Here is a 127,979-nt window from a genome sequence, read left to right on the forward strand (position 1 = left end):
ACTTATTGTTTGGCCTATGAAGTACTTTCACTTTTACCAGGAACATAGTAAGCTGTCAAAATCTACAGTAGCGCACACCTTATTGACCAATATCATGGTTTCTGATGGACTCAAAAGAACAGCCATAATATTTCTCAACCAGGTCAAAACCTTTTACAACAGATACATCAAGAAATGGAATAAGTGAAAATAATTAGGATCATGTGTATAAGTATAAGCATTGGGCAGCAATGACTAACAGAAAGAATGAGCATTGGTTTTGATGATACCGTCTAGCACATTGAGATGACCTACCACAAATATAATACCTCTAAAATGGGATTTAGAGTGAACTAAGGCTTGAGGACATCTTTTCTAGGTGGTGCTAGGGCTAACATCTTCACTAGTTATCCACAGATTATTGTTCTTCAAAATTAATATAAACTACATTAATATAATACTTAAAACATTGTTCATGATAAAATGTTTGGTGTCAGTACACCAAAAAAGCAACATTCCCATGAACAGCCTCCACATATCGCACAATAGCATCCTTGTTCATTTGATGCATTGCTCTTGTCATGGCAGAAACTGCCAGAGTTTGAAACCTAGTTCAGGTACTAATGAGCATACATGTTCCATAAAATGTTGTGGTCAAAGACTCAAAAGTGGAAAAGAGAAAGCATTACTGGCACATAGCCATGTAGGTTACAAAACAGAAGAACATTTGAGATAATCTTATACGCAGTTTACACCATTAACTAGGAATATACATTACCATCCATCATAGTACAACTACAAATTCAAAGAAGCCCTAAAAACTGATAAGTAATGATGGTCAAAGTAATGGTACAACTAATGTCCACAGCTCAACCCAGAAGAAAACCGAGACATCCAAGTTTATAGGGGGTACTAAGATGTCAAGTACAAATGTAGCGGGATGAATTCCACAAGATTTTTTGTTTTATAAATTAACGAACGATGCACCCAAGGATTTATGTAAATAGGTTTCAGCTGTCCAAATAACCACTAACAATTCAGCTTCACTGATGTTGTAGATATGTCTGGGTCATGAAGGGTCCCTTATTGCCTACAAGGAGGCCAGATAACTTTATATGGCTGTGTCCAATTTATAGGAACAAAATAGGGGCCATTCAGCCATTTTTCCGCAGCCTAATTCAAATTTTATCCTACAGAGTATAGTCACATGAAAATACATTCAAAATGATCACAAAACCCTCATGAAAGTAGCTAAAATGGAATAGAAAAAAAAAACAATTTCCATTTCTCTAACTAGTACTGTACAAAGAAGAAAAAAAGGAAAAAAGAGATAGGTTTCCGGATCATTAGCTGCTTCAGAAATTAATGATTATGCCTATTCATTAATTTCACAAACTAGTACTAATAGAAAACAAGCAATAGAAACTATAAACCAAGAGCTGGCAAATAAAACATCTAGAAATTCTGATGCCAAGTTATATCTATCAGTAAATCCGACAAGCTTCACACACCTTTCACTAGCTTGAAATTGACTGCCTCCAGTTCAGCAACGGAACAGGAACAACCTTAGGACCATAAAGACAACCCTTAATTGAGTTTGGTAGTACAACTTTGTCTTATCATAACCTATGACTATGAGTAACCTAAGCATGCTAATGAGATCATCTTAAAGCTATTGGTCCCAAAACAACTTCCATAACTGATGGAAACATTCAAACACAACATGAAAAATGAACTAAGACTGCCTGCCTAGATTTTAAAATCGAAGCTCACTTCCAGGTCTCCTCTGAAGAATTAACTGGAAGCAGAGCATCCAAGAGCAATGTTGGGCAGGCAACCTGAACTCCCATTGACATTCACCCATCAATCATCTATTTCTGAACCAATGCTCTTCCTTAGTCCCCTTGGTGGATCAACAGAGACACCCCTTCCTTTTGGTATCACGAAATTCCCTAATTAGCAAATCCAAGCCCACAAAAGCATCCAGAACTTCACCTTACTCGAGGAATAGGACAAACTAAAAGCATATACAAAATAAGATCATAAGAATATAAATTATGCACACAACAGATCTGTAGCTGTATGCATAAGCACAACAAACAGAGTTGAAGAAGCACGCAAATTAAACAAAGTGGTTGGACTGCGGTGGCACGGGTGCAAGAGCAGTAACAACCGTGGCAACTACAAGCTGAGACAAGAGCAAACAATATGGACGCTCCCCAAGAAGTTATGAAAATTCAGAATGTTCCAATAGTAGCAACTTGTAGCAAAAAGAAATTGCACCATTAACTATAACAATTCAGACCACAGGCAACAATTTCAACAACATAACATTCAGAATCACAGGAAAATCTAGTAACAACAAACCACAACATTCAGAACATAAGCAACTGATGAGAGCAACGCAAGTATATAGATGCGAGTATTTAAGGAGCAATGGCAAGTGCATAAGATCCAATCACATATAGTCACTGAAATGATCGAATGATCCTTGGGAACCTTTCAACTACTAGACAAAAACTATAGCAATAGATCTATACAGGCTGGGGCATCAAGGACTCAAAACTTCATGGACTAGCAACCGGTTCCTTGACCACGACAACGACTTGCAAAAAACACTAGCAATAGATCTATACAGGATCGGGTGTTGACGGACTCAAAAGTTAGTGCACTAGCAATGGTTCCTTGACTACGACGACAACTCACTTTGCGCCGCCCTTGGTGCCATCTTCCTCGTCGGTGTTGGACTCGTCCATTGGCTCCAGGCCCTTGACGGAGATGTTGGCGGGGAGGTCCTGGCCCTTGACAGAGCCCGGGTCGACCGCCGGGAACTCGACTGCCCAGTCGAGGCACATCTGGACGCTGTTGCCATGTCAAGCTTGTTCAAGTATCTAGCTGTTAGTGTGTTAGCGTGTCAAGGGTCTATGCATGAGCTCACGGACTGTGTGCGGCCATGCATGCGTTGTGGGGGAGAATAGCTCGCGTAGTCCGAGTTCTCCGCGTTCTGGACTCGCTCTCCCGTCGTGCGTCGTGGGGATGGACGCGGCAATGTCACGGCAGGAGAAGCGCTCCAGCGCTGGTTTTTCCGTTTGATGTAATCGCGAGTAAAAGGATGAATAGAGTCAGAAAATGCTGCGACATTTTGGCAGCTCAAAAACTCCCTCGTGCTCGTGTGTTCTAGTGTTTCCAAGTGAGCTCTGGCTGACAATTGGTACCAGAGCATTAAGCTGGGACTCACGCCGTGATGCAGTCACCAAAGTCCCAAGGATGTTCGCCGCTGGCGGCGGAAAAGGTCGGAACGTCGAGCGGCGACAAGAAGGGCTCAGGCGGGGAGAAGATGCCGCCGCACTCACCAAAGCGCACGCCGTCACCAAGCTGCACGCCCTCGCGTCGGTCGCGCACTCGTGACGCCAGGGGTGGGCACAGGCCGCGTCGCTCCCGGGAGATCGTCGTCGAGCGCGTCATCCATGAAGGCGGTGGCTTCGGCAACTGGCCGTAATTGACCGAGGCGAATTACAACTCGTGGTCACTGCTGATGAAGCTCAAGCTGCAGGCGCGCCATCTCTGGGAGGCGGTCAAGGTTGGCGACGTCGACTTCCATGACGACCCCACCGCGCTAGAGGCGATCTGCAGTGGTGTCCCGACAGAGATGGTCCCCATCCTGGTGACCAAGGCGTCAGCCAAGGCGACGTGGGAGGCAATCCGGACGATGCGGATCGGGGATGATCGGGTGCGGAAGTCTACGGCTCAGAACCTACGCGCGGAGTATGAACAGATTGCATTCCGCGACGGTGAGCCGGTGGAAGACTTTGCCCTTCGCCTGACGAATATTGTGCAGCGGCTGTCAATCCTCGGCGATCCAGAGCCGGAGGCCAAGGTGGTGGCAAAGTACCTGCACGTGGCCTGACCAAGATTTCGGCAACTCGTCGTCTCAATCGAGACACTCCTCGACATCGACACGCTCTCGGTGGAGGAGGTCACCGGGCGCCTCAAGGCGGCGACCGACGACGAGCCGGCTCTGGTACGCGCGGATGGAAAGCTCTACCTCATGGAGGAGGGATGGATGGCTCATCTGCGGCAGCGGGACCAGGGCGCCCACGGTTGCGCGGGTGCCGTGGCGGAGGCACGAGCAAGAAGGATGGCGGCCCAAGTTCCTCGTCGGGCGGAGGGTGCAGCGTTGGGCCGGATCAATGCCGGAGATATGGGAAGACCGGTTAATGGGCCCGGGACTGCCCAACGAAGCCCAAGCATGCGGAGGCCCATGTGGTCCAAGGAGAGGAGGATGACAGCCCTACCCTTTTTTTTTTGCAGCGGCGTCGATCGGAGTTGAGGCGACGCCGGCATCCGCCGCTGCGCACCTAATGGAGAAGAAGGTGGTGCTGCAGCTAGATGGAGATGCCAAGCGCGACACGGGGCTTTGGTATTTGGATACTGGGGCCACAAATCACATGACGGGTGCGCGCGACGCCTTCACCGAGCTTGACACCAGCATACAAGGCATGGTCAAATTTGGGGATGGATTTGTGGTCTCGATTGAGGGCTGCGGATCCATCATGTTCGAGACGAAGACCGGAGAGCACCGGCGCCTCTTGGGGGTCTACTACATCCCGCGGCTCACGGCGAATATCGTGAGCCTCGGGCAGCTAGATGAGGGAGGCTGCAAGGTCGACATCGACGACGGCGTACTACGGATCTGGGACCAGCGACGGCGACTGGTGGCGCGGGTGCGTCGTTCCCCGGGACGCCTGTACCTCCTCCGCATGATGATCGCCAAGCCGGTGAGCATGCTGGCACGAAAGATTTGGGCACCTTCACTTCGACGCACTGCGGAAGCTGGCGCGGGATGACATGGTGCAAGGTCTCCCCGAGATCGAGCACGTCGAGCAGCTCTATGACTGCTGTATGGCGACGAAGCAGCAGCGCCCCTCGTTCCCGGCAGCAGCCAAATACCGGGCGCAGGGGATGCTGGACTTGGTCCGCGGCGACCTCTGCGGGCCCATCACGCTGGCGACACCTGGAGGCCGGTGACACTTCCTGCTACTCGTCGATGACCACTCACGGTACATGTGGGTGAGGCTGCTGAAGACAAAGGACGAGGCGCCGGCGGCAATCAAGCAGTGGCAAGCACTCGTCGAGGTGGAGACGGGTCGAGCGCTCCGGGTGTTGTGCACCGATCATGGGGTGAGTTCACCTCAATTGAGTTTGGCGAGTGGTGCGTAGGGCGTGGCGTGCGCTGGCACCTAGCGGCGCCATACTCGCCGCAATAGAACGGCGTCGTGGATCGTCGGAACCAAACGGTCGTGGCGATGGCACGGAGCCTGCTGAAGGGAAGAGGTGTGCCTGCGGAGTTCTGGGGCGAGGCCGTCGTGACGGCCGTATATCTCCTCAACCACGCGCTGATGAAGAGCCTCGCGCGGGCGTACACCGTATGAGGCATGGCACGGTATCAAGCCGGCAGTGCATCACCTGCACACGTTCGGGTGCATGGCGCACGTGAAGACGGTGAAGCCACACCTGAGCAAGCTTGAAGACAGGAGCAAGAAGATGGTGCTGCTCGGGTACGAACCAGGGGCCAAAGCATACCGGGTGTACGACCCAGCGGCACGGCGCGTCCACGTCTCTCGCGACGTCGTGTTCGATGAGGATGCGGCCTGGAGCTGGAGTGACGCCGAAGGGGAGAAGAGCAAGGAGTTCGTTGTGGATGCAGCGTGGGAGATGGTGCACCAGGAGAGGCCGTCACATGCTATGACGGCACCCATGAAGGCAACAACGTCGCCGGGTGCACTAGCACGGGGTGGATGGTCGCCTGCAATGGCGACACCTGCGATGGCCACTTCTCCTACCTCGACGCCCTGTACCCCGACACCAACGCTCCCAGGCGCGCCCGCGACACCGATCGGTACTATGCATGAGAACGTGGCCGGGCCAGGACAGGAGCCAACAAGCGGCGGAGTGCCGGACAATGCCCAGTACACCGGTGGGGTACTGGACAGCACCCACCTCGACGCCGATCACAACAGCAGCTGTCCGCTCCGGCTTCGCTCCCTCGACAACATCATTGGGGATGCGGAAGTCCCGGGCATGGCGGGGCGAGAGTTTGACTATGGAGAACTCATGCTGGCGGTGGGAGAAGAGCCTGCAACGTTCGCCGAAGCGGAGCAGCACGCTCCGTGGCGTGGGGCAATGCTGGAGGAGATGGAGGCCATTGAGCGGAACAAGACATGGCGCCTCACCAACCTCCCCCCGGGCACCGACCAATTGGGCTCAAATGGGTGTACAAACTGAAGAAGGATGCGCAAGGGAATGTGATCAAGCACAAGGCCAGATTAGTAGCTAAAGGCTACGTGCAGAAGCAAGGTGTGGATTTCGACGACGTCTTTGCACCGGTGGCGCGGCTTGAGTCAGTTCGAGTGCTGCTCGCCATGGCTGCCCAGGAGAGGTGGATCGTCCACCATATGGACGTCAAATCGGCTTTTCTCAATGGGGAGCTGAGCGAGGAGGTGTACGTCATCCAGCCGCCGGGCTTTGTGCAAGAAGGGGAGGAAGAGAAAGTGCTACGGCTCGACAAGGCCCTGTACGGGCTGTGCCAAGCTCCCCGGGCGTGGAATATCAAGCTGGATCACAGCCTCTGTGAGATCGGCTTCAAGAAGAGCAGGTGTGAGCACGGAGTTTATGCTCGCGGACATGGCACATCAAGGCTCCTGGTGGGTGTGTATGTTGATGATCTCATCATCACCGGGAGCGACGTGGATGAGATTAACAGGTTCAAGAAGGAGATGACGCGGCTATTCCTGATGAGTGATCTTGGACCCCTGAGCTTCTACCTTGGGATTGAAGTGAAGCAGGGAGCTGAGGGAATCACCCTGAACCACTGAACCAGAGCGCGTACGCGGCAAGGATCGTGGAGAAGGCGGGCTTGGCTGGCTGCAATCCCGTGCATACTCCAATGGAGACACGGTTCAAGCTGAGCAAGGAGAGCTCGGCGCCGGCGATGAACATGACAGAGTACTGCAGCCTCGTCGGATGCCTACGCTACCTCGTCAACACGCGCCCAGACCTTGCATACTCGGTGGGGTACATGAGTAGATTCATGGAGAAGCCCACCACCGAGCACCTGGCGGCAGTCAAGAGGCTCCTGCGCTACGTCGCCGGGACGATCAACTACGGGTGTCTCTACACCAGGCAGGACAGCGAGGCCAAACTGATCGGCTACTGCGACAGCGACATGGCTGGCGACGTCGACACCCGAAAGAGTACGTCTGGTGTTCTCTTCCTCCTTGGTCAGAACGTGATCAGCTGGCAGTCACAGAAGCAACGTGTTGTGGCGCTGAGCTCCTGTGAAGCGGAATACATCGCAGCCACCACAGCAACCTGTCAAGGTGTGTGGCTGGCACAACTAATAGGCGAGCTGAGGAATGAAGAAACCAGGTCGTTTGCACTGAAGATTGATAATCAGTCCGCCATTGCTCTTGTGAAGAATCCGGTGTTTCATGAGAGAAGCAAGCACATCGACACACAATATCACTATATTCGAGAATGTGCAGATGCAGGGAAGGTGAAGGTTGAAAGCATCGGGACGGAACGGCAACTGGCGGACATTCTGACCAAACCCCTGGCGCGCAACAAGTTTGTTGAGCAGCGACTGAAGATTGGAGTTCTAGAAGTTCAGTGAACAAAGCTTGAGGGGGTGAATTGTTGCCATGTCAAGCTTGTTCAAGTATCTAGCTGTTAGTCTGTTAGCGTGTCAAGGGTCTATGCATGAGCTCACGGACTGTGTGCGGCCATGCGTGCGTTGTGGGCGAGAATAGCTCGCGTAGTCCGAGTCCTCCGCGTTCTGGACTCGCTCTCCCGTCGTGCGTCGTGGGGATGGACGCGGCAATGTCGCGGCGGGAGAAGCGCTCCAGCGCTGGTTTTTCCGTTTGATGTAATCGCGAATAAAAGGATGAATAGAGTCAGAAAATGCTGCGACGTTTTGGCAGCCCAAAAACTCCCTCGTGCTCGTGTGTTCTAGTGTTTCCAGGTGAGCTCCGGCTGACAGACGCGAGCTCTGAAATCGCCGATCCGGTCCTCTGAAAGCTTGTAGTCGATGTCCATCCTCAGGGCCTGGCGGGCAGCTCTCTCGAGGCTGTTTGAGAAGTAGCTGGTTAGGTGGATGAGAAGAGGTTGTTGACCTATAGCCCCTTGGTGAAGACGGCGGATCGTCTGGTTCCTGGATTGGAGACCGCGGAGGTCTCGACGTCGGTGGGGTTGTTCGCGAGCGTGGGGAGGATATCGGCGTCGAGGGCGGTGAGCATGTCGGCGAAGCGAGCGAATCTGGCTGCTGGCTTCCTTTTTATTTTATTTTTAATTCCAAATAGTATCCCAAGAATCAATTCAATTATATTTCATTCATGGCTTGTTGGACATGTTGTCCACTGATAGCAATTAATCTTACCTTAATTAGAATCTGTTGTCTTGTCATCATGGATGCATCTGAAGAACTGATTGTCTAAATGGCCGTCCTGATAGCCATAATCCAAGCCTAGGAGTGATATTCTTTTCTTGCGAGGAGAGTGATATTTAAACTTCAGCCGTTAAGATTTATATCATTTTCTTATATACTCCATTGTAGCTGTTTAAGTATGATATGATGCACTCGATCAGTCCAGAAGTGCATGTCCTTTAAATATGTAAATCTATCTATGGTTTGGTTGGTACATTCATCAATAACAACCATGCATTCATTCCAGTTCCTTCTATCTCTACACCTCACGCTTTCTTTTCCAAAAAAAAAACACCTTACGCTTTCCACCGAGTGGATCGTTCATTGGCAGACAATTCAATTCGACGAGGAATGTTTTTCGTCAATCTGACTGGTGGATTCAGTTAAAACAATGTGAAGATCCTTTTGCCAATGTGGGCGGCACAGGCAATCTGATTGATCGATTTGATTTATTACTCAAAGAATAAGCTCAAACAATCTGATTGGGGGCAACATGCCAACCGTTTCTAACAGCCTTTTCCGATCCATCCACCTTCAAAGTTCACATGATAGGCAAGGATATTCATATGCTTCTGCAAACCAAACAAAAAACAGGTCCAGAAGCACTTTGAGCCCAACTCTGTACAGGATACATGCAACTCAGGGCAACACTAACAAGTAGTAATACTCTCACTCATCTTTCATGGCCGTCTCGTGCCTCCTTTTCTGTGCAACCTCTACAAGCAGGGTCAGCAGGGCTTCGCATACCTGCGATGTGTCCGCCTCATCGCCAGGCTCTTCTTTCAGCGAGGAATACACCATCCATGCGTGGTCTAGCTTCCTCTCTGGCCGGACCACCACCGATCCAGGAACCTCAGCATCCTTCCTCGTCACAAGACCATCACTTTTCTCGCCATACCTTGCCACCAGAAGCTGAGAGCATGCTGCCATTGCAGCTGAAAGTGGCATTACAACCGGTATCCTGGTGGAATTGCCATCGGCAGCAATCGGGAGCTCCAAGTGCGCAACATGAGAAAGCGCGGTGAGCACACTAGGAGTGATGCTTGCCTCGGTGTGGAATGATACGATTGGAACCTCCTGAGGCAATGGATGCTGTCGCAGGAATTCTTTCCTCCTTTCATAGGTCAGATCTTCTAGAGCCTGCACATCACCCTGAAAATAACACGACAAATAGAGTCAAGAACACTATCACTCATTGTTAGGCAAGCTGGTTAGTGGCTGGAATGATCAAGGCAAATACCTTAAGGACTTTGGATACCAAGATCTCCATGATTTTACGCAACCTGACATAGTCACCAAGCTGCCCCTCTCGCAGGATATCTGAAGCAACTGGGCTTCCTCCATATGGACTTTGAGCTAATACTAAACCTGCAACTTTGTCTTTCAGCTGTGGCCAGTAGAGGGAGAGGGCTGCAGCCGAATCTACACCGCCCTTACTATGACCGAGAAGTAGCACCCGTTTCCTTGATCCCCAGTATATTTCTTCTATGTATTCCTTTATCTCTCGTGCGTTTTTACTTACTGAAGACTGCAATGTGTTTTTTCATGTATTTCTTAATTAGAACAAATATCAAGAGGCAAGTTACAGGCTAATGTATGGAAGTACCTCACTATGAATTTTGGCAATATGACAAGCTAGACCCATCTTGGAGAAGTATGCCTTTGTCTTGACAAAGTATAGTGGTCCATGGTTACTAAACAGACCTATAAAAATGTTAGCATAAAAAGTTGGAAATTGATAGCTCACAATCGAAGAGGTAACCGACTGACCTGGAACCAGCAAGTAAACAACTGAATCAGGTAGCTTGTGCTCATTTTTCCTGAAGGGGAGTGAGATGGTCCACATGAGATATAGTTCAGATTACATCTTTCATTAGAAGCATTTTTACAAATCATCTGCATTGACATGCAGTTTGGTGCTTTTCCTGTCCTCACAGAGTCCAAGATCTCCAAGAATCTGGCTGTCCCATCCTCAGTTGTAGGTAAGCTTTGATCCTGCTGGAGCCAGCCGATATCATCTGCCGAACCACGAACAGTTTTCCGTGCACGCTCTACAAGGCTGCACAAGGTATCAAAGGAACATACTATGTTGTGAAAGACTATTACATCCACTAAATTTGATTTTCCCATCCAAATTTACTAAAAAGAATTGCACCACTATGGCGTCTGTTTTCTACTCTCAGATGTAGAGTTTAATCTTCAGTATGGACAATACATCCCCAGCATAGCAGATTCTATGAGAAGTGCAGCACTACATGTATTGAGTCCTTAATGCATTGATTAGAGCTTGCATCTGAAGGAACAAAGCATAAAGATTCAAGAACAAACTGTACCCTTGAAACAGCGAAGTTCCATTCTGAAAAACATGTGAAGGCACCATTTGACCTGTGTTTTCTTGAGAGGGGCTTCCACTGCAATCTGCCTGACCAAGGGATGAATTGGTGCCAGCAGACGCTATGGAAGAATTCTGAACAGAAAGCCTGTCTACTGCTGATGCAGGTGGCAGTGTTACTAACTCTTGATCCTCCTCAGATAGACCTGCATTAAGATAATAAACACAATCAATCTGTTAAAATGGAATTACCATAAGAGCCCAGGTTGCTTATGCAATTGACGTAGGGAATCATTTTTCTGAAGAAAGAAAAAGAACTAACCCACATAACCAGGTACAGGGAGGCACTGGGAGAGAAATGAAGCTGTGTGGGCAAGAAAAGATGCAGCTTGATTTAAAGCGGGTACGGAGAGGAATAATTGTGAATCTTCAACCCTGTCAGCTGAGCAACTATCATCAACCTGTATTAATCAAGTAACTGTTAAAGAAAGAAATAACCAAAGAGATTAAGTACAACTATAGAACTTTTGCCAAATATGAAACTTTACATATAAAATCAATGGGATTTAGTTATGCTGTTAATGGTGGTCATGTTTGAAGCATTTGTGAAATCACCAATTTAGGTGGGGTGCAATATTATAACAGTGATAATCTTTACACTTAAACTTTTAAAATTTTGTATTCGAATAACAGGGGTGCCAAGGATAATGAGTGGACATGATCAGTGTACTAATAATAACTTTAAGGTTTACATCATGAGCAACTGAAAAAGAAAAGAGGGTCATGGTTAATTGGTTCATAGAGTGACAGAAAAAGGATAAGAGTTGAACAAAGTTTTGGCAATTCAGTGCACGTGGTAACAGCTGGGAAAATTTGGAAATTCAACATACCGTAGCAGATGTAGATGGCTCCCCCTGTGTTGAAGGCGATTCCCTCATGTTTGGTATGGTTATCCAGAGAATTGAAATCTGCTAGCAATGCTCCCATTTGTCAGGACGTTCAATGTGCAACCAAGCAATGAAGCTGCATAAGGAGAGTAAGAGGAAAAATATGGTGGAGCTAGCGACAGATCAGAAGTTTATGACAAATAGAACTGACAAGGAAACACAACTGGCGAGCAAGTGATGAGGTCCTTTTAGAGCAAAGGAATCACAAGTGCACAAGTAAGGAAAAGGTGGTACTCTTATCGTGAAGAAGGAAAGGATCAAACGCATCTCCAATCAACAAAGGCATCGGAGCTTCCAGCAGGTGCATACGTCAGAAGCCAATTTCCTTTTTTTTCTTTCTTGTTAAGATAAAATATAAAAAAAGGCCAGCGCGAAGCCTGCGCTGCAACCTAAGAGGAAGCAGGTTTCTCTGGATAAAGGAAAGCTGAAAATTCTTGCACGGATAGAATCAGACGACCTTATGGTGATGCGAGATGCTAAGTGCGGAACTGAATCAGGAGATGAAGTATTGAAGGGAATCAGTAGGTGAGAGATCTAACAATCTCAACCAAATTGAATACGACTGGAAAACGAAAGAAAAAAAAGGGGACATCTATCTATTTACCGGAATTCAGAGCGGTGGATGCTGCCAGGACACTATGGTGGATCGGAGGGGAGTCTTCGTCTTCCGGCAGCCGCGTCTCGGCTTTCGTCTCCCACGCCGCGCCGCCCTTCTTTACTCTTCAGTTTTTCTTCCCCGTTCTTCTTTTACGTGGCTCGCTCTCAGTCTGAGTCATCTGATGGGCCATGGGCCGTCACTGCATCCTCCTCCTCCCCCGCCGGGCTGAAAATATAGCCCTGCGGGCTGCGGCCGGTTTGGCAGTCCCACACGGGCTTTCTTTCCTCACGTCAGTAGGGGGGTGCACGTAATATCATTATACAGTACAATAAAACAAGCAGCATACATGACATTTTCAAATTCCAAAGAATTCCTAGATTCTTCTCCTCTGGATAATGCAGGGAACACCTTATCACACACTGAGATACAATGTTTACTAAGTGATGTGTTACACAGTGCTGAGCACGTCCATTCCTTTCCCAGACTGAGAAACACAAAGATTCAGTAATCATCCCTTCCTCACATTACATTCAGCTCACACACTAGCCTCCATACATTTACAACTGCACCTTTCCCCCGCAATTTCATATCACCATTGCTCGTCCCCTTCCACCTCTACTTCTTCCTTTTCGTACTCGGAGCCAGAACCCTCCGTGTCTCCAAAAGGATCCTCATCATTGCTACCATCATCATCATCCTCATCCTCTGACAATTCCTCAGGATAATCAAAAAGTGGATTGTCTTCAGCTGCATGTTATGCGATGGAAAAGTTAAGCTAACTAAAATAACCAAGGACCTCAATTCTCACTGATCAAATATGTGAGCAACATGATCGTACAATTACCATTTGAATCATCTGTGTCGTACGGGTAGTCTTCGTCATCATCCACTTGTAACCTAACAGTCAAAGATTGTTCAGAAGGCACTCTCAAGGGAATGGAACAGAGATGCCCCCATGCGATTCGTATTTACCGTGGATATGAAGCTGCTGACATATCCTCCATGTTTGTATCATCCACCTCCTTGACAGTGTAGATGTCATAAACTTCTGAATATGCTTGTCAGAAAATTTATACTCATCATAACCAGTGCTGGAGCTAAACTGTTCACCTTTACTATTTCAGCACCAGCACTATTACAGATTGAAATCACTTCTTTTATTACTAATGAAAGCAGCAAGAAAGTCTCCACTACTGTTGAGATCATCTCAAGGCAAGAAGCTTGCATACCTTCTGATTGCGCCCATGAAATAATATCTGACTCGATTTCCACAGCAGCTGATGGCAAGTACTCCCGTATAAGTGGAAGAAAGTTGCATAAAACAGCACCCTCTTCGAAAGAAGTAATCCTGCAGGGACTATAGTGGGACAAATTACAATAGTACAACTTCAAATTAAAAAGAACTGGTAAATAGTTAGAAAGCAAGACTTGCCGTGGTTCTGCAGGATTCTTCTCTTCATCTGGATCTACTTGGACAGCATCATAAAGATGGCATATTTCTCTCAGTGACTCATCAGCTTCATCCTTTTCTCCTTTCCGACTCTTCCATATTTGTGCAAAGCGGGCATTTCTTCCCAGATCCTGTATGGTCAATGAACAAAACCATGCATAAGAATGACCGAAGCAGAGCATCATGGAGTTTAAGAAAAATAAAGTACTTGATCGCAGTTTTCTAGTTTCAGGAAAATTAAGGAATAGCATGGCTTCATGAAACTGACACACATAAATAAACACGCCAAGGCCCATGCTACAGCAACTCCAGGGACTAGCCCTACTTAGCTAAAAGGGAATAAATTAGTACAAATAGGTCCTTGAGAATTCTATACTAGTCTCAAATACCTCCTTGTAACTTGCAACTATCAAATATTACTCAACACAACTAGTCAACCACACATTTGCGTGTATCCCTATTGGTCTGAGCCTATCCACTTGGAACTATCAAATATGCCACTCTCAAAGAACCAAATGATCTTGTAAAAAAAAAGGAACCAAATGACCACATTGCTCAACACAATAAGTGTCCAGAAACAGGATTTGGCAGTGTACAGTGTACACCATAGAATCATTTATTTAGTCCACAAGCTTCGTAGCTGTAAGTCTGCATAGCTAGCTTGCCATGTGCTTGTGGCAAGGGTGTCCAGAGTCTAACTCCCAACCGATAAGCACAGCTGATGTGCACAGTGTAATTACAGGAACCACTAGATTCCTCCTGTAGTTAATTCTGTGCTTGATTTCTGGCACATTTCATGATTTACACCATCCGTCAAACTAATTGCCTCATTAGTATTCGTACACAATTGAGAATCACGAGCTGACTGCAGCGAGAATAATATGATGTGCGTACCTCATGCCTTTGCCTGGCTGCTGACCGTAGCTGGTCTGGTTTCTGTTGGCACAAGAAGGGAAAAATTCATATAGGATATGCGAGAGTAATAGGATGTGCGTACCTCATTTTAGAATTCCACCAACTAAAATTCATATAGACAGCTCGATATGGAAACACTATTTCCCAGATTGTAAACGCGGACTGACAGCCACGTTCAAGGGAAAAACTAAACAGTTCGATTAACTCATGACCCTCGTGAGATCCAGCAGAAAAAAAATTAATGCGGTAGACAGTAGAACAAAGTTTCTGTTACTTTGTCTTGCTTGATTCTGTCATTCCACTCCTTCGTCTTGCTCTTTATCTCTTTGGTATTTGAGTCAGCAAGCTACAAAAACAAATAGAACTGTTTACCAAAAAAATCTCATACACGTTATAGAACAAGTTTTGTCGATCCATCGTGTAGCCATGTTTTAATCTGTAACAGAAACTGAGACCTCTTTTCCATGCAAGTGAACATCAAAACGGCATTCAAGATGTGATGAAGATTCAAAGCCATCTCTATAGAGCTCACAGAAATAAAAATAACAAGAGGTCAAATGAAGCAGGAGTATCGTTGAATACTAATGAGAAATGAAACATCTACCAAAATTTAAACATGAGCCAAGAAAGAGTTATGCCATGCAGAGATGCCAAATCTGGATGCCAAACCAGTTTGACAAGAACATAACAACAACAACAACAACAACAACAACTTAGCCTTTTGTCCCAAGCAAGTTGGGGTAGGCTAGAGATGAAACCCACAGAAACAAGAATAAGAAACACAAAAAGGCACAAGCCAAAGGAAGAGTTAGGGGTTAAATAAAAAGTAACAAAGGTCACGGTTCAGGTACATTAATTGCTAATCTCCAAGCGCTCCTATCCATAGCTAATTCCTTAGCGATATTCCACTCCTTAAGGTCTCTCTTAACAGTCTCGTCCCAAGTTAGTCTAGGTCTACCTCTACCTCTCTTTACATTATCGCCCCGCTTTAAAACTCCACTACGCACCGGCACCTCGGGAGGCCTCCGTTGTACATGTCCAAACCATCTCAACCGATAAAATAAAAAAAACAAATGGAAAAGGATAGGTATATTACCAAAAGAGAGTGCAAAACATGTTCAACGGCTTGAGAATGGTGCACTGTTTCTATGTGTTGAACAAGAAGCTTCTTAACCCGTGGTTGCTCCTCTGAAGCTGTGGGCATCCGGCAAGACAGTAAGACATTTTTCAGGTGAAGGAGGCACTACTACTACTATAGTACTATGTTCTTTCTGGTCTATAATTTTTTGTCTGAGTGAGGAGGATTTGGTATTATATCATGTATAGTATCGATGTAGGGTGACAAAGTTGTTTTTGGCAAAGCACCATGGCGTCAAGGTTACATTCTGTTTGGTCCGTACCTTTAGCACTGGAGGAGGAAGAGGATGGTTCGAAGATGGAGAGGCTGGAGAAATCGAGCATTGCCTTCTTCGCTGGCCTTTCATTAATCTCTAGCCCTGATAGAGCAAATATTTTTTTGTGTGAAAACATCTCCTTTTATCAAGTAGAAATTCAAGGAGGAAGGGGACGGGGCAATGCGAAAGGAAGATAGAAGGGGAGCTCACAGAAAGCGTCCGGGCGGGTTTGCGAGGGCTTGCGCTTGACCCGGACGACGATGGGCTTCTCCCTCGCCGCCGCAGGCTCCGAGGTGGAAGCTTCTCCGGCGGCCGCCGCCGCAGACGCCATGACCGGCGATTGGGTAGTAGGATTAAACAAGGCGCGGCCTGGGGCGACGGTGCTGTGCACGCGGGCGGCGCCGCGCAGGCGGTGCTGCGCAGGCGGGCTGGCCGAGCGGCAGCGCTGCGCAGGGGCCGGGCGGTGCGTCGGCGGGCAGGCCGAGCGGCAGCGCTGCGCAGGCAGGCGGCGGCGGAGCGTAGCTGCGCAGGTGGCAGAGCGGTGCGGAGGCGGGCAGGCCGCGTGGCAGAGCTGCGCAGGCGGGCAGGCCGCGCAGCAGAGCAGTGCAGATGGGCGGCGGCGGAGCGCAGGCAGGCGGGCGCTGCGCGAGCGGCCGAGCGGCAAAGCGGCGCAGGCGGGTGGTGCCGGAGCGGAGGCAGGCGGGCGGGTGGTGCGCAGCAAAGCAGCAACGCGACAAATTGGCGGCGCAATTTGGCCAGGCGGCGGCGCAGCAGGGAGGGGAGGGGAGGGGAGGGGAGGAGACGAGAAGGGGAGGAAGAGGAATGGTGGCTGACGGACGGGTCCCACGTAACGGAGATTCACAGATTAGGAGCGATTCGATTCTCCTAAAAAAAACTATTCCATCCCTCCAACCAAACACAGGCTATGGATAGAATCATCTCACCCTAAAATTTAAAATGGAACCAATCCATCCAACTTAACTCTCCAATCAAACACTATCTAACTTTAGATGGTGCTTTAGACTTTAGAATTCATGCACACGGTATCTGACGAATAAGGAGAGGAGGAGCATGGTTGGTCGCCAGCGTACAGCGGCGCAGTCCAATACCAACATCAACAACAATGAATAGATTGTTTGAATTTTGTCGCCAACATCCTCAACAGTATAGCCTCATCTTGCGCCCCCAAATACAGGCTCCAGATAAGAAGAAGCGGACGCTGAATTCTCATCGACACAGCATCTTATCTAAGCTATCATGAATCTGCCGCTGACATCTATGCAGCGGTGCCAAGCCCAAACCACCAATAAGCCTACTCCTCGTGCCTTCCTTGGCCTCCTCTCCGATGTTATCACTCATCATGTTACTTCAACGGTGCCCTTTTGTTCTCCTCTTGTTATGTTGTGATGTGAATTTGTTCATTAAAAAAAACACTAGGAGGAGATTTCGATCCAACGGTATATTAATTTTAGTGGTGGATAGTCTTCCTTGTGTTGCTCCTTCTCACTTAGACTAAATAAAAGAGATTTGGTGTAGATTGGATTGCTCTTGAAAAAATTAGTATGATCAATTAGAGTTTCCACCTTGAACTGAAAAAAACTTTATCTTTTCATGTTTGGATTTGGAAAAAAATGGTAGCATCATCACATAAGATTGGCAAGAGAAAATTTAGTTGTTCCTCTATGTGTTGAACAAGAAGCTTCTTAACCCATGGTTGCTCCTCTGAAGCTGTGGGCATATGGCAAAGACAGTAACATATTTTGCAGGTGATGGAGGCACTACTACTACTGTATTCTTTCTGGTCTATAATTCTTCGTCCGAGTGAGGAGGATTTGGTATTATATTATGTAAAGTAGTGATGTAGGGTGATAAAGTTGTTTTGGCAAAGCACCATGGCATCAAGGTTACATTCTGTTTAGTCCGTACCTTTAGCACTGGAGCAGGAAGAGGATGGTTCAGAGATGGAGAAGCTGGAGAAATCCAACATCGCCTTCTTCACTAGCCTTTCATTAATCTCTAGCCTTGATGGAGAAATTTTTTTTTTTTGAAAACTACTCCTTTTATCGAGTAGAAATTTAAGGAGGAAGGGGACGGGGCAATGAGAAAGGAAGATAGAAGGGGAGCTCACAGAAAGCGTCCGGGCGAGTTTGTGAGGGCTTACGCTTGATCCGGACGACGATGGGCTTCTCTCTCACTGCTGCAGGCTCCGAGGTGGAGGCTTCGCTGGTGGCCGCCGTTGTAGATGCCATGACCGGCTGTTGGGTAGTAAAGTTAATAAGGTGGCGTCTCGGAAGGACGAGTGGTCCCTCTGGTACTCTAGCTATGGCGGTGCTTCAGGATTCGTGCGCACAATATCTGACAGACAAGGAGAGGGGAGCATGATCGGTCGCCGGCGCCCGGTGGCGGAGTCCAGTCCACGAAATCTGTATTGGCAGTTCACGGTATCATGGCCACCAAGATACCTTAACGCCTTGGTTGCGTGACGTAATTGATACTGATATCATCTAAACTGTCCACACTAACTTCCTATGTGCCATTCTTACCGCAACCAACTCGTCTCGAAATACTGGTGGGTCCAGACATCTTTATCGGAATTGCAAAATTTTAGCGATACAAACGCTGCTTTGTGACCTATGATAAGTGGATTTCATAAAAATCCACAAGGGGGCACTTTTTCCAATTTAGCTTCTCTAGGGTGAGACCTCACACGTTGCATCTTAATCTCGGCTATCTCTCGGGTACTGTTGGGATCAAGTTCTATTGTGGATAGGTCCATCGACCTGTGAAGTTTAGATTAACCTCTTGCTGCCAGCATTTCTAGATTGCAATTACCGGACGCATCGCTGCAGTTTCATCTAGAAATACTGGTGGTAATGTTAGTTTAAGCTTCATTAGCTTATGGCCCCAGTCATAGTAGAGCAAAAGCTCAACGGCGCTCCGTTTCCTATCGGCTTTCTAGCTAATAGCTTTCACGCTTTATTATCACCAATTATATGGATCCGATTTGGACAACCGATGAGCCGCTCATGCTTTGCTTATCAGGATACTAGGATCAGCCTTATGGCTTATTATTCATTTATCATGCTTTATTAGCATGTCGGGTGACATAGTCTGTAGCACGTACCATGATTGCTTTAGTCATTTACACTACATAATTATATTCAATATCTATTTACATATGGTGTTTATTCAAAGTACCCCTATCTATGAGCACACGAAGGCTTCGCCGCCTATCAGCTCATGTATTTTAGGCTTCTCTTGTCAGTTGCAGGTTAAATTGAGTGGCACGCTTTGCACCTATACGAAGCTAATTGGAGCCTGCGTCGGAGTAAAGCAAATCTCTCGGGTCCTCGCGTGTGGTCACGTAGAAAGCCGATAGCCGGTTTTTTGAGTCAACACCATACCATAGCATAAAAGGTCTTAAGTAGGTGATGGCAAGATCACCATGTAGTATAGTTCTGTCATGGTAGGGTAGTCACGTAAAGAGTGCAAGAGTCTTCGTGTTATATCCTATATTATCGTGGTGAATAAAGAGTTGAGTCCTGGTAGTCTCCCATATTGGTATTTATGTGAAGGTCTTATTGATGTAGTGTAGGTATAGAGTCCACAGAAGAAGTGGTATCACAGTAGGGTATCGCTTCTTGAAAGTCGGCATCGATTTCTCAACAGGCGTATTGTAAATCTAGAAGTAACACCGGTGTCAACCTAAGACCGCCCTGGTAAAATGCAAGCATCCCGAAACAACCTTGCTCATTAGGTGGCCCACCACATGTCACACACGCTGTCACTTGACACGCACCACACGCACCTATCAATGCTTTGATGCATAGATATTCATTCGTTTATTTTGCACGCGGAGATAAACAGCCATGCTAGTGGAAACGCAAGCACGTCTCCTTCGCGCCTCGCATACAGTTGCATTTCACAGATGGAAGTACGTCCACATCATTTGAGCCGCACCAAATTGGTCACTAGTTCATGGCATGTGGGTTTTGCAGAGGTAACTGGGTGGCAACTGAAGAACCAGATTGCAGGGAAAGATGAGGTTGATCGCGGCGTGTTTGACTTATGCATGCGCCGCATTGGGCCAGGCCATTCGAACTAGAAAGATCGAACCAGACATGCATATGTTCAGCATGACTATGAATTCAGCATGCGCTATCAGCATGACTATGAATTCAGAACCATATTATATTAGGGCTTTATACAATGTTAAAGAATGCATCGATCACGTACAGTGATGTACCTGTCCTTCTGTATCACAGGTACGCCAGCCATACAACATGAAGAATGTTTCGATTTTGGGGATCGGAGGCAGATGCAAGAACTGCAGCATCAGAACCTTAGAAGCGTGAGCATCACAGGATTCAGCTCCGCGAAGAGCTTGGTTGAGTTGGCATGCCATGTTCTCAAGAGTATAATATATAATTATTTATATACCGTAATTATTCGATGTTCAGTTATGTATGTTTCTAAAATTAAATCAGCAGTGTTCTCCTGGCTTTGGGGGAAATAGTTGAGGAGGCGAATGAGAGGTTGCGTTTGGTTCAGCTGTGAGATGTGAAAAAGCTGCTGTCAGATATCTGCTGTGAAAAAGCTGCTGTCAGATATCTGCTGTGAAAAAGCTGAAAGTCGTTTGTTTCAAACTGCTGTGAGTTGTCGACTGTGAAAAAATTATATATTGTCTTTATGCAAATTGACAGTATACAATATTTCTTTGTGATGATCAAATTATTTTTCCTTTAAATCTTTATTTTTATATAAATATGAAAATATTTGGAGTTAACTTTTTTATTATTTATTATTTTTATTTTTCTATATATGAAAATCTTTATTTTCTTATATATAAAAAATAATTGAAATGGTATATATGTAACCAATAGTAGGTGTGTAGTTTTCATAAATTTGAAAAAACTGCAAAAACAGGGTACAACCTGCTTTTAAATTTTTACTATAGAAATCAGCTTTTCAAAATAGCTACACAAAAACTGAATCCATTTGATTTAACTTCTGCTTTCTGAAAGCAAAGCATTCTGAAAGCAAAGCAGAAGCAGGTTTAGAAAGCTGCCTGAATAGTTCGTTGCGTTTGGGGCCTAGCGGGCTGGAGCGAGACTCCTTGGTGGGCCTTGCATGGTATGTCCTCTTCCTCCTCCTCCTCCTCATGGGCCGCGACCAAAAGAGGAGGAGAGGCTCGGGCACTGCACATGGCGATGGCGGCCACCACTCCGCTCCTCCTCGTCTCCTCCCGCCCCTATCCACACCGCCACCGCCACCGCCACTTCCCCGCCAACCCCAAGCCTAACGCGCTGCCCCATCCTCTCCTCTCCCTGCGCACCAGTCCGGCCGCCCCCCTCGTCCCCCTCCCGCGCCGCCGCCGCAATGTCACAGCAGCCTACGGCGACGACGACATGGACGACGACTTCGGCGACTTCGACGCCGACGACGCGGACGGCGTCGGCGACGACGACGACGTCGACAACGAGCAGGACTACGACGTCGACTACGACCGCCTCCTCGCCCCCGTCAAGCCGCCGCCGCCGCCATCTTCGCTGCCCGGGGAGGAGGGGGACATCGCCATGGTGGCCGCCGACAGCTTCGTCTCCACGCAGGACTCCGCCTCCGACACCGTCGTCGACTACGCCGTCGACGAGGACGAGTTCCGCAAGATCAGGCTGCTCCACTGCGACTTCCTTATCCGGAAGGTGCCCGACCCCGACGACGACGTCTTCGACTTCAGAGAGGTAAGGTCTCCATCCATTCCCTCATTAGTCATTACTACTGCTGACTAGTGCGTTCTGTGACAATTGCCTGCGGCATTTCATCAATTTTTCCCTGATGCATTTCATTTCATCGAAATTCGAACACGTGTCTGGCGATGCTATCCAAATTTACATGATCATAGATACGAGTCTCTTGAGTCAATTGCCTGGTGCTCATTTTGCTGAACATGGCATTTCCTGTGCACCAGATGTATGTCACGCCGCCAGACACTGATATCTACTCCATTCCGAGGGTTCTTGCCCCGATGCCACAGAAGGTGCCACTGAAAGTTTCAGTCATTTGGTATTTCTGCTGAATCTGAACTGGCCTGACGTGTAACTAACTGTTGGTTTCCTTGTTGCATTTAGTACGTGAGGTGCACGAAGAAAGGTTTCGGCCGTTACAACGTGACTGAACCACCAGTTGAGCATTTGCGTGATCCCCTGTACAAGACTGAGAGGGAAATCATGAAGGTATGCTGGCAATTTCATCTGCTCTCTTTAGTTTCCCCCCCCCCCCCCTGCCACCCCTATTGTGCTTCTTTCTGCCAAAAGCCATGGTGGACTTGATATTTAGCCCTTATGTGTAAGCTACTACCATATTTAGCATCTTATGAAGCACTCTGCGGTGGTTCTATTTCTCATGTACCAGCTTATTTTTTGAATGTATAGCTCGTCTCTTGTCCTAATGGTCCAAATATTGAATATCCTAAAATAGGAATAGATGAACAGTATAGTGCATAGGTTTCAGTTTTTTACCTCTACAAAAGGCAGCCATGTGCTTTTATGTGTTAATTAGCAATATTAGTAGAAAGTATAGATGGTGACCTCTTACAACAGAAAATTTACAATCAGAGTGCTATGAGGGACTAACACGCTGTTACAGCAGAGAAACAAGATGTATTACAGACTAAGATTAGGGGATAGCAGCATATTGGTGGGTGGCCCAGCATTGAACCATACTGAGAACGCACTTCCCCAGAATATCTTTGTTTCTGAAGAGCCTGGATCCTGGTCATTCCAGTCTTCCAGATTGTCCAGATCAGTTGAATTAGAGATGTCCGCCTAGGATTATGTACTATCCTACTTTGCTTACCCTTGATCAGTGAGCTTCTATGTGGTCAGCTTTAACTTTTAACTTGATTCTACCCTGGAATGTGAAGCGTGGCTGTTGTTAATACTTAACACGTATTAAAGATTTATTCGTATTGTTTATGTACAGCATAGTTTGACACTGGTACATTGCTTCTCCATGTTATGATACAGTAAGAATTTGTGCTTGTGGCGTTGTGAATTTCATATTCAGAATATATGTCTCATGTTGTTTCGTATTGCAGGTTTTCTTAACCAAACACTACAGAAACAGGCGCGCTGATGACCCAGACTTTTTCCTTGATTTTGAGGAGATATATGTTATTGACTCGAAAACAAGGTCAATCACAAGAGCGAAAGTTGTGGTAAGATATTCTGTATCTAGTTCGGTATATACTATTCAAACAATACTTCTTTTGATATATTTGGGTTCCACGAGGTGTGTTCTGAAGAATTTTGGAGTAATTCTCCCTCTGTTTAATGATTTTTGAGATACTTGTACATGACACCAAGTATCAAAAATAAACAAATAAATAAAGGAAGTATCTACTTAGGTCACTGATATCCATCCATGTTTAACAGGTTAGCGTTCCTGAAGGAAAGAAAAGAGATAGGCGAAACGACCTGCTACTGATACGTGATGGAGGGGAGTCTTTTAGAATAATCGACAAGGTAGTCTGCTTGCTTCTGATATCTAGCCTTCTGTTTCGTTGAAGTGGGCTCCAATAGTAATTTTGGGTGGCTAATGATATCATCACTGTATGTCTGTAACAGACTAAAAGGGACGATGCCACCACAGTCATCCAAAGAGAGGAGTGGGCAAAGTCGAGACAGGATGTGGAGAAGCATTTCAGGAAGCTTAGAGATTTCGACCACTCAAATTGGTTCTGAAGAAAAGGTGTGGGATTTGTTGCAGAGAAGAATGGAACGCAGCGATTCTGCCGACTCTGCTGCTGATTGATTAGAGCAGGCTACCGGTGTGATCAAGTGAGAGATGCCATCTTGGAGTAGATAGGTTGTTGTAACATTAGATGTAGCAAGTAGAATGTGTGCCATATAGGGATCGTAGTATGTAGGCACAAAGATTGAGTGAGATCTTAGGGAATCCGCTACTTGTTGAGTAGCCAACCGAAGGAATATGTGGCAGTTGGGCTTGTTCTCCGCAGATTTGCACTCTTTTGATAGACCTCAGTTGATCATTAGGAATGTGTTTTGAAAGCTTCCAGTCTTGGTGGAAAACAAAAGGAAATTCTGTTGCTCCTGCCCTTGTTGTTTCTTAAGAAAACCTGTTGCGGCAGAACAGAGAGAAGAACATGACAATAACGTGAGAAGAAATTCTGCTGCAACAGCAACAGAGGAGAAAACATGATAAAACGTGAAAAGAAAAGTTCTGCTATAACAGAAGAAGAAAACACATGAAAAAGGATGCGTGGGGTGTTGCGAGAATCGAACTCGCGACCTCTCGCACCCGAAGCGAGAATCATACCACTAGACCAAACACCCAGCGTGCCTTGCTGTCGATAATATCGGAACAAATACAAATTCCGTGCGCTCAAATTTGTTTGGAAATGTCCCATGCGGGGCAAAATCCTTGCAGTATATAATAATAATAATAATAGAGCACGACAACAAATATAACAGAAAATTTGAACCACGAGATGTGATGCGATACGATACAAGGGAGCTAGCGATGCCATGGATGCAAGTCTCTATGGCTATGGAAGAGGGAGGCACGTACGAGACATCCATCCATCCATCCATGGCTATGGCAGGCAGGCTGTTTGGAGGCACGTACAGCTCACGCCCCCACGAGAGCTTGTTGTATTATGCTTCTTATCATGTAGCCGCCATGCAACAAACAAATTAAAGCACACAAGAACACAAGCAGGCTCTTGGAATGATTAGAGAAATTGTAGTTTTTGGCGTAACTGCCTTTTGAACAGAAATTGGCGTAACTGCCTTTCAAACAAGACACACGCGCGCTTGTTTGCGTCACCACGCAATGCAAGCATCAATCTATCTTTCTATCCATCTCTCCGTGTCTCTCTCTTCGATCTTAAACCCTCCCCAAATAATGTAGTTGCTTGATGTCAATTCCTTGATTACCTTTTTGGGTGCCTGAAAGCTCCTCCGATCCTCGGCCATATTCAAAGCTCCACATATTTGGTTTAGTGCATGTCTCGGATGCATGATTGTGAATGAAACCGTGTTGACGCAACCATGCACGGTCCACACAGAAAGAAAGAAAACGACTACTGTAAAACCATGTATGTAATCAACAATAATAGTCGATCCTTTGTCTTAGGAGCATCCGATCCACTGTGCATGTCATGTGCACCCCAATGATCGATCGATCAGTACTCAGCGCATACAGTGCCGTCTACTGATCTTCGAGAAAGGGAAAAATAAGGGAGATGAGATCTCGATCATATCTGTCTGCAACTTACCCGTCCTTGTATATATATAACTAACCTGAGGAGCTTCCTTCCTGACATCCTCATTGCAGACCTACTATGCTCTGGGGATGTTAGGGAGATATATATGTCAGGAAAGGAGAAGAAACTCCAGCTTCTGCGCTCCGTTACAAAGTCGAATGCGGTAATTTCTACTGAGCACTATATTTCTGGCCATCTAATTACAAGTGGAGAAAGACGTACTAGCTAGGAAAGATTCAGTTTCGTCAGTTCGCTGCTGGAAACTCGATCGATGTGTTTTTCTGTGAGCAATGCAGGCAAACAAGACGTCAATCCTGGTAGATGCGTCGAAATACATCAAGGAGCTCAAGGACAAGGTTGAAGAAGCAGCCGCTGCTTCATCGGCAGCTGACACTGACAGTAGCAGCTCCAGTAGTTCTGGCAGCGCCATGGCAGCTGCAACAGTACGCACATATATACGTTACATTTCTGCTTGTCGTTAATTGCAGAGGCAATTATATTGCACACAATTTATATATAAGCGTTCACATTAAGTGAAGTGAATCATCTCGGTTCGTTGATCCATGCATGCACATGATGTATTGTGTTTAAGCAGGTGAGCGTCTCATCAGTGGATCTGGATAACAGCAACAATAGCTGCAGGAGAGGATTCCGGATCAACGTGTCGATGGAGAGGACCCGGCCTGGGCTGCTGGTGTCCGTCCTGGAGGCTTTTGAGGACCTCGGCCTCGACGTCCTGGACGCCGACGTCTCCTGCGCCGACGACACCGCCTTCCGCCTCCAGGCGCTCGGATCAGGTCAGGGCCAGCAGCAGGGTGGAGGAAGTGGAAGCGTGGATGAGCAAAAGGTTCGCCAAGCGGTGTTGCAGGCCATCAGCAAATGCATGAACGATGATGGCGATGAGTAACAGATTGCTTATCGGTTGCATTGCATACAGAAGAGCATGAAAGAATAAACCTGAACTTTGCCATTATTTGTCCTTGGAGCGCAAGCTGCTTGGCCAAGGAATAATTCGTCAAGTTAAAAATATAGTTTTCTGTCGTTCCTCAGCATGGTTAATTTCACAACGGACGCTACTAGCTACTTCAAGTGGTCTTGTTACTTTGTAATAGCATTTTCTATCCAAATAAAAGAAGGTAACTAAGGGACAAGCAAACGAATGTGAATTTTTCCATCATCAGTTATGTGGTCACCTCACCTGTGCGTTGCAATGCATGGAAAGTCAAAACTAAGCAAGGGCTCTGTTTACATCCTGATCTATGCATGATGGGGATCCGATCGATTTAGTTGTCGTCGTCGACATCTTGTTCAGCAGCGCCCGGGTGATCTCCACGCACAGCGCCGCGTTCCTGACGGCGAAGCCTTCGTACTCTGGCGAGAACACCACCTGCTCGGCGTGCTCCAGCACGGTGCCCATGGCGCGCTCCCTGAGCACCGCGCTTGAGCTCAGATCGGCCACCTCCAGCGTCCGCAGAACGTTCCGGGGCTCCACGCGCGCCGCCAGCCTCGCCTCGCAGGCCCGCCGCAGGAACGGGATGTCGTACTTGTCGGCGGCGACGAGAAGCGCGTGCAGGTGGCGCTCCGGCAGGTCCTGGTCGAGGGCGCCGGTGTAGAGGAAGGCGAGGAGGAGGGAGAGCTCGTCGTGGGAGAGCTCAGGGAGGGAGAAGGAGTCGGCGGCGGGGGCCTTGCAGTGCTCGTCGGCGGACAGCATGTGCCGGAATACCTCCGACCTCGCGGCCTGCGTGGCGTGCATTCCGTTCCACCAGATGTGAAAAATTGATCCGAGTTGGGCTCAACTGGAACTTTATGAGTGGAGGCCCATCAGCAGGCTAAAAGACCCGACCCGACCCACTTACCAGGATGGCTTTGTGGGCTGGAATTGGGGCCCCAGTGCCAGGTTTCACGACGATGTCGGTGTGGATTCCCTCCTTCCACGCCAGCGCGAAGCCGTGTTCAAGGAAGGCGGCTCGCTGGTTGGTCTCCTCCGCCCTGTCTCTCATCTCCTTCACCTGCTCCCATGCATCTCTCATTCCCTGCATTCAATCAAAAAAAAAAAGTGAATTCTGTCAGTAAATCCCTTCAATTTCTAGCACCTCTGGCCTTACTGACACTAGCCACTACTTAAACATGGATCGAGCACAAATTGCAGAAGCTGTTCTTTCAACTCTCAAGGATCGACGCTGTTCCAAACGCAACAAAAGTAGAGTGTGATCATCAAGGAGAATATATTATGCATTGCATAGCAGCAGAGGCTAAACTGTTGCTGAAACAAACTTTAAGCATCCATTGACATCCGCGTCAATTTTAGAAAACCTTTCAAATTAAGCATATATATCGTCCTGCTAGGAGGCAAACAGTGCTATCAAACCGAACGTCAGTGAACCATCACATTGTACAACGAACAAAGGGTGAAATCCAATGCTAAAATTCATATTTGCAATTCTAGCCTTTCTGAAATCAATCGAGATTCTTAGCGGACGGGCCTATTCACTGGAGATAAGAAACATCTGAAACCATAAGGAACAAGTTAGGTTAGGAGCTCTTACCTTGTTCGAGCTGTTAAGCTTCGATGGCGCGTGGGAGTTGACTGAACCATGGCCACCATCTTCTTGCTCCTCATCCTTGTTCAGGAAGCCGATGATGGCCTTGGCACCTTCATGGCAAGGAGCACAGACAGAATTCCTCGGAAGCCTGTACATGGTGGCCATTGGGCTGCAGATGCAGCAATCCATGATTCTGCCACCTCCGGCGATTCCTCCTTGCCTTCCTTTCCTTTGCTTCGTCCTCGTCCTCCTCCCCCTCCCTCTGGTTCTGCAACTGCAATGACAATGATGCTAACAACAAGCTGTACGTTCTCCATTGCTTTGCGTTGGGTGAGGGTATAAGAATGAAAGGAGGAAGAGGCAGCAGGAAAGGATGGTGTGCTGCTATTTCTTTTTCCAGAACTGGTATGCGGTGGTTGCTGACGGAGACAATCAGGGGAATAAAATTTCTCCTGCTTTCTTAACTGTGCAAGGCATGAATGTAGTCGGTGCATTGACACTCTTTTCGTGTCAGGTACATTTACTAAACTGACCTCAGCAGGGTATCCTCCATTTTTCCAAATGGAATGATTGTTAGATTAGCGGTACAACAACTAATCATGCAAAAATGTGAGTGGTACTGCAGTTAGACACAGCACGAAGAAGTAAGTATACTAGTGCTTAAAGCAAGAGAAGACATTGTCTTTGTGGATTTTCCTTTTATTCGGTGCAAGGTTAGGTACAATTTTCTCATGCTGGCCAATAAGCCAACTACTGTGTACCTAGAACAGCCTGTTCATGCACTCTACCGTAGAGGCTAGTCATTGTTCTAACTAAGGGTTCTACGGCATAGCTAGTGCAAATGAATTAGACCTTAGCTGGCCCCAAAAGTAGTCAGCAACGCTAGTAGATTGCTGATACGAAAGCTGTAAATTTCTTTAGTTGTGTTTTTAGTGGTACGATTCGTGTGCTGTGCGAGTTTTACTCCAATTAAGTAATGTTTTTCCATAAATTTCTTTACTCCAATTGAGTCAATGAAGACGGAAGGTCATCACCGTGTTTTCCTCTCAAGGTATAATTAAGTAGGTACCAGACTTAAAAAAATTCAGACAAAATGATGATTGCATATATGATTATAAGATGAATGGAGAGAATCATCATGGGCCAGAAGGTTGAGAGTGACTTTGTAACCTGCTAATAATTAAAAGAGACCTGCTTTGGGGGAGCTGAAATAGAAGATGTGGATGTTGGAGACTTGGAGGGTGGCACGCTTAGGCTATGCTGCGTTAACAAGTTAACCACTCACCCGACATCAGGTACGTAGGGCCCCAGCCAGCTCTCTTCAAGCTATGCTAGCATACCACAAGAATATATATGAATATACTAAGTATCATTGCAGAAAAAGCAATAGTAATAATAGGTGTGAAAATAATAGTGCGAGTAGTTAACAGGCATGAAGTTATTATACCTGTTTGATAAAGGGCTAATGTCCAATATATTATTATTATTATTATTATTAATTATTATTATTATTATTATTATTATTATTATTAATAATAATAATAATAATAATAATAATAATAATAATAATAATAATAATAATAATAATAATACCTACGATTTGAGGATATGTTGGGTTGGTTGGTTACCACACACATAATAGTCGTATGGTATGTTGCGTGGCAGTACAATACAATTAGCTGATTGTTCCATTCATATATGCTTTTGTGTATGTCCGCTGCATTAGATTAGATGAATGCAATGCAATGCAATACAGGGGGTCATCAGAGCACAGCAGGTCTTAGCTTACGTGGGCTGACTCCTGTGCACTGCTTATAGACCATGGCCTAGTGTTCACTTTCTGTGTGTGTGCATCGGCCCACCGCCCACATGGGGGGGGGGGGGGCCGGGGGGAGTTTTTTTAAAAAAAGGTTAAAAAAATTTAAATTCGAAAAAGGGTGCCGGTTTGAAAAAATTTGAAAAATGGGGGTCTCCCGCCCGATCAACGGGCGGGAGGCGTGGGGCCAGAGACCTCCCGCCCATCCAACGGGCGGGAGGTCGAAAAATATTTCCCAGGCCCCCGGGAGGGGTCTCTTCGCGAAAGAAAATTTTTCTTATTCGCAAAGAGACCCCTGACGCGGCATCCCGCCCGTTTAACGCGCGGGAGGTCTCCCGAGGGGCATCCCGCCCTCCCAACGGGTGGGAGGTTCCCTCGAGAGGCATCCCGCCCTCCCAACGGGCGGGACGTCATCCTCCCCCCCCACTATTTAAGCCCCCCACCCACCCCTAATTCTCATAATATTCAGCAAAAATTAACAAAATAAGAAAGGGAGGAGAGGAAGAGAGGAGAGGAAGCGGCGAAGCCCTGTTCACACGTCGGTTTGGAGGTATATTCTTATTATAGTCGTATAATTATCAATTGTTTTTACGAATATTTGTTAGGGTAGTTATATTTTGAATAGTTTTCAGTATTTTCAACAGCTTTTAGAAATATTTATTAGGGTAGTTCTATTTTAAATAGTTTTTAGTATTTTCAATAGTTTTTAGATATATTTTTTAGGCTAGTTATATTTTGAATAGTTTTATAATTTCAATAGTTTTCAGATATATTTCTTAGGGTAGTTATGTTTTGAATAGTTTTTAGTATTTTCAATAGCTTTTAGAAATATTTGTTAGGGTAGTTCTATTATAAATAGTTTTTAGTATTTTCAATAGTTTTTAGTATTTTCAATAGTTTTTAGGAATATTTCTTAGGGTAGTTATATTTTAAGGAGTTTTTAGTATGCAGATCGATCTGATCAACTGCGCGGAGGTCGAAGCTACATCTTAGATCACCTTGCTAGAACATGGAGTACGTGTACCGGACGCACGGTACAAAGACAACTTTCGTAAGATTCAAGACAACTTGACGCGAGCGTTACGTGCACTGACGTGTCGTGGCAGAGACGACGTGGGGGCCTCCAGTTCGTCTCATGCGTCTGCCCACGTGTATACAGCTGGCCCGTCGACCCCTGCAGCACCGCACACAGCGTCCAGCGGTACTGCCGCTAGTTCCAGCTGTAAGTCCTTATAATTGCCATTTCGATCAACTTTGATTTACACGACTAATTTTGTTTGTTTTCATAGTCATGCACTCGACGGCAATGGGACCTCCTCCTGCAAGAATGGAGCCTCAGACGTTTCGCACCTATGCTCCAGGAACGTCTCTCACGTCGGGTTCGACGCCAGCTGCTCCGTACTCTCAGGGCTATACTCAGCATGCATGGTCGATGGGAGCTTCTGCACACGGTGGTCCATTCGGTGTGCCGGACTGGGACGACTGGGAGGGCGGCTCCGTCACTTGATCGGAGTTGGTGGGTGGCGGCTGTCGGTGTTTAACCGGCTGCCCACCGAGGGATATGCCCAAGGTGGTAAGTTTTGGATGAGGAGACGCCGAGATCAGGAACTCGAAGGTGCAAGGAACACAAGACTTAGATAGGTTCGGGCCGCACGGAGCGTAACACCCTACGTCCTGTATGGTTTGTATTGCCTTTGATGTAGAATGACCTAATGATCTTCTGTTTTGATAGGGGTTCCTGACCTCCCTTATATATCTGAGAGGTCAGAGTTACAAAGATGCTAACCAACTCCCGTCGAGGGATCACACCAGAACACATCTCGAGTAGATCCTCTCCGTGTTGGTTAGCTCTATCTCCTATTTAAACGGGATAAACAAGAGATAAACAAAATGAATAAGAGATAAGACGTGCTTAATCTCTTAAACTTCGTAACGTGCCCAGCCCGGTGGCCCCGGGTCTGACAAGCCACCGAGCTCTTCGTAGCTGAGTACTGCAGGCTTATCGAGTACTTTCGAAGCAGTCTTCGACTTCTTCCAAAGCTTCGTCTTGAAGTCCTTCTTCGAGTACTTGCCTGGCTGCATCGAAGCTATGAGGTGCTCATGCCCCGAATTTTTGTTATGGTGTGCGATTTAAAAATCGCACTCCATATGGAGTTGCCCCCGAGCCTTAGGTTGAATCGGAGAATCAGGCTGAGGGTCCCATTAATCTGTAATCCTCCTTATCCTTCAAAGAAATTTGAAAAATAAGTAGTCAATGCCACGTACCCCGCAGCCCCCGAGCCTTGAATCCAAATCCCACAAAATTGGAGATAAGGGTCCAAAAATCGTGGCATACAGGCTAAACAATGACACGTTAAGGGGAGATCAAAGTGATGATACAAATGATGTAATTAGACCAAAGAATACCAGGAGCAGCTCAAGGCAGAGAAGAAGGCGCACCAAGGTAGGCCCGCACTTCCCTCGAGTACTTTTCCTCAGTAACTCCCTTTAGATGCTGAAGTGCCCTTACCACAGAGCTTAGGAAAATAACAAAATGCAAAGAGGAGCTGCTTACTGACGTGAAGAATATGCTGTATCGACGTACAGATGATGTCGAAAGGCTGCAGAAGGTGATCGGCGACACTGAACGTCAGTTCGTCGACTGCCTTCAGCAAGTCAAAGCGCTGGGCGAGAAGAACGAGCAGCAGCACCAGGAGCTGGAGGACCTCCGGGGAGCCGCCCAGGAGCTGGTGGACATGGTGGATCCGCCGGAAGAAGGCGAAGCAGGCCCGCGGCCCCTGCTGGAGCGACTCCGCGAGGCCCCGAAGAAAATGCTGAAGTTCCTATCTGAAGCTCCAGTTGCATGCGTGAGTAATGCCCTCGCCTATGTAAAGTCCTGAGCATCTTTGCGCAAGGGATGGCGGCGAACTGCACAGACGAGCGATTCGAAGAGTACTTGCAAGAGGCCCAACCTCTAGCGGAGCAAATTGTACACAGTGTACTGCAGGATTAGGGTGTATGAAACAATTAATCATTCTCTTATGTAAATGCTTTACTCGACATCTCTACTTGTTTGAGTGTCTTAGCTGAATTGGGATCTAGGCTTACGAGACTCAAGTAGTAGACGCCTCCCTGGGTGCAACGACCCGAAGGGCAGCTAGTATTCGTCTAACAGAATAGCCACAACTCGATCGAGCGGGTCTAAACTTGTTAGGAAAGAACGCGAGCATCGTCGCGGGGTTGCCGTGCGTAGGGCTTAAAAATAAGACTGTCCCGAGTGCGGCGGCCGGGGTGTAGTCGAAAGTCGTTCCTGCTGCGAGCGTGCTCCGTAAGCTGGAGAAGACCCGGACGGACGGACCAAGCTTGCAAAGAGCGAGTGCGGGCTGCGCCGCGAGCTTGCCATTCCTTCTGGCAAAAACAAGACTGTTCTGAGTGCAGCCACTCAGGATGTAGTCGATGTGGCTCTTTATGCGAGCCTTTCCAACGTACTAGGTGTAAGCCAGTCGAGCGGATCGACTGTGTTGGAAAAAGTGCGACTGCTGTCACGTGCGACCATCGAAGGTCGCGGCGGAACTCGATATGCCGAGGAGTTAGCCGGAGCCGAGGGCTCTGTGGGAAACGAAAGTCGAAGGGGGATGACCGTGGCCGTAGCCCCCGCGTCATGCGCGACAAGAAGTCGATATATATATGTTTGCACGTGACACTGGCCATCGTGGAAGTAAGAAGGCATGTACAACCCGAGTCGTGTGGCTCATGGCCTCCAGAGTGATTCGGGAAAAGGAGATCTTCTGAGCCCCCGGGGAATTAGCGATTACCGGGCCTCGACTTAAGGGTAGAACTTGCGCAAGTTCTGAACGTTCTAGGAGTTTGGGACTTCGCGACCCTCGGGGAATTGTAGTCGATAAGACCCTGGCCTTGTGACCTGCTTGATGACGAATGGGCCCTCCCAACTTGAATTGAGCTTGTGGAGGCCGGACTCGTCCTGAATATGGTGCAAGACCAAATCACCGACGCTGAATGACCGCTCCCTGATGTTGCGATCATGGTATCGCCGGATCCCCTGCAGGTACCGGGCTGACTGAACAAGGGCGGTACAGCGAGCTTCTTCCACAGAATCGAGCTCTAGCTGCCGCGCCTCGTCCGCCTCGCCTTCACTGTACATTTCGACCCTTGGAGACTTCCACATGATATCGGCTGGTAGAATAGCTTCGGATCCATACACGAGGAAAAAGGGTGTTTGTCCTGTGGCTTTGGACGGCTGAGTCCGAAGCCCCCAGACGACATGTGGCAACTCATGCACCCATTTGCCTCCCTTCTTGCTGCTTTCATCATAAAGTCTCTTCTTGAGGCCGTCAATGATCAAGCCGTTCGCCCTTTCGACTTGTCCGTTAGCCCTGGGGTGTGCAACCGAGACATATTTAACTTCAATGCAAGCGTTCTCGCAGAACTCCCAGAACTGGTTCGCCGTGAAGTTTGACCCCAAGTCCGTGATGATGGAGTTGGGGAAGCCAAAACGATGCATAATATCTGAGATGAAGTCGATGACCCGGTCTGGCGTGAGCTTGGCTATCGGCTTGTACTCGATCCACTTAGTAAACTTGTCGATAGCCACCAGAACATGGGTGAAGCCGCCTGGTGCCGTCGTGAAGGGCCCGATCATGTCAAGGCTCCAACAGGCAAAAGGCCAGGATGGCGGTATGGTGATGAGGCTATGAGCTGGGACATGCGTCTGTTTGCCGAAGAATTAACAATTTTGGCATCTGCGCACGAGATCCTCCGCGTCGGTGACTGCAGTGGGCCACCAGAAGCCGGCCCTGTATGCTTTCCCAACCAGCGTTCTTGAAGCCGCATGGGTACCGCAGACGCCTTCGTGGATCTCCCGCAGTATGTCGTAACCATCTTCCTTCATGACGCACTTCATGAGAACTCCTGACCGAGTGCCACGCCGGTAGAGCTTGCCGTTGACCAGGGCGAAGCCTTGCTTCTTCGCAAGACGCGTACCGCTTCTGCACTCTTGGTGTCAATTCCCGCTGGTAGCTGTTGGTCTTGAATGAAGTCGATAAAGGCCGCTCGCCAGTCCTCCCCCAGCACCATAACCTCTCGATCGGGTTGTTGGGAACCCGAGTCGATGGTTACCTGTGGAGAAGGCTTGATGGATGGCTGATCGAGCTCCTGGACGAAAACCCCCGGCGGGACTTGAGCGCGCGTTAACCCCAACTTGGACAGGATATCTGCACCAACATTGTGCTCCCGTAACACATGGTGAACCTCCAAGCCGGAAAACTTGCTTTCCAGCTTGCGCACTTCCTGTACGTATGCATCCATTGTCTCCTTGTTGCAGTCTCATTCCTTATTGACCTGCTGAACAACAAGAAGAGAATCGCCATATACGAGTAGTCGCTTGATCCCTAGTGATATCGCCAAACGAAGCCCGTGAAGCAAGGCTTCATACTCGGCTTCATTATTGGATACCTTCCATAGGATCTGAAGGACGTACTTCAGTTGTTCGCCACGTGGGGAGATCAGCAAAACACCAGCGCCCCCGCCGTCGAGCTTGAGGGACCCATCAAAATATATGGTCCAGTGCTCTGGCTTGTCCACTGGGGTTGGGACTTGATTCTCCCTCCATTCAGCCATGAAGTCGACTAGAGCCTGTAACTTGATTGCAGTGCGTGGCTTGAAGTCGATTGACAAAGCCCCCAGTTCCACTGCCCACTTAGATATGCGTCCCGTGGCATCTTGATTATGGAGAATATCTGCCAGCGGGAAATCCGTAATCACAGTGATCTTGTACTCGTCGAAGTAATGGCGCAACTTTCTTGATGTAATTAGAATTGCATATAAGAGCTTTTGAACAGCTGGGTACCGTACCTTTGATTCGGAGAGGACCTCGCTGACGAAGTAGACAGGCCTCTGCACTCCAAACGCATGGCGTTCTTCGCCTCGCTCGACTACAATAGCACTGCTGACAACGTGGGTTGTCGCCGCGATGTAGAGTAGTAGATCCTCTTCCGGTAGCAGAGCTGTAAGGATCGGAGGCGACTGGAGGTGAATTTTCAAGTCTTGTGGAGCCCGCTCGGCCTCCTCCGTCCATTGAAACTTGTCTTGGCATTTTAGGAGCTTGAAGAAAGGTAGTCCTCTCTCCCCGAGTCGGGAGATGAACCTATTCAGGGCCGCCATACAACCTGTCAGGTTCTGCACATCCTTGATTGTGGCCGGAGCCTCCATATCAGTAATGGCGGTGATCTTTACAGGGTTGGCTTCGATGCCCCGGTTGCTGACGATGAACCCGAGCAATTTCCCTGAAGGTACTCCAAAAACGCACTTGGTGGGATTGAGTTTCCACCGATATCTGCGTAGACTGCTAAATGTTTCCTCCAAATCTACGATCAAGTTATCGGAATCCCTGGTCTTGACGACCACGTCATCCACATAGGCCTCAACATTCCGGTGCGGCTGATCCGCGAAACACATCTGGATCGCACGCTGATATGTTGCTCCTGCATTCTTCAACCCGAAGAACATTGTTTTGTAGGCGTAAGTCCCGTACGGCGTGATGAATGCAGTCTTGATTTGGTCCTCCTCCTTGAGCGCAATCTGATGATACCCTGAGTAACAATCAAGAAAACAAAGAAGGACACATCCAGCCGTCGAATCGACGACTTGGTCAATGCGCGGCAGCCCAAAATGATCTTTTGGGTAATGCTTGTTGAGATCGGTGTAGTTGACACACATTCTCCATTCATTGTTCTTTTTCTTTACAAGGACGGGATTCGCTACCCGCTCTGGATGGATTACTTCTTTAATGAATCCAGCCGCGAGAAGTTTAGCGATCTCCCGTTTAATGGCCTCACGCTTGTCATGGGCAAACCTCCGCAGGCGTTGCTTCTTAGACGTGGCCTTCGGGTGTACATTCAAAGCATGCTCGATCAACTCCCTGGGCACCCCTGGCATATCTGCTGGTTTCCATGCGAATATATCTCGGTTAGCCCGAAGAAAGCTGACGAGCGCGAGTTCCTATTTGTCACCCAAGCCCGCACCGATGATGGCGGTCTTGGATGAATCTCCCTCCTGGAGCTGGATCGTCTTGAGGGCCACATCATCAGTCGACTGGATGCTCGACTTGTTGGCCTTCTTGGAAGGAATCTCCAGCCCGGTCTGGGAGAGCTGCTGCGCGGCCGCGAGTACTTCTCCCGAAGCATCTGGCACGCGAGTAGTCGAAGCGTACTGGATCGCCTCCTGATTGCAGTCGTACGACTTCTTCAAGTCGCCGTGGAGGGTGAGCACTCCACCGAGTCCTGGCATCTTAAGAAGCAGATAGACATAATGCGGCACTGCCATGAACTTGGCAAGTGCCGATCGACCCAGTATTGCATGGTAAGAAGAGTCAAAAGTAGCCACTTCGAACTTGATGAATTCAGTACGATAATTCTCCCGCGTGCCGAAGGTGACTGGGAGGACCACCGTACCAAGCGGGTGCGCCGCATTACCTGGGATGATGCCGTAGAAGGGGGACTTGCTGGGAACCAGCATATCCTTGAAATCCAGACCCATCTTCTTTAAAGTGCTGACCGACAGAGAGGTGACCACCAAATCACCGGTACCGGAACAACCCGAAGCCCCCCGACACGCGGTGGCTTCAAGCTTTCCGACCTGGAGTAGCAAGTCCAGGTCCTTCTCTAACATGGAGAGGGACCCAGAGGCGTTGGCCTCCTGAAGGTCAGTGGCCGATTCGCACAAGCCGAGTTGAGATCGGTTATGCAGATCCCTAGATTGGAACGAGTCCAAACCAGGGGGAATTGCCGCAACACCAGAAGAAGTCGAGGCTGGAGCGGACTCCATCTCGATCTGTGTTGCGGAAGTGTGGAGCGGCAAGTTGTCGAGCCCATCGACGAACTTGTCGACGTCGCTGCGGAGATCCGCAACGGGGGTTTTTGGCTTCATGTCGACGAGGAATCGCCGGAAACTGCCCGCACCATCTGCGACGCAGACCCATGAACCAAAAACGAATGTCGTGCCCTGAGAGGGAACTGACCTGATGAATTTGAACGATGCCATCGAGCTCGCCGATGGATCTTCGACGCGCTCCCCTACCTGGCGCGCCAGCTGTCGGTGTTTAACCGGCTGCCCACCGAGGGATATGCCCAAGGTGGTAAGTTTTGGGTGAGGCGACGCCGAGATCAGGAACTCGAAGGTGCAAGGAACACAAGACTTAGACAGGTTCGGGCCGCACGGAGCGTAACACCCTACGTCCTGTATGGTTTGTATTTCCTTTGATGTAGAATGACCTAATGATGTTCTGTTTTGAGAGGGGTCCCTGACCTCCCTTATATATCCGAGAGGTCAGAGTTACAAAGATGCTAACCAACTCCCGTCGAGGGATCACACCAGAACACATCTCGAGTAGATCCTCTCCGTGTTGGTTAGCTCTATCTCCTATTTAAACGGGATAAACAAGAGATAAACAAAATGAATAAGAGATAAGACGGGCTTAATCTCTTAAACTTCGTAACGTGCCCAGCCCGGTGGCCCCGGGTCTGACAGCGGCGCCGAGCCTGACATCATTGGTTCCTTCCAGACGTATGACGCTCCAGGTGCACTGTCACAGGATGACCCGTTCACGCCTGCACCTCCTCCGCCTCGTCCTCACCGTGCTCCAGATGCATTTACGTACTCGGAGGACCACATACGCCGATAGCCTAGGACTAGGGGGGAGGACGAAGAGAGCGCGAGGTACGGGACAGGCGGGGTAGATACTCTTAATTCGGTGGACTTTTTAGATTTAAACTGTTTTTGTATGATACTATTTTCTTTTTAATTGGTTTATATATCGTAAAATTGAGTTAAAATTTTATATGTATACAAAAGAGTATGGCGAATAAATATTGTATTTGAAAAAAGTCTGAATTTCAAATAGTTTGTAAAACATAAATTCCAACAAAAAATAACCAAAAAATAAGTAGGGGGACCTCCCGCCCACTGGCCGGGCCGGATGCCTGCCTCAGGGACCTCTTCGCGAATAAGAAACTTTTCTTATTCGTGAAGAGGCTCTCGGGAGGGGTCTGGAAATTTTTTTGGAACCTCCCGCCTGCTGGATGGATGGGAGGTCCCCGGCCCCACGCCTCCCGCCCGATCATTGGGCGGGAGGTACCCATTTTTACAATTTTTCGCAACCGACACCCTTTTTCCAATTTTATTTTCATGCGATGGGGGAATGAACAGCACGTTCAGGAGAAGTTGAGATGAAGAGGAAAAGATTGTGAACTATGGATTCCATTCCATTTCCAGGCACCACATCGCATCACAGGCCGTCACATCGATCACATTCACCATTTTCTTTAAGAAAGGAAAAAAAATCATTGTCGACGTCATCATCACTCACCATTCGATTCGATGGATCAGATGGTAGTACAGAGGAAGAAGGCAGCAGCTTCTTGCATTGCTTCAGCTTCAACCATGGAAAGAGAAATGCCACGCTACACACATACATACCCAGCTGCCCATACATACAGACATCTCTACTCCTCGATCGAGTCGTCTTGTCGTCTCCGGCTCCGGCCAAACAGAAATGCTCCAGCCGGCCATGACGTGGATGGATAATGTAAAGTAAACGAAACCATGGGCGTCTTAGCTGGATGGATTAGGACAAACCCGCCACGTCATGCACGCCTCCCCCAATTATTGCTGCAACTACTAGTAGTTTATTGAGTTTCCCCCCATTGCTTCTTCTCCATGGATCGTCTGCAAGCGAGTTTACCAGCTCCATCGCTCGTTCTCGTTGCCGTCGGCGTCGGTTGCCGGCGGCAGATGCGAGTAGAAGTCGAGATCCATCTTGTCGGCGCTGCTCTTGCTCTTGCTGTAGTAGTGCATGACGGCTGCTCCCCCGAGCACGGCGAGGGTGAGGGCCTGGGCGTGCATCCTGGCGTGGATGAGACGCAGGCTCGTCGCCCGCTGCGGCGCCCTCCGCCGGCTGTACGCCACCGACGCGCCCACCGCCGCAGCCCACACGCCTCCTGCACACCACAGTCTCAGATTAATCAAGCAAGCAAAGCAAGAGAGAGAGAGATTCAGGTGAGGGGCTGAGGGGATGCTGCTGACCGATGCTTGCGAGCTTGTGCTCCTCCACCCAGGACTGCACCGACGAGCTCATCCTCTCCATCTTTGATTCCATCGATGATCTGCCTGCCTGCCGATGACAAGGAGTCGTGTTTTGGATTTGGTGGTGCTTGATGATGATTGATTGTAAAGATGAACGAACGAATGGGAGTGCTGGATGTGGATGGAATTGGTGGCACGCAGCAGGTGTGTTTGGTCAGATACTTATAGGAAGGAAGGATCGAACTCACGAGTGGAGTGGAGTGTGTGCGGTGTGCCCACTGGTTTTGAGCTCACCATCGAAGACGGAGAGGAAACCAGGGACACCCAGCCTTCTGTTTCTGTCGTGGCTTCCTGCTGCTGCTGCTGCTGCTGCTGGTTTCCTTTGCTTGTTCTTGTGGGCGGGCACTCGCTTTCGGATTATAAGGTTTCAGGCAGGCCCACCTTATCTGCTGCCGGCCAAAAAATAAAAAGAAACTTGCCCTGATCAGACACAGACATGTGGGCCATGCTGGGACCTCTGTCAGTGACTGCTCTTAGCTTGCGATGACTAGTTATTAAGCATCTCTGTGGACTGAATTCCAACCTCAAACTCCAAGGCTGGGATGCTTAATTAGATTTTTTTATATTTAATTAATTCCACAGCAGCTGTGTGCTACGCTGGTATATTCCATATGAAAACAACTAATCAAGTCTGTCTTGATGATGGTTTCCCTTCCTTTTTGCGAAAATGAAGTAGGCCTGACTCCAACCGTGGGCTCATGGCCCATCCAAAAAATCAACAGCAACCAATCAACAAAGTAGGCCCACCGCAATCCGGCTACCTCACCACTTCTTCTCCAGTCTTCCTTCCATCCCTTGGAAGAAGCCGCCTCCTCCTCCCCCTCCCCAGATGAGGCACCCCGCCACGGCGCCGCTCTCGAGCCCCAAGTCTGGCGCCATCAAGCGGCAGCGGCCGCTCAGCGACGTCACCAACCGCCTCCTCCCCGAGACCCCGACCCCCATCAAACCCAGAAGGACTGGACTCCGGCCCCTCCCCACGCCCTCCGACGCCTCCTCGACCTGCTCCTCCACCGCATCGGTCACGCCCGCACCCCAGCCTTCGTCCGCCGCCGGTGAGTGAGCCTGCTCTGCGTCCCCCATTTGTGCTCGATCTCGCTGCGACTGCTTCTGCTGGCGGCGTCTTCGACCCCCATTGGGGCCGGGAATTTCTGATAGTGCTTCTGATTCGCAGTCATCGAGGAGGAGCGCAGTGCGGTTAAATCCCCCATCTCCACGGTTTACGCGAGGCGCGGGACTACTGAGACTCGAAGGAGGAGGAGGACGAACCCCACCGCCACCACCCCCCCCAAGGGCAAGGAACCCGTTGCTGCTGCTGGAACGGCGAGTTGCCCTCCTCTTGGAAAAGCCACAAGGAAGAACAGCAGGTGAAATTGCTTTAGCTTGCCTGATCCCATTACAATTTCACCTGTGTTTGGTGTGTCCAGATTCAGCCACCCTCGGTGCTCCTGCTTCTCCTTGCTGCAATTGAATGTGAGATTTTTGGACAAAGTTTGTGGTAGCTTCTTCTGTGGGTGCTACAGACCTCCCTTGTAGTTTGCTTCTCTTACAGCCAAGTTTGAAGAATGCACGTACCTGATTGTCTCTAAGAATTAATAGCTTGTTATTGGAAAGTGTACAATGATATAGTAATCAGTGAGAGTCGCCGTACATCAGGCTTAACATGGTGCTCATCCTGTATGCTCATCCAACTTAGCCTGTTAGTAACAACTGTCCAAGCCCTCACTGTTCCACACTGATCTGGAATGTTACATTTCTTACTATTTCCAGGCGATGGAACTGCTGTAGCACTCTACGCCTTGAATGCTGGCATTCTTGCTGTAAAATGCCATGTAATGATATAGATTAGGCTAGAAGAACTTGGGCGAAGTCTTTCACATTTCTGGCAGAATAAAATATCGCATCATATAATATCACAACTCACAAGTAACAGGATATTAAAAAGTCCAAACTTTAGTGTTCCTTTAGTTCATCACAGTTACAGTCTGAGTGCATTTCAGTATCTGAAATATTGAATTACAATCCTGTTTCAGGAAAGACTCTATGGCTCAGGATACCCAGCCCATTTCTTCTTCAGCTCCTTGTCATGGAGCTAAAAAGGTAAGAGTGCCACAATCTGAGTGTATTCATGCGTAAGGGACCTACAAAGTTTTCTATTGTTAAGACTTAAGATCATGGTGCTCTCTTTGATGATGTACATAATGAAATACTATTAAGTGTGTTTTTTGTTAGAACTTGTTATGTGTTAATATTTCTGAAATGGTGGCTAGAACAATAGCAATGGTGTTCATCTTTCTGACTGCCTGCAGTGTTTTAGACAGAAGCTATCGATCTGGAAACTAGGACATCATTGAACTGTTTGAGAAAACGAGCTAGTTTATACAGCACCAATCGCTTGATCTTTAGTTTGTTTGCAATGATGTTCAGCTTTCTGACTGCTTGCGATGTTTTAAACAGAAGCGGCCCCCTCCAAGCATACCCAAGTTGCCAGAAGACTTTGTGAAGAAGCAGAGAGCATACTTTGCAGATGTGGATGCATTTGACCTGCCCGAGGAAGAGGTGTCAGAATCTGAGCTCGAGTGAAAACTGAAGCTGATCCCAGAATATATGGCCGTTTTTTCTGTACAGACGTAGTTTACTGGAATTACGCTTACAATGTAAGTTTGAGTTATGGTGGTAGCAATGTATAGCTCTCGTAACACGAGGAAGAGGCAGTGTAACCCTTTAGTGATCAGCGGTCATTGGCCCACCAACGACCCTTTTAGCATAGTAGTATGACAAATACTGAGACCTGAAACGAAGCAAGCTTTGGCTGCACGAGGAAATGAGCCAGTTACTCAGTACTGGGCACTCGATCTTTTAGCCTGTCCCGAAGCAGCTACTCTGGATTATAATCTGTGCCCATGTTTGTTCATAGTTTCTTCTTGTGTCGTCAATTCTGCCGTTGGAGCTGAACTTGGGTAAACAAAATCATTGCAAATTTAGTTGGTCTTGGTATGATATACGTGTTACATGCGATCTGTCAAGTAAAGACTGCACAGTAAACCTGCATCTTTGGCTTGGTTTTCTCAGTGACCTTACGTGATCGATCCAACAAAGAAGAATGTCGAGAAAAATAAGAGGATTTCTAGAATGTTGGATGGACCGTAACCACTGGGAAAGACATCGGCTGGCCTCTCTTCTTCGTTGATAGTCTTTGGATGCCAAATATGATAGGTGCCGCCATTCTCTGTTCCGTATTTCTTTTTTTTTTAAAATAGAGGTACATAATAATAACAACAACGGATTAAAGAAGCAGCATACTCCCGAGGGAAATCCTCCAAACCAAAATATTGATAACAAAAACTGATGAGAAAACAAAGAAAAGGAGAGATTTTAAAATCAAGCGAAGCTTCCATAGTTTGGGGGTTCTCCGGACACGAAGCATGAATTTCGGTACCATTGTAGTATCTTACTAGCTCGCTCATACTTTTTAAGAGAAGAAAGGAGCTAAAGGTGGTTCATTGCGCCCAGTTTGTTGACAAAGCAAGATTCGGCCAAATCGGAAGGGTTCACACCTGAGATAAGATAGAGCTTATGGCCAAACTGATCGATACTCAGGACTCACTGATATGCTCTGTAACAACCACTCCAACTTGGAGACGCTTTCTCTAGCTTTTCGGCGCTAAATCACCAACACTCTTGTTAATGGCTTGCTTGGCCAAGTCATTATCCACAACTCCCCACTCAGGAACATGTTCTAAATGCCTCGATTCCCTGTCGACTTTTGACATAAGTTGAACAGTACTCCCAGGTCACCAAATGAAAATTTATACTTCATACTCATGGTAATTTCGTAGTTATGCTCCAGTGTCGTTCATGATAAACCAGAGGCTCTGCAAGCTTCTAGTATTCTTTTTCTTTGTTCCCCTTTGCAGAATAATATGATGACGCCACATTTAAATGCCTGTTATTTTGTATGGATCCATCTGTATATTTGGCCAACAATTCTTCTTCGAGTTATGTTTTTTAAGTTAAATCTTCGCCTCTACCATCCATCCTTGCGGTTCCAAAGCACTGAAAAAAAAATCCCCTGAGATAATTCAGTTCCGTTTCTGTTCCCAGGCAATTTTGCTCTCACATAGCTTGCGAAACAATGTGGAAGTCAATTTCATTAGATATTTATCAACTTATATCAGGAACCAAGAAGTGCAGATGATTGCTAAACATAGTCAAACTCTTCTCAAATACGTCAATCCACAAAATACTTGGCTAAATTCTATCGTACAATAGCACCTTAGGTGAGAAACTCCGATATTAATAAAAAAAAATGAGCCAAGAACGAAAAACAAAGAATTCTCTACTATGAGCTAAAACTTGCCACCATAAAATAGATTAACATTCTCTTAACAGATCTGATCACACGGAGCATATTCAGGTTTCCAAAAATCCTTGTATGAATATTCTCTTAAATCTTCTGTCACCAGCCAAATTAGGACTAACTTTAGTTGGCATAGTAAACCACATAATATACAAGTCAATGTAGTCATGCCTGTGTCCGATCACATCTGTTAATGCAACGTGCTTTAGGAGTACAGACCACTCAACTTAGCCCGATAAAGAAAATTAAGGAATATTCAAAGCCACTAGCATAAAGTTAGAAACTTAGCATGCGAAAATATTCTGCCTATAAATATCTGCGCACATGGACACTGGCCAACACACTGCTCTAAAACCCTGAGCAAAATGGCCTCCCATAAACCCCTCGCTTGCAGTGTCTCGGCCTTCTTCTTTGCTGCAAGCTTAGTTTCATCTCAGCTTACTGCAAATTTCTATGACAAGTCATGCCCAAATGCACTGTACACCATCCAAACAGCCGTAAGATCTGCTGTGGCCAAGGAGAACCGCATGGGTGCATCATTGCTCCGCCTCCACTTCCATGACTGCTTTGTCAATGCAAGTGTCACCAAATCTGCAGATAGTTTCATACTTACATTTTCTGGATCATTAACATGGAAATGCTAAATATACAGGGTTGCGATGGCTCCGTGCTGCTTGATGACACCCCAACCTTCACAGGGGAGAAGAGCGCTGTTCCGAACAACAATTCCCTGCGTGGATTTGATGTGATCGACAGCATCAAAGCACAGATTGAGGGGATCTGCCCGCAGGTGGTATCATGCGCTGACATCCTTGCTGTTGCAGCACGCGATTCCGTTGTTGCGGTAAGCCAAAACAAAAAAAGCAACAACATCTAAAATTAGTTTAAAATATTAAATGTTGATTCTGAACCACATGCAGCAAACTACAATGAAGTGCTTGTCCGTATTTTAACTGAAATGATGATGGCAAAGTCTTTATGTTTAAGAGACTATGATAAATTGATAAACATAGACCTAAACAAAGCATCAGGAAGCACTAAACTAAACTACTAAAGTCAACACTCCATGATATCCAGAGATTACGTAGCAACTGATTGACTAAGCATATTTCATGCATTCCAACACAAACAAACAATACTAAAAGTTGACAATTTCTATTTCAGCTTGGAGGCCCTACTTGGGTTGTCAATCTGGGAAGGAGGGACTCAATGACAGCAAGCCTAGACACTGCAAACAATGACATCCCAGCACCAACCCTTGACCTCAGTGATCTTACCAAGTTGTTCTCAAACAAAGGACTGGGTACAACTGACATGATTGCACTCTCAGGTAATGAAAGACTGCAATTTTTGTCATTAACCATATGCCTGGTTCATAAATCAGTCCAAGCTAGATTTGTTCCTTGAATGCCAATAGTACTACTACTGAATAAAGACTGACATGAAACCAAAAATTACCAGGAGGGCACACCATTGGGCAAGCCAGATGTGTCAACTTCCGCGATCGCATATACAGCGAAACTAACATTGACACATCCCTTGTAACATCACTGAAATCAAATTGTCCAAAAAAGACTGGCGACAATAATATTTCCCCCCTTGATGCCTCAACACCCTATGTTTTTGACAACTTCTACTACAAGAACTTGCTGAACAAGAAGGGTGTTCTGCATTCTGATCAGCAATTGTTCAATGGAGGCTCAGCAGACTCCCAGACTACCACCTACTCTTCAAACATGGCAAAATTCTTCACCGATTTCAGTGCGGCGATGGTGAAGATGAGCAACATTAGTCCCCTCACTGGATCAAGTGGACAGATAAGGAAAAACTGCAGGAAGGTGAACTAGGACTCACATTATTGCCGCCTGTGCTGGTGTGTGGTTTAGTACCTTGTAATCATCATTGAAAGGAGAAGTGTCCCTTTCATGATGCAGTAGTCTACTCCAAAGATGTATTCACTGCTTTCAAAGCATACATGTGCAAGGAATAAAATGATACGAAGAATACTTTTAATGCAGTAATTGGTCTTACCTTTCAGTGTTTCCGCATCTATCTTGAGCATGCAAGCTCACGGACAAAAGTTGCTCCGATAATGGCACAAGAATAACACTAGGAAGACTTGACCAGATCAAGGTGTATTTTGATCAAATATCGTCACTTTGGAATTGAAGGGATCAAAGATGGTACTCATAGCAGAGATACTTGGCAAGGATTCATTTTACAGTTTTGTACGGAAAAACAGGAAGCAGTTGTATACAAGAGGGTTTCCAGCTCGCATGATTCGAATCAGCACATCTAATGACATGAATACTTCCTAAAGTTGTGATTGCAGGTAAGAGTCATGACTGATGAATATTGCGTATCGCTGCATTGATACTTTTACAGTCAAAGTCCATGATCTTCATCCAGTTCTCGAAATCTCCAATTTCCTAGAGATAAAATTAAAAACCAGATGCTTCAGCAGCAGCAGCAAAAAATAAAAAAAATACTGTATTGGATGTTTAGTTTTATGCACTGGTTCATCTATGGAAAAAATGAAACCAAACCTAAAGGAACAGGCCAAGAGCATACTAGCCCCTGGCCTAAAATTTCAGTTGGGCCATTTAATAATAGGCCTGTGAATTTCGAGGGCACGGGAGTAGCATATCATGAGTGCGAGTCACCTTCAAGACTGAGTTGATTTCGTTGGTGGCAGCCAGCCACTGGTCAGTCTGCTTTCTGTAGCGCGCGATAGTGATGAGAAGCGCGCGGGCCTCATGCTCGATGCGCTTCTCGTTGACGAAGAGCTCCTGCACCCCGCCGTCGACCGTGTCGACGAGGAGATCGGACACCCGCACCGCGCTTCTCAAGGCATCCTTCTTGGCTCTCTCTACGTGTGTGTGAAGGAAGATAGTGTCATGCTAATTTGAGAGAAGAAGTCATAGTAGCAAGGAAAGATGGGAATTTGCATAATCGAAATCAAGGGAATCTGTAGGAACCGAACACAGCGGCGTACCAGTTTGTTGGCGTTGGCGGAAGGATTGGTGGTGGTGGTGTTGTTGTACGATGTGGAGCAGTGCCTCTTCCAGCTCCTGCTTCCCACCCGCCGCCGGCGGCGGCTTGGCTCCGTCCATCCCGTCCCAATCGCCGCCAGTCGCCGGAGCGATTCCCCCTTTTTTTTCTTTTGCTCCCCCCTCCTCCGAAGTGAAATCACACCCCCTGCCTTGTGAATAGTTAATGGGCCACAGCCCAGATGATATCAGAAGGCCCAACAACACCCAATTTTATTTCAGTTAATTAATTAGAATCTCAAAAAAAAGTTAATTAATTAGAGCTATCTTTTTCAAAGCCGCGGCTGTTATTAATTTGTTGTTGATTCCTGTGGTACGTATATTGTTGTGCTGGAAATTAAGTTTTGGCAAACTAATAATTCTACGTCGTTGCAGAGTTTTGGCTTTGAAAATTTTGGTTAATTATTGATTACGACATGCATTCGTGAAGTCAGCAAATTTAAAGGCCGCCCGGTCGGTGTGTCAAAATTAAATCATACTATACACAGTTGCATGGTATAAGGCCACTGCCAATGAAAATTTTATAAAGAGTTTCATAGCATTAAATTATATATCACATCATTAATTTTGCTGACATAGCAAGGAGGGAAAAAGAGAAAGTTTCATCCCTACGAAACTCAAGCAGCCCAGTTAACTTAGTTCTTAATCTGCAGGGCCCATCAGGTCAGAAAGATTTGAGATGTACGTGGTCAGGTCACACAAGTAATTAATTTAGTTTTCTATACGCGCGCGGGTGTCGTCTTGCGGTCTCCTCCATTCAGTTTTGGGTCTATCTGAGCACCAGAACATGTCCACATCCATGCATGGAACCTGAAAATTTACCGTTATATAGTTTGTCTGCAGCAGCTGCCCGGTTCTTGTCCGCATGATTCGATTTCATTATTGGTAAAGCCAGTTTACCTTACTCGATCAAATTTTGTTTATCCACGTCCATCTTTCCATCTTTAATTTTTAGGTGTGGAGTGCGTAAGATATGCATGCAGTCAATGTCATGAGCTCAAATTAATTAACCTACAGTACAGTCTCATCCTACTCACGTACGGCATCTATCCATCAGCACTAACTTTTTTTTTAAATAATGCAGGAGCTCTGCTTGATCATTAAAGACGAGGAGAGAAAGTCCAGAGTCCTTACATATATAGAAGATCATCAGCACTAACTAGGAGCCTATTTGGTAGAGCTGATTCTAATTTTTTATAAGAGCTGATTCTTTGAGAGAAGTGATTCTGTGATTGAAGATGATTCTTTTTTATTCTCTAGCATAAACTTTTAAAATCAGGATGGAGAATCACTTCTCATAGAACTAGAAGAAACTATTTTTATCAGCTCCCAGCCTCCTAGTTCAATTTAAACGATCACTCCGCAGAATCAGCAGAGAATCATTTCTCTGAAAAATTGTTTGACAGAGCTCCTGCTGAGAATCAGCTCTACACCATTTCATAGTAAATTGTTCTCTACGTACGCCTCACTTCGTGTGTTCAGTTTCCACCTTTAGATCGATTCCCTTGAATTAGAAGCAAGACACATAGACAGCAAATCTACAACTATATATAGGAAAGGAATTAACAGTCCAAGCCTAGCTAGGTAGCTACTGCTTCAGTCCAAGTGACCAAGCCCCCAAGACTCCAAGAGGGTGGTTGGATGTGTGAACAGTGTACCTTACCTAATGACTTCACTTAACTAAAAATATTTTTTCAGAAGAAACATACGCAAGCAGATAGTTCTGGTGCAGGCATTATTTTGCAGAAACTAAAAAAAATCACGGGTTGAACTTTCCTGATCTCGTGGATGTATATGCCTGTCCTATCCCCCAACAACATTGAAGCAAAACTACCTGCTCAGACTGGGACTGTTGACTCCTGGCCATGTACATTATTGTTGTGACTAAACAAAAAATGGAGATTACTAACGCCATGCATGACGACTTTAGAGAAACAGATAGCATATTTTTTTCCCTTCATCATAAATACTCCTTTGTAAAGTACTCAAGTTGAAGGGAGAATCTGTAGCTGACTAGTCACTGCCCAACATGTTTGACCATGGTCCAGATGCAAGGCTGCTGCATGTATGAGGTGATGAGGTGGATGATTAGAATGCTTCCAGCAGGCCAGCACCAGAAAATTCTTGTCCCCATCAAGCTTGACAGTTTGGAAATTGACAAAACGCTAATCCAAGGGGATGACAGAAACTATTAGGATACATAATGGTGAAACCTCGCCGTGTTGTTTCATAACAGAGGGCCGATCATCAGTTTACCAAAAAGGAAAAATTAAATTACATCCAGATGGACTGATGGGCAACGTGCATAGCGGCTATACCTGAACCTGGTCGACCAGCAGTTTGGTTTGATCCTACAGGTCCAAGTGTTCCCATTCACCAGAACCCCAACAACTCATGCTGTCCTAAACTACACTAGTCTACAGTTTGATGCCCTGTTACAAAGTCGCAGGCGGCCGGCAGGCTGGCAATCAACGACATTTCATCTGTTTTGTACCGCCAATCATGACGAGATGAAAAAGCACATATGTCTGTTTAGTACCATCATTTTTTGTATTCTGATGTACTTGTAAAACCTACTGAAGTTAAATATCATCTCCATTTGCTTGAAGCTTGATTACACTGATCACAGTTAAAAGCATACACCATTTGGAGCAAGACAGAGAAGAGACAGAGACAGCAAGTCTAGAATAATGCCCAAATGAAAAGGAGTTACTGTACCAGTCCTACTACTTGATGTTTAAATAGGGGCGGATCTAAAGGGGGGATCAAAGCGCCCCCGCCACCTCTCAAGATCAATGGATACCCTCTGAGCCGCTTCTCTATTTTCTAGACAAAGAATGAAGAAAAATAGGGGAGGAAGAAAAATAAAAGAAGAGGAGGAGGAAGAAGAGCCCTTCTTCACTTAGTTGCTGGATGCGCCACTATGCTCAAGTAACCATGCATGACTCCTATGGGGTTATCGGCCCGTGGCGAACAGCGATGAAACCGTGCCTAATTACTTTATCGTATAATTTGTTGACCAACAATGATAAACAAATATTTCAATGACATACAGTAGTAGATAGTTCTGGTGCAGGAAAAGATACGCATGCATCGTAGAAACTTCACAGGGTTGAACTGTTCTGAAAATGTGGATCTATATCAATCTTAATATTACTAATTGGAGACTTCTCGTAAAGCCTCCAGGTGAAGCCATTTAGAATACTAAGTGGACACTCTGAAAAAGTAGAGAAATTCTCACAAAAATCATAAACATCCGAACATCAATTCGACAACTCTAATCATAATTATAATAGTCGTTGTCATTGGATCTGTTATCTTTCCTAATAAATTACCCACACTGCCATTATAAAAATAGACTAGAGTAACTTCCTAAACATGTATCTAAATTACCCATCTCTACTATTATAAAAAAACTAAAGTAACCCCCTAATCTTCATGTAAATTACCCACCTATGCCATTAGAAAATAATACAAATAACCTCCTAAATTTGCATATAAATTATCCAATTATGTCACCATTAAAAGTTGAAGTAACGCCTAAAACTGAATCTAAATTATATAATTATAACAAAATATTAAAGTGCACCAATATAAAATTATAAATTAATATTTCTATCATTATTAATATATTATTGGTATTATTGTTTATATAAAAATACTACGATATGTGTCACCATGTATTAATGTATGATGGAAGAGATAAGAATACCAATTCACAAACAAATGGTTCAATTAAATGTATATCACATACACATGAAGGTGTGATGCAAAATAAAATTTATTGCAACTAAATAATGATAAATATGTATTCTAGAGTATGCGTTAGAATATTTAATAGATGAAAGAGGACGTGAGATAGATGATTATAATTATTAGCTATAAACCTTATTTTATATTAATTTTAATTAGCCCGTGCGGGAGCACGGGTTCATAGGCTAGTGTTTTAAATAGCGGGCTATAGGATTTAGATGCAGGGTCCAAAAAACGCTATTAGTCCCGCTATAGCCCGCTATAGCGTGCTTTTTCTACTGTAATGGATATAGTGGCAGCTCCGCAAATCCGGCTATTTAAAACATTGATCTATATGCTTTTCCTATTCCAAACAACTTTTTAACTTTTGAAGCAAAACATTATGAGAATGGAGACTGTTGACTCCTGGTCATGTACGCTGTGGCAAACAAATGGTGATAACTAACCATGCTCGACGACTTTAGAAAAAGAAGAGCATGCATGGGACATAGCATATTTTATCCTAGTAATATACTAGTTGCATATGCTTGTAAAGTTGAAAGGGGCCTTTATAGTTGAATACTAGTGGGTCCGTGCCACACAAAATTGACCATGGTCCATGCATGTCGATCTGCAGCATGAATGAATTGTATGATGTGGATGACCAGAACAACTATTTCATTTCCAGCAGTCAGATTAACTTCGCAAGATCAACGAAACTAACCTTATTATCAGATGTTATCAGCAGCGAAGTACGGGTGGATTCAGAATGATGGGCAACATAGACAGCAAGTAGCAGAGGAATGGCACCTTTGCGTAACCATGTCGGCCTGCAGCTTGCTGCTTGGATACTACTAGAGAGGTCCGGTCCAAGTGTTCCCACTCAGCAGTCAGTGGTGTACAGGGGATGGGACCCTTTTACAAAGTCGCACAGGGCGGCCGGCCGGCTGGCAGGCAATCAGGCCTTCCTCGACTCCACAATAACAACGACAGCGGCCATGGTCTGAAACGCGTGATTCCTGTGAGGCCAACACGCAGGCATTCCTTGGTCGGTCGATTGCTTTCTTTTCAACTCAAAGTCCAAAGGGCGCGCGGTGTAATCTAATCATATATGATGGATCGACGCGCATAGTATGCTGCAGTACGATACTGTAGTCTAAACATGCAAACCGACTCCAGGTATTAGTTTCTGCCAGCTATAAATATCAGTCAGTGTCGTCCAGGCAGGCAGCACTCTCTGCTCTTCCTGCATCTTGTTCATCATTTAGCAGCAGCTCACCGTCAGAAGATCACCATGGCTGCTCGTGCATCAGCAGCTGCAAGATGCATCGCTGTCCTCTTGATGCTGGCCGGCACCTCGTCGGCGCAGCTGTCCACCAGCTTCTACTCCAGCTCCTGCCCCGGCTTGTACAGTGCCGTCAAGTCGGTGGTGCAGTCCGCCATCGCCAGGGAGAAGCGCATGGGCGCCTCCATCGTTCGCCTCTTCTTCCACGACTGCTTCGTCCAAGTAATTACTAATACTACTAATAATATCACTCAGAAGTACTACCTGATGATCAACTTGATCACCTATTCTTACTTATTTATTATCCGCAATTTTCATTATTCTGCGTGCAGGGTTGCGACGCGTCGTTGCTGCTGGATGACACGGCCAGTGTCCAGGGCGAGAAGATGGCGACGCCCAACAACGGCTCCGTGAGGGGCTTCGAGGTGATCGACGCCATCAAGTCCGCCGTTGAGAAGGTCTGCCCCGGCGTCGTCTCCTGCGCCGACATCCTCGCCATCGCAGCCAGGGACAGCGTAGTCAGCGTAAGCTAGTTGCTTGCCCCTGTCAAGAGCCTAATCTGATCAGCAATTAATTAATACTACTGTGACTACATGCAGCTTGGGGGGCCGAGCTGGGACGTCAAGGTTGGGAGGAGGGACTCGAGGACGGCGAGCTTCAGTGGCGCCAACAACAACATCCCGCCACCGACGTCGGGCCTCGCCAACCTGACATCACTCTTCGCCGCGCAGGGGCTCTCCCAAAAGGACATGGTCGCGCTCTCTGGTACGTCAAACTACACATTTCCTAAATTCGTAAACATCTCCTCAGACAAAAATTGCACTAATTGCTACTTGCAAGCTAGGGACTTGCATCTTTTTGAAGAAAAAAAATCAACTATATATAGTGGTGTAGAGTGGGAGAATAAAGAACCAGTCCACACTATGCTTCTCAAGTAAAGATACAGCTGGTAGACACTATCGCCAACGGAATTGATAGAGACCTGTTTTGACTCTAACCTTCTTCACATAAGCCGTGCATGACAGGATCATTTATCCTGATGGTGAATGGACCATGGATAATAAAGCTTACATTAGTTGTCGGTTATTACTAACATATAACACACGTCCAGCACGAGAAAGTTGGTACAGATATGGATGGAATGACATGAAGTTCGTAAAGGTGACAGCGAGGCCGGCCACACATGTTGTCGGTATGGCCGGGTTTCTGGAAGGAAGGAAAGTTTGTGTGTACAAGCTTTATGCTTTCGCATGTTATGAACCTGGCCATATATATATATATATATATATAGTAGCAACTTCAACGAACTGTGTCTGTCTAATTGAAAGATCAATCAACTATCAGATATGCTAGCTAACTCGATGGTATACTAAAAGCAAGCATAAAGTCATCAATCATCGGTCGACATCTCCCAGCTAGATATATAGCAATCAAGTTAACTACAACCACACACATTGTTCCCTTTGGATCGCTAGAATCGAATATTTTTTCCTTTCTTATCTATTTGCAGAATCAAGACCACCTGTTTCAGAAACATTGTTTGTGTTATAAACCAGTAATTTGATTAAGTAGAGTGGTCCGTGCATGCATCTTCTTTGCAAAATAAACAAATAGGTCAACCATTCACTTCTTCCATTTTTTTTAAATACTAGATTACTATAATAAATTATTTCCTTATTGCGTCTTGATTAATGAACTCTTAATTTTTGCCACCAGGTGCTCACACCATAGGTCTAGCACGTTGCACCAACTTCAGAGCCCACGTATACAATGAAACCAACATCGATGGTGCCTTTGCAAGGACAAGGCAATCAGGTTGCCCTAGCACCTCAGGTACAGGTGACAACAACTTGGCACCTCTGGACCTTCAAACGCCGGCCGTCTTTGAGAACAACTACTACAAGAACCTTGTTAGAAAGAAGGGACTTCTGCACTCTGATCAGGAGCTCTTCAATGGCGGAGCCACCGACGCACAAGTCCAATCGTATGTTAGTAGCCAAAGCGCATTTTTCGCAGATTTTGTGACAGGCATGATCAAGATGGGTGACATTACACCTTTGACGGGTTCCAACGGGGAGATAAGGAAGAACTGCAGAAGGATCAACTAGTGAAGATGGAATGTGCATTAGCTTATTTGAGGCTTTTTCTTCAGTCACATTCAACAACTTTGTACCCTTTCCAAATTTTCATTCAACAATTGTGAAATCATCATGTTGTGTCAATGTGTTGACATGTTAGTTCATTTAAATAATGAATGAATGTATCACTTGTTGCCTACATCATCTTTTTTTGTGTGTCTAAAATAATTTGCATGAGAGAATATAATGCATCACTTGTACATGATGTCAAGGTAAGCACGCCTCCTTCCATGCATGTATTGTCCTCCCTCTCAACACAGGATCGATACAACTTAATTTGCCCAAAGCCATCTGCGGCGAGCCTTAAATTTTCGTTGGGAACAACTGAATAAGCAACGCAGCTATACATATTAGGTTGTTGGTACTAGAACTGGGGTTAGGTTAGCGTGATGTATTCAGATGTGGTTGATCCACCTCGCTGTTTTAAATTTTGTTTGGCTATGTTCATATATGCAGTCAGCTCAAAATTGAAATCATCATACAGTGTTGCCTGGTTCGGAAGGATAACCAAACCACACCTGCAACCTGCACAAGTATTATGTACTATAGGTTCGCCATCGTATAGAATTATGAACACTGATCGAGATAGAATTGATGTTCTTCACAAGACGAATTACACAGGATAGGAACCCCAGGATTCTTTCTAACAATAATTTTCCTATTACTAATTGGAGGGTTTTTTTGACGTGAAGCCACCTAGAATCCTAAGTGGACACTCTAAAAAAATAGAGAAATCCTAGAAATTCTTATAAAAAAAAGAGAAATATCCGGCCATCAACCCGACAACTCTAATCATAATAGTCATTGAATCTATTATTTTTCTCTAATAAATTACCCACCTCCGCCATTATGAAAATAGGCTAAAGTAACCCCCTAAACATATATCTAATGTACCCACCTCTGCCATATAAAAATTAATCTAAAGTAACCTGTAATCTTCATGCAAATTACCCACATATACCATTATAAAAATTAATGCCAAATACTCCCCTAAGTTTGTATATAAAGTATCTAATTATATCATTATTAAAAATTAAAAGTAACTTCTAAATCTGAATCTAAGTTATCTAATTATAATAAAATCTTAAAGTGGACCAATATAAAATTCTAAATTACTATGTCTATCACTATTAATATATTATTTATATTATTGCTTATATAAAAATACTACTCATTTGTCATGTATGGGAGAAGATAAAAGAGTACCAATTTTTATGGTTCAATTAAATACATATCAAATACATATGGAGGTATGATACAAAGTGAATATATTGTTACTGACTAAACATATTACATTACAACTAGATAATGATGAGTATATATCTTTAGAGTATCGTACGTTAGAATATTTAATAGATGAAAGAGAACATGGGATAGATAATTATAATTATTAGCTATAAATTTTATTTTTATATTAATTTAATTAGCCCGTGCGGGAGCATGGGTTGATAGGGCAGTGATCTTAAACCAGCCGGTGATATATATATATATATATATATATATATATATATATATATATATATATATATATATATATATATATATATATATATATATATATAGCTTGCTGGAAGTACATACCCTTTTGATTAGCTCCGAGCATAGTTGTTTTATTTTTTTTTGATACCCTGTGCCAAACACCCAACGATTGAGGTGGAATAAAGTGGCCACGTTAGGCACGTAGCATTAAACTCAATTGGACTGTGTGACACTATATATACTACAGAGGTCTTTATAGCTAACTACTCCAGTCATCATCGATCAGTCACAAGGTCTTCAGAACTATTCTCCGTCTCCCATCGTTGTCGCGTTGAAAAATTCACCTGCAGAAGAGTGGCAACTGGCAATGCTGTCATCGATCGATCTCCATGCAGTGCTTCCAGAGTTACATAACTTGGAATTTTTCGCACATTACAACTCTAGATACCAGCAGCTGGTCAAATCCCCCACGTCCTTGGTGCATCTTCCTCCGGTCCTGTTGCTTGCAGATCACACTCTCCAAATGGAACATGCATTGTTGTTGATTCTTCAATTCGCTGCTGCATGTCAAGCCGGGAGGGAGTACGTCGTCATTTTCGGTGAGAAAAGGTCCACTCTTTTTGACATGCCCAATCTGATACACATTGCTCTGACCAAAAGGGACCTGCCATCTCTCGTCAAAGGGACAACTCCTTGATTAGTAGCTAGGTTTGTGTTTTCTCATATATAGTTGTTTGGTGCATGGCCACCCACCCACTCTCTTTAATGTGCTTGGAACCAAATGTCTAGTAGGTTGACGAGCTAGCTTGATTGCAAGTTTTTCTTTCTTCATAGGGCAAAGCAGTACGTACGCTCCATGAACCTGCAGTGTAGATGACTACGCTAAGATTACTATACCTTGAAATTGTTGGAATACATATATAGCTAGGAAGACAACACAGAACTAACACCATGCAAAATTTGGCGACCCACCCAACTCTCTTTAATGTGCTTATTACAAAAGTCAAAGTTGACGTGCTTTGTTGTAAATCTGAGGAAATTCACATGCAGCCTCACTGAACTGAACTGAAGCGACGCAAAGCAACGACCATTCTGATCCCCAAAAGCAACTTTGCTGAAACTGAACTGCCTCTTTTAGGCACAAATAACACCTTTGGAATTTTCACTGCCTTTCAGACATAATTTGACCACCTAACTACCCCTTGAGGTCATGGTCTTCACAATACAACTTGGGAATATAGGACAATTCTGAAATGAAAATATTTGGTACTAGTTTGGGTCGCAAGTGGATTATATATATTTAATGTGCCAACTTCCTGTCCCTTGTAGCATGGAAAATCCAGTTGATTATCGTGGAAATTAGAGTGTGTATGTGTATGGTTGAAGTTGCCACTGCTATAGTGCTAGGTAGCCACATGCTGCATACAAGTTTGAACATTCCCCACAGGCATGCGTTGCTTCCCTGGATGGCTGATGGGTAGGTTTATTTATTTGTAGCTCTGGACTCTGAATGCTGCCGGGCAGCCATCGTGATGAGACTGTTGATGAACAGCTTGATATATCAGGCACGCATACAGGTTTGACCATTCCGTAGGCACCTCGCTCCCTGAATGCTAACTGGTCTTCGCACGCGAGACTCTGCAACGGACCGGCCGATACTACAGGCTGCAGCAGAAACGGGTAGCTTCGCTGAACTGCAGCAAACCGTGTTGTGCTGTGTTGCTCTTTTTGCTTTGACACACATCACACTGCAGGCCCAAGCGTTCCCATTAACCAAAATAAATTAAAGCAGATCGAGAGCTGATGAGCTCCATGCATGCTGTCCTGATAAATTATAAACTATAAAGTGTACGCGCAGAGAGAGATGCTGCATGCTGGGGCACCCGGCAATCAAGCAGGCCTCAACTCTTCCTAGCTCCTCCAGTCATGTATCCTAGTAGACTCTGATCTATAGTAGCTAGCTAGCTACTACCAAATAAATACTCTCGCATACATTAATACTACACACATCAGCTGGTGTGAAAACGTACGTGGCTGTGATCCTGGGCTGTTGCTGTTTGGGCAATTATATTTATGCAAGCACGCCGTACCCTTGATTGGCGGATGATCGATAGGTTGATTGCTTTTCAACTCAAAGTCCAACAGAGTAGGTAGGTGATCGAGAAAAAAGCCGGCACTACACATATGTTTTTTATGCATGCATATATGGAGTGCTTCTATTCTACTCCTATGTAGCACTACTACCTAGCTTCATTCTGCTGCAAACCAATGCAAGACCAGGGCTTGCTAGCTCTCGATCGGCTATAAATATCCATGTATGTTCCCCAGCTGAGCTGATTAAGCACACTGCACTGCACGCAGACAGCACTTGCACACCAAGCTAAGATCGATCACCAGAGAATATATTAAGCTGTCTCTCCAGGCAAGATCCATTGTATTTTTGATCTATCGACCGATCATGGCTACTCGAGCCGCATCATCAGCTGCAAGATGCGGCAGCGGCGCCGCTGTCCTCTTGATGCTGCTCGCCGTGCTGGCTGGCACCTCTTCGGCGCAGCTGTCCACCGGCTTCTACTCCTACTCGTGCCCCGGCGTGTACGACGCCGTCAAGTCGGTGATGCAGGCCGCCATCGCCAGGGAGCAGCGCATGGGCGCCTCCATCCTCCGCCTCTTCTTCCACGACTGCTTCGTCCAAGTACTAGCTTACTACTACTAATAATAATATGATCAATAATTGCTCAGTCAAAATTACTTCCTGTTGATCAACTTGATCGATCACTTATTCTTACTTATTTATTATCTGCAATAATTTTCATTATTCTGCAGGGCTGCGACGCGTCGTTGCTTCTGGACGACACGGCCAGCTTCCAGGGCGAGAAGATGGCGACACCCAACAACGGCTCCGTCAGAGGCTTCGAGGTGATCGACGCCATCAAGTCCGCCGTTGAGAAGGTCTGCCCCGGCGTCGTCTCCTGCGCCGACATCCTCGCCATCGCAGCCAGGGACAGCGTCGTCAGCGTAAGCTAGTCGTCACTCCTCACTTGAAGAAATCAAAATGGAACTGAACCTGCAAGCGTGGTGTGTGCATATATATGCAGCTGGGCGGGCCGAGCTGGGACGTCAAGGTTGGGAGGAGGGACTCGACGACGGCGAGCTTCAGCGGCGCCAACAACAACATCCCGCCGCCGACGTCGGGCCTCGCCAACCTGACATCACTCTTCGCCGCGCAGGGGCTCTCCCAAAAGGACATGGTCGCGCTCTCCGGTGTGTGTTATAATTAATTAATATATAGAATTCCCTACTCCTCCATGCATTGCATGGTCACCAAAATATATCACCAAGGGAAGAAGGGGAATCATTGACATTTCCGTTCCGTTTTGACTAGGAGGATCAATTGTATCACAAACCAAACTATGACATGATCCCTTAAATTATTTTATTACTTTAAAAATTTTAAAACTGGGCCACCAACGAAAATAGACAACTGTTAGTGGCTGAAAGATCAGTCTTCCACCAGATATCTTAATTCGACCAAATACTAAAGCAAGCATAAAGCCTGGATACAAGGAAAGGTAGAACAACAATACATGTGGTTCCTTTTCTTTCAATTCATTTCTAGAATGAAATACCTTTATCTTTGTTACACTGAGAGAACCATGAACAGCCTGTGCTGCATATTTTAAAAAGAAGATGCTTCAAAACTTTGTGATAAATTAATTTTTTGATTATTCTGGATCATGTTGCATACTATAGATCTAAACATAGAATTAATATTCCTTACTGTTTCTTTGCCAGGAGCTCACACCATTGGACTAGCACGTTGCACCAACTTCAGAGCCCACGTCTACAATGACACCAACATCGATGGTGCCTTCGCAAGAACAAGGCAATCAGGTTGCCCTCGAACCTCAGGTTCAGGTGACAACAATTTGGCGCCCTTGGACCTTCAAACCCCAACCGTATTTGAGAACAACTACTACAAGAATCTTGTTTGCAAGAAGGGGCTTCTACACTCTGACCAGGAGCTCTTCAACGGTGGATCCACCGATGCTCAAGTCCAATCATATGTTAGTAGTCAGAGCGCATTCTCCGCTGACTTTGTGACCGGCATGATCAAGATGGGTGACATCATGCCATTGACGGGCTCCAATGGGGAGATCAGGAAGAACTGCAGAAGGATTAACTAAGCGGCAGTGCACTGTACACTATATATATATATATATATATATATATATATATATATATATATATATATATATATATATATCTTGAGACTCTTCATTAATAATATACCCACTCATGATATATATATATATATATATATATATATATATATATATATATATAAATATTATCTTGCAAGTTTGTATAACCTCTTAGTTTTAAATTGAGCAACTGTGAAATTATTATGCTGTACCAATGTGTGTTCAGATATGATGTTTGTTTTCTTAAATAATGTTTAATCTATCTATAGAATGGACGTACGCATCATCATATATGCTCCAGCTTAATTGGAGATCGATGATCTGATGAGCAAAGGAATTAATGTACTATACCCAGGTAATAATATATATAATCGTACATCGTCCTCATCAACGGTGCGTACGCAATTAATCTACTAGCTCTTTCATCATCAGATTGATTATATATATATAATTAACTTACTAGTGATCTGAATATCTGATCGATGATGAACGACCTGCTACAACTAGCAGGAGGTGATCTGAATATATTTAGTTTATTATAGCTAATAATTAATGAGCAAATACTGTCGTCGTTGTGCGTGCATGCCCGCAGCAAGGATCCTTGGTCAAACTGAGTCTCCACCCCAATGCTGAGGTGGATCCCTCTGGCGTCAACTTCGCCATGGCCGGCGCCGGCGTCTGTCTCAGGGTGGGCCGCCGTCGCTTGGCAACCAGATCGATCAACTCAGTAGGCTGGTGAGGCATGGAATCATCGAGGACAACGACCTGGAGGAGTACTCGGTGGCACTCATCGCCTTCACGGGCGGCCACGACTATGCACGCCGACGACGTACTCTATTATTATTATTATTGTTGATGATCTCATTCGTTCGTTCACCGTTATCGTCTATCTGCATATATAATTAAATAAATAAAATATGCAACAGATTATGGCCTTGGCCGAGGAGGTGACCGACATGATCGCTGACGGTGCCAAGCGGCTGCAGGAGCTGGGTGTGTCCAAGGTGCTCGTCAACCTGACGCCCCCAATGGGCTGCCAACCGTATCGGACCTGGATGACCAACTACGCCCAATGCGACAGCCACGTCAACACGGCGAGCAGCATCCACAACGCGGCTCTCAAAAGGAAGATGGACGACTTCCAAGACGTGCTCGTGCTCGACCTCGACTCCATATTCAGCCAACTCATCCAATCCAACTCCGGTACGTGCATGCATGCATCCCTAGCGGCTACATATGAAAAATAAAATAAAATAATACAATAAATTAATAAATTTTTGCAGAGTTCAAGGGCAAGTACACACCGTGTTGCGATGCTACATCTAAACCAGAAGGCTATTGCGGACAGGAGGACAGCAATGGCAACGCGCAGTACAGCCCATGCCCCAACCCGGAGGATTTCTTCTACTGGGACTGTGTGCACCCCACACAAGCAGGCTGGGAGGCCGTCATGAACCGCCTGGAGCAACCCATCCTGAATTTCTTAGGCTTGTACTCCTAGATAGTTACCATGCGTTTGCACACGCATGCATGCATCAGAAGTAGCGCTGTAATAAGCTACTATTAGCTAGGTCGTCTTAGGATTAGGCATCATCAATTGCTATTAGTTTATTTATTGATTAGTCTTAACCAGCTCGAAATTTAGTTAGGTTCTTGTGCTCGATCGGCTTGTGCTATTTATGAGTCATGAATAAATTAAATGACTGTTGGACATGTTTAATTACTTACTGTTCGGATTAGGTAAGCGATAATAACACATATTCATGAAAAAAAAAGAGCAGCTGATCTGATGATAGCAAAATATTGTGAAAAAACATATATATATATATATATATATAGAGAGAGAGAGAGAGAGAGAGATATATGTTATGTCACCCAGCGCGTGTAGTTTTTCTTGAAAAGAAAGGATTGAAGTCTCTTCCATCCTATTTATAAAGATGATCGAGTTCAAACAAAAAACAATGAGCTAAATAATCTTCAACAACTACTTCCTTGATCATTGCTAGCTCTCTATGAAACAATAACAGCCTCATCTATAAAATGGTACCGTACCTTCACGCACACTTGCATTATATTGCACCACGCCGTCACGCACAAATATATACAGTAGCTGCCACTCTATCTGTGAGGTGGATGTGTGTGTGTGTATATATATATATAATAAATAGGAACAGCGAAACTAAAGAACGCAACAGAACCCAGTTTCAATGTTTAAACAATAAACAAGCAGGAAGCTGAAGAGCAGCATAAAGTGCTTCATGCTTGCTGCTGCTCGGTCGGAGTATGTTGTAAGCTTGGGTAATAAATCTGTGTGTGCGTGTTTGCCAATCTGAAGTGAGGAGCAGTCTCCTTTTTGTACTACTCCAGTAACAGTATGCATATGCATGTCGATCAGTTTGTGTCAGGAGATCGAGCTGATGTTTCTTGCGTGACATGGAACTGACCGACTTTCCTGGCCGGAGGAGTATATGCAAGAAGCCGGCTAGGAGTAGCTGCCTGCATATTTAAAGCAAGGTTGAGTTCCTCACTAAAAGAACGAAGCTGATTCAAAATTGTCAAGCAAAGGGTGAGCCAATGCAAGGATTCAGTACATATAGCAACATCTCTTCATTTTTGAACACATGCGCGGAGGCACGCCGCCTCTGATGTATGTAGACGGTAGGCAGCTCTTTATCCAACATTTGGTTCACTCCAAGATCTCACTGTCACTCTACCAGCTACTTGTTTTTTTTCTCTGGAATGAGATAGAGACCCTTATTGGGTAGAGGATGGACATGCCATTTCATTTTTAAAAAGAGATAGCAGATGCTCACATCAATGGATCGGCGTCTAAATATAAGGTGGCTTGGCTCTCTCTATATGTTGAATGGACAATATATGCGTTCCTAATCATGCAACAAGCATCTATGGGTACCGTTGCAGCATGCAAAAAGCTAGGCACATAATCTGTTAGCCTATACTATAGGTGTGATGTGGAATATTTTATAGTTGTTGATGTATATGTTAAACTGTTGTTGCCTAGTATTTGGTTCATAGAAAATGAAAGAATAAAAAATAAAATACCTCATGGCTAAGAAAGATGCAAAACCACACCTCATCCATTGGATTCTGCTACTACAAACTTGATATAGAAATCCGAGATTAGAAAGGGAAAGAAAATCTTATGGTTGACCGAATTGAGTTCAAAGAAATATAAGGTCTATCCATCAATAATTACTAAGAGTTGACACTATGTATATATTAGTTGATGGTGAATACTGTACTATCCTACTATGTATATATTAGTTGATGGTGAATACTGTACTATCCTACTTGTAGAATGAGTGTGCGGTAACTAGGTTCTATGCCCATCGCGTGAAACACTTATCCTAGAAGGTGGTGTGGTGTAGTCCTTTTTGTGCCCATGGTCTAAAACATGTATATTGTTGAGCTCAGCGCTGGTGTCCTAGATAAGGGTTGATTAATGGACCATTACGTCGGCGAAGATATTCTGAAAGGGAGGCAACTCCACGAAGACCCCTCTCCGTCTCGCACTAACGCGAGAGCCTTCCGGATAACGATCCCACGTGGACCCCACCCTAACCTCTTCATCTCCCCGCTTTTCTTGCACCGCTCTCCCCCGGCCCTTCATCTTCCTCACATCGCCCCGCGCTCCCGCCCTCCCCCTCGCCGGTGTCGCCTCTGATGCCGGCGTGGACCACCCTCTCCTTCCCCTCCCCGTCCCCCTCCCCACCCCTTCCCCTTTCACCAGATTCCCCCGCTGCCGGCACCATCCAACCGCTATCCTCCACCACCCGCCGGGCTATGCCATCGCCGCCGATCTCACCGCCCACAATCCACACAACCACCGCCGATTTGGTTGTGTGCAATAGTTGTGTGTGCTTGCATGATCCGTGCATGTCTTTCTATCACTGCTTGCACGTGACTGTCGTCATCATTTCAAATAATGACTAGCTAGCTATGTAGCGCAAATTAAATGATGTGGTTGAGTTTGTTTTGCACGCAAAGAGTGTTGGTTTCTAGAATAACAAACATTATAGGAACAAAGGAGGTGAACCATTATGCAATCCTTCATCCAATACACGTATGTAGTATGACTAAAATGCAAGGTGAGCAACTAAACTTGCACTAAATTCTTACCTAAAATCACTTAACTTGCAAATGGTACCCAACACATCATCAAAAACTTGCATCCTCGTTCACGAGGTCCTTTTCTTTTTGCCTGATTGATTATGTCTTCTGTAGGCGATAACATAGAATTGGACTTGCATTTATAATGTGTATATATTTCTGTGAGATGTGAAGGCGTGATGCTCGTGGCCAGTGTAGCGGGGCTATCGCGGCACATGCGCTAGCACGATAGTGTCTATACCAGCCGCGCGCGCGTCATGACAGCTAGCGCGACTAAAAGGCTCACTGGTGTAAGAAAAAGTTCAGGCCGGGTTATTTTTTTTAAAAGAATCATTAAAAAATTTTGAAATAAAAAGGAAATTCTCCACTCTCCAGGCACCAGCGTGGTGGCGTTAAGCCTCCGAGCTCCGGATCTTCTCCGGCGGCGCCCTGCATCCCATCGCCGAAACCTAGGCACGACCAGGTCTTGCCCAACCAGAGCCAGGCGACCACAGCATGTCCTTCAAGAGCAGGTGTCTCCCTCTGATCAGCTTTCGGGCGCACTAGTACTTCACAGCCTTTGCATTGGCTAGTTTCATGGAGTAGTGGAGCATATAGAGTATAGATTGCACTGGATGCCGATGTGGGAGAAAAGGGGAGGTTATTGGCTCTATAAATTTTGTTCAGTTTTTCGTGTATTTGTTGTTTCTACTTGAATATATACTCATCCAATTATTTACACTTTAGCTGAGTTTCAGAAGTTCAGAAACATAACTTGATACTCATAAAAGTTACTCGAACTGATGCTCAAAATGCAGCATCTTGCATATTTATTTGACACATACTCAACTGATTGATTTTTCGTTTCTCAATTTAGTATCATCACCAATTGTACATGCTGATATGAGCTTGTTTCTTGTTATAATTTATTCCCCAGGTCTCCCATACACATATACATGCACACATACATGTTTCATTTATGAAATTAATGCCACAGCCTGGGTGTCAATGTGAGCACAATCAACTTTGTCGACAAATAAATACTGCCATTCCAACACAGAAGGTCTATTTACTGAAGGATCACATCACTGTTTGTAGTGCTCCCTCCATTCTCTTTGATAGTCCTATTTCCAAAATTAAATTATTATCTTTAAATATTCTTATTTGAGTTGCTATCTTGGAAATGAAACAAACAACCCTTTCGATTCTCGTGCAGAGTAACTCCTTCAAAATAGCTTAGTACATGCATATGATGACATCGATGTCGAGGAGTTCCGGTGGAAAATTTTCCTACTACATAATGACTTGATTAATTGAATAATAAGTAGAGTTCTTTTCCTTCAAAAGAGAATGGAGAAAGTACGCAGTTGTGAAAAGATCTCACTAATTAAGTACTATATATAGGAGTATGGCATCCTCGAACTCATATGCATGACATGGCTTACATATATTTTTCCCTTTAAATTAAATTTAAGAACACGCTCGCTCTTACATCAGATCAGACACATGGATCAAACCCTAATAATGGTTCGTTTCTGAAGTGCATGCTGACACATGGATCAGACACTGCACGGGGCCGCATCATATTGTATTTTCCTCAACTTTGAAGTATACATATGTTGTATATCGTTACTATATATATCATCTATGTATATATGACTGTATCTTCATTCATTCATGGCCTCCGCGCCCTCCGATCGTCATGCACGACGCATGATCACGGTGACAGAGCTGCAAAGAATATATAGGAGAAACATCAACAAGAATGTCATGAGAGATCAAAATCTAGCTACTACTGTTAATAAGTTGCAGGTAAGGTGGCCACTGTTAAGTTGCAGGGAACTGTCCAACAAGAATGTTAGGAAGTAGCTAGCACAAGAGCAAGTTGCCTTGTTATTTGCATGCTATAGTAATAAGTAGTAAAAGTAAATTGCATTGCTCGCTTGCCTGCAGACGGCTTCTCCCAGACGTCAGGAATGCGGCCGACCAGCGGTGGGGTTTGCTGCCCAGCTGCATTATTAGCATTGTTCATGCCATCGTCGGTCAGCCATGGAATGAATCATGCAAGAGTATTGAGGACTTAGCAGCCATGGCATGGAGTGGAAGTTCGACAAGCTAAGAGAGGAGAGGACACTCACTGAAGCAGATGTAGAGGACCTGGGGTGGAAGCACGACGCCGCAAGCGATGGGGAGATACATCATGCGAACGGGATCAACTGGCTTGGGCAGCATCTTGTTGACGTCGCCCAGGATCACCGGGCACAGGCACCGCAGGGTCCGGTCGCCGTCCCCCGCCGCCGACGAGGTGTTCAAGAAGGCCCCGAGCCCGCTGCAACACTCGCTCTGCGGCGTGGGGGTCTCCGACTCGCTCCCCGTCAGAAACGTCCCGCAGGTCATCAGCCCCGCCAGCGGCGTCACGCAATCCGTCGGCGACGACGGAGTAGAGTCACCAACGCTGCCAGGCAGCCCGGGGAAGCCCGGCACCACGGGGAAGCCAGACGGCGGTGCCTTGGGGCAAGGCGGCTGAAACACCGGAGCCGACGGCACTGGAGCCGGCGGTGCAGGCCTCGTGCTCGGTGCGCCCGGGAAGCCGTATGCTGGCGGCGACGGTCTCGCTCCGGGGAAGCCAGGGAAGATGGGGCTGCGTGTCCTGGCCCCCGGCCGGCCAGGGAATCGGAGGGCGTCGGCGTCCGATGTGCCTGACGCCGTAGTCGTGTACCTCGCTGCTTCAGATGGCCGCGCCGCCACCATGACGGCAGCAGCCACGGCAAGCACGACGGCGATGCGGATCGACATGGATGGCGCTGCAAGGAAAATCCGAAAATGTATGGATCGACTGACGATGAACAACCGCTTCTACCTGTGCTCACTGCTCGATTATCTAATGTCCCGCTTTATAACTCGCTTTGGTGATTGTCATTATTACTAGTTCTCAATGGCCTCCCAAAGGCTGTGGTTCTGGCATTGTTATACTCTATGGTTCCATCTTGAGCTTCTTAGTTTTCAAAAGAAATGCAAGTCACCTGTAGAAGGAAAAAAAAATGCAGCATTTCAGAGAGCTGTATGATTTCCTACGACACGAACAACATCATACCTGCAACGCAACGGCCCCTCATGTTAGGAACAATCGTGTCTTTAGCAAATAGAATGCTAATTTGTATGGCAATGGCATGCACCGTGTAGTTGCACGTTTGGTTAGCCGGTGAGCAGCTGCAGATCCATGTTCACTTCTTCTGCTAGTGTATGCAGTTAATTGGAGCCGAACCGAAAAAATATATACCTATCTTCTCTGTATTATATTGTACCCTACATGTTTGTTAACTCCAAATTCATCCTAGAAGAAAAACACTGAATTTAAAAGTTGTCCATGGAACTGCCAACCTTTGGAATAAGCAAGGAGGTTCAATATCGACAGTGGCATGTCTTCTTACTGAGGCTATTCTTTAACATTGGCGTATGTAACTTGCAGTTTGCATGACTCAGTTTCTGCCATGCGGCAACCGAAGACAGTACAAAAAACCAGAAATTATTCTACTATGATGTTTAGTCCTACCATTCCTCATTCTGTATCTTGTACTCTTCCTGTGTTTAACTTTCTCCATAGTTAACTCCAATAGTCCAACTCATCCTAAAAGGAAAACTCCAGATTCGAAGGTTCCTCCATGAATCTGCTATTCTTTGAAACAAGCAGTTCGCTACCAGCAGGGATGTGTCCTTGGCAACCATACTTTCAACATGCTGAATGCACTATCTATCTAATGTCAGATATCTGTAGAGACAAAACATAGAGAAGAAAACAGCAAGAGCATCCGGCTTCAGTCTTGCTGATAATGTGAAATATATAGGGGTATCAATTGTTTGCCCTTCAGGAATTAAGATACCACAGGAGCCGCCTCAAGCCTGGCAAGATTTGTCTGGAGTCGCCCCAAATGAAATGCAGTGAGAAGCCACAGGAAGCAGAGCTGATGAAAAAGGAGAATGATGACTCTTCAGTGATCTATCCCAGGACCTCGTAAATGAAAGAAAAATAAATTTATCTAGCAAGCCTTGGTGTCCAAGGAAGTGAGCTCAGCTCAGGTAGTAGGTGTTGGGTATACAGCCCACGACCTAGGTTCATGTCTTCTTTTATTCGAATCAGGGTGCCTATTTCTTTATTTACAATGCCACCTCGTTAGGTTGGTCAAGTTTTTTTTTGTATACAAGGGATTTGCATTAGTTGCAAGAGTTAAACATTTTCTGCATATGCATATAATGATTTTTCTGACTTTACGTCTTCCGTATAGATTTTGGATTCCTAGTATACTTTGTGCTCAGCAAACAAAAAGGTTACCGATAAACTCCTGGAACTCATGCCCTGTAATGGGAATGGGAATGGGAATCCTCACAGAAATGGAAACAAGCAGCTTTCTATTTTTCTTAAAAAGATGAAAACAAGCAGCGTCACATGAGGACTATGACTAAACTAGTTTATACTAATGTAGTATGGCATGTTGATGAAGTGATGCATGTATGCGCATGTCAGCAATGACATCCTAACATCCTATGGGCAACATACCACTTAAAAAGACCACATACGAAACAGCTGGAAAGAGTTAGCAAATCACTACAATATGATTCATACCGGCAATGCATAGAGGATAACCATGGATGCTTTCTTCTCGAGTCTGCTGAACAGCAAACTATAAATTCCAGCAGCTGTCGCATCACCTAGCCTTTGGACAATAACATCTATACAGACCTACAAGAGAGCATATTTATTTATTTTTAATAATGTAGCAAAGTTTGCAAAACCAACAGGAAAAATAGGAAGCAAACTAAGAATATTTTCACATCATTCCGCAATATTAGCTAGCATACTTCTAAAGAATCTGAAACTCATAATAAGGTAAGTAGGCAGCTGAAAAGATGACTTTCTTCAAATTTAGATCCTTAAAGTCACTGTTGTTTAGTGGCTTTATATTTTGAGAGACCAATATAGCTCTTATGTGCACAATGAACTAAAAATGAAATACTGTTTTCACCGTAGCAATTAACCTCGAAATATAATCCACTGGAAAGGCGGAAAGTAGCATGAGGATGTTTTTGGCACATTACCATTTTATTTGGAATAACATCATTGAACCTTTCCAAAAGAAGTTAGAACAACATAAACATGAGTTAAGCAACACTTTCTATGCCTGATCCTATGCCGGAGAAGCCATGCTGCTCCCATCTGCTCTTGGTCAGCAAGCTCATATTAGGTAGGGAACATATCTCTTACCTTGGCTTTGTACTTTTCATCCTGTGAGACGACTGTAAACAATAACTCCCTTCCAGGCCTTGTCAATACATAAGTGACTACCTGTAAATAATCAAAGATTAGGAAAACAGCAAATTAAACTAACCTTTTAGATTCCTGGATATCTGAATATAAAAATGATAACATATCGTATATGCAAAACTGAATAGGTGCTTAACAGGCTCCACTTGGTATTGAGTTGCAATTTATTATGCCCTAAATCAGTATTGGTAAATGAAGGAAAAAAATCCTGTTGCACCAATAAACCTTTGACATTCCATTGATTTTCAGTCAGATTTGAGTGTTTGACATACTATGGTTTTAAATCTAACGTTGTAATGTGTACCACATCTATGGCAAAGTAGCACTATGTCTATATGCTGAGTTTTGAACATAGCAGGCCGAAACAACCTGTGTAATGTTGCATTGCTTTAGACTAAACTGAATGAAGCAGCACGAGTATTAGCAAATGTATAAAACAAATTAATCATGTGAGATGGTAATCTCTAAGCCTGTGAACGGACAAGGTAGATATATTACAATCCACAAACTCTTTTATACAAACCCATCTTTGTGGCTACTGATTACTGAACTTCAGATTTAGTGAGTCTCAAACATGTGTAGACAAATGATAATAAATGTGCAATTTGGACACTAGAATTCAAAGGAAGAACAATGGTAATTAAACTAAAAGTCTCAACTGAATGTCCCTTGTTCATTCATATTTGATACCTTTCGAATTGTTTCAGTGAGAGCCACAGCAACCCAAGTTGGCCATACAGCTAGGGCAACCATATTTGAGGCTGCAACAAGCGGAGATGCACAGATAGCAACGGTTACACCGGCAACAGTAAGGATATGGCCCTGATATGTCAACATCATAACAAGAATAACAAAAAATCCAAGAATTTTATAATTATAAACATGAGGAAAGTTTAAAACAATAAACCTCATAAATCATTGCAGATATTTACTATTTGCCCAGACATTATTATTATATTGTTTTCTTCAAGATCAAATACCATTTTTTTTGGAATTTGGATAAGCGTAGACAGAACATGAATCATTTGGACTATGTAGTATCTTTGTTCAAAGAATAAACAGGGTTTCATATAGCATAAATCACTTCAAAATAATCAAGAGGATCACACTCTCTATGAAACAACTACCATACAAGGAGCAAACATGATCAAATATTTTTATTAAGAGCCTGATTGGTTGGGTACCAAAATCTGCCCAGCCAAAATTTGGGCAAGCCTATAAATTTTGGCACTCGTTTGGTTGGAATCCAAAAAATAGCCCACCTAATTAAGTGTTATTCTAAAATTGCCAAGGTTTTGGTTAAAAAGATTGGCATGCCCACATATTGGCATGGCAAATTTTAGTATCCAACCAAGCAGGCCCTAGAACCATACAAGTGTCATAGAGTAGATTGAGCCTACACATCCAATAAAGTGGAAGCACATGAAACACATTGACAAATGTAAATTAGATAATTTTGCAACGTTGGACATACAATACAAAATTAATCTTGTAGTGTGCAGTCTGATGAGGTGTCCTGTTGTAAACATAACAACCAGTGAAATCAAGGAAAAAGACTACAATCAGTTACATTTCTTTCTCATGATGGTTGACATATAGGTCTACGTAGTGGTATTTTGTTTTTTGGGATATGCAGGCTCATCCACAATGTAATGAGAGTACTTGGAAATAGATAAGTGAGGATAATTTGGATGATATTCCCAATGCTGAAAGCATGACAATAAATGGAACTAAGGAAACAGACTACGAACACCACACAGGAAACAGACTACAAACACCATACATTTCTTTCTTATGATGGTTGGCATACAAGATTATGCTGTGGTAAAAGAAAAATATATATAGACTCATTGACAATGTAATGGGAGTACATGGAAATAGATGGCTGAGGATAATTTGGACATGGAAAAAATACCGTCAAAGTGAGCTGTCCCGCAAGAATAAAAACTGCTATAAAGCTGTTTATCAGTGCAAATGTTCTCCTTCTGGCAGCTGGGCTTGATATTGTAGTAGCTATTATTGTTACTTTCTGAAAATCATGGAGAAAAGGTGATTTGGAGAGCAATTTATGTGTTCTTACTACTGATCATGCAATTAAAAGTAATATGTTCAAATCATTACATGCAAGCTTTACAGTGCATGTAGAGATACATATTTATAACCATACCTGAAAGTAAAAGAAGGATGAGATAACTGCACTTAGCCATAGAAATAGAGATATGTATATCAGGTAGGGCGATCGCAAAATAAGCCAGAAACCTTCAAACATTATAAAAATCTCAGGATTGGACTTTCGAGATTGGAAAGGCGAACTAGGTGAAGCCACCAGTGAAGACATTTCATCATCAGCCTCTGCATTTTGAATTTTTTCTGCCCTGTAGTCAGCAAAAGATACGAAATGTCTTCAATTCTAACAAAGGAACATAAGAAGCACTGAAAAGCCAAACTAAATCCTAGTACTGCTTACAAATTCAGTGTAAATCCAACATTTTTTCTTTTTAACCGGCAGGAGGGCTGCCTACAATTTTATTAAGAAGCAAAAAACATGGTACAAGGCAGTCCAAATGAAAACAAACTCAGTAGAAAAAAAAAGAGTGAGAAAAACAGCTAGGACTCGGGACCTAATGGCAACCTTTCCGACTTGTGTTTTCATCATGAATCATAAAAAAAAAATTCACAGTTGATCACGAAGATGTGGATTAATAAATTATCTTTGTGGCATCAATGAACACAAAATTTGTCTACAGAAGATGCAGAATTGCAGATTGGTCATCTCAATACAATAAGAAGAAATCAAGAATGTTTATAAAAAATTGAAAACGTCCTGAAAAATCATGTACCCTGTTGGAGACAGTTCAGTTGAACCCTGAATATCATCAATGCGAATTCCTTTAGATGATACAGCAGCAAGTTCCATCAAGAGGGATGAAAATAGGAGCATAACTGTTCAGAAGATATTGCATTTCATGAAATACTATATATGAATTATTATGTTATTAAGAGAATCTTCATAGATAAATGGTGCATACAGGGTCCCAGCCATGCCATGCTTGCAGCAAACAATGAACCAAAAAGTTGCCCCAGCGTAGCACCAGCCCCAATAAAACCAAACAATCTTGAGCCTGACTGAATTTAAAGGAAAAAAAATGTTGTAAATAAAGGAAAGAAAGTATTAAGGATTATCCATACTGGGCAGTGCATTGTAATGATACCTCACTGTCCATGACATCAATAACCCTTGCCCAAGTTGACGATATTGCAATGAGATTAAGTAAAGCAACCTTCATATAGAGAGAGTTGACGAAACTAAATCAGCTTCAGTATCCAAAACATAAAAAGGAAAAGTCTAATTAATATGAGAGGACATACCCAAAGAAACAAGCTTATTCTCACTACTATATAGAACCAGCTGTGGTTTTCCCACCCTGCATGCTTACTCAAACCATCTTCGCTAGACTTGATCATGACATCAAAAGTACAAGGAAAAGTAAGCTCTTCAGTGCAAAAAGGAAAAAAAAACTGTTGCTCGTTGATTAGGAAATCTAGGAAGACACAGAAAGTGGCTGGAGTGTGAAAAGGAGATGTCTTGGAGGATCCCTTTTTTCCTCAAGACTCTAAGAAGTATGATGAGTTTGATGCATATAGACTCAAAATAATCCAAGGTATTATTGACGTATATTACCTGGGAGACGGATTGAGACTGCCTGGGGCTAGAAGCAAACCAAAGCACAAAAAATACAAGAAGAGAGATGCTGAAGAACCTATGTATCAAAATCAAAGCCTGAAACCACAGATAATATGTGAAAAAATTAACTTGTTTCCAAGAAAGAAATTGACTGGATTCTTAGAGTGGATGTCTCATCAAGATGAAGAAAAAATAAACACAAGACAACTTTTGGTTTGAAAACTGTATTTGGCCTTAGCAAAATTATCCAACTCTTGTTCAGTGGTGTCAATGTTTTGCTCATTCTTAAAATGGATATATCTAATTCTAAACGGTCCACCTGAAACTTCAGCCACACACAAGACAAAGTTTGCATCATTAGTACTTGGAGCGTCTAAATTCCTAATTTTGACATCAGAGGACAAGAAACCAAGAATCAATACAATGAGTGAAAATACTGAATTGGACACGTGATGCACTTGCAGTTGAACTTGGAGACAAGACATTCAACTACAACAAGCTCAAATGCAAAGCATATCATTTTCGGTTTCTGAACAATCTAAGCGATCAGCTTCTGGCAACAACTAAATTAAGGAGAAGCCCACATCAGAATGGATTTAGTACTCCCCAGGCAAATAAAACGGCCAAGGTGAGTTAAGGGAAGTGGCACGGACCCTGGGCTTGGGGATGGACGGGAGGGAAAAGGCGAGGGAGGCGACTGGGGCGGCGAGGACGGTGAGCAGTAGGGAGCCGGCGAAGAGGCCCGGGAGGGTGTCCAGGCCCAGGGAGATGGCGCCCTCGTCACGCAGCGGCAGCACCACGAAGTAGGCGCTCAGGATCTGCGCACCCACCACAACAAAAATCTTTGATTCGGGGGGTTGCAGAATTGGAGAAACCATGAGATGGATGGAAGGCAAAAGGCTTACGAAGAAGAAGGTGGCGGCGGCGCTCAGAAGAGGAGGGATCTCGTGGGGGAGGACGGTTACCACGGAGGCTACCGCCGCCTCGGCGCGTGCGCGGAGGAGCCGACGAGGCGTCGTCATTCCGGCGGGCCTTCGACCTGCCAGTAACCAGCCGGCTCGGGTTGACTATAACCTACCTTTGGAAGAAAGAGTCTTTGTGCAAATCCTGCCGGTTATCCGGCCAAATTGTGAGCTAAATTCAAAAATACAATTTAAAATACCCCATCCAAGAGCATGAACATTGACAGGGATACTGTTTGCCTAGGCATATCTCCCAAAAATTCGTAGAATGCTGCTGTACATATTGATTTTTTTTTAGAGAACTGCTGTAAATATTGTTATCCAGCCTAGGAGCAACACTTTCTGTTGCAGCATGTGCCTTATTGTGATGAATTTGCTGTTGTTTATGAAACGTTTAGACTCCGGATGCATACTTCTCTGAAGCCACAAAACCTTTGATGCTAAATTACGAACAATCTTGCTGTTTCATTTCCCTACATCTGAAATATGTCTTGACAAGTTATTGACAGCATCCGTAGCCTAGCACATGATATTTCTTTCAGCTCCCAGAATATTAACACATTGGTATCTAAAACAATTGTATACACAATATAAGGGTTTCGAAGAATACATGGGCACAATACAGAAGCCATTGGTTTATCGCCTTATGTACAAGGAATACTACCATCACCGTGCGCTTTGTGTAATCTTCCAATCTTCATGCATCGCCCACCAATCCCTCGTCCAAGAATGAGCTGATTGTAGTCTTTTGACTGGCTGGACACGCTTGTACGAGTGCGCACACATCATTCTTCTCAAGGAACTTCTCACCATTGACCAGGATGAGGGGAATGTATTGCAGGACCAATCTCTTGCACTGGCAACAAGATAATAATATGATTAAAACGCATGCCATGCTTGCATAATACATTAACTGGAGAAGCAGAAAACAGCTCCTAGTATTAAATTTTAGATTTTAAGGATAAATATTTATGCAAGTTTTTGTTCTTGGAGGGATCTAAATCTAAATTTTCTGCAATTTAAGCAATAGTTTACACATCAATGGGTCATAGAGGAAAAAAAAAAGTACCAAATTGCTTACCTGCTGGACATGACCTTCGATCTTATTGCACTCCTTGATGAGAATTTGAATTATCTCAAACTGCAGACATCACATATGAAATGTTAGGTCCAGAGAGGCTGAATTTATAAACGACACAAAGCAATTACCTCTGCATCTGGATCTTTCAGTTTGGACATAATTTCATCAAGCAGGTGGTGGCAAAACTCACAAGAGCTGTCACTTCCCACACCAGAGAAAAGGGCGGTTTCCCTGCACAGGCCATACTGTTTGCAGAACTCTTCTGGCTTGATCTCCGAAATCTTGGCAAACAGCAGAGTTGCATAGGAGTCCATCAATTCAACACACTGCAGAGATAGAAAAGTGTTAATGATAACTATAATAAACCCATCTACCATTGCCCTTTAGGGAGTATCTTTCGAGCATGGCATGCAGTGAGTACGGTAACGCAATCATCAGATGTTAATGCATATAATAATATCTTGCACTGACAGCCGGTGTTTTTCTTTTCAACAATACACAAACTTACTGTCACACCTAATTATAAGAATGAACAGAAATGTTACTACCTTCTGTTCCAAGGAGAATGACTGAGAACAAGCATCATGAAGTAATTTCATGATCTTATCTTGTGTTTGTTTCTCACTTAGATAAGTGACAGCACCACTCGCGAAGTTTTCACAAGCTGAGCATAGCGGGCTGCTGCTCTTGAGATGGACAGGAACATGTTCCTTGTAGACAGGGCTGTGGTCTGGGAGCTCAATTACGTGAAGATCCACAAAAACTGAAAAAAGCAACAAATCCGGTACGATAAATTTTGCAGGCAAAAAAATGAGGGGCAGTTCATGTGTTTAGAGCACAAATAATTAGTTCTGGCTACATTTCGCAGTATTATATTTCCATCAGTATTAATGTACATGTCCTAGCTACGCCTTCGTCAAGAAATACATGCACAGCAAACTTGGCCACAACAGGCATTTGAGAGAAATAATAAAGGTGGGCTATATATAAATTTTGGGCTCCTCACACGGTAGGATGCGACCGGAGTGGCCATCGACTTTGCATTACGCAGTGCAGAGGGCCATCTGGATCGCTTGATTGAGCTATATTATTTATCTATGGTACCGAAGTACGGGCACAAGAGTTTGGGCCATGCTAAATCCCATATGGAAGGCTGGAACCTTACCCTAAACATCTACACACTTGATCCAGCCTTGTTTGTGGACAACAGAGATATACGTAAGCAAATCTGCATCAAGAGATGATAGTACTTGTTTCTTCAACGCTAACACAAGGAACAAGCAACCCTGAGAACGTAGGGAGGCAAGGGTGTCGAGCAGTAATTAGGGAGGAAGTACATACCAGCAGCATCCCTGGCTTGTGCAGGTGCCCGGGCGACGAGCAGCAAGAGGAGCAAGAGGAAGAAAGGTGCCTCGGATCCCATGTCAACCTGCCACGGGAAGGAAGATTACACACGGCTCTAATAACTGAATAAACCCAAAAAGGGGGTGGGGATTGTGTGAGCAAGCAACAACCGAGGCTGCATAAATGAAAGGGAAAGGCATCCAAATCCAGCAAGCCGATCGAGGAGGGAGGAGCAGGGCAAATTAAAGCGGTCGGCGGAAGAAATTAAAGATGAAACCACAAAAACAAATCGAAGCAATCGCCAGCGGAAATTGCAGGAGGATTTTGAGGATGAGAAAAGATGACCTCACCTCGGGGAATCAATCGATGAAATCGAGCAGCAGCAAAGGAACGGAACTAAAATTCTAAAAAGGGGCGGGGGCCGGAGGCGATTCGGCGGCCTGCTGCTTGCTATCCTTGTCGGCTTGGCGATGCGTGCGGATTTCGAGTCCTGCCCTGCTACGCTAGGGTTGGTTATTAGTGGTCAATGATGCCAGCCCAAAAAAAAAATTGACCAAAACGTCGACAGCAGGGTTCGAACCTGCGCGGGCGTAGCTCAACAGATTTCAAGTATGTCTCCTTAACCACTCGGACATATCGACGTTTGTGAGTATCAGAAAAGCTATTCGTAATTTTGGAGCTTGGAACGGCTGGTAGACTAATTCTAAGGGCATTGTTTAAGGGGATAAATAAGATTTTCTTTTTCTTCCTTAAAAAACGTATGTAGGTAGTGTGTGTATATATATATATATATATTTTGAATACATGCTCTTCCTTCTTTGAGGGGTAGTAGGGGGGACAATAAAATTCCCACCCAGATATATTGGGTAAGCCGGTGAGTGACACATGGTGCATGGCACCGAGTTACACCGATAGCCAGTTTACTGCAGGTAATAAAGGTACAAAGGGAGAGACTACATGGAGAATTTGAAGCACCAATCATCTGCGGCCTGTCTAGTATGAGTCCATGATCTCTTGCATGCATGCATGATTCGTGATTCCATGGCTGATCGATGAATGATGGCATGGAAAAAACAATGCTAATTAATTAATAATGCTAATGCAGCAGCTGGGCAGCAACAAACCCCGGCGCATGTCTGGAAGAAGAGAAGCCGTCATCCGCAGGCAATTCAGGAACTACATTCTTCCTGCCGTGTAATCGGTCGGTCGCTCGTGCCGCCCATGCTGGCGGACGGCAAATCGGCGTCGAGCGACGACAGCCCGAGGGACTGCATGCCTGCCGACGTCGCCGACACCGTATTCTTCTTGACGTGTTGTACGTCTGGGAGAACGAATGAAGCCGTCTGTGGGCAAGTGAGCAATGCAATTTACTATTACTACTGTTAAGCAATTCTTGTTGAACAGTTCCCTGCAACTTAACAGTAGCTAGATTGAATAGTTGAAATTGATGCAAAACGTCGTGCATTTCCATGGACCGGTGAAAAAACATGTTCTGGAGGTCATTGCAAGGCTCCCTGGAACCTTATCTGTATTCCTTAAAGATAAAGGAGGTCTCGGCATCAAAGATCTTCACATTCAAAATCGCTGCCTGCTCCAATAATTTCTCTCAAAACTCCATGAACCGCCAACTTCTCCCTGACAATTCTGGTGTATCTCTAAATATGGCTTGAACGACAATAAACATCTTGGTGACTTACGGCGAAGCGATGCTCCGACTCGGCTTGCCATTCTACAAGGCCTTAAGAACTTCCGAGATATTACTACTGTTACTGTGGGTAGCGGCTCTCCCGCCTCTTTCTGGCTGGACCTCTAGCTTGGTGACTGCTGGCACAGTGTTTTCTGGTCTTGTTATCTCACTCCCTTCGACAAAATATTTCTGTGGTTGCTGTCTTCTCTGCTGACAGCCCTCAACTCTTTCTACATAATCGCCTCTCCTCTGTCGTGGCCACTGATCTTTCCCTTCTTCTAGATGTTGTGGATACGGTTCTTCTTGATCCTTCTATCTCTGATTCGCGTTTACTTAGATGATCCTCCAATCTTCGCTTCTCTACGTCTGCCAGTTACTTCGCCACCTTTTCCCATATAATAACATGCTTTTGCCGACCATATTTGGCGAAATCTGGCTCCTTCTCGGTGTAAATATTTTCTTAACTGGTCCATCACCATAAATTCAATACCCACCTTCGACTGTGCTCTCGCAAGGCAAACAACACGGGCAACTGTCATTTCTACGGTTCAGCTAAGGATATTGCCCATCTTTTCCTTCATTGCCCAAGAGCTCAGTGCTTTTTTGGTCCCGGCTGAATATTTCTTCCATCTCCCTTTCCCATATCGAACTGCCGTGGAACACTCCTCTTTCAGATCCTACCCTGCCAAACCAAAAGGTATGCTCAACCATTATCACCTGTTTGCTTGTGGAATTTATGGAAATACAGGAATTCGAAGGTCTTCAACCAGATTGATGATTTAGATGTGGATATTGCACGACGTTGCTCTGCTGATTTCCATCCTATGGCAAACAGAGCTTCCTCTGCTGTACTTAGATCATGTATTGATAAGTGGAGCTCTTTTTTGGTTCTTATGTAATCTCTCTTCTCCCATGAGTCTGTAATTTTTTTTATTCCTTCTGCCCCAACCCCTTCTTCTCTCATTTCTCTAACCTTAACTGCTTGGTTTTAATATAGTTCATGCTGATCCTCAATGGTTACGCCGTAGTTCCCATAAAAAAATTGATACATCCTTTTATGCTTGAATTATTTTATCTGAATTTTTCATAATAACCTCTACTATTTGTATAGCATGAGATATGGATTTAATAAAAATGAAGAATATCAAAAGGTACTTCATGGAAAGAAAAAAGTTTTTTAAATATAAATTGCTCTTGTTTGCGCCCACATCTGGTAGATGATGTGTTATCTAGTCTACTTTTATTACGAGAGACGTGCACAGTCCAATATAAATTTATATTTTAAATCATATCATCTGAAAAAAATCGATAGCTTGCAAACAGTTAAGCATGCAATTTGTCTTGGTAAAGAGAAAGAAAAATGGATAGAAACGGCGGATGAGAGGAGATGAAGTTTATCTGGTTTTCTGGCACCTCAGCTTCGTCTTCGTCGCGTCACCTTCCGTAAGAGAGTGCGCGGAAGAAAAAAAGAAGAAGAATTCAGCCAGGCAATCCGAAAGGAAGGGGAAGGGATTGGAAAGCTAGGGTTTTCGCCATGGCCGTCGCCCCCCTGGAGCTCGAATCCATTCTTGCCACGCTCTCCTCCTAGCTTCCGCATCTAGCATCGCCACAAAAGGAGCCGCCCGCTTTGATTCCCCTACCCCATTCGAGGGTTTCCCTCCCCTCCCCTTCCCTTCCCCCAAATCGAATCGCCGCATTGCCGGCCGAGCAAGCAACCTACCCACCCGCTCGCCCGCCTTCAAGACGGCGCTGGCGATCCAGCAGGGGGCGAGGGCGGCGGAGGCGGCCGGATAATCAATGTGTCCGCTGTGCTCCGTGCAGCGCTGGTCGCGCCGCGTCGCCACCATGCTCCCGTGGCTCGTCATCCCGCTCATCGCCATCTGGGCCATCACTCAGCTGCTCCTCCCGGCCGCCTACCGCTTCGAGGTCACCTCCCCGCGCCTCGCCTGCGTCTCCGTCCTCCTCCTTACCCTCTTCTGGTATGAGATCCTCCTCCCGCGCCTTTCCCTCTGGCGCGCCCGCCGCTCCGCGCGCCTCCGTGAGGAGCGCCGCGCCCACGCCCTCGAGCTCCACAAGCTCCGCAAGACCGCCACCCGCCGCTGCCGCAACTGCAGCAACCCCTACAGGGACCAGAACCCCGGCGGTGGCAAGTTCATGTGCTCCTACTGCGGCCATGTCTCCAAGCGCCCCGTGCTAGACCTTAATTCAGCCGGGAAGGTGCCCACCGGATGGCCTTGCTCTCAGGATTGTGGATACTGGCTCGACCTGCGCTGCTCCTCCGGCAATAACAACTCCTTCTTGGCATTCTCATGGCGCCTGCTGTCGTCCTTTTCCTCGACAGTAGTGAGCTGGTTCTTGAGGAAGATATTCAGATTTACATCGTCAGGGGATGGTGAGGGCTTGGGCCCAGATGGTAAAAGGTTGGCAAAGAGAGGGGAGAATGCTGGAAAAGCTGAGGAGAGCAGGGTCGAGAAGGCGAGGAGGAAGGCGGAGGAGAAGAGACTGGCAAGGCTGGAGAGGGAAATGCTGGAGGAGGAAGAAAGGAAGCAGCGTGAGGAGATGGCAAAGCTAGTGGAGGAACGGAGGAGGCTGAGGGATGAAAAGGCAGAGGCTGAGGAGCGGTCCAAAAGTGCTACACCTGTTGGGGAGAAGGATGCTAGGAGGGAGGCAGAGAGGCGGCGGCAGGAGAGGAGGAAGAAAGAGGACAAGGGGTCAAGCAAGAGCAATTCAGATTGTGAGGACATTGATAGAAGATTGGGACGCGAAGGTGATAGGAAGCGAGACTTCGACAGAAAGAGTGATTTGGACAAGCGTGAGGGTTATAAGCCTCATTACTTTGAAGCTAACAACCATAGTAATAAGACCGTGGAGAGCAGAACAAAGTACTTTGGCCGTATGACAGGTGGTTTCTTATCTTCTTCAAGAGGGTTTGGCAGTGGTTCCTTCTTTGGCAGAAGTGCTCAGGCCGCTGCACCTCAAGTTAACAAGGTTAGTAGACCTGTAGTTCCTGCAACTGACCAGGGTAATGCACTCAAAAGAGAAACCCAGCATACAGCCACTCAAGCTACAGCCAAATCCGCTACAGCTGGAGAATCCAGAAATTCGTGGGCTAATTTTAATCGACCTGTAAGTAACAAGGGCATTATTATTTTAATGTAAAATCTTACTGTTAGAACCAATTGTGTTAGTTGCTTTTACCTGAACTTCCATCTTAAATTTTCCAATTCTTTTGTATTATGCTATATGCAGGTTAGTCCAAATGTGCAGCCACACCCTACCAGCCTTAAAAAGTCATGGCATCAGCTGTTTAGTCGTTCAGCATCAGTGTCCCCTTGTCCTGATGTTACAACTTCAGCTCGTGATATGAATCGGAAGCCAGAACCAAATGGAGCACAAATAAGCAATGCTCATATATTTCTGTCTCAATATCCTCCTCTGGAAAGCAAGCCATGTTCAAGCCAGTCCATGCAATTTCCAGGTTTTCCAGCGCTTACTGGAGCACCCCCCATTAAGCCATTACCTCATTTTCCTGCTGGACACATGCCCTTCTATGATGATGCAGAATCCACAGTATTTGAAGAACCAGAACAATTTGAAGACCCATGCTATGATCCAGATGCAATTGCATTACTTGGGCCAGTTTCAGAGTCTCTAGATAACTTCCCTTCGGACTTAGATTGTGGGTTCATCTCAAGTGATGTCACCAAGGAATCACATGGGAAGCCTTCACCCATCGAGTCTCCTCTCTCAAGATCTCGAACAGTTGAAGAGAAGCCTATTAAGCCCCCACACTTATCAGTCACAAAAGGGCCTGGCAGTTCCATTTTGCCTGAGGCTAGCAGTGAACAAGGCACTTGGCAAATGTGGAGCACGCCATTGGTTCAGGAAACTTTAGGTCTGCAAGGTCCTCAGAGTCAGTGGCTTCGACAACACACAAATCAATTTAACCATAGTGTCAATCTTTTCAGTGGTGGAACAGAAAGCTCCCTGAGTACTGGTTTGAATGACAATGATCCGTGGCTGCAGAAAGCACCCTTTCAGCAACTGCCCCCTGATACACCAAGCCTGTTTCTTCCACATGAAGTACAAGGAAAAGCTATACACAATGACTTGGTTTTTGGGTCTCCAAACAAATCAGCCCGTGAACACCCCTTTGGGCCGCCTGGCCATTCTTGGCCCAAGTACGCATTTTCCTATGCCCTTGTTGTTTTCAGAAATTTTATTGCATCAAAGGCCTTTAGCACTGCTGATTATCTTATACTGTTTACTTGAGCTAGAAACTTGGTATCCTTTCCCCAGATGTTGACAATGCTTGTTTCCTGCAATTGTTTGAGCTCTTTCCGGTTGTCTTTTTCCTGCAATTGTTTGAGTTTGTTCCAGTTTTCCTGTTCACTACTTAGTATAGCTAGATGTATCAGCAAATTTGAGTACCAAGGTATCGACAAAACTTTTATGATAATTGTTGAACGTCATATGTGCATAGTTACGTACATGTGTGATTGTGGATTACAACTTATTTCGACCAGGTAATTTGTGTATAGAAATGAGAGGCTTTTGAAAAGCAAAGTGCATTATCTTTGCATTTAGTATAACAGGGTGTTTAATTTATTCTAATCTTATACTGTTAAACCCATGTGAGTATGTGATAATGGGTGTGTATGGATGATACATCTTGGAAAGATTAAAGGCACCGATGCTCTTTATTCTCCAATGTTAGGTGGAAGTTTCTCATGGATCTTGTTTTTGTGAGTAATGCATACAATTTGGGGCGGCTCAAGGGGTGGGGGTGCTTCTAAATTTTTTGAGAAATTTGTTCCATGAATCACTATTCACCAGCCAATTTTGGCCTTTGATGCCACTACTCTAGAAGGTTTCAGCCTAGGTGCTAGTCACCACCATCCTGCTTACCGCCTAATCGCTGCCTAGTCTACTCAAGCATCTTCCTAACCATGATTAGTCTCTAGGCATCATCCTGCTATTAACAATTGTTTAAGCTGCCTGGTGCTTAAGGCTTTTTAGAATGCTCAATCACACATATGCATTTCTGATATTTGTCACTTTCATGGATCATTGTTCCTTTATGATATGATATTAACAATTGGAGTTATACTGTACTGGTGATTCATGATGATGGTCAATTGACAAGCTGTCATCATGAATAATTAGCTAGCTAGGATTGTGACCGAGCTGGTTGCGTGATGTGTTCCACTAGTTGTGATTGTTAAACCTTAACTATATTTATTCTCAGCAAAGATTTTGTTTCAAGAATGGCATGGTTGACGAACAAGGTTGTCATGGGTTTCTTTCAGCCCAGCTAGAAATTATGTGCTAATAAAATTATTTTTTGAAGTGATTAAGAGGCACATTCATTGCTTGTTCTTAATTGATTAGAAAGATGGGTACAAAAGCCAAGGAGGCAAGGGCCATGTAGTTGCCATCATGAACTATTGGATCATTAGCTGTTTTTGTCCTTGGTGATGATGTGCTTCTCTTATATTGAATATAGCTGTTGAACCATAAAATTGCATGATTCAAATTTTAATTGTTTTGTCAAGACTTTGTTTTCCAATATTGACATGTGACTCGTGGGTACCAAAGTTTCTGACAACTGTAAAGTCTGTCTTTGCAACAGGAAGTAGTTTTGAGGTGGATAAATAGAGTGAATGCATGATTTTACAATATCAAGGTCTTCTACGTTCATTATCTTCCACTGGCTAAATTATTTTGCTGTATTATTTAAATATTGTGGACTACTACTTCACATAACTAGAGGCTAGAGTTAGATGGCAAAAAAAAAATCATAACTCACTGCGAGCTAAGCCTGTTTGGTTGCAGGCGCCTTTTTAAGTTAAGTGTAGGTTGGTAGCAAGTGTTTTAGTTGTATCTCTAGTAAGATTGGGACGATATTACATCTGAGAAAATGTGATGATATGAGACTGGAGGTTCAATGAACTCAGTTGACACCAAAGCCCAAAATTGATAATTAAATATTTTCCTATTTGTGCAATGCCACAACCCTTGAATGAGTGAATGGATTATTTTATGGGGAGCTAGTGTTGTATATTTAGCCAAGGTTTTTGTGTTCCTATCGAGAGCTGGACTTCGGCTCTGCAGATGGCTGGCATGATTCTTATAAGTGCCGTTCGCTAGTGGTTTGCCTGCATCCTGTTTGACCTTCTTGTTAATGAAGCGTATTATTGAGTGCAGCTTGATCTGTTGCTTTGTTGAACATGCTTTGTAGAATTTTTCAATATGCTTATTGATAGCTACGTTGGTTTATGTTTGCATGGGTGCGGCAGGTCCCTTGTTGCATAAAAGCTCAGTAAAGGTGCTCTGATGCAAGAATACGCAGCTCAGTCCAAGTAATATGGATGAGTCTAGTTAGGATACTATACTTTGTGTCTAGAGACTAGGGATGATTCGAGACAAGGCCTGATGGGGTCTCCAGTCCTATCCCATGTCCACATGACCACATCTGCAGGAGAGACATCCATGTAATCTGTTGAAGTGTGCTGTTGCCCACATCAAAATGTGGCTCAGGGGAACATGGAAAAAGTTTGGTTCGCAGTTTTCTTAGCATGACCAATTTATTTGAGTTAGGTTGGAATACTTGGGTAGTATTACTGAGGTCATCAGATTCCTAGTTCCTACAGGCAGGCTGCGTGCAGGACTGGCTGATGGAAACTTAGCAGAAGTGCAGAACTAGTTTAACACATGGACCATGGCCGTCCCATGTGTGAAGTGTACCTTCTCATATGCATGGTTTGTGCAAGATACAAGATAGCATGCTTGTTGTTTCTTTTCAAGTGGAGACTCAGTCTATTGGTATTTGCTTGTTACCTTGAAACTGAGTACATATGACCTGCACAACAGTGTGAGTGCCTAAAATTCTTGCCTTTTACCATGGGTTGTGCCCTTTGGGTGTTACAATCAGCGTTGTTCCCTTTGGGTGTTACAATCGGCTGTCGGTTCAATTTCTCTGGACATTGTACGGGGGTGGGGAGGGGCACTGTGCTACTCAATTAAATGAGACATGTTTGTGTTATGGAAAGTGTTGTTCTAGCCTTCTAGACAAGACAAAGTGTTCCAACGCATGTGACACTTCAATTTTTTTTTCCTTTGCCCCTTCTTTTGGTGAGATAATTCATGAAGAATGTCCATATCCTATGTAAATTCTGTTTTTTTGGTGGTGGTAGTAGTATCATATTATCATTGTTGGTTGATGAAGTGAAAACTCTGGAACTCACGACTTTGTTGGGGTCTATGATTTACGCAGGGAGGAACAGGTGCTGATTGGAGCTCAGGAAGCAAAGCATATATCGTCCCCGCCTTGTGCACATGTTGGTGGTGGAGGCTTATTTTCCTCAACAGGTCCTGATGTACAGTCAGTGTGGTCCTTCAATGAAAAAGAGACAGCATAGAACGAACTTTGATTATATAGAGGGAACGAAATGTCGAGCCAAGACTTCCTTGCCTCCTCCTTACAGTGATGTAGGGGTTAGTGAGGAGATAAGCTGGTGGACTGTGTTCCTTGATGCAAAAGTATGATGATTTTGTTAAGTAGCACTCACCTCACCAATTAACATGCGCTAATGCATTGCATTAGGCCTCTCTAACCTGAGTGATGTGTTGAGGGCATTTCATCATATTAACGTCCGGATTCAATGAAAAATCGGGACGGGGATTTACTTATCTAGTTAGATTACTGGGTCCATGCATGATTGTCGCTAACAGGTCTCTTTCCCTGCGAGCAATCGCACGTGCCTATTGCTTGTTTGGAGGAAGGTTGGTTGGTTCTGTTGGGTACCCTGGTGGAAAGGAGGTCTGAAGAAACGGTGATGGATCAAGTGTGGTCTGATTATGATTTACTCGCTCAGTTGGTGCTTGTTATCTAGAACTCTTTATCATCCTGTTAATCCTGCGTTTGCGGAATTGTTTGTTAATCTGCACGCTTAACTTTTGCATCAGCAGCGTACTTGACGAAACAAGCCACGACAGTGATGAGTGGCATCAGCATCTTGATTTGCAAGTGGTTCACCAGTCACTGGCCTCTACTGGTGAGCAGCCAGACTGCCAAACTTTTTTGTGTCTGCAGCCATATGCATTGCCATTGGTTGGCGTCTGACGAAAGAGACGTCCATCCAATCCCATGCTTGGGATTTTTCTGATTGACTGGTTGGATGTCGTGAGCTGAAGCTACTGAAGCTCGTGATCGGATGATCCAGCTGGATAGATAGAGAATTCCCTGCAGTAGCTTGGATGCATTTGGTCAGCATGTATGGGGTGCAGTGCAGTGCAGTGCCAGGAAGAAGAGAAGAGAAGAGTGGTTGTTCATTCCAAGGCATGTGCCGTGGCCACCACGATTTGTTGTGAATGTCTAATCATCATCCACACATTAATCATCAGACCGACCACTACGTAGTGGTTGACAACCACTATAATTACTACTAGTTCGTTACATCTACGATACACTCCAATGTGTCTGTCTTTGACTTCCAGAACAAACAATATATATAGGATCACGAACCCAGCTGTAACATTAATCATTGCTGCATTTCTTGTTTTGTTTGCTAATGAAGGATCAGTAAAATGTATAATTCCGGTGGTTAAAATGGGCAGAAGATTGAAAACGATGAAACTCATGACAGAAGGAAAAAAATAAGAAGGTATTTTTGAAATTAAAAAAAACCTAAAAATTTGCACATCCATAATTCATCCATTCATGTAATTTACCGCAGAATTTAAGATTCAAAATTAATCTTTCTAGATTAACTCGCACAAATAATAACAAATTTGTGTGAAATAATCCAAAACTAGTTTGAACCTCATCGTTTACAACAAAAGCATAGCATCACATTAACATTTAAATGTGCATTTTTCAGAATGATTTGAAACCTCCGAGTCTTCTTTTGGATAATTTTTCACCATCTTGGATCTTTTGCTCATTTTCACAACAGATGCTTCCATGATATAATTACTGGTCAATCAATCTTCTAGAAGTGACCGCTGACCAGGACGCTTGCGACGAAGGGAGATGGAGTTTGGGCCCCACCAAAACAAACGAAACAGTCCTCTGGGAGAGCCGGGTCTCCCTCCGCCACGGCTGTGGGTGGGCCCGGATGGTGGAAGGTGTCAACCAGCGCGTCCGGCAAGGGGGGCCCCGCCAGCCTTGCAACTGCGTCTTCCCTTCCATCGCGCCGCGATTCATCCTCCACTCGGTCCTCTTCGCTCTTCCTCCTCCTCGTGGCAACTGGCAAAGGCAATCCTCCTCCTTCCCGCGCTCTCTCGTCGTCCTCCTCCCCGGATTTGAGGCACTCACTTCCTTCCCTTCCCCACCTGCTCTTCTCTCCTCGCCTTGTGCCTTTGCGCCATTTCTTTCTTTCTTTCTTTCTTTCTTTCCAATTCAATAATTAAAGCCACGTTGCGAGAGGAGGCGTTAGGTGAGGTGAGCGCGTGCTCGGCCCGTCGGCCGAGTCTCGGGAGAAGGGAGCCACTCTAAAGAAATCCATCCCTGCAAGGGGGATCCGCCGCACCCACCCAGACCCAGGTTCCAATCCAACTCCCCCTAATCCGCCATTGATCTTCTTCTGTCCCCATCCCCAAAGCACCGCAACCAGCAATAAAACCAAAGCCGCCGCCTTTTTCTTGAATCCAATTCCTTCCGCCAAGGGATTCATTCATTGATTGCTTCCTTGAAGAAGAGATGTGCCCGCTGCGGGTCATCCTCATCTTCCTCTCCGCCACCATCGCCGGATTCTTCCTCATCCGGGGGCTCAACGCCGAGCCTGACCAATTCGACGCCGACGACGACAAGGCCTCCGAGTCGGGATCCCCCAGGGCGCCCGTACCCCTCCCTTCCAAGGTAACGCCTCCATCCCTCCCTGCCCTGACTCCCACCTATTCTTAGCTTCTTGCCTGCGCTCAAGGGAAATTGGAAGTAGGATTACAACATTAGTTAGCAAGGCCTTCAATATCTATTGCGCTATTTGCCAAGCAACATGGCCTTGCTTCTGTTCTTCATCATGTCAGCACATAGGGTTGGTCCTCAAGATGCTTCATTTCAGGCTCATTTCAATCATACATATATGCCATCGATGGATAATAAGCTTCCCTTGCTCCTTTTCTTGCTTATAAACTACCTCGCTAGCACGGTTACATTTCCTCAACTTTTTTTTTCTTTTTTTTTAAAAAACTACCATAAGACGTCTGGAATAGCGTATGCTGATTAAAGCAATTGCACATTCAAGAGGGGTGGGGGGATAAATTGTAACACTTGATTGAGCGACCCTTTGATTTGGTAGCCTTCAAACTCAATAGAGCTCGAGACATTTGGAATCTTGTCCAGCACTGCCACTGTCCTCAGCTCTGACAAACATCATGTTATCAACTCTTCGTATCTAGCCCATGAATTTGTCTACAAAGTAACTGCATGGAAACATGAGCTCAGTGGGCTTAAGTGTTTAAACTGTTGCATAGCGTGCCAGTGAAAAAAAGAGAGCAAATATAGGTAAGCAACACACGATGGTGCATGCTGCACAATCAATGGTCACTTGGTACTACGTCTTGGTTTAAATACTAAATCATCAGCTCATTGTTTCCCTTGTGTACAATTCTGAAAGATACAATATTGTTTCTTTAATAACAATTGGTTCAGATCTGAAGCATTCTTTTCTATGCAAATCTAGGTTGGATCGGCTGTGAAAACTGGATTCTGGACTCTGGTGGATATGGCAAGCGGGCGGTACCTCTGGCGCACCCTTGTCGCACAACCCGCACAATCTGAGTCAGAAAAGGCCCGGTGACAAATGTTCATAATTTATTTTGTATTTTTTTCTGATTGAGTGCCAACAGAGATGAGGATAGGCACAATCTGTTGTTCTTACATGTTGGTGTTGATATGTACTATGGTGGCAAATGTAACATGGCTGGGGATTATATGCTAAAGTAAATGTGCAGAATTGTTCATGTTTGAGCATTGAGTTGTAGAATACTGTGTGTGTGCAATGCTGGGAGTATGGACTTTGGACATGGCATTTGGGCTGAAGTTTGCACGATTTTTGTCTTTGCACTAAACCCATGCTTAAATGTGAGACTTGGAGCATGTAATAAATTTTAGTAGCTGAAATCTGGAAATGTCAGAAAGGAGATTCTTGGGTTGCATGTCTTCAACTTTCTTTTGTTGAAGTGATGTTCTGTTGGCAGTGTCTTTCTTCCAGGAAGCATTGTACTTCTTGTAAATTATAAACCCCTTGGCTTCCTAACCTGATTCTCCTCCTCGTCGGCGACCTCCTCTTGGACCACCGTGTAGCCCTTGGCGAGGTGCACTACTGGATGAGGTGCGCTTCGTAGGTCATGATCTTGTCAGTGGTATAGCCCTTTTGTTGGCGTAGGGCGTAGGCTGCGCGGAATTGCTTGGAGTGCTTGGCCAGCCTCTCGTCAGGGATCGTTGGGGCGGCCGTAGAGGGACCTGCGGCAACCTCCTCGTGATCAGCTTCTTCTTCCCGGCGTCCACCGCCGCGTGCTTCTCGTCTCGTTACCTTGATGCAGCCCAGTTGGAGTTACCAGAGAGAAGCACAAGAAACAACGAAAATTTCAGAACAATAGAATCTGAACCTTTTTGCACAATCACTTCCAGTTCCAGCTCGATGAAAAATTCCTTAAGTTGACCAGCAGGAGACGATCGTAAATGCAGAGAGAAGACCAGCGGCAACAAAATTGAAGAGGAGATTTTGAGGGAGTAGCTAGCACTACTTAGGATCAATATTATGTATTGTACCTCGATCACTTTTGTGTCAATTGAGAGAGGAAGGCATGGAAGTACTATGTGACTGCTAGGCGCACAAAAGAGAGTGACGAGCGTTGTCTTGCAAGTTGCAAAAGGCAAAGAAGCCATAAACTACCAGCGATGTTGTGCGACCTTCTTAGCATTGAAGATTAATCTATGAAACTCCAGTTTCACCTTTTGTTAAGTTCTCAGTTCAAAGTTCAATACAAGAAGGTCGCACTGGCTGGAACTACCACACCCATCATTCTACAATCTATGCATATGCAATGCACATGGAAGCTAAGTAATCAACTCCAATAACTAAGGGTTATATTAGCTAATTATCTGCCTGTCCAACAGCTTTCCAGATGAACGAGCCAAGCCATAGAAAATACAAACTGATCGAACAAGTAAATTTGCGTGTTGATACCAGGAAAGATTTATCTATAGCATCACTGTTGTCTCTTGTTATTGGAGATAATACATCGCATCAGGCATTATATATCGTGGCAACTCATCAAGAACAAAAGCACATAGTATGTTGAAAATCAGGAATCCAAACAGTTTATCCCATAATTATGCACAGCTTGCCATAGCTGCGATTGGTCTGCTGAAACTAATCGGATTGGATCGATGTTTGACCTGCTTGGAAAGTTGTTCTGATGGTTGATTAGGAATGTGAAAAACGAGCTGTCCGATCTATCCTCAATCCCAGTTGATGGGGACAAATTCTTCTTTTTTCAGTGCAAGTGGACTAGTGGAGTTTAAATATTACCTGAAGATTTACCTTATCAACATGTGATGTACATTTTGTTGTTTTTATATGTTCCTCTTTGTGGAGTATATTTTACCCTACTTTCTTTGTCACTATACCTTTTCAGTTTCCAATGAAGGTGCTACCTCTACTTCATTCTTTGTCTACTAATACCCATTTTCCAAGTTATTTTTGCAATTTCGTTACTTACGAAAATGCAGACTGACCGAGTGAGCAAGAGTTACTTGCTGATGCTGCCCCCACCCCAATCCCCTGAAAAATTAATGTATTCATAAGGAAGTTGAGATTCAAATCACAGCACCATCTTTTGATATGCAAAGAATTTTCTTTGAAACTTTGGTTCACAAACTCGAGAGGAACACTGAGGTCCTAGTAGCAACAGATTAGTTTTGGTTTGTTAGATTTAGTGGGCTCAATCAATTGAATCTCAAGCATCAGAAAAGAGCAGTATAAAGTATTCTTGCGATGATGAATCACTATTGGTTTTAGACTTTCAGTTGTTTTTCTGTTGTTATTGAGTGCTGGAATGGACAAAATCAAGTGATTCCATATGCAGGTGTTGGGGGTGCATATCTTTTGCAAATGTTGGCACAATATTTCACCAGAAGAAGCTATTAGAGAAGTACAGGAAAGCTCAACATTTTTTTCAAGGATCAAAGGCATTGTATTTCACTATCAATAGGGACCACCATTACAGAACAGAAACAATTTTCAGAATGAAACTCAAGAACTCAGCTTTTCCACAATTATTGTTCGATGGAATACAACCTAATGGTTCAGGTCACCACCACTCATTAGGTTCTCTTCCGATAAAAAAAAGGAAAGTAGCTTCTAAGAAAGAACACACACATGTAGAACAGAATCACTGAGCTGAAGAAAATGAATTTTCGGAACAAAAAACTGAGGCATCCAAAGCTACTCCTGCATTTGCTGCTGATCATCTCCATGCCAGGCCCAGACTATGTCCTTCAGCGCTGGCCGGATGTCCTGTTCGAATAATTTCTGATACTCAAGTGAATCACCGCTTGTTTGTTTCATCTCAACGAGATGATGGAACGGTGTGATCTCAAAGATCTCTGTGCCAAATTGAAGGACACCATTCCTTCCCTCCTTCCTCCCTTGAATCTTGACAACACCATTATCCTTCTTCCTTACCCTGAGATTTAGCATCTTTGCAACATCTTCAATCTTCGAGATGATGGCTGAGGCTGGCTTATCTGATGTAAATCGTGCCTCCTTTCTTTGTTCCTTTTCAATAAATAAGCCAGATAGATCAAACCCTGAGGAGAAAGAGATAATTTCGAAGGCATTTAAGTTTGTCACAGGCAGCGACCTCACATCTTCATAAGCATTCTTTCCCCGCCTCACAGAAAGTGTTGGAGCAGCATTTGTGGTGGCATTCTCACAGGGAATTTTCTCCTTAAATGTGCGGGTCCCCTCAGGGCCTTTTCGGAACCAGGTAGACTGTTTTATTTTCTGGATTGAAATTCTTGTGCTTGGGTTGGGGTCCAGGATCTTGTACAACAGCTTCTTGAGTTTGTGTGAAAACCAACTGGGGCACCTGAAATCACCATGCTGTATTTTCCGATACATCTCCATCAAGTTTGGGCCTTGGAAAGGGAGATAACCAGCAACAAGGACAAATAGAACAACACCACAAGACCAGATGTCTGATTTTGCACCATCATAGCCTGTCTTGCTGATCACCTCTGGAGCTACATAAGCTGGTGTTCCACAGGTGGTATGGAGCAATCCGTCTTGCCTTTTTGACTCTGAAAGTGCACTCAGTCCAAAATCAGAGACCTTCAGGTTCTCATCCTCGTCTAGCAGCAGGTTCTCAGGCTTCAGGTCCCGGTGGTACACGCCTCGGCTGTGGCAGTAATCCACTGCACTAATAAGCTGCTGGAAGTACTTGTGTGCAGCAGACTCCGTGAGCTTGCCACTCTTCTCAATCTTGTCAAAGAGCTCGCCACCTTTCACATACTCCATGACAAAGTAGATCTTGTTCCTTGTTGCCATGACCTCATGAAGCCCAACAATGTTCTTATGTGCCACCAATCTCATTGTTGTGATCTCACGCCTTATCTGCTCTGAAAGACCGACCTTGAGCACTTTGTCCTTGTCCATCATCTTAATAGCAACACTTCTGTTGGACTCAAGGTTTCTTGCATAATGCACCCTGCCAAATGTACCTTTCCCCAGCAATCTCCCCAACTCATACCGCTCCATCAAAATCTTTCCTGTACCCTCCATATCTTCAAAAGTATAAATCACAGGGCTATCTTCTGACCGCCAAACAGGTGGACTGCAATGATTTAGCCCTCCTCCCCCATGTCATGGTCCATGACAGTGAACAGTAGTCTTATAGCTTGGTCGTGTCGGAGTCTGAATGGTGTAGAATTGATGCAGCTAAGATGGTCGCTCACATCAAGAGTTGAGCAGGCTAGCAGCCTTTGTGGAGCAGCGAGCTCCTTGATGTCGCAGCAGAAATCTCTTCTATGAAAGCACATCTTTCAGCATTCCCTGAGGTTTTGACTTGTGAATTTTGTTATCTGCTCAAAAGAAAAAAATAGATTCAGAAATTGGGACTCCAGGGTATTGACGAAAGCTAATAACTTCTGTTAAATACTGTAAATTAACAACCAAATAAAGGCTTTACAGAGAATTGAAGAGGCTTACTGAATTAACTAATAACCAAGTAATATGCATATTATTAATTCAGTACAAATATGCATATTATTAATTCAGTACATAAGGTTCTCTACTGGAATCAGTTAGTAGTTACTTGGAAACTTGAAATAAGAAAAGGAGAGGGGCACGCTTTGCTGCAGGCACTTGCTATTGGATTTCTAGAATGAAGGCCACAGTGTCACGCAACAATTAAGAGGTAAATAAGGATAAAAGACAGGCACATGGCAGCATGGTGAAATCCATGGCAACCATCAGAAGGTGCCAACTTTCTGCTCTCAATGACTCCACGTCTGACAAGAACTTTGTTCAGAGGAAGCTGAAGCAACTGCGGATGTGAAAAAAATTGGCATAACCTAAGCTGTGTCTGGCCAGAGGAAAGGGGATAACCCACGAAAAATCGCGCCTTTTTCCAAACGACAGAAAGCACAATTCGGCGTCGAGAAGAAATTGAAGGCAACTCGAGCCAAGGAACGCCGCTTAATTTTTCTGAATCTACAGAAATTAACAGGGGAGCGCAAGGTTCCTTGCACAATGGATGGCATGCGCCGTTACAGGTGAGCAAAATCGAAGAACCGAAGCAGGTAAACAAGACGAGAATCCGTAAACGCAATGGCTACTCGCATGAACTGAGACTGCAGGTAGATGTGGAGACAGAGAGATGGATTGCATACCTTGCGATGCTACGAGGAGGAAGAGAGGGTTGAGGAAGCGACAAAAATCAAAACTTGTGCGGGGCAGGGCTACACGCTGCCTTTGATTGAGTATGTTGTTGTTGCCTGAGTTCCGCTGGGCGAGGAGAGAGGGGAGGGGATGCGGCGACAATGAGGAGAGGAGGCGGCTCTTCTTATACGAGTACAGGGGGAGCAGCCGCAGCCTGCAGGCGGGGGAGGGTTTCAGAGAAGGAAGGGCTCAGATTACTCGGCCTAATCATACGGCTTGACGCTAATGACCCCCGGCTGCTGCCTGCCGTTGATGCCGCCTCCGCTGTTGCGGTTCCGGCGCACCGCATCACACGTCCGGATGGATATTCTTGCTAGCACATCGCCGTGTTCTCGACGGACACATGCGGCGACAGCTAAGCCCGTAATGTCGCCATCTGACTACAGCTCACCGGTCTCTCCAGCCATCTCCAATTTCATTTTTTCTTCATCTAATCTACCACCAAGAGTGAAAGACGTGAATTAGTAGCACAGCAACAATGGTGGATCCGATCTCATCCTTTGCCGAGTCAAGGGCAGCCTGCCTGTGTCCACGTACCTTGGACCACTCCCACGCTTGAGAAAGTTCGATGCACATATTTCTTCTCCAAGGAAGAAGAAAGTAAAAGGATTTTACTAAAAATAAAAAGTAAAACGATACAGTACACACTAAAGACCTCCACTTTAACTTGGCCGAGACACCAAAAACAGTAACAGTCCTAGAACCAACACCTTGAGTGAGCTTCGCACATGCTGCAACAGCTAGTCATATCTTGTAGCCGACGGATACAGCACACGGTATTGGACTCAATCTAGCAAGCCATCTTGATGTGATTTTGGTTTCGATTAGCAGGTAACACACAACACATGGCCAATCTGGACCTTTGGTACAGCTATTTTTCTGTTTTGGTGTTCCAATTAGTATTTTCAAGGTGTGTGCCTGTTTCCAATAATTCCATGATGTTGTACATGTAGCTCAATAATAGAGACAGGAGATAGATCGATGTGCACGATACTAGCTGCGTCGTGTCGCCACATTCAGCAGCAACTATCACCACTACTCCACTCAATGAGAACCACCAACTGCTCTATCATATCAGATAAACGTGAAAACAAATGAAAAAGAAAGAAAAAATAATACTTGGTTACGATCTTATGTGATATATCACTCCAGAGAGCCAAACAAGTTGTTCCTTAGTTACAACATGACCTTTCCTGTCAACCATTCATTTCTACAAGTATCCTAGGGGAAACAAAACAAGAGAGCTGGAAAAGTTCTTCAAAATGTTCAGTATTGCTCAAATTTTGGGAATCTAACAATTTACAACAGAATCAATAAGATGTTCTTTTAAAAAAATATTGTGGTTGAGCTGGAGATAGTTGGAACCAATAACTACTTTCTGTCCAACCATAATGTGTATTTTCAAATGAAAAATGCTTCAAAAGTATTCTTTTATACACTGACCATACAAAATATTCACTAATAATTGAACAAATATCACAAGCTTTTCTTTTTTTAAAAAAAATCAAAATGCATAGCACAACTTTCTTCTTGAAGTGGCTTTTAGTTTCTACGTCCCAGTGATCCAAACAAATTTCTGTTTTCTTGGATGAACACGCAACCTATATTGACATTCAAGGGGTGTTACATCATCTACTACAATGTGTACAGCTAAATCTGGTACGTCTTTTTCTTTATCGTTATGATTCATTTTAGATTCCTCAACTTGACCTCAGCAGCACTACGAATCTTGTCTAGAAAGATGGCTAAATTCATTTGCAGGATGCACGTGGTATACTTCCGTCACACACACAAACAAAACAGATCTAGCCCAAATTTGTGGCTTCAATCATCTCTATTTGTTATGTTCAACTAATGTAACCCTCCATCCAGATTTATTCATCGAAAACTGGTACATGGTGCATTGTTTCAGTTTCAGGAGAACAAGATACTATACCTAGTAGACCGAGGCCCCTTTTCACAATACAACCACCAGTAGTGTTTTTTTTTTCAAAAAAAAAAAGAATCTAACTACCTAGTTAAACAAACTAGAATTTATTCGGAATAATCAGGGAATATACTTGCCTAGCACACTATTTTCTATACCGTTTATATATTGTTGAAACGGTTTAAAGATTTCGCAAAATTTGTAATTAATCAGCAGAAAGTTTAAGAGGACTTTATGGTAGAACTAACAGTGGTGTACTTGTTGAAAGAAACTTGACAATTTCTTCTTAAAGAAACCGTCGCTCCATTTCCATCAAGAAAAAGGCAACATGAGAGGCCGGCCGGATTCATTCAGACTGCAGCACGATGCAAACCCAACAGAATATCAGCAAGTACGCCACTACTTATACTCCTGAAGTCCTGATACATATTAACAGTTTTAAACCGTGATGCATGCATGCGCTGGCATACTGTTTTTCCTTTCCCCGGTAGCATGCGGTAGGCAGGCAGATGGAGCCAAGAGCCGTATTGGTTCCAGGCAACGACCTCGCTGCTTCATTCCAATAATGCCACCACCTGCAGGACCAGCGAGTATTTATTTGTTTTGTGGAGAGGTTCTAATTTATATAATAATATGAGAAAAAGAAAAGGCTGAGGTCCTTGTCAATGGGTCACTGCCACGTCTGCGGAAACGATCGAGCAGAGCAGACAGCAGAGCCACCACCGCACCACGTGCTCCGTGTAACGATTGGAAGATCGATGGCGCCGTGCGTGGTTGATCACTGCTGACTCGGATGCATGCAATCCAATCTGAAGCTCGGGACAACGCAGATTTTATTTTACAAGTATCGGAGGTATATATCTCGATAGATCTGCACACAAAAGTACTTGAGCTCGACGTACAAATAAAAAAGAAATCAACAAGCAGCAGGGGGCACATGTGTGTGTGTGTGTGTATTTATCAAATAAATAAATTATGAGAACACATTTTATAATAGATATGGTTATTCTTATTTGCTACCTAAGATATTATTAGTGTTTTCTATAAATATGATCAAATTTAGAACAGTTTAATTTAGAATAAATTAAAATACTTTATATTTCACTACGGATGGATCACCATGGTTAAGAAGGACCCACGCGGCTACGAGAGAACGGTCGGGAAGGACCCACGAAGGGACGGGAAGGACGAAGACGACATGTCACCTCGGTCCTACTAGTGGCAGCTTCGAGAGAGAATCTAATCCTGCGTTCTTGATTAGTTCAGCTGATCGAGGAATTAATCAGAGTTACATGGGCCGGCATCGTGACTCAGCTTCAAAGACGTACTTTTATCATCAATCAAATTCAAATATAACGGTGAAAAGATAGTGTCTTTTTAACGCCAAGTCTCGTGACATTAACTTTGTGTTACAAAAACTATATACTAATATAGTAATTATTGGTCAAATACCTGTATGTATCCTAACAAAGTAAAATGAGGATTTTCATTCGAATGCAGGGAGTACTGATTTAGAGATGATTAAAAACCTAGGGGACGGGGGATTAGGTACATTATTCGACCCATTCGCCTCTTTCAAATTTGTGGTTAATTCTCCATGTAGGTCAAGTGTCATCAGCAAATTAAGGAGCAGAAGCTAAGCATCAAAGACGTATTAGTTAATGGGGTTCTTTTATGGTGCCTGGAAAGTTATGAACATAATACATATGGTGGCCCAATACGTACTCAAAATTGGCCCAATCCAGCAGCCCACAACGATGCTAGTTCCTTGTAAACAAGTGTGGGTTATCTTGATGTTGGAATCGGAACACATACCCGATCGGATTATGCTTGCCTTCCAGAGATTTATTTAAAGCAGCAGTAACTACTATACTCCAGCTACGATGATAGCCGCCATGGAAGAAGAATTAGGGGAGTGGCTGATGATGGCCATGTGGTATTTCGGCCTCGCGCTCACCTACGGTTCCCTGGTGGTCACGGTAATCTTACTAATCTCCGAGGTGCTGGCCGGCCTCCAACGCTGGCGCAACAAGCTCGCCGGCGAGCGCCTGCTGGAGAGCATACCCGGCGTCCCGTACCACCCGCTGCCCGAGGGGTCGCCGCCGTCGTGCGTGATCTGCATTGAGGAGTACGAGCGCGGAGAGAGGTGCTTCGTCATGCCGGGATGCGCTCACATGTTCCACAGAGAATGCATGCGCAAGTGGCTGCGTCAAGGCAACCCCACCTGCCCAATCTGTAGAGCAACACTACTAGTCGCGCCCGCAGCAGCAGCAGAAGAACGTGTTAGCACGGTAGAGAACATGGTGTAGCGCTCTTCTTTCCTTTCTTTGTGTTTTTTTAACCAAAGAATTAGAAACATGCTGAGACCTTACAGCAGCTCCATTCAGAAAGAAAATCATTGTAATCTTTACTTTTTTTATAGTTCATCATATGTGTCCACAAAAGCGTCGTGCCTCGACGAATAATGCTGTTGTGATTGTAATAGGTACGTACAAGATAAGAGGAGGTCACCCATGTGTTGATATGAGCAACGGCTGGCCATTGCAGTTGCGCTCTGCAGAGTGGGCACGTCTTGTTGCAGGCCTTCAACCAGTCGGCGATGCAGCCCCTGTGGAACTCGTGGCGGCAGACGGGCATCACGCTGCACGTACAGCTCGCCGTCCTCCAGCCGCCCCAAGCAGATCGCGCACGAGTCCTCCGACGTAGTCGAGGTGCTGTATGTACCACCGGCGGCAGCTGGGCGCGGATTAGGCTTGAAGCAGCGGCACGCGGCTCCTACTGCGAGGACGCCCGGCCCAGAAAAACCAGACGACCAAACGCCGCCCAGCAGGTCTCCTCCGCCATTGACCATGCCTTAATTAGCTTGATGTGAATAAGAACATCAATGGGAATCGTTAAGCTTTTCGTGCTCTAATTCAAGCAGCGGATAGAGAAGAGACCTAAGGGATTAAGATAAGAGTTGAGAGTCCCGATCGATCGAGACCACCTCCTCCAAGTCCTAGCCAGCACCCAGCATTACCGTACCATATATAACTAGCCTATATCTAATAACTAGACCGCAGAGCAGAGCAGAGCGCAACGCGACGATCATCGATCGTGCGCCATGGCCGCCGCGACCAACTCTAGTAGTGTCGAGCTCGCCGTGATCGATCCATCCATCTTGTCGTCCACGGGCGGCGCGCGCGTCTTGTTCAGGTGGCTCGGGTGGGGAGCTCTTTGTCTCGTCGCCGCGGCCTTGGGGCTCATAGCCTTGGCTGTCGTCGCCGAGGCAGTCGCCCAGGAAGCCGCCCGCCGCCACCGCCAGGCCGCGCTCGCGAGGCGGAAGCGGGAGCAGCGACTCCGGCGTCGGCAGCGGTGCCGGATGATGAGCAGCCTACGTGACGCCCCGTACGAGCAGCTGATTGCAGACGGGATGGTGCGGAACCCGTGCGTGATCTGCCGGGCGGAGTACGAGGTCGGCGAGACGTGCAGCCTCCTGCCGCGGTGCACCCACACGTTCCACAAGCACTGCATCGCCGCTTGGCTGCGACACCACACCACCTGCCCCATCTGCGACGCCACAGTAGCACGGTCGTGTACGTAGGTGTAGCCCGACCGACTTTAATTTTTCTCTCTCTCCTTCTTCTTCGTCTTCAATTGATTCATCCGTACAGGAGTAATTGATTTCTATGGATCAATTTATTATCTTATTTATTCATCATGACTGCAACCGGCGGCAAGAGCGCGGGGTAAGTACCAATGGTCAGGCGATAGTAGGTAACTGTTTGGAAGGCTGGATTGCATGTTTCTTTTCTGTCCTGCAATGAACGTACGCAATGCTATCACCGGTGCTGGACATAAAAAGGAAGAGATTGCAAAGGAATACAACATGCTGGGCATAAAATGAAGTAGTATGATCATTATATTATACACAAATAACAATAATATCTAATTCTTCAAGCATATCTATCTATCTACACCATGTTTTCAGCAGCAGCTGCTGAGCACTGCAGTAGTTGAGCTCTGCACAGGGGACAGGTATTTTTGCACGCCATGATTAACCAGTCGACGGTGCAGTCCCTGTGGAACTCGTGGCGGCAGACTGGCATGATGCTGCACAGCTCGCCGTCCTCAAACGGCCCCAGGCAGATCGCGCAGTCCTCTACGGCTGATAATGGATCGTCACCGCCGGCGTTTCGGCGAGGATACGTGACGCTGTCCAGCATGGCTATGGCGACGGGTTTCATCTCCTCCGGCAGCCGGGCGTCCGCCTGCTGCTGGTCTTGATGATTGTTTTTGCTGCACAAGCAGATGATGACAAGGACTGCTGCGATGATGAAGAGAGCAAGGAAGACGGCATCCATCCGCGATGGACCAACCATGATGACAAGCAGCTAATTATAACTGCGCTAGATGCCTAGATAGGTTATTAGCCAATAATCACGGAGTATATATGTATGTATATCTCGTAATGGAGTCCGATCGAGTTCTCGATCGCGCTGCCCGCTTGGCTTGCTGAATCGGAATCGCCGCCGTGGGAGGAGGGATCCAGTCCGAATCGAACCAAGACCGCATGCACGTGCTACGATCGACTCCTAACATAATGAACGACTACTAGTTAATCTGATCTGAGGACGATGATGATGGACTGGGACGATGTCTACGATTGGATCGCCCTGGGGCTTGCTCGTCTGCGCTTTCCTCGCCGTGCTGGCCGTTGCCCTCACCGCGCTCGTCGTCATCGTCCACCACGCCATCAGATACGTTCGGCGCTTCTGCTGCTGCTTCGGGCGCGGCCGCCGCCGCCGTTCATCGAGGAGCCGCTGGAGAGCATCCCGGACGTGGCGTACCAGGAGCTACCTGATGCCGCCGGCGGCGACGACGGAGACTCGTGCGTCATCTGCGTCACGCCGTACCAGGCCTGCAGCTATAGTTGGCAATTCGGACCGCCCGGCACGGCACGGTCCGGGCCGGTTTCCGCTCGGCACAGCCCGGCACGATTGGCACAATCATGCCAGGCCGGGCCGGCCCATGTGCTGAGGTCTCGGTCCAGGCACGACACGCAGGTCTGTTATCCGTATCGGGCCGGTTTAATTGTCCATATAGGCTCTGCAGGTTGTGCCAGTCCGCGAGCCCATGTAGATAACAACCTCTTCAATCCATGAAAATTTTAAATTTAACTAGAAATTTATTGAAATCTTAACACATTCTCAAATTCAAAGACTTTCATTAACACAAACATACATATGCACATAGACATCCAAATATCAAGACATTAGCATTCAAGCATACACATTCACAAATCTGAAAAGGATAATTAACTTGAGCTGTTTTATTTGTTGCCTCGTCAAAGTACATCAATATCAGTTCAAGTTAAAGTTCAAGTTCTGAACCATATGTCCACACCAGTACACCACCATACTAGATAGATTCTTCATCAAGAAACAAGTTCTGAAAAGAGTCTTCAAGTTCTTGATCCTCTACGGCATGCTGAAGTCTTGCATCTCCTAGCTCCTAATTCTTCACCAGAGCCAACATCTCCACCATCTCAAGCCCAGGCGCCGTCGCCGCTCCTCGATGATCTTGCCAGTAGTACTAAAAGCAGATTCTGATGATATTGTAGAAACATGCACAGTCATAACATCTCTAGCTAGGATTGAGAGAATATAATATGATAATTTATGCTCATGCCACCAGTTCAAAAGGTTGAATTTATCGTCGTACTGGTTAACAGATCACTATCTAGGTAGACAGAAAGTTTAGAGAAGCACCAGAAGTAGCACTAGCAGATGATCTCCTATGCAAGGAGGAAGAACCACCAAGATCAGCACCAAGACAAGCAGCACTAGCACTAGCAAAACTAGAACCACAAATATCACCCCCAAAGATCTTACCCCAATCAGTCCTTTTCTTACCTATAGGATCTGGTTGTGCAGCCATTTGCAACCTTGCAGCACCAAATTTTTCATCATACTTACAAAAATAACGGATAGTTCAGCTCTTACCTCAGTTAAGTAGCAGGAGTAATCATTACCATTAAACTAAGATAAAAGTCTAAGAATATTGCTGAAACCTTTCATCTTAGCCCTAGGATCCAATATAAATGCAAAGGCATAAAGCATAGAAATGTCATACTAATATTATAAAAACTTATCTTTCATGGGAGTAACAACATTTCTTAAATTTCTATCATTTTCATAATTATTTAGATGGTTAGCTATCTCAAGAATATGATGCAATATTAATGGAGATGTGGGATAATAAACACTAGAAAGAACAACACTGGAATCGTACAAATATTGTTCTGTCAAGAGTGGCTGGCCATCAATCAAAGGATGGTTAGTAGTGATAAAAATAGAGAATGAGTTCTTCTGGGGCAAGAGATGTTTTAGCACGAGATAAGTGGAATTCCATCTTACATCCATATCTAAGCTAAACTTATCTTACATCCATGTCTAAGCTAAACTTGCGAGATCTTTCATTAATAATAATATAATATGATTTATATGCAGCAACGCGTTGGTTAGATAAATTTAAAAATGATATAGCAATTCTAAATGCAGACAGCATAGGCTTAAACACATCATGGCCAGTCTTAACAATAAGATTGATAATATGACAAGCACATCTCTGATGCAAGAACAACCTACCAACATAACTAGACAAGATAGGATTAAATTGATTAATAGCCCAGTGTTAGTAGCAGCATTGTCCAATATAACAGAGAATATTTTATCACTTAATCCAAAATTAGCAAGAACGGAAGTAATACGCTCAGCAATATTCTTAGCATTGTGAGACACATCAATCAGCCTGAGATCTATCTTTTTCTCTAAGTGCCAATCAACATTCATATAGTGAGCAACCACACTAAGATAATTCTCCTTACCATTATCAGACCAGATATCAGAAGTAAGAGCAATAGAGGATACAGATTTCAAACTCTCAACAAGCTGTACACGACGACGATCATTAAAATACCTAGCAAAATCTCTAGTGGTTGTTTGCCTAGAGATACGACAAAATCTAGGGTTATGAGCAGTAGCAACGTACTCTTCAAAAGCATCAGTTTCACCAATGCATAAAGGCAGGTCAAGACGTGCAATCAACATACACAACTGAGTATGAGCAACATCAGGACTATACTCCCAAGTGCGAACAGAGCCATCAGGATTAAACTCAGGCTGAGATTGAGCCATGGCAGAACGACCTTTCAAAACAGGGCATATAAGAATGTGCCTAAGCAAGTGGCCAGTACCATGGGTGGATTTACCACTGAAATCTTTCTTGCAATGCCTACATTTAGCACTAGTTCGACGTTCTTTACCGTCGATTACCTCTTAGATTTTCTCGAAGTCCTTCCACGCCTTAGAGGTGGACAACCTCCTCTTTCTGGAGCCGCCACTTCCACTGGCAGCACCGGTGCTCACACTCTCAGAGCTGGCCGGCTGCGCAGACGGCCCGTGAGGAAGTCCCTGGGCGTCTGCATCTAGGTCGATGGCAGCGTTGTTGCCAAACTTCTCTACATCCGTAGCCAGGTCGTCCTCATCATCTCCGCGAAGACCCATCACCCGCAACTCATAGCTGTGGGACGACGGGTCGTCGTCGGCCATCGTTGGCCTCTGATCCCTCGACGGCCTGCGCAAGAAGAAAGAGCAACAGAGCAGAGAAACAAGTCAGTTAGAAACAAAACAAGAAATAAAAAAAAGAAGAGAAGAGGACTGGAGTTATCAATGGCCGGAGCATCGGAGTTGCCGTTGACAACCTCACCGGAGACTAGAAGAGTGAGATGGGGATTGGAGAAGAGGAAGGTGAAGAAGGTCAAGAAGCAACAAAATAAGAGAGGGGGAGCAGATTTGACACCGAGCAGAGGAGATGAGGAGGCACCACTGGCTCGCGTCGCCGGCTGGCCGCCTCTCGGCCTTCCCCGTCTTCCCCTTCTTCAATCCCCTTCACCGGCCACAGGAGAGGGAGGAGAAGGATTGTTGGTGTCGGATCTGGCAGCGTCGAGGAGCGTCGGATATGGCCGAGCCGCGGATCGGGAGGCGGCGTGGGAGGTGAGGAGGACCTTCGAGGAGCTAGATCCGGCGAGCAGATGGGGAGGAGAAGGGAGGGGAACACCGGATCTAGGCGTGGAGAGGCGGAGGAGGCGAGGGCCTACACCAGCGACGGCGGCGAGACAAGGGAGGCAAAGAGGCCGCGGCCCGTAGGCGAGGGCGTGAGGGAGGCGAAGAGGCTGCGGGCGAGGAAGGAAAGGGGGCGGGGGTGCTAGGGTTTTGGGGCGCGGCTCGAGAGGTGGCGTGGGAGACAAGGAGGATCACCCAGGAGTTAGATCCGACGAGCAGGGGGGGAGGGAAAGAAGGGAACACCGGATCTAGGCGAGGAGAGGCAGAGGAGGCAAGGGCAGCGGCGGATCTACACCGGTGACGGCGGCGAGATGAGGGAGGCAAAGAGGCCGTGGCCTGCGGGCGAGGGAGCGAGGGAGGTGAAGAGGCTACGGGGGAGGAATGAACAGGGGGCGGGGGCGCTAGGGTTTTAGGGCCCGGCCGGCGCTCGGGCATTATATACACCGAGCCGCTCGAGCTCCCGGGCCTTATTAGGCCTCCCGTGCCCAGGCCGATCCACGTGCCTGATTGGGCCGCGGCTTAAACGTGCCGGGCTGGGCCGGCCCACATGCCGAGGAGTCGGTCCAGGCATGGCACGAGCCCCGTGCCGGGCTAGCCTGGGCCCAATTAACTTCCTGACGAACTGTGCCCGTGCTGGGAAAAAAACAAGCCGTGGGCCGGCCCACGGGGCTCGGGCTGGATGGAAAACTGTACATGCAGCGTCCTGCCCGACTGCGCCCACATATTCCACAAGCCCTGCGTCGCCAGATGGCTCCGCAAGAAGAACACCTGTCCCGCTATGCAGGGCGACGGTAGGCGGCGGCGGCGGCGGCGCGCCGGCACACCCACCACCACGGCAGGCCAACGTGGTCGTCAATGCCGCAGAGAACGTGGTGTAGCTTCAATTTCTTCTCATTTTTGTGTTCGTGTACAAAATTTCTTCTCGTCAACTGCTGATGGATATATAGTATATCGTTGGACAGTAATTTGACTCAGAACTAGCAAATCTACTACTATGGCAAGTTAAAGCTCAATTTTGTGAAGTTCTAAATGTTAAGTACTAATAATGGGGAAGTGGATTGCAGTTTGTATGATTTCCGAAGCAGGTGACCTGCCTTTCCAAAAGAATATATTGGAAAAATCACTGGAATTCATTTTTTTTTTACACTTTCCCTCTTTTGCTTTCAGTAGCAGAGTTGCTCTGCAGCTTGGTCCCAGACAGATAAACGTTGCCTCCGCCGGGAACCTTTTGCTTTTGCTGTTCCCGATGCCATGATGAATTGCCGACCTCCGTTTTTGTCCTCATCATACCAGCACGTTGTTTTGTCGTTCCCAATGCCATGTTGATTTCGCCTCGCTTTGCCACCGCCGCCAAGAAGTCCATAATGTTTCGAAAATAAGTATTTTAGACCAGGCAAGGGAAGAAGGCTTCACTCATCTCCCTCATCAATCTAGCGGTTACTCTACCCGCAGGTTACTACTTCTCTTCTCTGCTTCTCCCTGTCCATCATTAACCGATAATTGCGTTTGCTGATGGCCTTCATTTGTTCTTAGTTGCTTCTGTCAGAAGGTAAAACCTGACATGATTTTGTTTGCTATTGCCTCCACTGTCTTTGATGCTTCCTGTAATTCCATACAACTTTTTTCGTTATTCAGATCCTTCCACTTGTTCAGTTATATATCTGTGGAAGTTTCATGCCAGCATCTGTTTTTTTTTCTTCTTTATTAAAGGACTTGGACTAGATCTGTCTTGCTCATTCTTGCAGTTCTGGGGATTCATCCTACTTCAATGGCTTTTTAGATAATCCTGCTGCAATTGGAAAACTGTATACTGATCCTGCTACAAACAGCGGATTTGTATCCAAGATTCACAATTTATCTGTTTTGTTTCATCTTGGGAAAGAAAAGAAATGTTTTTCATAGAATGAGTGTGAGCAACAAGCACAGCCAGTTATCATCCAGTCTCTGCATCAAAAACCTTCCAGCGTTCCTCTGCCGATTCTGTTTGATTATTATTTTTTCTCTCTTCCTAGATGCTGGATTGAAAGCAGTCACTAGGCCAAAGATTTGATTTTTCTCATATTCTCGTTCAGAAAAAAAGTTTGATTTTTTTCTTGTTTCTCTTCCTAGATGCTGGACTGGAAGCAGAGTTACTAAGGCCAAATGGAGTCAGCAACACCAAGAACAAGCACAAGGACTCCTACCTGCACCGTTCCTGGGCTCCTAGTCGGCCTCACCAAGCTCTGCAAGCTCACCAAGGTCTGCGCAGCGCCAGCACTGGACGATGAGACAAAATCACAACTTGGAAATTTTTGCGGTGGATATGATCAGAGGCTACTTCTCATAAGACTGTTTGAAGCAATGGGATCCCTCAAGTCAGCTTACATCAAGCTCCAGAGAGCTCACATCCCCTACGACCCTGCCAAGCTCGCCTTCGCCGATGAGATTATCACGTCTGAGCTGGATTCAGTAGCAGCTCTGCAGCGCCTGTGCAGTTCCAGTTGTGGGATCGGGTCATTGGTCAACGAGCGGTGGTCCTTGGTTCAGGAACTGGAGGCCGAGACGAGGAAGAGGGATTCAGACATCGTGCTGCTGAAGAGAGAACTGGAGGCGCTGCAGAGGGAGAACTCGAGACTGAACAAGCAGATCAAGAGCGAAAAGCCGTCGTCAGTCAAGCACACTGACAAGGGATTCGTCGTGCCGAAAGAGATGACCGCGGTGACGCCAGGAGCATTGTCGGAGCTGTTCAAGGTGGCAGCAGCATCGGTGCACGACTTTGCAGAGTTGATTGCTACTAGCATTCTGGTACCTTCAGATAACTGCGTGAACGATGCAGTAGAGCGGTCATGGAGGAGGTACTCACTTGAGGCGCACCTGTCGCGAACAATGCTCGTCGGTGTTATTACCACAACTCAAGAAGAAGAAGAAGAAGATAAAGAAGGGCTGAAAATCAGTGGTGCTTGCTTTGAACGGATCATGAGGTTGTGCGACCCTCTGGACGCCTTGATGCAGTACCCAAGCTCTGGTTTCTCGAGATTCTGCCGGTCCAGATACTTGGCCGCCGTGCCGTCGGAAATGGAGGCGGCAATGTTCCGGAACCTGGACCAGAGGGCGTTCGTGGCGCGCGGCGGGCACCCGAGGACGTGGTTCTACCGGGCGTTCGCGACGATGGCGAGGTCGGCGTGGGCGCTGCGTGTGGCCATGGCGCGGTGCTTAAAGCACAGCCACGGTGTCAGAATGTTCTATGCGAGGAGAGGCAGTGAGTACGTCGAGGAGTTCATGGAGAGCGTGGCAGTGGCTGCACCTGGCGTCAGAGAAGGAGAAGGTGACGTGGAGGAGAAGCTTACGGTTGCCTTCACTGTGACGCCCGGAGTCAAGGTCGGCGACACGGCGGTGGCTTGCAGGGTGCTTCTCTGTCACCGTCATCATCAGGAGGGGATTCATTCAAGTCCAATGACGGCTGTGGTCAGCAAGCTTATTTAAGTCATTCATCTAACTGTACTATGCCCAACAACTAGCTAGGCACTTAACTGTTTATCTTTTCTTAAAAAAAATTATCTACACATTATTTCGCTCTTGGCCGCCCAAATATACTAGTTGATTGCACGTGGAAATGTAAGAATCTTAAGATTTTTTTTTGGAGTAAGAATCTGAAGAAATTGATTGCACGTTGAAATGTAATGCATATAACACTTTCAGCTATCGGATACCACCTCCTAAATCTGCGTGCAGACAAGACGGAAATCCCTAATCTGCTGAGCTAAGGACCTTGGCAGAATCAGTCAACTATACCATGCGTCCATGCCCTGTTCGCCGCTGCCACCAGCTCCAATTGTCATTTTTTTTATGCCCGCTCATCCTGTAAACAGCACCAGCACTTTGAAGCTCCCTAATGCTCCATGTATCTTCATTTTTGTTCAGTCCTGAAATATTTTAACAGAGGCATTATCAAGGTGGAGAAATGGGAATGACAACCACTGCAGCTTATTGCTCACATCTCATCCTCCTCTACAATGTACATGGAAAAACACCTTATTCACAGGAAAAGCCACAGCAACAATGTCTATACCACTACTGGAGCTGACTGTATCTACAAATCTATCAACAGCTGCAAACTGAGATCCTTCCTAGCCATATTTGTTAGTGAAACTGGGATTGTAACAGAGCCGGTATTGGATAAAAGTAGCTTTTGTTTGATCTAAGTATTACAGATCTGGAAAAATCTCATAAATGCCAGCCTATTTTCAAAATGAAAAAAATAGCTTGTGTTTGATCTAATTAAGTAATACAGGACTGGAAAAAAAATCTCCTGAAATGCCAGCCGATTTTCAAATGGGAAAAAAACATACACCAAAGTTGAGACAGTATGATTTGCAGCCAATGAAGTGCATAGCTTGTCGAGCATCAATAACTGGAGCAAATAGTTTATTCTGGGCAATATGGTAAATTTATATTTTACTGCTCCAAAACATTAAGGCTTGAGTATTAAAGATGTTCATAATACACAAAAAAATGGAGAAAAGCAAAGCTCAAGGTTGAGCACAAGTGGCAGCACAGAAAGTGCAAGGGTTACAATCAGAATAATCTAACCTTGACATGTTATAGGTTGTGAGCACAGAATATTTAGTATTCATGCCAAAAGAAAAAGAAAAGAAAGAACACAGTGTTGAGCAAACCAGTATCCACAGCGCCTGTGCCTGCCTTCATCATCCATCCTGTCTAGCATCCATGACATCAACTGTGAATTTGTACTCCTGATCACAGCCCAAATAAGAATCTGACATCAAGTAAATCATGTAATTCTTTCTTCCTGCTTTGGCCGGAGAAGCGAACTCTAGCTTTACTCTTGCTGTCTTTTGAAATGCCACTCTTTTAACCGCCAGCAACTTGTCAGTGAAACTATCACCAATTACAACCCACCAGCCTTCTTCCTTGGGCTTGGGGAACCTCGGAGCATGAACTGACCCAACCTCCGACAGCAAGTTATTAGTCATATCACGCTCTAATGTTATCTGCATAGTTATGTTGTCACCAGCACTAATCTTATCACCCTCACAGACCTCAACCAATATCAACATTGGGAAACTGTTTGAAGAATCCGATGATGTCCTGCAGGTGAGACTTTGACAGCTGCAAGAGATTCTGCATCTCATCAATATTCATCTCAGCAAGATCATAGATACTCCTCATGGCCTGCCCTTCATTTTCCTGGCATCTCTGGGCTAACTCTTTGGTAAAGTGTGGAAATTGAAGAAGCACGGAATCATGATCCCACATGCCTTGTGTCACCATTTGACTCGATCAACTCCATTGCTTTGAGAGCAAGACTAGGCCAACCATTGCTGGATATAACATCAACCATTCCCTGGATCAATCTATGTGCAGAGAGGAGAACCTCACGCTGATCAGCTGCCATGTTCCCTATAACCATGTGCCTGGACAAGTGGGCTTGCAGCAGAGCATTGGCCTTGACATGTGGATCACCAAACTTAGGTTTCTCAATACAAAATCTCTGGTGGCGAACAAGCTTTTCAATGAACTTCTCCTCACCAGGATGTCTTGGAAGCGCTGCATATTCTGAAGCAGATGCTACAATCTCTAGGAGACCTTTCATCTTAGTCACCTGAGTTAGCATAGAACTGAAATGGTCAACCGTTGTGTAGCTAATGTAGTAGTAAGAAGCAATAAGGCCAAGGTTAAGGGGCTTCAGGTACATATCTTCCTCCACAGCCACACACTTTCTTGACTCTAGATAACTCAAGGCAGTATCAATCAACTCAGAAGATAATCACAAAGATGTCTGTGGTTTACACCCTCAAGATTGTAGTAGTTAGGATTCTTTGTCAGCCGTCGATACATGAAAGTCCAAGTAAGGTAATCCACAGCCTCTTGTTTATTTTCTATAGCACTGCCAACAACCTCAGCATTCATATGATCATGCAGGAAATGGTGAAGATGACTCTCAACAGGTAAGGCCTCAAAAAGGAACTTCTTATAGTACTCTTTCTGAGGTGCATGGCACAATATCACACATTTTCCCGAGTTATCTTGAAGTGGACTGCTGGCATGACTGACCATTTGAAGCAGATCAGTGATTGGATAATCGATGTGAGCAGTATCACAGCCATTGTAGTACTGCGTCCCCATGACAACAACCAAATGAGCAGGCAATGACCTTCCCCAGCACATTGTGCTGCTCGCTACACACACTTGGATCCTCCCACACAGGAACAGCTGGGTTACAAGTTCCTGGTCAAGTTCACTTAGCCCCTCATGCAAGTAGCCTACACCACATTTAAGTGTACTTTTAAGTGTTTCTTCATCAATGCCTTTGGTGAAAGTTTCCATCTCATCTTCTGGCCCAAGAAGAAATAGTGTTCCAGCACCCTCAGCACTGGAGTATGCACACAAGTTCAACGCAGTCAGTCTGGCATGCATCCTTGTCGGTACAAATACCAAGGCAGGTTTTTTACCATTATTTGCATGTTTTCTGATGGTAGCGTATGTAGGCTTTGTCATTGGTTGCATCCTTGCCTCAAAGTTTTCTGTGTCCACACCCTGAATGTGGATTTCTAACGGAACCGGTTTCACTGTTAGAGAAAAATTGAAAAGGCCATGAGAGGTGGCACCAATCCATTCACCAAGATCTTTAGCATTTGCAAGTGATGCTGAAAGTGCTACAATCCGTATGTTACTGCCAACGTACTTCGAAATACGCTTCATCCTAGATACCACAATTTCCAAAACATGTCCCTTGTCAGAACCGAGCAGATGAAGCTCATCAACTATAAATAAGCTGACATGTTGGATGTGCTTTATCTGCTTCCATCGGCAAGATAGTGCATCCCACTTTTCAGGAGTGCTGATTATGATATTCCCTTTATCAAGAACCTTCACATCAGCTGCAGTTTCACCTGTTAGCTCAACAACCTTGGCAAACTCTGCAAATTTGTGCTCCCAGTCCCTATTTCTTTCTCTTGCAAGAGCTTCAATTGGAGCTATATACACAACCCGCATGTTGCTCTCACCAGACAATGCCTTCTGGTGGTTTCTTAGTATAGCAAACTCCGCACATACCGTCTTCCCACTACCCGTTGGCACAGCGACAAGCACATTGTCATCACTATTATACAGGACAGGGAATACTTGTGTCTGGATGGGATTGAAATGCTTGAAAGCGCCATATAGAACTTCATACCGTCCATCCCTCAATGCAGCAAGGGGAAATGGGTGCAGGTCAAGCAATTCAGTTGGTGGAGCATATTTTTCTGTTAGAATTAAATGCCTAAAACAGACAGGAAGGATTGTGTGAGAACCAAGCCATTTGTCAGATACAACGCGTATAAAATACTGAGGAGGCAGTGGCTCATATATCGGCACTGTGAAGTTCAATGTATGATCTTCATCCACATATTGTTTCTTAAGTCTAAAATACTGATGGTGAAGAATACACTCACCATCGTGGTCCTCAACTATGATCCAAAAGGGCTCTACATGGCCATGTATCTCATCATCCCATTGGAAATCAGGTGTAATAGTCAGCTGAAGGCCCAAAAGTGCATGAGTAATTGGTTGGACGTGGACTGAAAGGTTCAACTTTGGCAATTGGTGGATGCACCTGAATAGCTGCCTCCCCATCTTAGGATAACGAATCAGCTCACCAATTTCCTGTGATGACAGGTCATAATACCTCTCCCAAGCCAATTCCTTTTTCTCCAGTTTCATCAAGATTTCCACTGGAATTATAGGAAATTGGCGCAAGGGAGTTTGAACACTCCACATTTGTCTATCAACCATCTTGCAAAGATTCAGAGCTGTCAGTGCTAGTTGAGCCCATCCTCTCTTCAGAATTATCTCAAATAATGCTCGAAGAAGACGGCCAGCACTCTGTCTGATATAGACCATATCAGAACTAAGGGAAAGACCATCTAGTTTCAGCCTAGAAATATATGCTTGCAGCAGAACATTAATCTTTGCACTGGGCTCCTCCAAGCTCTCTTTCACAGGAATTGGCACGCGATCCAAAAGCTTTGCAAGTTCCATTTTCTCATCCTCCCTAACACTAACATACTTGAATTCTTCACTCAGGGAGAACAGTTGGAACAGCTGAATCTCACCCATAGTTGGCATCAGGTACTCATTATATGTCGAGATAGTACTGTGACCAATATAGTAATAACTCGCAACCCTTCCCAAACCAGTAGCTTGAAAGTACCCTGTTTTTCTGTCATACTTTATCAAACTGTTACTCTCCAGTAGGCGAGCAGCAGAGTGTATCAAGTCCGCTCTTCTTTCATCAACTGTTTTATCTCGCTCCATAATATCTACCGGCAGACCATACAATGTCGGATTGCGGAGCATTCGAATATAGAGATAAGTGTAGCCAAGCCATGAGCATGCCTCCTGAGCATCCTGAACAGTCCCCAGAACAATCTCTGCATTCAATTGATCAGCCAATCTGGATATAAAATGACTCTCAATAGGTAGCTGTTGATTCATAAGAGACAGGTAATACTGCAATTCACTGTGACCAGTTAAGATAATTCCCTCTCCATGTGTATCATACTGAGGCCTTCCGGCACTACCAAGCATCTGCGTAACATCCAGCAGACTTAGTTCTGTCCAAGCACCTTTTTCCGGATTGTAAATCTGGGTACCATTTATGATAACGGTGTGAGCAGGCAAATTGACACCCCACGCAAGGGTGGCTGTCGATACAAGAACCTTTATATGCTTATCTCTAAAAAGCATCTCAGTAAGTTCACGGTCAACCCTTGCCAACCCAGCATGATGAATAGCAAACCCATATGGCAGAAGGTCTTTAAGATCACTGATTTTCACAAGCTCTACGGTACTACCAAGAATCTCTTGGCTTGCACTCTCAAGCCTCAAAAAGCAGCTCAATGTGTCATTAGCCAAAGCAGTGTCTCTAATAGCACGAGCAGTTTTCACTGTCTCCTTCCTTGAGTGAACAAATATAATCACTTGATGCTTACCAGCAGCAGCCATGACCTTCTCATAACAAATTTCATTCATCAAGTGGAACCTTTGTAGTGGCTTCCTCACAGTGATTCCAATGTACTGCTGAGCAAGAGGGCAAGGTCGGTAACTGTTGTCAAAATGGAAAAGGCCATCAGTACGAACACGCAAGAACACGGAAACATCATTGTAGTTTGGAAGAGTCGCAGAGAGCCCAACCAAACGAATATGTTCCTTGGTTGTCTCAATCTGCCGAAGTGTTCTAGCAACGATGCTCTCTAGAACAGGCCCCCTGTTATCATGCAGTAGATGGATTTCATCAAGAATTAACAGCCTGACCGTTTGGGTATAGGTTCTGTCACCTGATTTCCTAGTCACAATATCCCACTTCTCAGGTGTAGTGACAATAATCTGCGCTTCTTCAATCTGTTGTTTTGTCAAATTTTGATCTCCACTAAGCTCCCTAACAGTGACATTGTAATCTTTCAGGCGCGCCGACAAGTTTCCAACAACTTCAGCAACCACAGCTTTCATCGGGGCCACATAGATGATTTTGGACTTTGTGTTGTCGAACTGTCCATCCTTCATATGCATGCCAACCTGCTGAAGGATTGTAAGCAGAGCCACGTTCGTCTTGCCAGCACCAGTCGGAGCGCAGAGAAGGATATTATCTGGTTTGAAAAGAGCGGTATCGTAAACCTTGCTCTGAACCATATTCAGATGTGTCATCCCAGCAAAAGCTGGTTGTGCCCACTCTGGCATATCAGATATCTTCACAATCCTCTCTCCAGATTCATATGGCCTAGCTTTTGGTGCAGTCACGTGAACTTCCTCATAGCCCTTATGAGCTGTTCTAAATGATCCTGGAGGAAGCTCACATTTTCTGTTAGACATCAAGAGCCCACCCTGGTGAAAAGAAAGGCTATCAAGATCAAGCAGCTGCCTCTGTTCTTTGAACCTCGCAGCTTCTGTGTCCTGCTGTATTGCCTGGCAACCCTTCACACCGTGAGAGCCAGCGCCCTCGTTGTTGAGAGACCTCTTGGCCTGATCCCCGATGCTTCTATCCAGAGTTTTCTGGCTCTCAAACATTGCGGATGCTCTTGTTTCAGATAGTTGGTTCAGTATTGGAGCTAGGCTTGGATTGCCGGCCATCTCTTCCACTATCTTGTTCCGTTGTTCCTGGTCTTGAGCCCTGGCTAAGCGGGTACACCACACAATCTTGAGGCGGTTGTACAGGAGCAACTTAATGAGATCAAACTTGGTGTAATCCAAGAGCATGAGAAGCCGGTTCTCCACTTCTCTGTTGCCGGTGCTCACCGAGATTATGCTTAAGATCTCCTCGGAGAGCTTGTGGGTATGCTGGGGATCAATGTCAGTCTCCTGGAATGCTTGCGATACCTTCCTCTGAATCCAGTAAGCATCGATATCCTGAACGTCAATGGTTAGTGCCTGGTTGGAGTTGTGCAAATCATCATTGCCACCATGAGTAACAGCAAACTCACCTCCCATCTGCATTGTAGCTCCAGCAGCACTTAATCCAGCAAGATTGCCGCTGCCGTCGTTGTCGTCGAACTCATCTTGCAGGTGATCGAAATCAGTGCCATCGCCGCTTTCGTCAGAGGGTTGGAACACCACAGCAACGCCAACATCCTCATCCAGGGCCATGTCCATTCCGTCAGCAGCAGAACCGGCGGCGGCATGGAAATCGGTGATGAGGCTCCCGGTGGAGACGATCTGGTGGAGCACGTGGTCTTGGATGGGGCCAAGGAGCGTCTGGATATCCTCACCGTCTTCACGCCGCGGCCTTCCACCTGCAGCAGGCCTCTCAACAACAACAACATCATCATACTGCTGCCACACCGTCCATGACGATGCCCCGAGAGAGAAGCAGTAGTAGTGAGGAGCAGCTACGAGTGGCTGCTCAGCAGGAAGCCCCGAGGGAAGCCACCGCCATCCGCCCCAAGCAAACGCACCAACTGATGAACAAGCTATAAATATATATACAGCTAGCATAGCATATATATTGTTTTGTTCTTTTCATTTCTCTATCTTGTGTGTTTCTTTGCCTGATATATATATAGAAGAATTGATGTAAATATATGTACCTAGTTCATGTGCACGCATGCAGAAACGTCGTTTGTTCTAAGTTTTTCAGTAAAAAAAAATAAAAATCTGTTCGATCTCGCAACATAATTCATGCATATCTTTCTTTTTCATATCGGCCGCTCTCTTACGGTACCAAGTTCGTTATCACATCCTCAAACTAAAATAAAAGGAAACAGGATCTCCAGACGCATGCATTTTCTTGTTCTTGGATCAAGCGAGGCAGAGCCACCACCTCTTGATCGATGGAGCAGACACCACCCTCTCCCTCTGCCGTGCCACAGGAAAGGGAAAGGGGTCCGTCTTACGCGCTTTTCTTTTTTTTGTCTTTCATCCACGCGGTTCGGATTCAGTTTTGCTAATTCCAACAGTCTTGTCAAGATTTCAACAACCGCATATTTAAATAAATCTGCGCCGGAGTACGGAGGACGAGGAAAATAGATTATGAATCAACAATCAAGGCACGAAAGACACCGCACAAGCTAAACATTTCTCACTCGATCATCGTACGGACAAAAATCACAACAGTTTGTTCTAACTGAATAAAAAAATATTAGTATTCTATGCCATCGTACGGACAAAAAATATTCTGTGCTTTTCCATGGAAATTGAATCGAAAGAAATGATCTAGGAAAAGAAAGAAAATATATATCCTTGGTTGGAACAAAACACATTCCATTTCCATGGCATATATTATCCACGGAGTATTGTATTGCCGCATTACTCGGAACAATAATAATGTACAGAATGATAAGCTATATATATATATATATATCTATATCTTAAGTCCTTAACAAACCATACTGGCTGCACTAATTTTCTACTGTCCTACAGTGCTTACTCTCGAGCCATATGGCTTCCACGCACCATGTACAGAAAAAAACCAGATTACTCAAAGCATGACGTAGTTCTGGTGATGCTTGTCGTCTCTGCTCCTCCTGCCACGCGTCGACGACGACGAGGAGGTGGTGGTGGTGGTCGGCGCCCGGAAGCCGATGTTCTCGACGGCGCCGACGGTGTTGAAGAAGAGGCGGCGGTTGAGCTCCTCCACCAGCGTCCGGTGCAGCAGCTGGCTCCGCATGTCCACCATCGACCGGTTCCGCGTCATCCTCCCCCTCCTCCCGTGCCGGTCCTCGTCCTCCCGCCGCCGCGGCCGCCCGGCGTGCGGCGACATGCTGCACTGCCGCTGCAGCTGCCGAGCCAGGGAGCTGCCGAATCTCGTGTTCTTGGGCTGGGCCTTTGAGAATCCGCTGGGCCCTCCGACGACTTCAGGTCGTGGTGATTGGGCCTCGTCCTGATTCCCCGAGGAGCTCATGTCATCGTCGTCGCTTAAACAAGCGCAGTAGTACCCATAATCTACACCAGAAAAGTTTTTGAAAAAAAAATGCACACGTGTCAAGCTCGATGGAGCAGTGCTCTCCCCTTAAAGATATACTAGGATAGATATGCATGAGGGCTGCCTGCAACGTGACATACTCTAGCAAGAATGCAAACAAAAAGCACTGGCGACGCCTACGTGTGCCTACCTAGATAGGGTGCCAAATAACCAGATGATGCATGGCTACTGCTGTGGTGTGCTTGGAAAACAAAACAGCCATCTGTTCCTTCCAAAAAAAAAACAAAACAGCAATCTTGTGGATAAGGAGCCAGAACCGCCGCGCCATAGTCAACATTTCCCAGTCCAAATTGTCAAAGTGTCATATCTAATACACACGTATGCATGCATCCACACAGGTACAAAAGCAGGCAGTTCGGCAAAGATGCCCTGGCTGGCTAGCTTCCATATATATTCATGACATGTGCATTTTATATGTATGTTTATGTTTGGACGAAATCAAATCAAATTATTCTTTCATTCGAAAAACAATAAAAAACATGCATACAAATCACTAATATGTGCCATAAGTTAATACTACTATCTCCGTCCATAAAAGAATATAATTATAGGATCCGTGCCGGTCAAAAATCAAATTTATAGTAAACAGTATTAGCGCTTATGTCTCCAAATAAATTTATTATGAAAATATATTTATCTTGTATCATGAATGTTATTATTTTTTATATAACTTTAGTCAAAATTTAAACTGTTTGACTTGTCGAAAAGCGAGAATTGCATTCTTTCGTGGATGGAGGGAGTAAGAAGTAAAATGCTCGAGTACGGTTAAAAAATAACGTTGTTACCTTTGGACCAGGCACCGCCTTGTGGGCGAGAGAAGTCTTCGGAGGCGTAGGGACAGACAGAGCTTTGGGAGGAGGTGGGGGAAGAGGAGAGATAGTAGAAGGGAGGAGGGCGCTCCTCGCTTTCGTCGTCATCATCATCATGTGCCGCGTTCACAGCATACTCGTGCTGCTGCTTTCGCCCGGGAAGCAGCCTCTCGATCTCCTGCTCGATCATGGCCGCGATCTCCGATGGGTCCCGGTCCCTGATCTCCAGCTCCTTGACCATCTCCTCCGCCACCTCTGTCGCCGTGTCGTTCACCATGTCGAACGGGAAGTAGATGTTCCGAACATTATTCCCTGCACATGTGCATGTACGTGTATGATCGATCAGGCATCTGCACTCAGTCAAGTGATGCCATGCAACATAATCTGAATGCATCGCACTGGAACGACGGATGAATGTAACGTACCTGTCTCGTCGGCGATCTGTACTTTAAGGAAGATGGTGTCCTCCTCGGCGTTCAGCTTGCCGGTGATGGTCATCTCAGTCGTCCTGGCCACTAGAGGATCGTCTGCATCCTCACTTACATCCTGATGATCATTGCCCAACGACGAAACATCGGAACTGCTGCAGGTCGAAGAAGAAGGAGGACCAGCAGGCGGCAATGGCGGCGGTGCCATCGTCACGGCGGCACACGACGTCGTCGACATGACGTGATGATGATCGTCGAGTAGGAACGGATCCAGCAGCAGCTCTGCCGCGGACGGCCTCTTGGACGCGGCGACAAGGCACCTGCCGATGAACCGCCGGGCCTCCCCGTCCTCCACCCGGTAGAAGGCGTCGGGCAGCTTGCCGGCGGTGACCTTCTTGTAGATCTGCGCGGGGTTGGAGCACTCGCTGTAGGGGTACTCCACGGTGAGCATCTCCAGCATGCACATGCCGAACGAGTACACGTCCACCAGCTCGTTGTACTCCTCGTCGTACATCTCGGGCGCCATGAACTCCGGCGTCCCGATCACGCTGTGCGCCGCCTGCCCGGCCTCCCGGAGCACGGCGGCGAGGCCCAGGTCGCCGATCTTGACCTGGCCCTGGTGCCCGTTCACGAAGAGGTTGTCGCACTTGAGGTCGCGGTGGATCACCGGCGGGCGGTGGGCGTGGAGGTAGGCGAGGCCGCGCAGGATCTGGCGCGCCCAGGACCGGACGGCGCGGAGGCTCACGCGCGGGTAGCGGAGGCGGTAGGAGCGGAGCGTGCCGGAGGAGAAGAGCTCGGTGATGAAGTTGAAGGTGCGCCGGGGCACGTCCACCCAGGACGCGTGGAAGCCGATGATGGCGTCGTGGCGGAGCGTGCTCAGCAGCTGCACCTCCGAGTACATGCGCTGCACCGCGTCGGGGGTCCGGAGGACGTCGCTCAGGCTGGCCTGGTTCCACGCCACCTCCACGCCGCGCTCCTCGTCGAAGCCACGGTACACAGACTTCATCGCGCCCTTGCCGAGCAGCTCGTCGAACTGCATGATTGTCAGGTTCAGATCAACATAAAATTAATTAATTATGCCTTCAAATTAGCAAGCTAGCTCATAATTTTCAAATTATATGGAGTATTATTTATGCGCATCGATCCTGAAGGAAAAAATGACATTATATATTTCTTCTGGAAATGAATGGCGTTATTTTTAATATATAAAAGAATGTTATAGTTAACTCCTCTGTTGAAATCTACTGAAAGAAAAAGGATGAAGAAAAGTGACTAGCAGAAAAGATGAACCGCACCATATCTAATGGATATGACTTGGTAACGTACAGCATATACTTTTTGAAGCTTTCAAAGCATCTTATTATTGGCATATTGACAGATGGGCAAACCTCTCAGCAAATCCAACTTGGGAAAGTTCAAATACCAATCAAACACCATCTCTGACTATTGGAAAAAAGCTAGCACTCTTTTCTGATTGGACCAAAAATCACAATCAAAGTCTCTCACCATCTCAGATTAATGATTCACTAGTTGACCAAGTATACGATAATGGTATTATCTTTCTGTACAAAAATTGTTTACTATTGTTCACATGATGCCATCTGAGAGTCCACCTGAGCAACTGATTAATTTAGCACCAGTATTTGACCCTGATCTTGATGTGTTCAACAATATAATAGTGGCCATGAATATCTTGATGGTTCCACCTTTCATATTGCAAATTAAACTTATGGTAAACACATTATGCAGTGATCGATATGGGTATTGGCAACTAACTAAAAGAAACCGGTCTAGATGATGTGTGCTATCAACGAACTGTATGGAAAGAAAACAAGATTTACAAAAGCCAAATGGAGATGGGATGAAAAGGAAAAGGGCGCAATTATTGTGTCCTGTTCTACAGGTAGCTCCGATGTGCACATCACAATGGAATAATCTATCCTTAAAAAAACATGATTAAGAAGAACAACCCTATATCTTAACTAATTAATGAACTAAGGTTTTGCTGTCAGCATGTGATGGAAGTACACCATCTCTACTAGCACAAGTTATCAAAAACCAATAGTAGAGGTAGCTAGGACAGCGATTGGAAAGAAGGGCAATTCGAGGGGAACTAGTACTTCTCTTCTTCTAATCATCATGCATCAATTCGTGGTAACTATCTTACTATAATGTCAGGTTGTTCATTCTGAATCAAAGCGGAGCAAGAAATTAAAAATGAACTTTTCGTGTTTGTCATCAGCAATTAAACGAAGTAGAAATTAAGGATGAGATGTGTGCAGTAATACATACCCGGCCATAGCGACCAGTGGGATCGGTCTCGACGTATCCGTTGGTGTTGTCCCCCACTACCGCCGGCCGCCGGCTGCCGCACCGCCGAGGCCCGGACATGCTCGACCGGGCTTGGTACTTGGTTGCACCACTGACGAGAAGAGAATTGCTAGCAAGGATGATGTGGAAGAAGACAATCAGAAGAGGCGTGTGCTAGAGGCCGGGCTTGGCGAAGTTGTGGTGGTTGTGGGTGGCGTCGTAGGTGAAGACACGGAAGAGGAGCCAGCTGAGGCTGGAGCAGTCGACGATGATCCACGGCGCCATGGACGGCCAGGAGGAAGAGGAGGAGGCCCCCGCGTGCGCGTGGTGCGCGGCGCCGAGGCAGCAGGACCGTGCACTCATCTGACGCCACTTATATGTGGCAGCGACACGCACGATAACTGATGGAGGAGAGATTGATTGAGTGATGGAACAGGATGCCTCCCTCCAAATTTAAAGTGCTTTGCGAATTAAGTGCAACCAACTCTTATTCCCTCTCTCGATCGATCACCTCAGTTTTTCGCGCATGCGCCTGCAGAAGACAACCAATCGCACATGTTGATTGCGAGCTCTGACAAGACGACGCGACACTTGATAGGTATGCAGAGGACGGAAGCTCGAAGCAGAGGAATAAACGATGGATGGATGGAGAATTACTGGTGCAGAGAATATGTACACAAAAAATCGACCTCTCGCCTTCCCTTGTTGTCACCTGGCCTGGCCTGGAAGAAGGCAAGCTACTAGATTGATGAGAGAGATGTGGTGGGAGGACTATGTGTAGAAAGAAACCAGACTGCCTGGCTCTGGCTAGTAGAGAGAGCAGAGGGATTTTTGTTTCTCTCGTCGCAGATGAGTGAGCTGCTGAGATTTTTGCTCATTCATTGGCAGTTACAAGGAGGATCTGAACTTGAAGAATCCATGCCTCAGAAGCATCTTCTCTCTGTGGTGGATTCTTCGGCAATAATCTGCAGGAATTTGTGTGAAAAATAGCACAGGCTGGACTCGAAGCAGAGTGGCGAGAGCTGCAGCGATTTGGGTGTTCTTATGCAGGCAGACTGTCTGCTTTGCTTTCAGGGAGATGATGCTGGTGCTTCAGTGTTGAAATATGTAGGGAAAGGTAGGAGAGCTTAATTGGTTATTTGGGAAGACAGACAAACCCATCCAGCTAATAAAACGCGTATGTCGCATTCTGAAAATATAAGATGCAATGCAACTGCCTTTTTTTCAATACTATGTGCACATGATCCTTAGTTGACTTCGCTTGTTTCTGTAGGAAGCTGTGGCATATTCTCTCTGCACTTTTATTTGATGTTTTAACAAAAAAAAACGATGAATGAATGCTATTCCAACGATGAACAAAATTAGCAAAACTTGTACACTCAAGTTTCATGGTTCTAACCATTGTGACGATAATAATAGCTTTATGCATCATTTCTGTCCTTCGACGCAAACACTGATAATGAATGCTATTCCAACGATGAATAAAGTTTAAGCTCCTGATTCAGTCCGATCTATAGGTAACCTTTTTTCATTTTATTCATCTACCATCTAGCCGTAATGTAGCTCCAATTTATTGTGGCACTGTTTATTCTAGGCTGGAAATCATGGCATATATTCAGGAAAGTGACTAATTTCCCTCCGTTCTCTTTCAGGGTTCAAGATTCCTCATAAGTCATTTTCAGGCCCCTTATGGGGTAGTACTAAGCCAGTACCGCCACCACCACCACCGGCTCAAACCTGAAGACGGTTCTCATTTGATCGTTGCCCAATCAACTAGTTGTTAGTGATGAGCAATCATCTTCAAAAGGAGTACGTGTAAGGTTATATGGCAGGCCACATGTTTCTTCAATAAAAACAATACAAGCCCTGCATACACAACGAAGGTCATGACCTCTTTTTTTGCAGTATGTCAAGATCATATATACATACTAGCTGCTCCTAATAATATATATGATGGTTCTATGATCAAAGTACAATTATTTTGCTAAATTATGTGTTCTATGATCTTTATGTGCTTATGTGGCAGACACCATAGACAAAACTTTTGAGCTGCCGTGTCTCTTAGACAAAAGTTCAATTGGTTAGCTGCAAACCACAACTTTGAGGTTTTCTTAGTACCCAGGCAAAATGAATTTGGGTCCCAGTATGAGTACGACTAATAGCCGCTGCCATTAGCAATGCCCAACAAAAAAACATGTCCCTCAATAATTCAGAAAGATCCAATCTGAAGATCAAAAGTATTATCCACTAGAGGAGAATGCTGTGTGTCAGACATGGCGCAAAGTCAACACTTCAATAGAAATGATTTATTATGCTATGAGAAAAATGACCCCTGAAGAAAGATGCACCGCAAATTTGCCTAGATTCTTCACAAAAAAAAAGAGCCTTACTATCAAACATAAGGGTCCATTGTTCATTTGGACTTGTGAGCCAAGTGCTCATTTAAAACCCTCGCAAAAAAGGTGCTCATTTATAACCATCAACTTTCAAAAAATTGAAGTGGCAAAACTGGTCATTTGACCCTTTCCCTAAATAGAATGGGGATTTGACTATTCGTACCATCGAAAAGGTAATATAGGACATAACTTGAGAAAATGTACATGCCTCGATTCTTTTTAATTGGGAATGCAATCTAAATGAGCAAATGTGCACAAGTTAGTCTACGTCTTCTTAGTCTGATCCTACAGCTCCTGAGGGACCAACCTAAGATCAAATTAACCTAATCTTAAGTTTTCTAAACATTGAATGCAATAATTGAGGTGCAAAATCTATTGTAGATGTAACATCTTTATGTCCCGCCTGTTAGTTGTAAACCTTGTAAGTTCACAAGTTTTTAGATTCTATTAGGTTCCTCAGTGGCTAAGGAAAGTAGAGGATTTTTATCCTTCTAGGTATTTAGGAGTAAGGGTTCAAATTGGTTTTGGCCAGCTAGCAAGCTGTCCCCTAGCTGTAAAACAGCACTGTAGCAGGGCGGTTGCTGTAGCAACCGCCTTAGAGGGTCCTATAAAAGGACATGTACCCCTCCAATGTAAAGAGAGCTCAGTTTTCCTAACTCCTACTTTAGAGAGCTCCTCATTTGCTGCCTGAATTTCCAACACTTGGTATCAAGAGCCACGTTGGGCTGATCCATGGCTGCTGCATCAGCTCCCGGAAGGCAACAGCGTGCTGGGCGAACGCCGTCTCCACGGCGTGATCGAAGGGTATCGCTGTCTCCACCAGCACGTCGCCATCGAGGCCGCACCATGGGTGGCCGCGAGGTGATTCTGGAGAGGGTTGTGGAAAGAACAGCAGCAGCAGTGGTCTACCCCATGTTGACCCGGACCAATTACACGGAGTGGTCCTTGGTGATGAAGGTTAACCTGCAGGCAGCAGGGCTATGGGAGATCATCGAGACCGGTGAGGGGGAATACCGGGATGATCGGGCTGCTTTGGCGGCATTGCTTCGAGCGGTGCCGCAAGACATGCACACCGGGCTGGCAACTAAAGAAACAGCCAAGGAGGCATGGGAGGCGATTAGGGAAGTGCGTGTTGGTGTTGAGCGGGTAAAGGAGGCTAATGCGGAGCAGCTGAGGAGGGAGTTCAGTAATCTCCGTTTCAAGCCCGGGGAGAGTGTTGAGGAGTTCTCACTCAGGCTCAACACGTTAGCACACCAGCTGCGATCTCTAGGTGATATGGTGACAGAGAAGGAAGTTGTGAAGCTGCTGTTGCATTCGGTGCCGGAGAGCTTGGAGCAGGTGGCGATCTCTATCGAGACGTTACTTGATCTGAGTAAGATCTCCATTGAAGAAGCCACTGGTCGACTACGTGCTGTGGAGCAAAGGAAGAAGCCGGCGCCGGTGAGAGATGATGCCGGCCGCCTCCTCCTCACGGAGGAAGAGTGGCGGGTGCGTCTAAATAACCAAGAAGCGCGTGGTAGCTCCAGCAGTGGTGGGCGTGGTGGCAGCAGCAGAGGAAGAGGTCGCGGGGGAGGTCGAGGCCGAGGCGACAGCCACGCAAGGTCGCACAAGGGGAAGGGCGAACCTAGCAACAAGTTCGGTCCAAAACCGGACGACGTTTGCAACCGCTGTGGCAAGAAAGGGCACTGGGCGAGGGAGTGCCGTCGAAGGGAGAAAGAGAAGGAAGCGGCGGCAGCGGCGAATCTTGTCCAGGAGGAGGAAGAGGCGCTGCTGATGGTGGCTGCCGCTGAAGAGGAGGTTGTAAGGGATGTCCAGTTGAGAGAGGAGAAGGTGTTTGCCCAGCTGGATGAAGGTGGTGTACGAGATGTGAGGAGCTGGGTGCTGGACACCGGGGCGACGAACCACATGTCTGGTTCTCGTGCAGCATTTGCTGAACTTGACATGAATGTGGTCGGTTCTGTCCGCTTTGGTGACAGCTCTACAGCGAAGATTGAAGGATGTGGCACTATTCTCTTTGTCTGCAAAACCGGTGAACACAAGATCCTGTCTAATGTGTACTACATACCGCGTCTCACTACAAACATTGTGAGCGTGGGTCAGTTGGATGAGACTGGACATGAGGTTGTGATCAAGGATGGAGTGATGAAGGTGTGGGATCCGAGTGGCGTGCTGCTGGCGCATGCGCCTCGCAAGGGAAATCGGTTGTTTGTGCTGGACATTCCTGTCACACAGCCGGTGTGCTTGGCGTCGTGCACAGAAGATGAGGCATGGAGGTGGCATGCAAGGTTCGGACACCTGAATTTTCAGGCCTTGAGGACATTGGCGCGCCGTGGAATGGTGCGCGGGCTTCCATTGCTGTCTCATGTGAACCAGCTTTGTGAAGGGTGCATGGCGGGGAAGCAGCGGCGGCTGTCTTTTCCGTAGAAGGCAGAATTCAGGGCAGAGGAGGTGCTTGATCTGGTCCATGGTGATTTGTGCGGGCCATCTCTCCTCCAACTGCAGGTGGCAGCAAGTATTTTCTGTTGATGGTTGATGATAGGAGCAGATTCATGTGGGTGTCGATTCTGCGCTCAAAGGACCAGGCAGCAGATTCGGTTAAGCAATTCAAGCTTGCAGCCGAGGCAGAAACAGGGAGAAAATTGAGGATGTTGCGCACAGACAGGGGAGGAGAATTCACCTCTGTTGAATTCATGGAGTTCTGTGCGTTGGTCGGGATGCAAAGGCAACTGACAGCGCCATACTCGCCGCAGCAGAACGGTGTTGTGGAACGCCGGAATGCGACAGTAGTGGCGACTACTCGAAGTTTGCTGAAGGCAAAGAATTTGCCGAGGTGGCTGTGGGGAGAAGCAGTTGCAACGGCGGTGTATTTGTTGAACAGAGCGCCGACGAAGGGTGTTGAGGGGATGACACCTTATGAGGCGTGGTGTGGGAAGAAGCCTGCAGTTCATCACCTGCGGACTTTCGGATGTGTGGTGTATGTGAGGAACACTAGGCCGAATCTGAAGAAATTAGAGGACAGGGGGAGGCGGATGGTGTTCATCGGGTATGAGAAGGGTTCTAAGGCCTATCGTGCTTATGATCCTATCTCTGGTCGAGTGCTCATCACTCGGGATGCTGTATTTGATGAAGGAGCCCAGTGGGATTGGGCAGAAACAAGGGAAAAGGAAGCTGGTGGCAGTAGTGATGGAAGTGGCATCTTTACCATTCTGTACCCAGTGGAGAGGAACAGGGAATACAAAGAAATTGGAAGAAGAGAGGAACCAGTGGTGCAGGGCGCAGCTGGAGGTGCAGAGCAGGAAGCGGAGCAGGGTACACCACAGCCGGATCAAGGTATACCACCGGCAGAATTTGGGACACCACCGGCAGCACCAAATTCCCCTGCTGCTGTTGTGTCACCTGCTCAATTTGTGTCACCTCCTGGTGTTATAGATGAAGAGCAGCTGGATGATGAACATACCGGTGACACACCTCTCCGTTTCCGAACTGTTGATAACTTGCTTGGGCCAGCAAATCCACCGGGTTATGCTCAGCGATTTCTAGAGGATGTGGAGCTCCTGGCAGTTAGTGCTGAGGAACCTATGTCTCTGACAGAAGCTCTGAAGCATGAGTGCTGGAAAAATGCAATGGTTGAGGAGCTGACAACCATTGAGGAGAACAATACTTGGACATTGACCAGTTTGCCGGTTGGGCGCAAGGCAATTGGATTGAAATGGGTGTTCAAAGTAAAAAGGGATGAGCAGGGAACAATAGTAAGGCACAAAGCAAGGCTAGTGGTCAAGGGATATGCTCAGAGGGAGGGTGTTGATTTTGATGAAGTTTTTGCCCCTGTTGCAAGAATGGAAGCTATTAGACTGCTAATTGCGTTGGCTGCTCATCAACGTTGGGAAGTCCACCACATGGATGTAAAATCTGCCTTCTTGAATGGGGATTCGAAGGAGGAGGTGTATGTAGAACAACCCCCAGGTTTTTGGGATGTCAACAATCAGCACAAGGTATATAGGCTGCATAAAGCTTTGTATGGTTTACATCAAACTCCTAGAACCTGGAACATGAAGCTGGATGAAAATCTGATTGTTTTGGGTTTTAAGAAGAGTCCATCTGAACATGCTATCTACTGCAAGGGTGATGGTGCTGACAGGTTAGTAGTGGGAGTATATGTTGATGACCTTGTCATTACAGGGACTAGCAACAAGATCATTCAGCAGTTCAAAGAGGAGATGACACTCAGGTTTAAAATGAGTGATCTTGGCTTACTGCACTACTACCTGGGTATAGAAGTGAAGCAGCAGGAACAGGGCATTTCATTGTGTCAAAAGGCTTATGCAGGAAAATTTTTGGAGAAGACAGGGATGTCAGGCTGCAACTCATGTCAGACTCCCATGGTGACAAGGCTGAAGCTAAGCAAGAAATGTACAAGTCCCCTAGTTGATGCTACCAAATACAGAAGTGCTGTGGGAAGCCTCAGGTATTTGGTCCATACTAGGCTAGATATTGCTTTTGTTGTGGGATATGTAAGTAGGTTTATGGAGGAGCCTCATGAGAAGCATTGGAGTGCAGTAAAACAAATTCTGAGATATGTGGCTGGTACTCAGGATATTGGGCTGTTCTATGCAAGAGGAAGAGGGACTGAACCACTTCTAACTGGTTTCAGTGATAGTGACTATGCAGGAGATGTGGAGGATAGAAAAAGCACATCTGGGATAATCTTCTTCTTGGGTGATGGGGCCGTGTCATGGCAGTCGGTGAAGCAAAAGGTAGTGGCAAACTCAAGCTGTGAAGCTGAATACATAGCTGCTGCTAATGCAGCTTGTCAAGCTGTGTGGTTGGCAAGGATACAAGCTGACATCTTAGGTACTAAAGTGGAAAGGCCATTACTGAGGATTGACAACAAGTCTGCTATCTCCCTTATCAAAAATTCTGTGCTGAATGATAGGAGTAAGCACATTGATGTGAAGTTTCATGTGGTTAGAGAATATGCAGAGACAGGGCAAATAGATGTCAAGTTTATTAGAACAGCTGAGCAGCTAGGTGACATACTCACAAAGCCACTGGGAAGGGTCAAGTTTCAGGAGTTAAGAGACAAGATTGGGATACGTCAAGTAAATTAACCATACAAGGTTTAGGAGGAGAATGTTAGTTGTAAACCTTATATGTTCACAAGTTTTTAGATTCTATTAGGTTCCTTAGTGGCTAAGGAAAGTAGAGGATTTTTATCCTTCTAGGTATTTAGAAGTAAGGGTTCAAATTGGTTTTGGCCTGCTGTTTACAGCTAGCAAGTTGTCC

The 127,979-nt window shown here is 45.6% G+C and overlaps 22 protein-coding genes, 2 non-coding genes and 1 pseudogene across 35 annotated transcripts; 12 read left to right on the forward strand and 13 right to left on the reverse strand.

Moving 5' to 3' along the window:
* Positions 1-8,925: 8,925 nt before the first annotated feature.
* On the reverse strand, positions 8,926-12,526 carry LOC112902432. Of its 7 annotated transcripts, none has more exons than XM_025971507.1 (9): positions 12,345-12,526; positions 11,684-11,816; positions 11,116-11,235; positions 10,795-10,999; positions 10,392-10,520; positions 10,232-10,281; positions 10,068-10,165; positions 9,702-9,989; positions 8,926-9,613 (listed from the first exon to the last, which is right to left on the reverse strand). In XM_025971507.1, exons 2-9 carry the CDS (start codon positions 11,778-11,780, stop codon positions 9,131-9,133), a joined length of 1,470 nt encoding a protein of 489 aa, XP_025827292.1. In that variant the 5' UTR covers positions 11,781-11,816; positions 12,345-12,526; the 3' UTR covers positions 8,926-9,130. The 7 variants fall into 7 exon arrangements, with proteins under 7 accessions (XP_025827292.1, XP_025827291.1, XP_025827295.1 ...); XM_025971506.1 differs by having other exon boundaries at positions 11,684-12,228; XM_025971510.1 differs by having other exon boundaries at positions 11,116-11,254; positions 11,684-11,761; positions 12,345-12,525.
* A 164-nt stretch (positions 12,527-12,690) lies between these two features.
* Positions 12,691-16,937, reverse strand: LOC112902433 (RNA-directed DNA methylation 4-like). The gene is made up of 10 exons (XM_025971513.1): positions 16,308-16,937; positions 16,104-16,199; positions 15,800-15,897; positions 14,978-15,049; positions 14,683-14,724; positions 13,771-13,919; positions 13,568-13,686; positions 13,311-13,386; positions 13,183-13,235; positions 12,691-13,085 (listed from the first exon to the last, which is right to left on the reverse strand). The coding sequence occupies exons 1-10, from the start codon at positions 16,426-16,428 to the stop codon at positions 12,928-12,930; spliced, it is 984 nt and encodes a 327-aa protein (XP_025827298.1). The 5' UTR covers positions 16,429-16,937; the 3' UTR covers positions 12,691-12,927.
* A 4,337-nt stretch (positions 16,938-21,274) lies between these two features.
* Positions 21,275-24,166, forward strand: LOC112902731. Its single transcript, XM_025971895.1, has 6 exons — positions 21,275-21,838; positions 22,066-22,134; positions 22,226-22,330; positions 23,194-23,313; positions 23,531-23,620; positions 23,723-24,166. The coding sequence occupies exons 1-6, from the start codon at positions 21,302-21,304 to the stop codon at positions 23,837-23,839; spliced, it is 1,038 nt and encodes a 345-aa protein (XP_025827680.1). The 5' UTR covers positions 21,275-21,301; the 3' UTR covers positions 23,840-24,166.
* Positions 24,167-24,379: 213 nt separating this feature from the next.
* On the reverse strand, positions 24,380-24,451 carry TRNAP-CGG. Its single transcript has one exon. It is a non-coding gene; the product is annotated as a tRNA-Pro (tRNA).
* Positions 24,452-25,390: 939 nt separating this feature from the next.
* LOC112902782 (transcription factor SCREAM2-like) lies at positions 25,391-26,539 on the forward strand. The gene is made up of 3 exons (XM_025971956.1): positions 25,391-25,546; positions 25,680-25,826; positions 25,979-26,539. Exons 1-3 carry the CDS (start codon positions 25,490-25,492, stop codon positions 26,288-26,290), a joined length of 516 nt encoding a protein of 171 aa, XP_025827741.1. The 5' UTR covers positions 25,391-25,489; the 3' UTR covers positions 26,291-26,539.
* On the reverse strand, positions 26,258-28,481 carry LOC112902781 (BTB/POZ domain-containing protein At1g01640-like). 2 transcript variants are annotated; one of them, XM_025971955.1, is made up of 4 exons: positions 27,930-28,481; positions 27,240-27,416; positions 26,582-27,121; positions 26,258-26,375 (listed from the first exon to the last, which is right to left on the reverse strand). In XM_025971955.1, exons 1-3 carry the CDS (start codon positions 28,113-28,115, stop codon positions 26,612-26,614), a joined length of 873 nt encoding a protein of 290 aa, XP_025827740.1. In that variant the 5' UTR covers positions 28,116-28,481; the 3' UTR covers positions 26,258-26,375; positions 26,582-26,611. The 2 variants fall into 2 exon arrangements, with proteins under 2 accessions (XP_025827740.1, XP_025827739.1); XM_025971954.1 differs by lacking the exon at positions 26,258-26,375 and having other exon boundaries at positions 26,525-27,121.
* A 10,556-nt stretch (positions 28,482-39,037) lies between these two features.
* On the reverse strand, positions 39,038-40,204 carry LOC112903014. The gene is made up of 3 exons (XM_025972222.1): positions 40,068-40,204; positions 39,820-39,907; positions 39,038-39,734 (listed from the first exon to the last, which is right to left on the reverse strand). The coding sequence occupies exons 2-3, from the start codon at positions 39,890-39,892 to the stop codon at positions 39,475-39,477; spliced, it is 333 nt and encodes a 110-aa protein (XP_025828007.1). The 5' UTR covers positions 39,893-39,907; positions 40,068-40,204; the 3' UTR covers positions 39,038-39,474.
* Positions 40,160-42,790, forward strand: LOC112903013 (endochitinase A-like). Its single transcript, XM_025972221.1, has 4 exons — positions 40,160-40,931; positions 41,051-41,243; positions 41,910-41,976; positions 42,334-42,790. The coding sequence occupies exons 1-4, from the start codon at positions 40,709-40,711 to the stop codon at positions 42,457-42,459; spliced, it is 609 nt and encodes a 202-aa protein (XP_025828006.1). The 5' UTR covers positions 40,160-40,708; the 3' UTR covers positions 42,460-42,790.
* Positions 42,791-44,601: 1,811 nt separating this feature from the next.
* On the forward strand, positions 44,602-46,253 carry LOC112902386 (cationic peroxidase 1-like). Its single transcript, XM_025971444.1, has 4 exons — positions 44,602-44,811; positions 44,889-45,080; positions 45,401-45,566; positions 45,698-46,253. The coding sequence occupies exons 1-4, from the start codon at positions 44,602-44,604 to the stop codon at positions 46,081-46,083; spliced, it is 954 nt and encodes a 317-aa protein (XP_025827229.1). The 3' UTR covers positions 46,084-46,253.
* Positions 44,802-47,425, reverse strand: LOC112902385 (biogenesis of lysosome-related organelles complex 1 subunit 1-like). Of its 2 annotated transcripts, none has more exons than XM_025971443.1 (4): positions 47,232-47,425; positions 46,900-47,105; positions 46,268-46,665; positions 44,802-45,051 (listed from the first exon to the last, which is right to left on the reverse strand). In XM_025971443.1, the coding sequence occupies exons 1-3, from the start codon at positions 47,347-47,349 to the stop codon at positions 46,576-46,578; spliced, it is 414 nt and encodes a 137-aa protein (XP_025827228.1). In that variant the 5' UTR covers positions 47,350-47,425; the 3' UTR covers positions 44,802-45,051; positions 46,268-46,575. The 2 variants fall into 2 exon arrangements, with proteins under 2 accessions (XP_025827228.1, XP_025827227.1); XM_025971442.1 differs by having other exon boundaries at positions 45,695-46,665.
* Positions 47,426-52,156: 4,731 nt separating this feature from the next.
* LOC112902384 (peroxidase 4-like) lies at positions 52,157-54,585 on the forward strand. The gene is made up of 4 exons (XM_025971441.1): positions 52,157-52,525; positions 52,636-52,827; positions 52,903-53,068; positions 54,020-54,585. The coding sequence occupies exons 1-4, from the start codon at positions 52,313-52,315 to the stop codon at positions 54,409-54,411; spliced, it is 963 nt and encodes a 320-aa protein (XP_025827226.1). The 5' UTR covers positions 52,157-52,312; the 3' UTR covers positions 54,412-54,585.
* Positions 54,586-58,166: 3,581 nt separating this feature from the next.
* On the forward strand, positions 58,167-60,127 carry LOC112902671 (peroxidase 4-like). Its single transcript, XM_025971835.1, has 4 exons — positions 58,167-58,615; positions 58,747-58,938; positions 59,019-59,184; positions 59,716-60,127. Exons 1-4 carry the CDS (start codon positions 58,379-58,381, stop codon positions 60,105-60,107), a joined length of 987 nt encoding a protein of 328 aa, XP_025827620.1. The 5' UTR covers positions 58,167-58,378; the 3' UTR covers positions 60,108-60,127.
* Positions 60,128-61,081: 954 nt separating this feature from the next.
* LOC112902517 (GDSL esterase/lipase At5g03600-like) lies at positions 61,082-61,626 on the forward strand. The gene is made up of 2 exons (XM_025971640.1): positions 61,082-61,328; positions 61,409-61,626. The coding sequence occupies exons 1-2, from the start codon at positions 61,082-61,084 to the stop codon at positions 61,624-61,626; spliced, it is 465 nt and encodes a 154-aa protein (XP_025827425.1).
* Positions 61,627-67,596: 5,970 nt separating this feature from the next.
* On the reverse strand, positions 67,597-74,327 carry LOC112902221. Of its 2 annotated transcripts, none has more exons than XM_025971175.1 (14): positions 74,146-74,327; positions 73,894-74,058; positions 73,238-73,336; positions 72,925-73,011; positions 72,768-72,836; positions 72,585-72,681; positions 72,396-72,498; positions 71,723-71,930; positions 71,471-71,584; positions 70,246-70,377; positions 69,496-69,576; positions 68,857-68,973; positions 68,117-68,149; positions 67,597-68,004 (listed from the first exon to the last, which is right to left on the reverse strand). In XM_025971175.1, exons 1-14 carry the CDS (start codon positions 74,260-74,262, stop codon positions 67,987-67,989), a joined length of 1,440 nt encoding a protein of 479 aa, XP_025826960.1. In that variant the 5' UTR covers positions 74,263-74,327; the 3' UTR covers positions 67,597-67,986. The 2 variants fall into 2 exon arrangements, with proteins under 2 accessions (XP_025826960.1, XP_025826959.1); XM_025971174.1 differs by having other exon boundaries at positions 68,117-68,197.
* Positions 74,328-74,643: 316 nt separating this feature from the next.
* On the reverse strand, positions 74,644-77,183 carry LOC112902222 (prosaposin-like). 2 transcript variants are annotated; one of them, XM_025971178.1, is made up of 6 exons: positions 76,978-77,183; positions 76,625-76,712; positions 75,832-76,046; positions 75,412-75,609; positions 75,284-75,343; positions 74,644-75,058 (listed from the first exon to the last, which is right to left on the reverse strand). In XM_025971178.1, the coding sequence occupies exons 2-6, from the start codon at positions 76,704-76,706 to the stop codon at positions 74,900-74,902; spliced, it is 714 nt and encodes a 237-aa protein (XP_025826963.1). In that variant the 5' UTR covers positions 76,707-76,712; positions 76,978-77,183; the 3' UTR covers positions 74,644-74,899. The 2 variants fall into 2 exon arrangements, with proteins under 2 accessions (XP_025826963.1, XP_025826961.1); XM_025971176.1 differs by having other exon boundaries at positions 76,625-76,720; positions 76,977-77,183.
* A 3-nt stretch (positions 77,184-77,186) lies between these two features.
* TRNAS-UGA lies at positions 77,187-77,268 on the reverse strand. The gene has a single exon. It is a non-coding gene; the product is annotated as a tRNA-Ser (tRNA).
* A 2,433-nt stretch (positions 77,269-79,701) lies between these two features.
* Positions 79,702-86,006, forward strand: LOC112902481 (stress response protein nst1-like). The gene is made up of 3 exons (XM_025971597.1): positions 79,702-81,440; positions 81,564-82,495; positions 85,591-86,006. Exons 1-3 carry the CDS (start codon positions 80,112-80,114, stop codon positions 85,733-85,735), a joined length of 2,406 nt encoding a protein of 801 aa, XP_025827382.1. The 5' UTR covers positions 79,702-80,111; the 3' UTR covers positions 85,736-86,006.
* A 1,477-nt stretch (positions 86,007-87,483) lies between these two features.
* Positions 87,484-89,439, forward strand: LOC112902483. The gene is made up of 3 exons (XM_025971599.1): positions 87,484-87,861; positions 88,016-88,176; positions 89,000-89,439. Exons 2-3 carry the CDS (start codon positions 88,018-88,020, stop codon positions 89,114-89,116), a joined length of 276 nt encoding a protein of 91 aa, XP_025827384.1. The 5' UTR covers positions 87,484-87,861; positions 88,016-88,017; the 3' UTR covers positions 89,117-89,439.
* Positions 89,440-91,493: 2,054 nt separating this feature from the next.
* Positions 91,494-94,373, reverse strand: LOC112902482 (CBL-interacting protein kinase 15-like). The gene is made up of 2 exons (XM_025971598.1): positions 94,216-94,373; positions 91,494-93,405 (listed from the first exon to the last, which is right to left on the reverse strand). Exon 2 carries the CDS (start codon positions 93,104-93,106, stop codon positions 91,769-91,771), a length of 1,338 nt encoding a protein of 445 aa, XP_025827383.1. The 5' UTR covers positions 93,107-93,405; positions 94,216-94,373; the 3' UTR covers positions 91,494-91,768.
* Positions 94,374-98,086: 3,713 nt separating this feature from the next.
* On the forward strand, positions 98,087-98,500 carry LOC112902518 (RING-H2 finger protein ATL56-like). The gene has a single exon (XM_025971642.1). It carries the CDS (start codon positions 98,087-98,089, stop codon positions 98,498-98,500), a length of 414 nt encoding a protein of 137 aa, XP_025827427.1.
* A 794-nt stretch (positions 98,501-99,294) lies between these two features.
* LOC112902519 (RING-H2 finger protein ATL39-like) lies at positions 99,295-99,774 on the forward strand. Its single transcript, XM_025971643.1, has one exon. It carries the CDS (start codon positions 99,295-99,297, stop codon positions 99,772-99,774), a length of 480 nt encoding a protein of 159 aa, XP_025827428.1.
* Positions 99,775-100,144: 370 nt separating this feature from the next.
* LOC112902520 (RING-H2 finger protein ATL74-like) lies at positions 100,145-100,534 on the reverse strand. The gene has a single exon (XM_025971644.1). It carries the CDS (start codon positions 100,532-100,534, stop codon positions 100,145-100,147), a length of 390 nt encoding a protein of 129 aa, XP_025827429.1.
* A 5,037-nt stretch (positions 100,535-105,571) lies between these two features.
* Positions 105,572-108,244, forward strand: LOC112902986 (protein GRAVITROPIC IN THE LIGHT 1-like). Of its 2 annotated transcripts, none has more exons than XM_025972188.1 (2): positions 105,572-105,748; positions 106,406-108,244. In XM_025972188.1, exon 2 carries the CDS (start codon positions 106,439-106,441, stop codon positions 107,756-107,758), a length of 1,320 nt encoding a protein of 439 aa, XP_025827973.1. In that variant the 5' UTR covers positions 105,572-105,748; positions 106,406-106,438; the 3' UTR covers positions 107,759-108,244. The 2 variants fall into 2 exon arrangements, with proteins under 2 accessions (XP_025827973.1, XP_025827975.1); XM_025972190.1 differs by lacking the exon at positions 105,572-105,748 and adding an exon at positions 105,764-105,845.
* Positions 108,245-108,889: 645 nt separating this feature from the next.
* On the reverse strand, positions 108,890-115,267 carry LOC112902521 (annotated as a pseudogene).
* Positions 115,268-116,098: 831 nt separating this feature from the next.
* On the reverse strand, positions 116,099-121,253 carry LOC112902761 (probable serine/threonine-protein kinase WNK8). Its single transcript, XM_025971930.1, has 4 exons — positions 120,283-121,253; positions 117,988-119,023; positions 117,539-117,874; positions 116,099-116,713 (listed from the first exon to the last, which is right to left on the reverse strand). Exons 1-4 carry the CDS (start codon positions 120,379-120,381, stop codon positions 116,250-116,252), a joined length of 1,935 nt encoding a protein of 644 aa, XP_025827715.1. The 5' UTR covers positions 120,382-121,253; the 3' UTR covers positions 116,099-116,249.
* Between the last annotated feature and the right edge of the window lie 6,726 nt (positions 121,254-127,979).

This window comes from Panicum hallii, chromosome 8, assembly GCF_002211085.1.
Source record: "Panicum hallii strain FIL2 chromosome 8, PHallii_v3.1, whole genome shotgun sequence".
In the NCBI taxonomy this organism is placed as follows: domain Eukaryota; kingdom Viridiplantae; phylum Streptophyta; class Magnoliopsida; order Poales; family Poaceae; genus Panicum; species Panicum hallii.

Excerpts from the sequence above, each read along its gene's own strand:
- LOC112902432 (XM_025971507.1), bottom strand. The coding sequence starts at position 11,780 with ATGGGAGCATTGCTAGCAGATTTCAATTCTCTGGATAACCATACCAAA. Across the intron at positions 11,236-11,683 it reads AGCCATCTACATCTGCTACG|CTGACAGGGTTGAAGATTCA; the intron begins GTATGTTGAATT and ends ATAGTTGCTCAG. Across the intron at positions 10,282-10,391 it reads GAGATCTTGGACTCTGTGAG|GAAAAATGAGCACAAGCTAC; the intron begins GACAGGAAAAGC and ends ACTCCCCTTCAG.
- LOC112902433 (XM_025971513.1), bottom strand. The coding sequence starts at position 16,428 with ATGGCGTCTGCGGCGGCGGCCGCCGGAGAAGCTTCCACCTCGGAGCCT. Across the intron at positions 15,898-16,103 it reads TTCCTCCTCCAGTGCTAAAG|CTTCAGAGGAGCAACCACGG; the intron begins GTACGGACCAAA and ends GGATGCCCACAG. Across the intron at positions 14,725-14,977 it reads ACAGAATCAAGCAAGACAAA|AAACCAGACCAGCTACGGTC; the intron begins GTAACAGAAACT and ends TTGTGCCAACAG.
- LOC112902731 (XM_025971895.1), top strand. The coding sequence starts at position 21,302 with ATGGCGATGGCGGCCACCACTCCGCTCCTCCTCGTCTCCTCCCGCCCC. Across the intron at positions 23,314-23,530 it reads TCACAAGAGCGAAAGTTGTG|GTTAGCGTTCCTGAAGGAAA; the intron begins GTAAGATATTCT and ends CATGTTTAACAG. Across the intron at positions 23,621-23,722 it reads CTTTTAGAATAATCGACAAG|ACTAAAAGGGACGATGCCAC; the intron begins GTAGTCTGCTTG and ends TGTCTGTAACAG.
- LOC112902782 (XM_025971956.1), top strand. The coding sequence starts at position 25,490 with ATGTCAGGAAAGGAGAAGAAACTCCAGCTTCTGCGCTCCGTTACAAAG. Across the intron at positions 25,547-25,679 it reads CCGTTACAAAGTCGAATGCG|GCAAACAAGACGTCAATCCT; the intron begins GTAATTTCTACT and ends TGAGCAATGCAG. Across the intron at positions 25,827-25,978 it reads GCGCCATGGCAGCTGCAACA|GTGAGCGTCTCATCAGTGGA; the intron begins GTACGCACATAT and ends GTGTTTAAGCAG.
- LOC112902781 (XM_025971955.1), bottom strand. The coding sequence starts at position 28,115 with ATGGATTGCTGCATCTGCAGCCCAATGGCCACCATGTACAGGCTTCCG. Across the intron at positions 27,417-27,929 it reads AGCTTAACAGCTCGAACAAG|GGAATGAGAGATGCATGGGA; the intron begins GTAAGAGCTCCT and ends GATTGAATGCAG. Across the intron at positions 27,122-27,239 it reads CAGCCCACAAAGCCATCCTG|GCCGCGAGGTCGGAGGTATT; the intron begins GTAAGTGGGTCG and ends CACGCCACGCAG.
- LOC112903014 (XM_025972222.1), bottom strand. The coding sequence starts at position 39,892 with ATGGAATCAAAGATGGAGAGGATGAGCTCGTCGGTGCAGTCCTGGGTG. Across the intron at positions 39,735-39,819 it reads GCACAAGCTCGCAAGCATCG|GAGGCGTGTGGGCTGCGGCG; the intron begins GTCAGCAGCATC and ends TGTGGTGTGCAG.
- LOC112903013 (XM_025972221.1), top strand. The coding sequence starts at position 40,709 with ATGAGGCACCCCGCCACGGCGCCGCTCTCGAGCCCCAAGTCTGGCGCC. Across the intron at positions 41,244-41,909 it reads GCCACAAGGAAGAACAGCAG|GAAAGACTCTATGGCTCAGG; the intron begins GTGAAATTGCTT and ends ATCCTGTTTCAG. Across the intron at positions 41,977-42,333 it reads CTTGTCATGGAGCTAAAAAG|AAGCGGCCCCCTCCAAGCAT; the intron begins GTAAGAGTGCCA and ends TGTTTTAAACAG.
- LOC112902386 (XM_025971444.1), top strand. The coding sequence starts at position 44,602 with ATGGCCTCCCATAAACCCCTCGCTTGCAGTGTCTCGGCCTTCTTCTTT. Across the intron at positions 44,812-44,888 it reads TCCATGACTGCTTTGTCAAT|GGTTGCGATGGCTCCGTGCT; the intron begins GCAAGTGTCACC and ends CTAAATATACAG. Across the intron at positions 45,081-45,400 it reads CACGCGATTCCGTTGTTGCG|CTTGGAGGCCCTACTTGGGT; the intron begins GTAAGCCAAAAC and ends TTTCTATTTCAG.
- LOC112902385 (XM_025971443.1), bottom strand. The coding sequence starts at position 47,349 with ATGGACGGAGCCAAGCCGCCGCCGGCGGCGGGTGGGAAGCAGGAGCTG. Across the intron at positions 47,106-47,231 it reads CCGCCAACGCCAACAAACTG|AGAGAGCCAAGAAGGATGCC; the intron begins GTACGCCGCTGT and ends ACACACACGTAG. Across the intron at positions 46,666-46,899 it reads AAATCAACTCAGTCTTGAAG|GAAATTGGAGATTTCGAGAA; the intron begins GTGACTCGCACT and ends TTTTATCTCTAG.
- LOC112902384 (XM_025971441.1), top strand. The coding sequence starts at position 52,313 with ATGGCTGCTCGTGCATCAGCAGCTGCAAGATGCATCGCTGTCCTCTTG. Across the intron at positions 52,526-52,635 it reads TCCACGACTGCTTCGTCCAA|GGTTGCGACGCGTCGTTGCT; the intron begins GTAATTACTAAT and ends TTCTGCGTGCAG. Across the intron at positions 53,069-54,019 it reads GGACATGGTCGCGCTCTCTG|GTGCTCACACCATAGGTCTA; the intron begins GTACGTCAAACT and ends TTTTGCCACCAG.
- LOC112902671 (XM_025971835.1), top strand. The coding sequence starts at position 58,379 with ATGGCTACTCGAGCCGCATCATCAGCTGCAAGATGCGGCAGCGGCGCC. Across the intron at positions 58,616-58,746 it reads TCCACGACTGCTTCGTCCAA|GGCTGCGACGCGTCGTTGCT; the intron begins GTACTAGCTTAC and ends ATTATTCTGCAG. Across the intron at positions 59,185-59,715 it reads GGACATGGTCGCGCTCTCCG|GAGCTCACACCATTGGACTA; the intron begins GTGTGTGTTATA and ends TTTCTTTGCCAG.
- LOC112902517 (XM_025971640.1), top strand. The coding sequence starts at position 61,082 with ATGATCGCTGACGGTGCCAAGCGGCTGCAGGAGCTGGGTGTGTCCAAG. Across the intron at positions 61,329-61,408 it reads ACTCATCCAATCCAACTCCG|AGTTCAAGGGCAAGTACACA; the intron begins GTACGTGCATGC and ends AAATTTTTGCAG.
- LOC112902221 (XM_025971174.1), bottom strand. The coding sequence starts at position 74,262 with ATGACGACGCCTCGTCGGCTCCTCCGCGCACGCGCCGAGGCGGCGGTA. Across the intron at positions 70,378-71,470 it reads CGGGACAGCTCACTTTGACG|GGCCATATCCTTACTGTTGC; the intron begins GTATTTTTTCCA and ends TTGACATATCAG. Across the intron at positions 68,974-69,495 it reads ATGAAAAGTACAAAGCCAAG|GTCTGTATAGATGTTATTGT; the intron begins GTAAGAGATATG and ends GCTCTCTTGTAG.
- LOC112902222 (XM_025971178.1), bottom strand. The coding sequence starts at position 76,706 with ATGGGATCCGAGGCACCTTTCTTCCTCTTGCTCCTCTTGCTGCTCGTC. Across the intron at positions 76,047-76,624 it reads ACAAGCCAGGGATGCTGCTG|TTTTTGTGGATCTTCACGTA; the intron begins GTATGTACTTCC and ends TGCTTTTTTCAG. Across the intron at positions 75,344-75,411 it reads TGAAAGATCCAGATGCAGAG|TTTGAGATAATTCAAATTCT; the intron begins GTAATTGCTTTG and ends TGATGTCTGCAG.
- LOC112902481 (XM_025971597.1), top strand. The coding sequence starts at position 80,112 with ATGTGTCCGCTGTGCTCCGTGCAGCGCTGGTCGCGCCGCGTCGCCACC. Across the intron at positions 81,441-81,563 it reads GGGCTAATTTTAATCGACCT|GTTAGTCCAAATGTGCAGCC; the intron begins GTAAGTAACAAG and ends TGCTATATGCAG. Across the intron at positions 82,496-85,590 it reads CCTGGCCATTCTTGGCCCAA|GGAGGAACAGGTGCTGATTG; the intron begins GTACGCATTTTC and ends TGATTTACGCAG.
- LOC112902483 (XM_025971599.1), top strand. The coding sequence starts at position 88,018 with ATGTGCCCGCTGCGGGTCATCCTCATCTTCCTCTCCGCCACCATCGCC. Across the intron at positions 88,177-88,999 it reads CCGTACCCCTCCCTTCCAAG|GTTGGATCGGCTGTGAAAAC; the intron begins GTAACGCCTCCA and ends ATGCAAATCTAG.
- LOC112902482 (XM_025971598.1), bottom strand. The coding sequence starts at position 93,106 with ATGGAGGGTACAGGAAAGATTTTGATGGAGCGGTATGAGTTGGGGAGA.
- LOC112902518 (XM_025971642.1), top strand. The coding sequence starts at position 98,087 with ATGGAAGAAGAATTAGGGGAGTGGCTGATGATGGCCATGTGGTATTTC.
- LOC112902519 (XM_025971643.1), top strand. The coding sequence starts at position 99,295 with ATGGCCGCCGCGACCAACTCTAGTAGTGTCGAGCTCGCCGTGATCGAT.
- LOC112902520 (XM_025971644.1), bottom strand. The coding sequence starts at position 100,534 with ATGGATGCCGTCTTCCTTGCTCTCTTCATCATCGCAGCAGTCCTTGTC.
- LOC112902986 (XM_025972188.1), top strand. The coding sequence starts at position 106,439 with ATGGAGTCAGCAACACCAAGAACAAGCACAAGGACTCCTACCTGCACC.
- LOC112902761 (XM_025971930.1), bottom strand. The coding sequence starts at position 120,381 with ATGTCCGGGCCTCGGCGGTGCGGCAGCCGGCGGCCGGCGGTAGTGGGG. Across the intron at positions 119,024-120,282 it reads CCACTGGTCGCTATGGCCGG|TTCGACGAGCTGCTCGGCAA; the intron begins GTATGTATTACT and ends ACAATCATGCAG. Across the intron at positions 117,875-117,987 it reads ACAGATCGCCGACGAGACAG|GGAATAATGTTCGGAACATC; the intron begins GTACGTTACATT and ends GCACATGTGCAG.